A 108854-nucleotide genomic window follows, 5' to 3' on the forward strand; every position below is an offset into this window, starting at 1 on the left:
CTGAATGGGTGTAAACGTCTTCCCTCTGTTGTGTTTCACCATACATGGATTTTGATAATGCATCTTTAATGAGTCTCCAGCTTTAATTCCAACATGGAGCAGTGTGCAGCAGCAATTGTTTTCACAGTCCACAAACACTAATACGGCATGTAAATGTCTAGGTCCAGTTTCTCTTTGAACTTAAAATGAAGCACTTACTGGATTGTGAGTCGGAGCTTTCAATCTCAGTCTCATTCAGCAAATGGATAATAGAAGTGTATTATGTACTGGGCTCTGACAGCTTTCATTCAGCCAGCATTAAGGTTCTCGGCTATTTGTGAGACTGTCGCTCTTCACCGGATTGGACCACACATGACAGCTTTCATTACGAGAAGCCCAGTGGCCAGTTCAGGCCTGCTGAGTGTGTGATAATAGTGCTGCATAAAGATGCAGTGAAAGAATGTGTGACTGACTATAAAGCACTAGAGAAGCAATATATAAATACAAAGAACATGCGCCCTTCCTAATATTTTGAATGGAGCTATTCTTTGTATCCTTCACTTTTTAGTGTTTTTCAAATACAAAGGCTGTCACCTCATTTATAATTTAAGTCCATTCAGTTCAATTAAAGGAGAAGATGAGAATCTCAAATTATTTCACTATATAGATGTTTGTCATATGGACAAGACAGGTAAAGTATGTAGAACTGTAGTTGATACAAGATGCAGACAGTATATCATTTCTTTTGTGATCACCAGCAATCTAATATTAAAAATTGTTGTCCAGTACTAGAGTAAAATGAGAGCATAAATCTAAGGCAGTTACCTGCAAATCCATATTAACCTACAATAATCTGCCAATAGGTTTATTTTAAACTATAGATTATGTTCCAACATGTGCTCCTCTGGTCTGCACAGTCATGAACACCGGCCTCAAAGCAAAAAGGTTCCTGATACAAATCCCAGGTCAGCCAGGGTCTCTGCAGTTTGCCTGTTCTCGTGTCTGTTTGCTCCAGCTACCTTACAGTCCATATTCTTTCTGACGGGGTTAGTGTCAGCATGAACCGGACCAGGAAGTACCCCGACTCTTGCTTAATGTCAGCAGCTATTGGCTCCAGCTCTACCTGCAATCCTCAAAGGAAAACCAGGGTAGATAATGGATGCTGCTCTGTGCTGTGACACTGAAGAGACCTGATGTCTCCGATTCTGTGGGTCTGCCATAGACCTGTGGTTCTTATGGGAGATTTTTACATAACTGCAACACCCACCTATCATCAGGTCAAATGATGTGGCACCAAGAAGAAATCTCAAAGAAACCACCCTAGACGAGCTTCTGTACTGTAAACCCCATTTATTTAAATGTACAAAATCAGATGAATTGTCAATTTAATCTTCATCCTCCTCTTCCTCTTCATCCTGGTTGATCTGGAAGTAGCGCAGCTCATAGCTCTCCTTGGTGTTGGCCACAACGCGCAGCCAGTCACGGAGATTGTTCTTCTTCAGGTACTTCTTAGTCAAATATTTCAGGTATCTGGAAAACAGCGGACAATGTGTCAAAATTCATTCAAAGATGAATCACTGGTCTTTCACAGTTTGACATTAAATGCGACATAAGTTGAAACTGTTACAGGGTAGATGGTAAATGCCAACATTCCTAACAGTCGTATTATCACTGCTGAAATTTTTAATCAAACTTGTTTTACAGCAACTCTGTAAATGCTGTTCAGCATCGAACAGAGTGAGCAACAGCCGAAGCCGCAAGTTGACTGAAGATGCAGAAAAGGAAGTCAAAAGGAAATCAGAGTGATACAGTTTAAATATACGAGGCAGGTCCCTGATGTAGGGACTTCAGAATGCAGTAAATGTCAGGGTTGATTTGTTTAACTTGCCAACAGCTGGTCAAGGATACCTGAAGTTTTCAGATATGAAGTTTTCTCTGCACATGATAACACGTGGTTTAGTCATCCAGCCAATATATTGTCTACATACAAAGTTTGGCAGGAGAAACCACAGACAACTGGGTTTGTGCCAGTTCTCCGGCTCCATACAAATACTGTCTCTTTTCTTCATGTGTCCACTGATGTGTGATACAGGTAATGAGGGTTATATATAATGTTTAGTATAAAGCAGTTTTCAGAGATGAAATCAGAAAGAAGTCAGGAAAAGTGGATCCTGACTTTCTCCGGAGTTTGCCTTCCACACATGGAAAAGGCATAAGGGGATTGTCTGACATCTTTGTCCATGTCTTATACATATATGGCACTGCTTCGTCATCCCAAGATATTTGTTATATGTTTTTCTGTTTTTCAGTTAAGCGCTGTCATGTGTTAGAAACGTCAACACAACAACTCACTCGCAGTGAATCTGGCAGAGGATCTCCTTCTGTGTTGTCACATCAGCTTCTCCAAACTAGTTGGGTCTGGCTGGAGAAACTCTGCAGAAAGTCAGAAGGCTCCCTCTGACATCGGTGTTCACACATACAGCTCCTCGAGAGAATAGCAGCAGTATCTCCAGACTTCAGTGCATGTCTGCAAGCAGCTTAAGAGATGCCTTTTCCTAAATGCTTTGGTTACATCACAAGCTCTGAACCACTCTGCAGGCACAGTGAGTATATACAGTCTGATAGTTACTTATCCAGTTGCTATGTATCATGAAGTGAAAGTAAGTAATATTCATGTTATAGACTATACCATCAGACTGTATACATTCTGCAGTAACTGTGCATGCAGAATGGCGTTGATGGATCAGATGTCATCACTACGGTAATAGACACAGATACGATCACATATTGATAATTTACATCAGTAAACTACCATTGTCATTATCAGTTGATTCAGAGCTCGAATGTAACCAAACCATTTTGAAACGTACACCAGAGATACTGCTGACATTCTCTGGAGGGGTTCTGTGTGTGAACACAAATGTCTGAGTGAGAGCCTCTTGACTTTCTGCAGACTTTCTCCAACCAGGAGACGATGTGCGAACACAGCATCATAAAGTGAAACACTTTTGACATTACAGTTTGCTGGATGCATAAGATGACACTTCAAGTCAATCTGACTTCCCAGGAGTAATGATAACACTGGTATCATAACAGTTGAAATTGCGATGATGTGATTAAATAACAAATGCAAGTATATGGTGTAGGGGTGCCGCGATTAGTCGACGTCATCGATTACGCCGACGCTGCAAATACGTGGACATCAATATTTTAAGCACACGCATCTTTTATTTTATTTTATGAATTATCCTTTTCGAGTTTTAAAACTTTTCAATTCATTATAACAAATGTTCTTCTTCAATATCACTACTTAACGCCGGGTTAAAGATGCTCTGAAAGCAACTGAGAACAAGATTGCCCTCACAACTGATGCTTGGACCAGTGTAGCAACAGAGGCATATCTTGGCATCACATGTCACTTTATAAGTGATGACTGGGAGCTCACGAGCTTCTGCCTCACAACTATGCCACTTGAAGAGAGACACACTGGAGGGCTCTTCTCAGCAGCTGGGAACATCGCCTCCAAGAAGAGAGCCAGCCTCACTCCAGAGCATGTCAATATGCTCACGTTTCTACATTGCAATTTGAAACGTGTATAAATTGTGTGTTCCACTGAAGTCATTTTGAATTACTTTCAAACACTTACTTGTACTTACTTTTTTACTTTTGGACTTTGAATGTCAGTTATTTTTGAGTTATTTTGCACTTGCAGAGGCTTGATTGCTATTTCGAGTTACTTTAAAACTTAATTTGCACTTTCTCTCTTCTTTTAAAAGCATATTTGCACTTTAATTGATGTTGATAATTCAATTTGCACTAATAATGGGGGAACAGGCTATACATACTGAGTAAAAACCTGTATTGGGATAGTGCAGACCAACATGGCTTCCCTAGTGACTTCTGCAGGCAGCATTTCTCACAGCCTCTGGACTATGATGGCCTTGTCAGCCTACTCTAACACACTCAGTTAAAAGATGTGGTGACCCCTGACCCATGCATGTTCTCCAACCAGTGTACCATGAGAGGGAATCAAGAGCCAATGATTCCAATCTCACCTTTTGGAGAAGGGCACCTCAGAGGACACGGTAATCTTGCTCTTGCTCCTCTCGATGGAGACCACACCACCACCAAGGTTGCCGGCTTTTCCATTCACCTTAATACGCTCCTGAAGAAACTGCTCCTGGAAACCCCACACACACAAATCATTTGCACATTACTCAGAGTTGCAATGATCTGGCTAAACATATGCACTTTTTGTAACGTTGTTGTTCACACAGTTATGACATTCACTTGTATCTGTATTCAATGTGTTTTTAACCAAACCCTCTGATAAGAGGTGGACTTACAAAGTTGGCAGCGTCCATGATGCCATCTTCAACAGGATGGGTGCAGTCAAGGGTGAACTTCAGGAGCTGCTTCTTCTTCTTACCCCCTTTACCTGTGCTTTGCTTCTTCTGCCCACAAAACACAGAACAGCTGGGGTTATCACAGGACACATAGTTCATGATGCTCACAGGATTACAAAGGAGCCCTGCACCAGACCATTACAGAAACGCCAGGAGGGAAGACTCCATCCTGGCCCCAGGATGTCAGGGACAGACATCCGGTCTGACCAGCCTGTAGTGGGCCTGTCTTAGCAGAGGGGCTGAAACACCAGTTTACCAAAGGGACACAACTGATGATCCCTGATATCTGCTATCTGGTGATTGTCAATTTAACAAACTAGTATAGGAAACCCTCAAACACGCAGGGGTACTAACCATCCTGCCCTATGAATAAACCGTCATGTCTACATGTGATCTCACTGAACGACGCAGCATCACTGTGGAGGTGATTGTGGAATGAAAACACACTGAGGCTGCAGACAGTCGAGAGGAAACTCAGCGTTAGCTCCATTAGCCTGCTGCTAAGACGCGCAGACGTCAGACCCCTTAAAACATGTCCAGCTAGCACATGCTAAGCTAGCTAGCCGTACTGTGCTGTGCAACACCCCGCTGCCACACAGGCTGAGCGGACAACGTGGTGGAGAACTCCGGTGATGAGGCGGCCACAGGCCACAGCACGGCCCGGCGAACTAAACTCTCTTACGGCCACTCTCAGCCGAACCACAGCTCCCCTCTTCGCCTCCAGCCACAGCCACAAACCGACGCTTCGCCCCGCTGCCTCCCTCTGACTTCACCGCTGCTTAAAAAGCACATTTCTGCGTCTTTAATAACACGCGATGTTACTCACAATAGGCGCCATGGCGAAGAAGCAAGTAGAGAGGAAGCTCCAGCCGTGCGCATGCGCATCATTCACAAATCAAATGCCGAATCATCGATCGAATCCGCGCATCTCAGATCGATTCAAAAGACATTAGAGTAGAATTAGTCACAATCATATGTTAACTTTAAAATATTTCGCCCAAAATAACACAAATACAAATAAAACAAAGAAATAATGTGGATTGAGCTTTATGACAACAGTGTAGTTTTGCATGGATAACAAACAGTATGGTGACCCAGGATGGCCCTTTCTGACTTTGACATATCTGTATCTACCTATACGTCCATCCATAAAACACATTTGATTCGTATAGCCCATATTGACAAATCAGAATTTTTTAAATAGCGTTTAACAAGGTGTCACAGGGCGGCTGTGGCTGAGGGGTAGAGTGGTCGTCCTCCAACCTGAAGGTCTGCAGTTCGATCCCCAGTCTGACCCATCTGCACGCCAAAGGGCCCCTTGGGCTAAATGCTGAACCCCGAATGGCCCCCCTTGAATAACTAAGTGTTGCGAATAGAAGCACTGTGTGAATGTGTGTGTGAATGGGTGAATGTAGAACTGCACTGTAAAGCGCTTTGAGTGGTCATCAAGACTAGAAAAGCGCTATAAAAATACAAAGCCATTTACCATTTACATCCTCTGTCCCCCAAAAAGAGTAGGAGAAAACTGCCAAAAAAAACACGATCATGATCCTCCAACATGATCCACAATCCACCATTACAATCCACGATCAGCTGCCACAATCTCTTAGAGCAGGTTCGAGACTGACCTGAACCTGCTGCAATTATAATTGTTCATTCATTGCACGCAGGTAAGGACCAGAGCCTGATTCGTCCAAGGCCTGAGGCATGATACGGACATCTTTGTTGGCATCTCATATGTGCATCGCTCTGCTTTCTCATAATGTGATATTTATTTTCTGTTTTCATTTTTTACATTTGGTCGCATTTTGTATTTATATATAGCGCTTTTCTAGTCTTGATGACCACCCAAAGCGCTTTACAGTACAGTTTTACATTCACCCATTCACACACACATTCATACAGTGCATCTATTCGCAGCACTTTGTTATTCTATGGGGGCCATTCGGGTTTCAGCATCTTGCCCAAGGACACTTCGGCATGCAGACTGGGGATCGAACTGCGGACCTTCAGGTTGGCGGACGACCACTCTACCCCTCAGCCACAGTTAAGAAATGTCATTAACACACAACCTCACTCACTGTGAATCCTGCAGAGGATCTCCTGCTGTGGGCTTGCTAAAGAAACTCTGGATAAAACCCAGAGAATACAGCGCCTCCAGACAATGTCAGGAGGATCTATGGAGCTCAGTGCATTTCTGAAAGCAGCTTAATATTGGACTACACTTTATTAGGCCAAACTGCCTGTACAGTTTACAGTGCGCTTGTTGCTCCCTCACAATGCGCTAAACACTCACTAAAATCACGACTGTTTGCTGTCCTGGCTCCTAAATGGTGGAATGTGCTCCCCAATGAGGACATCAGATAGTTTACACATCTTCCACTGCAAACTAAAAACACACCTCTTCCAACTATACAACATTTTGAATCTAACAATTTAGAAGCACTTAAATGGCACTTACTCAAGCACTTTGTAGTTTTGCTTTTCTTTTGAAGAAATTGTACTTTCTTGATTCTTGTTGTTCTGGGTTTGTACCCTCAGGGTTGAATGCACTTATTGTAAGTTGCTTTGGATAAAAGTGTCTTCTAAATGAAATGAAATAATAATATAATGTAACATGATCACTGGACTGATTCATGTTTGTTGACGGCTTGTTTTGTTAAACTACACAAAAGGGGGTGGTGAAAATGTATATTTGTATTCCTCAAAGTAAGGTTAAATGGAATTACATCACTGTTATTGTATGCCTCTGGCATGCAGTCCAGAATTCACCAAGTGCAGTTTTATCATTTTTTTCCAGCTTCATAAAAGGCCCCTGTGACGTTTGATCATGAAATCTAATCACTTCATCTTTGAGTCCAAGTGCAAACTGTTTAAAAGCTGAAGAAATTCCCTTAAGAAAGTCTTGAGAAATCAAGAGGCCCAAAACATGTACCATGTGACTGTGCTTGCAGCGGGACTGCTTGGCATGTCATGTTGGGGTTGTCCTTCGGGATGTCTACCCTCATCAAATGCTGCTAGAGACTTTGATTATTGATGATGTTTTCCTGCACGTGGCATCTATTGCACTTCTGTCTGTCCTGGGAGAGGGATCCCTCACATGTGGCTCTCTCTGAGGTTTCTACATATTTTTACCCTGTTAAAAGGGTTTTTAGTAGTTTTTCCTTACTCTTGCTGAGGGTTAAGGACAGAGGATGCCACACCCTGTTAAAGCCCTATGAGATGAATTGTAATTTGTGAATATGGGCTATACAAATAAAATTTGATTGATTGATTGATTGATGTATCCATGACCGTGACCTTTGATCACTGAAATCTAATCAGTAAATCAGTGACTCGAAATGAACACGGGTGACAAATTTGATATTCCTTACAATTAATTCTTGAGATCAGGTTGAATATTTGTATCAAATTTGAAGAAAAAAAATCCCTTGAGGCATTCTTTAGAAATCGCATTAACGAGAATGGGACGGACAGCCGGACGGAGAAGCTGAAAACGTAATGCCTCCAGACACAGTCTGTTGCGTGGAGGCATCCCCAAAATGTGGTAATTGTTGGAATCTTAGACACATTATACCGATTACTCTTCCACTGATGTTTGGAACACTGATGCCGAACCTTTGACTGCAGATGTCACAAAGGGCTTTAGAAAGGTAAAGCCTCCGCACAGTTCAAGTAGGAATGAGGGAAAGATTGATTAGCAGGAAAAGCAGGAAAAGACAGACGGACTAACAATTTTACAGCATCAGAGGTTTGTCAATAGCATACAACTTTAAAGTGGATATAAAGTCTAAATGCCAGGTTGTTGTGAGGTTAAAAAATGGAAGTTAAATCATGTTAGAACTTTTTCACTTTAAAATGTAACCTATAACCTGTACGATTCAATTGAAAAACAAAAAGAAATCTTTCATGGGTGAAAAAACAAATAAAAAAAACTATAATAATGTGGTTGCATAAGTATGCACACACCCTTATAATTGGGGATGTGGCTGTGTTCAGTCATGTTAAATAGCAGTCAGAACAGACCTGCCATCATGTAAAGTGACTCTGATCAACCCCAGATAAAGTTCAGCTGTTCTAGATGGATTTTTCTGACATGCACTTGGTCCATGGCCATGATCCACACAGAGCTTACAAAGCTTCAAAGAGAAGCCATTGTTGAAAGGTATCAGTCAGGAGAAGGGCACAAAATAATTTCCAAGGCATTAGATATACCAGGAACACAGTGAAGACTATCATCATCAAGTGGAGAAAATATGGCACAACAGTAACATTACTAAGAACTGGAGAGTCCCTTAAAAATGTATGAAAAGACAAGAAGAAAGAGATTAGGGAAATGTGTAATGGTCTGAAGGTCTTTGCATCATGCTTTGGGGCTGTTTTTCTTCAGCTGGAACTGGGGCTTTAGTCAAAGTGGAGGGAATTATAAACAGTTCCAAATACCAGTCCATTTTTGCACAAAAATGGAAGGGCCTCCGCTATAAAGCTGAAGATGAATAGCAATTACACCTTTCAGCACGACAACGACCCAAAGCACACCCTCAAATCAACAAAACAATGGTGTCAACAGAAGAAGATGAACGTTTTGGAAAGGACCCGAAGAGGGCTGTGCAGAGGAGATGCCAGATCTGACAGATTTGTAGCTCTTTTGCAAGGAACGACGACTAAGTCAAGATGTGCCATGCTGATAGAATCCTACCCCAAAAGACAGAATGCTGTCATAAACTCAAAAGGTGTTTCAACAAAGTATAAATTTAAGGGTGTGCTCACTTTGCAACCACATTATTATAGTTTTTATGAAAGGATTCAAGGTCTGAGGAGGCCATGGTTACATACCCGGTAATTTCTTAAGATTAACAAGTAGTAATATTTACAGCCTTACTTTAACGCAGTTTTAGTAGATGGGCTACCTGTCTCCCGCCACTAATACTTTTAATAATCCTTTATCTCAGATGCATTGCTCGTAGATAACATTATATATGTACTGTAAATTCATGTTATGTTATCGGTTCACACCCATCACTCTAAGTCCACTGTGATATGTTCTGAACAATGAGAATAATAATGACAGAGCCTTAATAATAACTGCCTAGATTTTAATCCACACAATTGGTGTTGAGAAAATCAGCTTTGTGAATAAATGCACGGTAATCTGCCAACAGTTTTCAGTCAGAGTAACAAACTGCTTAATACTGGCCTACGATAAATGGACGATATACAGTGAGAGTGCAACACACCCGGAAACCAATCAGGCTCCATGCTGCAATCAGCTCATGATCTGAACACCTCATACAGTCATCTCATAGTCTAAACCTACACAGAGCACTTCACACAAATGCTACAAGTGTCACTTTAAAATCAGACTACACACACACATACAACCCACACGTACATGCAGCCTCTGACTGCACTAAACAAACCCAACATTCAGTAGATTGTGCCACTGGTTAATATTGGTTGAATGTTTCTCGGGTCTTCTTGTATCAAGCTAGTCCTGAGTGTTTAAAGTAACAATTAGCAGACTCTATAGCTTGCACAGACAGTGAAGTGATAGTAACGATCATGTTAAGTGGGCTGATTCAAAAGTTTGTGGACTTAAGTAGGAGAAGATGAGTTAAACAACTCTTGGTACATTCAAGTGCACTTCCAACTCTGTGAGTAACCTGTAGCCGAGGAGTGGCTACAGAGTTTACCCAGTGTTTGCCTTTCACACTTGGACAACACAGCGGGAGGTTCTTTGCACAGACACGTTCACATCAGCAACAGATCCTACATATTATTCAGATGATAGCTGGAGCAGCCGGGTGCAGCAGACAGAGACAGGAAAGGGATGTTTTAACTCTGCTGCAGAGATCATAGGATTTTCTTTACAACACAGAAACCAGTGTCTGCTCTTATCACCACAAACTCTCTTGAGAGCTTAGCTGGTGTCGTCAATGTGTGCATCACTGCTTTTTCAACAGTAGATTATGTTTTCTTAATTTTTTAATCTGTTGGATGTTAGTAGCATCAACCGCCCCCCCCCCCACTCACTTGCTGTGGGGGATCACACATCGAGTTCTACAATTATTTTACAGGAGACCAGGCAGAGAAAGTCTGCCGAAACCTTCGGAGCGTCTCACTCTAACATTTGTGTTCGCACAGGCACCTCCTCCAGAGAAAATAGGGCTAGTGATTAGCCACAGAGTTTTAAAGAACTCCTCACCAATGAGGTCCACAAGATGGCGACACTAAGGGAGGGTGTCCGCTTCTTACTGCCTGGTGAAGAAGTGCACTGATGAACTCAAAAGGTGGCTCCCAATATGCTTGGTTCTACAAATTAGGGATTCACAGCCACTGAACTTGGAGTGCAAATGTATGAGGTGATTTATGTTGCAATACAAATGAGTTAGGTTTTCTGATAGGTCTGCTCCTACCTTACACCATGAACTTATCAACCAGCCCTCATGCAACTGCTGCATACACAATTTTAAGTGGTAAGTTGGTAGTAGGTTCTGTGGATATTGTGATTTGGGTGACTGAAAGACGACAGCAACAATCTGTTTGGAGTCCAGATGAGAAGTGTTATCAGGCATCTCAGGTCTGCATCCCGATGCAAACTGCCCAAGTCCAATCGAAAAATCCCATGACTTGTAAATGTTTAAAGAAATAAAAGAAGAGCGACCCACAATTTCCCGAAGCGTACAAACACGTCTTCATCAGCCTAATTCAAATAAAACATACAGACCTGAGACCTGCAGCAACACTTTTGATTCTTTGCAGACCAGATAAGACTCAACAACCTTTGACCCGAGGTGCCCATGTCCAGAGATGAGTCTTGATAACAAGATAGTGAGAAGACCTACAAATAGCTCTAATACAGTATGTGGCTGTAAAGTTTTCCTTAAAGAATTTGTTTGTTTTGAAATGGAAATACAGTTGAAACCACTTATATTGATCACGGGTATGGCGATCAACTGGCCCTATGCCCGGGACAAATGTAAACACTATATGCTGTTTCCACTGTAGACAATTAGGGAGAGCGCATTTTGATTTAATTACTGATAGTGCTAGCAACTATGTGAACTCATTGACTTTAGAAAATATCTATTGAACCTAATTTCTTGTGAAACATTTCCCATTTAAACTTCAGAGAATGATCATTTCACACTTTGCTCAAGTACGATACCAAAGGGCCCAGTGCAGGTATCATTCTTCAGCTCATCAGTGAAAACACTAGGCATGTGTAAAGCATGCAAACAGAAACACAATTCAAACAGATAGAGTGAATGTTATTGGAATATATCTAGTACAGCGGAGGTTCTCTGGTCTTTAATTGGATTTTTGAGGTTGGTAGAAAAACAGCAGCCCAGCTGCCCACCGTCCGCCCAGCGCTCAGTCTTTGTCTGTGAGCTACAGGCTCTCAGCCAGCTGCAGGGTTGCCCTCTGCAGCTGGCACGGCAGACACCGCACACCCACCAGGTCTGACCTGGTTTAGTGTTGTAAGTCTGTTATGTCCAGGATCCAGCTGATGGGACTAGTTGACACGGATGCCTGAGATGAAGGGCAGCCCAGTGGGAACCTTCTTCTTGTACTTCACATAGTCCTCTGCGAAGAAGTGGATAAGAGAGAGCTCCTCCTCCTCAATCCGCTCCCGAAAGAACCGCCAGCTGGCTATCGTGTAAGCCAGTATACACAGTGGGTTACACAGCAAGACCTGCAACAGTTAGCAGTGTTGTCAGTCCACAAAGCAGAACACACAGGAAATGTCAACAAGTCAGTACTGTCTCATTTGTCTGTTCTTGTAAGTTGTTCTGTGCCCCAATCATATGGGTTGTATTGTTTTTCATGAAATATGAGGATGATACACACAGTCTGTCTGACGCTGATTTTAAATCCTGCACTCCAGTTATTTCAGCTTTGATGATACAGTGTCATGTTCAGAAAACACATGACCTATAGACTCTGAATCCTCCAAATTTCTGTTATTCCAACAAGACATGGTTCAAATGCCACCAGATCTGGTGTCCATCTCTAGCCAGTCCTTCACTATTGTTGGATAAAATCTAAAAACGTCCCATTTTAGATAATATGACTAAATTCCTTATTAGAGGAAGCATTGGAGGAACTGTGAAATGTGGAAGATGTTCAACGAATGATCAAAGCACAGACAACAGTAATAAATATTATTTCAAACCATCATTATTTGACGGACAAAATGAAAAAATAGTGGAATGTCACTAAAAAAAGATTGTATTTAACATTGTGCTGGGGTTTGGCCTCATTAGAAAAGAGAATGACGCTTGCTGTAGCAGCTCACCTGTGTTCCTATGCTCCAGTAGAACCATCCCACATAGGAGGGGTGTCTGAAGTAGGCGTACACCCCGTCAGTGACCAGCACATGACTCTGAGCCTTCTCATTCTGGACAATATGGTTGAAGTTCGAACCAGCTGTCAACATGGCCGACTTCCGCAGGCACTCGCCACACAGCACCATAAGAAGACCCACAATGCTCAGCCAGCTCAGCTGCTTCAGCTCTGTGAGAGTGGGGACAGGAGAGAACACGTCATCGCCGCGTGGAGGTCATGTAGGGTCTGTGATGGACATCTGCTTCTGTCTGGGTGCATGAAATCCTTCACTCTCATCTGCAGCACTTGGATTGAACTACAGAGGATCTGTGGGAGCTGATTAGGTTGACGTTTGTGCTTGTAATTAAGAAAAATGTTGCTCTTACACCAGTGTGTCCGATTAAAACCTAATATTTCTTGTTGATAATCTCAATTTCACCTTGTAGCTAGAGGTTTTAGGTTTATGACCTTTCTACATTCTCCAAAGAAACATATTTGATATCTAAACCTTTGAGTCATTTATCTAGAACTTAAAAAAAATTGAACCTTTTTGGTACAGTAAGGGTTCCATAAACAAAGCTAATGCTGAGTTCAGGCCACATAAGCAATCAACCACAACAAATTTCCCCCCATTTGCATGAGCGCGTCTGTGCATGTGTGTGCGATTAATAAATGTATCTTATCTTAACTACGAAAACGAAAATAACAAAAGAATAGGAAAGAGGTGAGGCTGCGTGTGTGTGTCTCCCATCGTGTGAATGTCCAGAGTTCAAACCGTATATTCTGTAAGTCTGCTACAGTCTGCCCAACAAAGTTCAGTTCAATCCAATTCACACAAGGAAAAACATATAAAACAAAAGAAAATCTGTTCCGGGTTTTACAGCAGATCTTCAAAAACCATCAACTCAGGAAATTGAACAAAAAGAGAGTCCGTGTCACCTCAATAACAACAGCATTCCTATATACAATATATTCAGGGCACTCACAGTACCCTTGATGGTCTAGTCTGTCAGTCAGTCGGGCATATTCCAGACGGCAGCTCCTAAGTGGCAACAACACGTAGACTTTAGAACGCACTTTTGTAAAGTCTGCATGTTGATGATCCTTTCTGACCGCTACACTTGCTCTGAAGATATTAGTCACTTCTGTTGGTTCAGATTATGCAGGGTTGTGATTGGAGTGTGATTGGAAACATCCGCACACACGCAAACCAGGTGCAACTGCTTCTGTGGCAGCGTGTGGGGTTATGCAGGGAAACGCGTCCCAGTTCCTTCTTCAGGTCTGACATGTGACCTTTTGCACATCACGCAGGTAAGCAGAGCACAAACTGTAAAGCAGTGGAATAATTGATTAAGTGAAGGAGCCCAAAAATCCTGCTCTGAAGGTTGAAGACTTTGAACGTTGTCCTCATTCCGTTAGATCTCAGTGGAGCATTCAACACTATTGACCATCAAATTTTATTACAGAGACTAGAACAGTTAATTTGAATTAAAGGAACCACCCTAAACTGGTTTAAATCCTATTTTTCAGATTGATTCTAATTCATGCAAATTAATGATGAGTCATCTCTGCGGACCAAAGTTAACCACAGTGTTGCACAGGGCTCTGTGCTCGGCCCAATTTTTATTTGCATAATATATGCTTCCACTAGGAAACATTATCAGGACACACACGGTAAATTTCCACTGCTAACTTGTCAATAAAACCTGAACAATGTAATAAATTAACTAAACTCCAAGCATGTCTCAAGGACATAAAAACCTGGATGACCCGCAATTTTCTCTTATTAAACTCAGATAAAACAGAGGTTCTAATACTTGGGCCTAAACACCTTGGAGCTACATTATCTAATGATATAGCTGCGCTAGACGACATTGCCTTTGCTTCCAATGAAACAGTCAGGAACTTGGGAGTGATCTTCGATCCTGATTTGTCCTTTAATTCTCACCAAATCTCTAGGACCGCCTTCTTCCACTTTCTTAACATCTCAAAAATCGGACATGCAGAAAAACCAGTCCACGCCTTTGTTACATACAGACTTGATCATTGTAATTCCTTATTATCAGGCTCCAGCAGTAAATCGTTGAAGACTCTGCAGCTTGTCCAAAATGCTGCAGCACGTGTCCTGACAAGAACCAAGAAAAGAGACCACATTTCTCCTGTATTAGCTTCGCTACACTGGCTTCTGCAGATCCAGGGTCGATGCTGTGACAACACTGTGAAGATGATGGTGGATCGGAGATCCTGATCGTAATGGCGGATCCTGTATCATGGTGGCATCCGATCGTGATGGTGGATCCTGATCGTGGTGGCTGCTGACCGTGGATTATGACTGCTTGATATACAATATTTCTCCTCAGATACTCTACCATTACTGACGATAATCAATCAATTCATTGACCTTCCATTATGCTAGAAAGTGTTTATTCTAATCAATGCATCAAATACCCTTATCTTGATGATGTTCTCCATCTATTGCACTTGTGTCTGTCCTGGGAGAGGGATCCCTCACATGTGTCTCTCTCTGAGGTGTCTACGTTCTTTTTACCCGGTTAAAGTTTTTTTTCGTAGTTTCTCCTTACTCTTGTTGCGGGTTAAGGACATAGGATTTCACACCTTGTTAAAGACCTATGAGACAAATTGTGATTTGTGGATTTGGCCTATACAAATAAAATTCGATTGATTGAGCGTTGGATTGCCTATATCTGCTGGGGCAAATTTGGGAGATTCAGAAATATTATACTGTTAATTTCTTCATGCTCTGTACATCCAGTCTACAGATTGTCCTGAGTTGAGATCACACTGATGTAATACAAAATACACCCAATAGTTCTGAGTGGACGGAGAGCAGTGACAATGAGACTGATGCCACACCAACCTGGAACTGTCAGCTTCTCCACAGTGAACTCCACCCATGAAGAGATGGCAGCCAGGGTATACTCCACGCTGTGGTTGAGGAGGAAGGAGTCCAGCGACAGGCTGCGAGGGTTGATGATGGCCGTCACCAGGTACTCAGAGTAATGGAAGAATGACAGGGAGCACAGGTACCTACACAGAGTGACCGTTAAAGCACATGTTTAGCTGCATCACTACTGAAACATCCTGCTGTCATGATAGGACAGATGGCCTGCTTCAACACTCATCTCTTCTGACCTGAGCAAAAAGGTTTGTTTGATTCGCTCAAGAGTTTACAAGACACACATTTAAACCAACATTTTTTGTGAGCTCATCTGCCACACACAACAATACAATACAAAACTAAAAGCACCTCTAAATCATAAACGTCCTGTTAACCCAGGAGGTATCTCCATTAAATTGTTTTGATAACAGAGCCAGAGACTCAATTTTATTTGATGATTTGGTTGTGAGTGGTTAATTTGATTTATGCTTGACCTGTTCAGGCTATTTAAATATTTCAATTTTGATTCAGACTGAATATTCTTTATAATGAAAGTTTATTACTCTTTGAAAGGATGTAGTTGCATGATTACGTTTTACTATTATCATGGTATCAGTGGTTTAATAAGGTTTCAAAATGATGACATTAATAGTTTATGGCTATAATTTCTGGGACAATATATCATCCAACAAAATTGACAGGACTGCTTTCATATTTTTAATAATGCAACAACCCAGGTTTTCCTTGCACAGTTTACAGCTTTAGTTCTTAGAGAATTTATTTCATATCCAAGCAGAATTGATATTATATTGTATATAATCCTGAACTGAACAGATATTGAATAAAATTGGAAATCGAATCCTTGTTAATCAGAATCCAATCAATTTGGGTAATCTGAGGTGATACCCAGCCCCAATTAAGAAATTACCAATGTATATGGGAAAAGTCCAGAGAAAGTATAATAGTTGTATTATTGTGGTGCCAAAAGGCAAATTTTCGGTGCGCTAGCAAATATATTTTCATTTAGGTCCTACATAAAAGGGTTAGGGGCACCAGTGCAACCGATGTACAAAGTTAGTCTGAAAATGTGGATTTAATAGAAATGAAAGAGTAGAAGTACATTGTACATACATCTGTACATTGCAGCATTGAGACTGTCATCCCAACGATACAAATTATATATACACCATACATACATATATATATACATACATACATACCAGCCAAAATGTGTCCAAGTGGTTTCAGAGCAGCTGATGATTAAGCCACAGCCAAATGTGACCCCCAGGAAACAGGCTCTAACCGCCACCTGCAGACAGTGAAACATGTTTCAGGTAAACAGCTGCCAGCCTCAGACACACCCACACTACTTCTTTTCATCCAGAACTATCACTCTCATTGTTTTCATTATAAGAACTAGTCTGTCAGAGCTGAAACATGATGGTACACAACTGTTCCTGGTACCCCCTCCCCACCTCCCCCCACCATCTACTCTCAGTCCAACCGGTCGAGTAGGATGTTTGTCCACGTTGATTCTGGTTCCACAGGGAGGTTTTTCTCTCCACAGTCACCAAAGTGCTGCTCATTGATGGAACTCTTCTATGTAAAGTGCCTTGAGATAATGTATATTATGATTTTGTGCTATACAAATCAAATCGAATTACATCCAGATTACTCGTCCAGATTAACAGCAGCTTTCAATCTACGTATTTTTCTCCTTACAGATGACTGGAAGAAGGCTTTGTGGCTTCTCCCACCACCTTCACATACCAAGCAGCACAGGAAGTGTCAAAGTACAGCCAACATGTACCGGTTGTCCTTCACCAGAGTCTGGGTGAATTAAGATCTCAGGTGGTTTCCTGAGGTAAAGTCTGTGTCACTTGTACATTCAGTAGATTAGAGTATGAGAGGAGATCAGCTTCGTCTGGATTATGGATCTATTCAGAGCACACTGTTAATCAGCTTTAGTCAGCGTGTGGCTGCAGTAAGCCAACTGTCAGTGTGAGTTAAGCAAGCTAACATTAGCAAAGCTACAATTCTTTAAATGGCGGAGTTACTTCGAGATGTTGGCTAGTAGGAAGTGCGAAAGCAGTGTGAAGAGAGAGTCTCCCTCAGTGACATGAGGAGTTTACCTTGTACAGAGGACCTCTGTGTATGACCAGCAGCAGGCCGTTCATCACTGCTACATGGAGGCAAATCGCTATTTTCCCCGGAGTCTCCGTCAGGTAATCAAAGACCCAGTCGAGATGTCCGAACCACGTCCTGATCAGGGGGATGATGACCACGCTGAGCCCTAAAAGAAAACATCTCACACTCACTCTGCCTTCCAGCGACAACTTACTGCCTGCCATGTTGAGTCCTGAACTGCATGAACTATCGCGATACTTGACTGGAAACTTGGTGACGTCATCACTACTTCCCGCTAGCTCTTCGGAAGTACTAGGACCCACTTCCTAGAAAGTGGCGGTAATAATAAAGATTTACAAGTGATATTCTCTCTCTTGTCCTCTAATCTTAAATAATTAGAATAATAACGATAATAAAGATAAAATAATGATAAGAATAATGATGATGACAATAACAATAATATTAAAGATGACGTTAATAAGTAGAATACAATAATGATAATATTGATGACGATGATGATAATAATGATGATGATATTAATAATAATAACGATATAATATAATAAAACAATAGTGATGATGATAACGGCAACAATAATAACGATAACAGTAATAATAATAATGACAATAATAATGATAATAAAAACTATGATGATGATAATAATAGTTTTATTTATAATGCAATTCTACATTAAGTTACAAATTGCTTCACAAATAAAGAAAACAAGTAAAAACACATTCAACATAACAATAAATTTCAAAATTACAAAACACCAAAATGTCAGCATGACCTACCATTACAGTAATAAAAACTAGAATGAGGTTGCAATGAGGGATGCAATATGATAAAAGAAAGTTAAGTTTTGATTTAAAGGAAAGTCACTCAGCCTGCTTTATTAACTCAGGCAGTGCTCCAGAGCCTCAACGAAGAAACACTCATAAGACACAGTAGATGGCAGTAATGCACTATGATGTTGGTTGCCACCCCCCAATAAACCGACCATAGAAGAAGAACAGAGCCTCAAAACTGTCATATTTCTAAACCTCTGTCCCCCTCAGTCTTCAGCTGACCACTGATTAAAGGCCCCTGACAAAGGATCTCAAAGAGCGAGCAGGGTTGAATGGGGATAAAAGATCTACAATTATCTGAAGACTGACCATTAATAACCCCTATTCTAAACCATGTTCCAAAATGTACTGGAAGCCAGTGTAAAGAGGCTAAAACCCGAGTGATGAGTTTCAACCGGTTTACTCTGGTTAAGAACCTTGCAGCTGGGTTCTGAACTGTCTGAAGGAGCTCAACAGATTCACCAGCAAGGGAAGTAAAAAGACTGGTGCAGTAATCCAGGCATGATGAGATAAAGACATGTAAAATATTGAATTCTCATAATATTCCCCATTTGTACAGGTTTATTGACGTGCTGCTCATCATCAGGTCCCCGGATAGTATTACCTATTTGGTCCCAAAATTAACCCTTGTGGTATCCCATACTTGAAGTCAGCAAGTGAAAAAATATGATTGTTAACTGCCCGCTAACTTTTGTGTCTGAAGGATAGGATTTGATCCAATTCATTGCAGTACCAGTTAATCCCACCCATTTCCTCAGTCTAACCAATAGAATGCAATGATAGGCTGTGTCAAAAGCAGCACCCAAATCATGGAGTACAAATCACTGAGGTATCACTCAATTAGCCCTTAGATGGAAAGACAAATTAAATTTGAGATGGAGAGGGAAACAAATGTTTTCCATTATTCCAACACCACATGAGCCCACCATCGATTTCTGGTTGATACCATTTCAACATTACAGTGGAGGGATTCATTGGATTTGTATGAACTAATTTAGAAAGTAACACTGATTTTAAAAACATATTGTAGTAATTGTATAAAATTAAACCCTATGTAACCCTAACCCTAAAATAATTGAATGATAAAAGCTTATGTAAATATGACACAAGACTGTCTGAAGTCTGACCCATCTACCAACCAGTAGGTAATGCAGGCTGAAGAAACCAGAGCCATGAACAAATTCATACATTCAATTCAATTGATTTAAAAGATTTTTAATTTTTAATATTGTCGTGGAAATGTTTTAGTTTGTGTATGATACAGCATGAGCAGATGTGTGTGGAAGGTTGACCAGATTGTTAATCTGAAAGGCCACTCCGGATTTACAGATTTATTGAAGCTAAGAGGCTTTAACCTTATGGCCTCATTGTATATGGCTGGGGTCTCACACCAGGGGTCTTCCAAAGAGAAGTCTCCCACCCTGATAAGAAACCAGGAGGGTAATAAATACCTTTACATACCCTATGGGAGAGGCCCTGTGGGTATAAAGAGACAGAAATCCCCTCTGTTCTTTGCTCAGTTGTTCATGCCATGCAGGTGACTGTACTGTGAATCCATGGTTTGAATTTGTGCTTGATTCACAGAAATTGCCACCACATATTACAAGTTCATTTTCAGTTACATTTTTGTAGGACCTAGTGTAAGTAGACAGTCTGCTTGACTTGCAATTAAATTATAAACCTTTACAGCCCATGTTTCAAAACATCTTTTAAATGAGTGATCTACTCCTCATCGTTGTCTTCCAGATGGAGAAGAACGCAGGATCATGGGACTGCTGTCGAGTGTCATCAGGAGTTACAGGCGCCACTTGTCGATGCTGATTCCAAAAGTTAATCTGGTTCATCTGCTCAGTCTGTGATGTACAGAGGACTTCCCAACCACAACGCATCCAGATGCACTGTTCAGATGAGTTACTTCCCCTAAACAGAGCCCAGTTTGCCAGAAGGAACATATCAGTAACAGCTTTGTGGCTGCCTGAGGACAAAATGTCTCCAGTTCTCAAAGGAGGTGACAAGCTGAGAGACAAAATGCAAAAGAATTATAAGGCTACATGAAACAGACAGTATTTTTCTATCAACAACAGCTAATAGCACGGTTATGTTGAGCGTGAGGGAGATGAAAGCTGTAAGAAAACAGAAATATCTGCATGTGTGTGTTTTTTTTCACAATGTTGAACCTAAAGAGGAGACCTAAACCAGCAGCGTCTCCTACTAATAAGAGCTTTGCATCTATCTATTATACACTAATATAGCTCGTTCCTCTGTAGTATAGAGCAACACAGAGACACACTGGCACTGGGTGACATCTTCCTTATGCACACAGACACACACGCATGGACAGACATGTATATGGACACATGCACATGGACACACAGACACACATACCCGCACACAGACACAGATGGACACACACCCATGCACCCAGGATATCTCTTAATTATCTGGCCTCATCTAACATTGATCATCGTAATAATCAGTTCTATTAAGCTGGTTATCAACCTCTCTGTGGTTTCTCAAAGTATACAATGATCAGTGGTTCTGTGATATACCTTTTCTTTGCAGGTCTTCAATTTCAAAGCAGGGACATCAGCAGTTCACACTGGCTGACCTTTCAAAGCATCCATCATCTCTTTGTACTGCTTCTTATGGTGGGTGCGAATAAACATGCCAAATCCTTAATGAAGAAACAATGAAAGAAAGAGGAAAATGAGCAGTGAGAACCGCTGGATCAAACATTTAAAATGATTTACAGTCAATGTATGCGGTCACTTGGTAGAACTTACGGACTAGAAGGTTGAAGTCCTCGTCTCTCTCTGTAAATAAGCTCACCACTGTGGTCACCAACTGCTCATAGTTGTCTGTCTTCTTGTAGCTGTTAATGGTCTTAAAGAGCTCAGCTGATTTCTCTGCTCCCAGGGCTTTTTTCACATCAGCCAGAAAAGCAGCGTGAACGTCTTTCTTTGGAGCACAAGCTGATGAACACAGGAAAGGGGGCTGGAGCTTATCTAATGCATAGTGACACATTCATTCGGCAGATTGTAGATCTAGATCTCTATTTGTTTATGCTGAATCTTTTTCATGTCAGATGGAGAGTGAAGAGATCAAATAATCATTGAAGTGTACACAGCATCAGAGGTTAAAGGACGTCCTACCAGTCGCAGGTTCTCTTAATCCTTGCTGGTTTAAGTGATGTCCCCCTTTGTTGAGCTGCTCTGTATTAAGCTGCCTGCAGGTAGACGTCCCACTGGAAGAGGTTAGACTCACAGCAGGCTCACGGCTTGTGGCTGGTGGAAAATAAGACAGATGAGCTCTCCACCATATGCAATGAAACAAAGCTGTTCTGACTAAGAATGATCAAGCAGAAAAGCTTATTAGTAGTTGTAACTTTGGAGAAGAGAAAATAAAGATACAGGAGCTGGAACTTCTACCACTAAAGTGAGATAAGGACATGTTCTAACATTAAATAAACTGAATAGCAACAACCAACATGCTGTCACTTGATCTGACACAAATTTCTGAAACTGACAGAATTAACACATGAACTGAAGGAATTGTTTAATGATCGTCTTGGAGCTTGTCAGTTATGTTCAATGCTATCAGACACACATGCAGAGGAGAGAGGTGGGTTGAGTGATCCGTACCACTCTGCAGTATCAGCACCTTCTTCTCATCCTTTGACAGTGAGTGGTCCGGTTTGTATCCGCAGCCCTGCCCTGTCAGCTCCACACACCTCTCATCGAACATCTTCTTGTGATGTGGCCGAACAAACTGGTAGAAGCCTGCGACCAGAGGTGTCAAAAGTATTCCCATTCATTACTCAAGTAGAAGTATAGATACTAGGGTTTAAAAATACTTCTGTAGAAGTTGAAGTATCAATTCAAGCTTTTTACTTAAGTAAAAGTATAAAAGTACTTGTTTCAAAACTACTTAAAGTATAAAAGTAAAAGTAATGTAAGGGGAATTTTTTTATGTAAATACATTAAAGTACCATATGTGTACTACTGAGCATTTACATGCGTTTCATGGAGCGGAAGACATAATAACTAGTTGCAAATAAGTAATGTAATAGTGCAAAAAGTCAAACTTCAGTGGAATGTTATCAATAACCTTTATTGAAAGAGACCTTGAGACCTTTGGGCTAAACCTGTATGTACAACAACACTACAGATAGGCTTTGTTCAGCCGCAAAAGCAGCAGGTTCTCAAAGTTATTTGAGCCTATGCATGCTCCACCTGGCCTGAAGATGAGCCCTGCAACACTAAACAGTCTTTCACAGGCTGCTGAGGCCCTGCCCTTTGTACACACCGCCCGTCGCTACTACCGATTGGATGGTTTAGTGAGGTCCTCGGATCGGCCCCGCCGGAGTCGGTAACGGCCCTGGCGGAGCGCCGAGAAGACGATCAAACTTGACTATCTAGAGGAAGTAAAAGTCATAAAAAGGTTTCCCTAGGTGAACCTGCGGAAGGATCATTACCGGTAGGGAGAGCGGGGTAATGTGGGACATCGGGTAATGTGAGACACCCCCTGTATCTAGGCAACGGAACACATTTGTGGTCATGTGATCATTATGTTTTCAAGCCCCTCCCATTCCCCCCCTTGCCATGAAGGAGAAGTTGGTGCTGGTGCTGTGGAAAGTATGTTTATCACAAAAATGTGTTTTTTGCATGTAAAAGTAAATTTTCTTGCTTTAAACTTAATCAACTGTTGCGTCAAAACAAATTGAATCAGGTAGAAAAACTTATATTTTACATGTTGGAGAACTTCCAACATATAAAGCAATGTGATTGATGCTAGCTGAAGATTAGCCTGAATTGCTAAGAGATGTTTTTTCTAAAACGGTGGCTGTGGGGTAAAGTGGGACAAATGTTGTGAGACAGTGTCTCTCTTTACCCCACCATGAAGCACAAGTTAAGTTTAGTTTTAAACATATTCTAGTGTTATATTACATTATATATGTTTTTATTTTTAATGTCATAAACATTGTAGAAAAGCCATCATGACAAGAAACTATACACCAGGAAGACAACCTGGGGCCAAACACCCCTCGCAGAGATGGAGAGTGCAGCCGCTGAGGTCATGCAAGGAAAGAAGTCCTTAAGAAAAGCTGGAAGGGATAGAAATATTGACAAGACAACCCTCAAAAGATCCATAAAGAAAAAGAGAAAGGGAAAGTAAAACCATTAGCCTAGGGTGCAGTAGCTGAGGTAAAGAGAATATTCACAGATGAGATGGAGGAGGAGCTTGCCAAACACTTGAAACAACTAGCTGACCAGTTCCATGGTCTTGCTCCAGTTAAGTGCTGTGAACTGGGATTTGAATACGCAGAGAAAAACAATATACCTGTCCCTGCCAATTGGACAGAGAAACAATGTGCCGGTAAGCTAGGGTGTGCAAGAGATCACATGAATCATAATAATCATAAATTTGCTTGATTGACCAATCCCCATGATTCTGTTACTAGTCCGATATTAGTTTTGGAATGTGTGGTTGTCAATCTAGCTGTTGGGATTTTAACTATTACAACATGTGTTGTTTTGGTAGTTTTAAAATGGAAAAAATAAGTGTCTCACTTTACCCCAGCTACGGGGTAAAGTGAGACACAAGACCACTTTTTTAAAACAATCATATTTTCACTGCCCTTTGTCCTAAAGACATTCTGATCATTTCCATTGCTAGAAAACATCCTGAATTAATGGGAAATGTAAAATTTTACTGATATGTCATTTTAGCTCGCCTAGAGGGGAGCAAATGTAAAAAATGTCCCACATTACCCTGCTCTCCCATCAGGGCCGGGTCTAGGCAGGGGCAAGAGGGGGCCTGGCCCCCTCAAATAAATGTTGTGCCCCCTCAAACTAAATAGGGTTAGGGTTAGGGTTAGGCACAATGCCCCCTCAAGATTTGTGGCTGCCCCCTCATACATGCCTGTCTAGACCCGGCCCTGTCTCCCATACAGCCGGATTCGACTGCATGGCACCCTAAACCCCCCCACAGGTGCTTAGGGTCTCGCGCTGCACCCCAGGGCCAGCGTGTCTCCCGAGGCCGGGGTTGTGTTGGTGTGGCATGCGAGTGCTCTCCCACCTACCCCCCCCCCACTAGTGATGGGAATTTCGGATCCTTTTACCGTGTCGGTTCTTTGAATCTCGTTCAGTAAAATGAACGAATCTCTTTTTGAGTCATTCGTTCGTTTCAAAGGGGGGGGGGGTGCAAACGATCCAAAGACTCGTACCCGGCAGATGAACGAATCGTTCAACTCCCGACCGTGTTTTTCTCCAGAGCCCCCCGGTCACCTACATGCACATCTGCTGGACGGAGGTGTTCAGCATGGGGGTGTTCCTGTTGAGGCCCGGCACCTCCATGCCGCTGCACGACCACTCTGACATGAACGGGAATCTACGGAGCTGCTGATCCGCACGCTGCCAGCACATCCAGCTGGCCCGCCGCATCCGCGGACACAGAGCTTAAACTGCTGCTGCTCCACTGACTATAACAACGCCGCATTCAAATAAAAATGTGGGAAAGAATATTGTACAGTATCTAATATTGTGTTGGTCATATTTAAATCATTCATTACGTTTTTTTGGGGGGGGAAAGAGAGGATAAAATAAAAGAATCGCATATTAAATCTTAATCGTTCAGCCCTATTCACAAGTCATAATGACTGGTTTTGTTATTTTCACTTTACATTTACACTTACAGTTTAGTGCAGTGTAATTATTTCCCGTGATAATTAAATGCCAGTGTGACAATAAATGACAATTTAAAACCATACAAACTGTCATGTTTTAGTGTATTTAATAGAGGAGGTTTTCTTAAAAAATATATGATCTGCCACACAAAGTCATGGCTACTTTTTAACAGCGGTCACGCGAAAGGGAATGAGGTAACTGTTTCCTCTTCTGAGCCTATGGAGGTCACGTAGAAAATGATCCAAAGACTCGTACCCGGCAGATGAACGAATCGTTCACCTCCCGACCGTGTCTTCAGATCAGTGACGCAACAGAGTCTTCGGATCAGTGATTCGTTCATCTGCCGGATACGAGTCTTCGGATCCTTTTTCACGTGACCTGCATCAGCCTATGAAACAGTCCCGATGCGCGGCCACGAGAAAATGAACGAATCTCTCTTTGAGAGGACTCGTTACTCCCGAGTCCTTGTAAGGATTCGTTCAAAACGAACGAATCGTTCACGACCGACACATCACTACCCCCCACACTCTTTCTATTTTTCTGTCTCCTCCACTTCGTCTGAGCACTGTCCACGACCGTGCGGTGCCTCCTTCTCCGCTTTTCCACCCACCTCCGTGCGCCTTTGCCGGCCTGCTCTGATGGCCGACGGACCTGTCAGCGGAGGCGGGAGGATGGTGGATGCTGAGAGGAAGGTGCCGCACGCCGCAGCTCTGGCTTTGCTCTCCTCCTTTTCGGAACCCTCCAGCGCGGTTGTGTGGCGGCCTCGGCCTGGCCGTCATCCAGCGCTTGCGGCCGGCACCCAACTCAAACTCTCCTCGTTCGAGGGGGGTTTTATGTCTCACCAAAAAAATTGGGCTTTTTTGTGTGTGTTTTTGAACAATGACAAACCGGAATGAAAACAAGCCAAAACGAAATGAGAGTAACGAGGCTATTTTTAAAATGTAAGGAGTAGAAAGTACAGATATTTGCGTGAAAATGTAAGGAGTAGAAGTAAAAAGTCGTCTGAAAAATAAATACTCCAGTAAAGTATAGATACCCAAAATTTCTACTTAAGTAAGGTAACGAAGTATTTGTACTTCGTTACTTGACACCTCTGCCTGCGACATAGAGGCTCTGTCAGAATCAACTGGTGACGAAAAAGGTTGAATTCGATGTATTGTGCATATCACCATTACTGTGCTTCATTTTATATCCTGATTATTTGTATATCAAGAGAAATAAAATGGGTTCATCAAACGTGTTACATGTCAAGCACTTTTAGTTAACTTCTAAGTGTAGTGAAAATCGGATTTATGGATTTTTAAAGTAAATAATTACCTGTTAGAAAAATTCAGCAGCCACTCATGAGGATTTGATTTAAATTCTGAACTTTGACTTTATATTTCTGCGCCTGTGTGGAAATCTGATGTGTTGATATTATATGATGAACAAAAAGCAAACTCTGTGCAGGTGAAGAATATATCTACCAAAAACTTTGAAACCCAAACTGAGAAAAAGCGTTATTGATTATGTCACAGGCTGTCAATTGTGTAATTTGAGTGGTTGTCAGCCTCGTGAGGGTGGTTCTTAGATGAGATGAACTGAAGGAAGATGGAGAGCGAGAATTGCGTGCAGTGGCATGTCAGGAGGACCTGTTCAGTTTATGGAAGTATTTTGTTTGGGAGAAGAGTGGAGCGACCATGGAAAGTGAAGGAAGCTCACCAGGCTTCATATGAGTCAGAGGAACCCACTTCCTGTTGTGGCCTGTTGTAAGGTACTACAGCTGAAAAGCTCAGTGGACATCAACTCTGTAGACGTAAAACTAATAATTTCACCAGTACAACTTGCAGCATGCCAGCAAGCATATCGCTAAGGTTGAATTTGTACAATGTGATCATAATGTACAAATAAAAGTAACAATGATTAAGTTCTTAAAAAAGGATTTTGACCCAGACTCAGGGAATGTAGGTAAAGCATCTTAGATCAATTAATCAATTATGTGAAATAACTGACAGTGTACACAGGAACTTAAGGACCCTGTGGAAGTCACCTGCTTTGTTGCTGAACCTGACTTTGCTCATGGGTTTCTGCAAGACAGCTTTTAGACGGGCACTGAACACCAGTCCTCCTCTCGCTCTATATGTGAACGCAAATGTCCAAGTGAGTGCCTCCGGACTCACTCCGTCTCGCCCCCTAGTATAAAGTCTGCACAAAGTCCAGAGGCTGTGTACACACAGCAGGAGATCCTCCTTGTGTGATTGTTAGGTATTTGTTCTTGCAATTTACCACGTGAAGTTCAGTTAAGAGACAAGGTGAGGGTTAGAGAGGGCGCTTGGCTGTTTATTACAGCAGTGGACTTACCAGGGAGCAGACTGTGAGTGTTGGTGTCCTCAGTTAAGACAGCTGTCTCAGTGAGCAGGACATCCAGGTTGTCTGTCTTCTTGTAGGTCTGCAGCGCCTGCACGATGCGATCGAAGTTGACCTGGCTCAGTGACCTCTTCATCTCTGCCAGAAACGTCTTGGCTCGGCTGGCTCTACTTTCCCCACACACATCCTCTGACACGCCGCTTTTCTTAATAGATGGACAAAATACACACAATGTGATGGTCAACTGGATTTTTCTTTCACAGAAACAAACAAATCTAAAGATACAGCACCCACAATTACAGAATATTGGCTAAAATAATCAAAAATTTATGCAAATTAAATAGTCACGTAAAACACTGAAACCAACTTAAAATAATATTAGTCTTTATTTCATTTGACAAATAAGCCTACAATTGAATATCCCACCAGTGAATTGATGTGAAATGTATAGTTCACAGTGTGTAGTGTTAACACAGAGATTCATCAGAATGAAGGAGCCACATTACTGCATGTGTCTGACTGCAACACCAATCAAGTGTAGACCATCACATCACACCAAACCATCAGGCTAGTTTTGTAAAACCTCCACATACGGACAGTCAACTCAATTGATACATTTAAAAGAAGAACTATAATGAACAATATTTTAATCACTACATCCTCAGGATTATTTTGTTAGACAGCGTCCGGTGTGACCCGCACAAAGGTTTAACATGGGAGTGGATGGTAGCCAGCTGTTATTTAAGGCTTGGCGCTGCGCTTCCGCGTCCGTTGTGAACCCGGCGTAAAAACCTCCAGGCTGCCTGCGCGCGTTTTAATTACGTAGTGTGCAGTGATGCCGCTAACGCGTTACTCTAATCGGACCACTAATCGGACCACTTTTTTCCAGTAACGAGTAATCTAACGCGTTACTTTTTCCAAACTAGTAATCAGATTAAAGTTACTTGTCCACGTCACTGTGCGTTACTATTGTGGTATTTGTGGTTAAACCGCTGGGCACGTGCCGCGGCTGGGGGAGCAGTCGCCCCGTCGCCCTCCTCGCCCTTTTTTTGGGGGGGGGGAGGACCTCTGGAGGCGTGTCTGGAAGCTTGTCGGTCCCTTCTCGCGGATCACCTCAGTTACGGCACCCGCTGGGGGAACCCTCCGTTCGCGCTGGGGGAACCCTCAGGCGGCTTCTAATAGAGTGAGTGTTGGCAAAACCGGTTGTCATTTTAATGTTGAGGCGGCGCGGGGGTTGTCGGCAGTTGCTGAATGTAACCAATAAAGTAACTTGTAATCTAACTTAGTTACTTTGAAATCAAGTAATCTGTAAAGTAACTACGTTACTTTTAAAATCAAGTAATCTGTAAAGTAACTAAATTACTTTTTCAAAATAACTGGCAACACTGGTCGCTCAATCACGTGATTGGCTGTAAAGGAGTGAGACATCTGATTGGCTACAGACGATCCCCTTTTGGGATCAGAGTCACATCAGGGGAGTCTCAAAAGTCTTACACACAAATGCAGCGAGGTTTACAAATTAAAAGCACTTTGTAAATGCAGGTCCAACAGTTTATATATGAATGTAACAAGCTCCAAATATGTATTTGATGAAGATTGCAAATACTTTTACATGCATATATTTGTGAATTTTTTTTTCTATTTGTGTGTGCATCGGAAATATGTTTATGAATCTTATGTTTTACATGTGAATTTGTTTTACTTATATATGGAATGAAACATATTTGTGTGTGCATTGAAAATATATTTGTGTTTGAGTCACATATACACTCATGATCAAAATCTTAAGACCAGTTAAAAAATTGCATGAATTAGCATTTTGGACTATTGGATCTGAAGCCTGAAACATGCTTCTGCGACTGCGTCTGCGTCTTTTCACGCCGCTGTGGCGCAAGACTCGTTTTCATTCATGCTTCCCCAACCGTTGCGCGTCTTACAAAGCAATTCCGCGCCAGAACACTAGGCGGAGTAATGCTTTTTGTCGAAGGCGACCTGAGAGACGCCTTCTTTGTGGGTGTGGCAATCGTTGTTGACTGTTTATTTACCTTCTACCAGTCGTGTTCTCCATTACAAACACACGGTGAACCATGGCAGAGAGTGTATTCACGATTCCAACCGAACAACAATTGATTGAGATGGAGCTGCTGGACATTGAAGAGCAACTTCTTATAATTAGACTGTTTATTTACATCGCCACTCCGGCTCCTCATAGCCTATTTCTGGCGGACAAATCGGCCAGTCAGTGACGGGTTATACAAGTGGTCATACTTTCGGATCTCTTCTGCCAAGTGCTCTTCTATTTGGTCCATATTCGTTCTTCTAAATCTTCCGTGATTTCCGCGTATTGTGGGGCATGAAACGGGAAACTAGACACCGGACGGGATGTAGAGAAGACCAATCACAGCCTTGCGGGCTGTGTGAGCTTGCGGAGCTTTGCCGTAAATTTTAGAAAAGGGGGTCGACACCCGTCAGCACGTAAGGAGGGATACATAAGCACGTAAGGGACCCGGAAGGGCTTTTGCGCTTACGGGCCCGTGAAAACGCAGAAGCATGTTTCAGGCTTTAGGAAGGTTCTAAGAAGAGCTTCAAAATGCAAAAAGAAGAAATGGGAACAAGAGACCAAAAGTTGTGTGAGCAGGCAATTTATTGAAAACAACAATTTAACTCAAATAGGCTGTTCATCAGCTGATCAAAAGTTTAAGACCACAGCCTTTAAAAGCCAAAATCTGTGCAAAAATGTGGATTCCATGTCATTTCCTGTCAAGTAATCACACTGTGAAGATCTCTTGATGGCAAAGGCAAAAAAGCTCACCGTCTTTGAACGTGGTAGGATTGTTGAACTGCATAAACAAGGCCTCTCACAACGTGTCATAGCTGCTGAGGTTGGACGCAGTAAGACAGTCATTTTGCATTTCTTAAAAGATACTCAGGGTTATGGAACAAAAAAATCAAGTGGTAGACCCAAAAAAATCTCACCGGCGCTGAGCCGGAGGATCCGAATGGCTGTCCGCCAAGACACGGGACGATCCTAGTCCCAAATTAAGGCCATTACTGGTGCTGACTGCAGCCCATAACCATCAGACGGCATCTGCGAAGGAAGGGCTTCAAAAACAAGAAACGTCTTCAAAGGCCACGTCTCCTTCAACGCCACAAAATTGCCCGTTTAGACTTTGCAAGGGAGCACCAAACATGGGACATTCAAAAGGTGGAAGAAATTTGTATTCTCTGACGAGAAAAAATTTAACCTTGATTGTCCTGATGGCTTCCAACGTTACTGGCATGACAAGGAGATGCCACCTGAGATGTTTTCTACGCAGCACAGTGGAGGGGGCGCCATCATGATCTGGAATGCTTTTTCCTTCAATGGAACAATGGAGCTCCAGGTTGTGCAGGGGCGTCAAACAGCATCTGGCTATGTGGAGATGTTGCAGCGGGCATCCCTCATGACTGAGGGCCCTCGTCTGTGTGGTAACGACTGGGTTTTTCAGCAGGACAACGCTCCAATTCACAATGCCCGTCTGACCAAGACTTTTTTCCAGGAGAATAACATCACTCTTTTGGACCATCCTGCGTGTTCCCCTGATCTTAATCCAATTGAGAACATTTGGGGATGGATGGCAAGGGAAGTTTACAAAAATGGACTTCAGTTCCAGACAGTGGATGCCCTTCGTGAAGCCATCTTCACCACTTGGCGCAACATTCGCACTAGCCTTTTGGAAACACTTGCATCAAGCATGCCAAAACGAATTTTTGAAGTGATCAACAATAATGGTGGAGCTACTCATTACTGAGTCAGTTTTTGACACTTTAATTTCTGTTTTAGGAGGTTTTTGTATTTTTTTGAGCTGTGGTCTTAAACTTTTGATCAGCTGATGAACAGCCTACTTCAGTTAAATTGTTGTTTTCAATAAATTGCCTGCTCACAACTTTTGGACTCTTGTTCCCATTTCTTCTTTTTGCATTTTGAAACTCTACTTAGAACCTTCCTAAGATTCAACAGTGCAAAATGCAAATTCATGCAATTTTTTAACTGGTCTTAAGATTTTGATCAGGAGTGTATATATAAATCCCCAAATACATTTGTGGATCTTTTTTGCGCATGTATTCATTTCTGTGTGCATTTATTCCTTTTGAGACTGTTCTGACTCCATACTGCTCTCTTCAAAAGATGTTTGTCACTCACACGCACGCACACACGCGCACGTGTAAACGTCCTTACACCCCTGTCTATGAAGGAGGCAATTCAGCTGTGATTTTCACTTGTCAGAAAATCTTACTTTATACTCAAAACATGTATATTGGGCTTGATGCTCTAACTGCACAGCAGCACAGTTAACAGATCTGTGGAAAAAAATGTATTGTTAAACTCAACATGTACCTGCTCTTGGACCAATTTGATTTTACGTTTTCCTCCCCGCATTTCATCTTCCATCCTCTTGTCATGTTTAATAGAGAGGGTGGACAGATGGTTTGCCTTCAAAAGAAAAAGTGTACAATTGAACACAAGTATGATTGTTGTTTCAGAGTGACATACATCAGTAATAACTGTTTCGAGCTGCAAACCTCACACAAAAATTGAATTGAACAAGAAATTTACCACAAGATATTGTGTACACAGGTCTCTCCTTTGCTTAGTAGCTTGTCCTTCGATGTGGCCAAGCACATCTTCAAGTTCCAGATAGAACTGCAGCTATCATTTATATTAATAACTGAGCATTCTATAGATTATTCCACTGATTCATTGAATAATCTGATTTTTAAATAAATCACTTTTGCCTTATTCAACAGCAAAAGTAAATGTACTAAAGAGAAAAAAGGTATGTCTTAAAATAAACACCTGACCTGTTCACTTTTTTAGACATATATTCAGCATTTCTGTAGGATTAATTGCAAACTAAACCTATTGAATATATTTGAGTGCTATATGGTTTTCAAAAAATTTCTGAAATGCAAAAACCAAATAAATCAAAAATAATACAAATATGTCATAATATAAACAATAACCTGTAGGCACTGTGGAGCTATCCATGGTCTCTGAGTCAGTAGCTAGGGACTGTTGTCATCACGATATTCAACAACGTTATCGTATGTCACATGCTTTTTTTTAAAGACAAAAAGCTGCTTGGTTAATTATCATGTATCAGCATTACTAACTGAAACAGAACAGAGTACTATCACATCACGCCAGATAAACGACAAGGCAGAAGATTTGATGTCAAAGGCTATAAAAGGTTCTAGATGATAAAAGTCAACACAGACAATGATATGTCAGAAAGGCGTTGCTGCACACCGATCTTCAATTTAACGACGGTATAAAACACAGAGTTAGTGATTTAATATGTGTAAAGCAATTTCTGATCATCATGAAATTGTGTGGGGATGAATTGGACTGAGACAGTTAAATAGATTCAATTAAACTTCAATGTAAAGAATTTGCATCCTTTATTCGTATTCTCAATTTATCTTGGGTATGTTAGAACTTGTACTTCCAGCTTTCCACTTGTGATTGGATCACCTGAAACAGGTCTGAACTGGGTCTAAAGTAGAGAACTGCTATCTACTTTTAGGACAGGTCACTGTGTCTCACAGTACACACACTACCTTCTCCTCTCCCACGGCAGCATCAGCGTCCTCTCCATCGTGGACGTCACCTCGTTCCAGAGCGTCCAACAAGTTGGCTGGTCTCCTCTGACTCTCCTGCACCTCACACTCATACTCGATACAGATTTTGGCCATCCCACTAGCTCCAATGTTTTCATCTGACACACAAAGACCAGACAACAGGTTACAACTTAGGACACATGAAGGTCTAGCTTCTCATGGGAACCCTGCCTTTATAGTCATACTCACTGAGCCTCCTCCTCTTCAGGCTGGGAAGGTGGCTGTCCAACTCCTTAGCCTTCTGTGTGTGGGAGCTTTGGGTGGATGCGCAGGAAGTGAAGCCAGAGGACTGAGTGTCTGATAGACACTCTGTGCTACATTTCCCTGCAGCAGTCTTCTTTTCTACTACAGGCCTCTGGCACAGTCAAACACAACCACGAGCAGTCAATTTAAACTTAAAATCAACTGAAATCAACTCTACAACAATTCATTGTCAACACACAGGCAGGTCAGATTTAATGAGGTTTTTTGTTCCTGCCCTTCAGTGCAGATGAGCTGCATTCTGCCACACAAACATACAGTATGTTAAAATGTATCAATCGGGTGCAGGAGTTCAGAGTCATAAGATTACTTTTAGTGAGTGTCTCTGTCATTGCATATGCATTTAAGGGAGGATTGCACAAATACAAGACATATTACTATATGCTGATTATATAATCCGTTATAGTCTGTCAGGGATGGCCAATTTTACTGGAATACTCCTTACCTCTGGAGAGTAGTAGCTAGCTACTTATGACAATTAAATACACATAGGCAATAAGGTGTGTTGTCAGGGAGAAACCTCAGTGAAACTTAACTAAAACTGTAGTATAAAAAATAAAATAGGTTTAAATAAATCTGCTCAATTAAAATTCAGTTTGAGCTGATCATATCAAAGGTTCTTTATGTGACAATAGAGTGTCACTCTTTAGCCGTTTTCAGACATGAACTCTGGAGGATGTCCGGACTTTCTCCACAGTTTGTCTTTCAAACATGCACAACGCAGCGGGAGAGTCTCCAGTCAGGCACGATCACAACACAGAAATCTTTGGAGCTTTCAGGTGAGGGCCAGCGCAGCAGACCGAGGCAGGACAAAACGTAATAATTCCGCTGCGGAGATCACGTGTTTTTGTTTCCAGCTCATTGAATATGTCTAGTCCAGTGGTAGGCAACCTTTACTATCAGAAGAGCCATTTTGCCCCCTCTTCCCCCAAATTAAGTTTGTCTGGAGCCGCAAAACATATTTGATAACACAGCTTATAAAGTTTTATATATATATATATATATATATATACATATATTAGTGCTGTCAGTTAAACGCGTTATTAACGGCGTTAGCGCAAACCCATTTTAACGCCGTTAATTTTTTTATCGCGAGATTAACGCAGAGCTGCCAACTCTCACACGTGTGTGTGTGTGTGTGTCCTCCCAGATAGCGCACCGGTCCAGCGGCTCCGCCCACCGCCACCACGCACTCGCTCAGAGAGACACAGTGAGATCAGAGCTCGTTCACGTGAAGTCGGTCACGCTCAGTGACTGACTGCCTCTTAACTATGGAAACAGTGAAAACACAGAGTTTCTCTGGTCTCAGCTGATCAGAGATCAGCACCTCAGCGTCTTGATCAGAGCAGAAGCTGCAGTTGGTTTCTACCGATCTTCAGTTTCTGTGTTCGCCTCCAGTCTGACCTGCTCTCGCTTTTTGTTTTAATATTTCGCCTACTAAAATATATATTTTTAAGCTATTAGGCTGCAGCTATATGTTTGTATTTATTTAAAAATAGGGTACTTCTTATTCAAATAGCCCTACAAAGTTCTGTGTTTAATTTATTTCAAAGTAGGCCTACACTTGCCTGTGTATTTTCTTCTCTTCATAAGTGTTCTGTGTTTTCCTTTGTTGTAACAGGTACAAATAGCAATAAAATGTCAAGAGTTTTCTTTATTGTCGTTCTATAATTTCTTAAATGCAACAAACTATAGTTTAGTATAGTATAACTTTATATTAAACTTTATTAGCTTTGTTATCAAATATGTTTTGCGGCTCCAGACAAATTTTATTTGGGGGAAGAGGGGGCAAAATTACTCTTTTGAAAGTAAAGGTTGCCGACCCCTGCTATGGACCTATGCTGGTAGGGATATCTAATGGACAACATAAGTACTGCAAGCTAGACTATTTTGCAGTTTTAGACACAACACAGGGTCCCTGGGCCTGAGAAGGGAAGAAAAGGAGTTTAATGTGGCTACTAAATGTGACTAAAACTAGACTAAAATGTAATTAGTTTTCGTCGACTAAAACTAGACTAAAACTAAGAAGGATAAAAATGACTAAATGTGACTAAAACTAATATGCATTTTCGTCAAAAGACTAAGACTAAGACTAAATCAAAAATAGCTGCCAAAATTAACACTGCTGGTCTAGTATATAAATGACATGCAATATATTTTTTAATAATTTGAATAATTGAAAAATTAATAAAGAAAATATTTAAAGATAATAAAATAAATGTGCACCATATCTGTATTTGTTTCTTGACCAAACACCAAATTTTATTTCTGAACATACTATATATCATATTTTGGTCAAAAATTATCTGGGTGCAGGAGTAATTAATGTCTGTTAAACTTGAAATTGAACTCAACAGTGTATTCTGTAATGTCCACCTGCCCCACCCTCATTACACTGATCATAGTACTTTTGTGCCAGAACTCACCATTTTCTGTGCAACCCTGAAGAATTGAGAGACGTCACGCACCACATTCCCGAAGCCATCATACAGACGCACATAAGGCCTAACCCATGATGGAAGCTGAGCCCGGGCTTCAGAGCTTTTAAACCTGTGGGAGAAGTCACATTATTTTAGTTCACCACCTCGATTTTTGTCTAAATGATGTTAGCAGAGTTAAAGGTTTTTTAGATTATTTAAAGGGGCACTTAACAGACACGTGAGCTTCAGCTCCCTATCAGCCTGTGAAAAGTGTTTGTATAGTGTCATGTGTGCTTCTGATAGAGCGTAACATAGTTTGTGTTGTCACGGTTACCCCAACTGACTTTTCTCTTTTTGAATAAAACTTTCAAAAATATTAGCTTTCTGTTGGAATTATAATGTTATTTCTTCTGCAGTGGGAGACAAATTAATAAAAGGTTTCTTCAGGATTTTTTTTTTTTCAAAGACAATCCAGTTAACTTTACTTAATTACATCTTGCACAAGGACCTCAGTATCTCAGGTAATAGTATGACTTGTTAATGAAGACTGACCTGTGATCGCAAAGGAATATGGCTCCATAGTCGTCCTTATGGCGAATAACTCTACCAACAGCCTGGTTCACAGCTCTGAAAGCCTGCTGTCTGTACCACTCCTGCCCAGACAGGTACTGTTCCAGCACACACACATTATATTTACACACGTATACAAATATAGCAACAACTATGGTCATGGAGGATTTTCAGTCAAACTCTGAGCAGTTTCTCTCACCTTTAGCCCAGGAGCTCTCTTCCGGCTCATCTCATCCAAGTACTGCATCTTCAAGATGACTCGAGGGTCCATCCTTGGAGGGAAGGGAAGGCCTGTGATGATGACACCTCGACCAAAGTTGTCTGTAAAATCCAGACCTTCGCTAGCCTAATACAGGAATACATTCACAGAACTGTGACTAGGTGAAGTTACATCATATAGACGCCTCTAGTTTTATACCAACTTGCAAAGTGTCTTCTCAAAAGGTTTCTGCGATTTTGGGAATTTCTTCCTCATGTACTGTGGTCGTTATTGACATACACCACGTACATAACACATACACATATTGACATATTCGCACACATTCCTTATACCTTTTACTCCACTGTTGGTGCATAGTCAACACTTTATAGCACACATCCCAACTCCCTGATTCAGTTAGCACAGAGATAGTGAGTAGACCTTGGCCCACAATCTCTCCCAGACAGCACACTAACGCAGCTGCACTGACACAGAAACATTATCACCTCTGGTAACCACGACAACGGAGAGCACGTACGACATCTTCATCACGCGACATTCCAAGAGGATGAGGCACTGTCCCGTCTAGATGCAGCAGCCTCCATCTAGTTTCGACCAATCCAAGAAGAACCCCTGTCACGCCCAATATATCAATATATAATCTATGTGCGCACTCTGTTTAAGCGTCTTTCTTCCTGCGCAGCCTTCTGCATAGAACTAGAGACCCATGCATGTTCAATTGCTGGACACCGCGTTTTCCTGACCTGTGACCTCTGAATAAACTTGCTTAATTTCAACTTGAGAACGACGACTCCTCTCCTTTGATTTCCACACGCAACATCGTCTTGCTTTTTGATACACCACGCCCCACGTTTACCGTGGTACTTCTCCATTTCATCTTTTTAGTCAGAATCCAGAAGCTTTTAGAAGACATGCAAAAATATGGACAAAACTAATGCAGACTATGGACAGAAGGCCTCCTCTGTTTCTGAATACTTGTCACTTCCTGATTGGTTCTTACTATACTACCAGTGGCAAATGTAAAGCGCTGGTAAAAATGATCAGTAACAGTTCTACCTCGTTGTTCTAAGAAAACAAATCCATGCTCTTCCTTTTCTTCATTAGCTCTGGTATATATCCATACAACATTTGATAGCAATACGCTCTTCTTATCTAAAAAGGTCAATCTTGTTAACAGACTTCATGGACACACAAAAACCTCACCTTCCCTCGACACACCGCAAAGAAGCTTCCCCCTTTGGATGCTGGATCACGGACTTTGTTGTAAAATCCATCGATAGCCTATGAACAGAGATTAGTACAAAATAATAGTAAACTTTTATATATAAAACTTTACTTAACAAAGTTACAAAGTGCTTTACAAGGAAGAAACAATAAAAATAAAACTATGAAACATGAGAAAATATAACAGTAAAATAGATTTGCCAGGGCAAATAAGAGCCAATGTCAATAATTTATAGTACTATACTACATACTTTTAAGAAGAGATTTAAAAGACGATAGAGTTTGATGGGGTATGAATTCCCCAAAAACCTAGACTTAAAACAGTAACACTATACATTTTTCATAAAAGATATTATTTGAGATGACTTTTTCCAGAACCACAGTTTGAAGATGAATCCGTAGTTACTTTAAGGCCCAATATTTTACACCTTTCTGGAATTGAATCTGAGGTGTTTGTTAGGGTACAGAGTTTCCATACAGAGTCACTTCTGCGTTACTCCGTACTGAGCACAGCGACACGGCATGTCAGAAGAAATAAAGCGTAACCGCTGGTCTCGAACAGTAACGCTCTTAGGAAGATTTTGAAAGGACACATTCTCTTCCTTGCATCCCTTCACGCTGCAGTGTTTCTTCAGTGTACGAAACGAGAGTAATATTTCTTAGAATAGACTGAATGAAAAAGTCAGCGTAGTGACTGTTTTCATACTTTGAGGGTACATCTTACCCCCTTCTAGTAATTACAGATAGTAAAAACCCCAGAAAATGTATTTGACACAATATGGGCCCTTTAAGGAAAGAGCTTCCAAATTAGGTTTCTGTTGCAAAAAGGTTTAATGATGGCGTGTTTAAAACTGTTAAAACATTATTAAGACATTTTAATTCAACAGGAAAAAACAGTAGGGAATAGTCTTTGAGCAGCTTGGTGGGGATGGAATCTAGCATGCAGGAAGAAGTGTTTATATGTAGGATGGTCATATCAAGCATTGAGACTGAAACTGTTTGAAGGAAACGATATATTCATGATGGATTTGGGACCTAAGATTATATTCCTTGTTTCCAAAGGGGACCAGAACTGTTTCTTGCAGTTCAGCATCAGGTTGTGGAGTGGAATTGGATGGATGGTTAAATTGTGAATTTTCAAGTGAACTCAAGGGATATTGTTATTTCACAAAATGAGTCAGAAAAATATATAAATCTTACCTTCATCGCACTGAGTTTTGATTGTGATAAGCCCTGTCTCTGTCTAACTGACCTTCCATTGTCTCTCTAGGGTTAGATCATTTATCCAGAGGAAGTGACTTGTTTTTAGTAATCTGGTTATAAATTGAGCAGTTTGGTTATGGATGGAAAGGCAGTGATAGTTGAACGTTTTTAACAAAGCGTCTAGATCAAGAGTGGATAAAGGCAAGTAACAGAGGATGGATTTAAAGGTTCACTGTGTAGTATTTAGTGACATCGAGTTGGAAAGTAGCATGTTGCAGCTGAATACCCCTCCCCTCACCCTTCCTTAAGTTTTACATATAAAGGGGTCATTCTACAGTAAAGAAAACAAGAATTCATACAATCTAGATGAAACACACTTGAGAAAACATCATAAGCATTATTTTATATTCAATCCCTTTCACCTAAACCTTACACACTGAACCTGTAAGCCATAATTTGTTATCCAATTATCACACTGCTATCAGGAAGTTAACCAGTTCACACAATGAAAGTTATGAAATACTGTGAGACATGCAAATAGATTTCTAATAAAAGATACACATACCTCAGTAAAGCTGCCCTTTCCTTTAGGTTCAACAAACATAGGCTTTATGCTCTCAATACGATCTGCATGTCCGTTAGCCTGATGAGAGAAAACAGTGTAGAAGCACCTTTAACATGATAACGTTCAATTCAGGTATCATACAGTCTTGTGTTTCCTTATTGCTATATTTCCACTCACTCTCCAGAATTCCAGTGTTTTGTCCATTAAAGAGAATGAGGGAAAGAACACTAGGAGACCATGAGGAACCACACGGCTCATGTTGGCTGAGGAGAGAACCCAACAAGAGACACATCAATGAGACGTTCATGACAGTAAGGATGAAGTCTAATAATCTGATGTATGATACCTTTTTTTAACAAAAAAAAATTATAATCCGCAGAAATGTGCAGGAATAAAAACATATATTGTTTGATCTTACCAACAGTTTTGCCTAAAGATGCCATGTTTTCAGGAACAAACCTGCCCACAGAGACAAACATTAGGAGCTTTATTTGCAGTATATTTGATAGTTAGGAAATATCTTTATCCTATAATAAAATATGAAGGTTTTTAATTTAACTCTGGAAGCTTCTTTATGTATGTTTGTATGTATGTATGCGTGTATGTATGTATGTATGTATGTATATATGTATGTATGTATGTATGTTTGTATGTATGTATGCATTTATAATTGAAAGTGTAGAAGCTTGTCTGTAGGAGGAAACTACCCTGGCCTTGAGAGCTCTACGAACAGCAACTTAAGAAAACACATGCAAGTTGACAAAACACAAGCAAAGTAAGAAAACATCTTCATAAATTCCACAACACTAGACATTACAGAAATTCGCAGCAAATAGACAAACGCGCTGCAAATAGAGAAACGCGCTAGAAATAGAGAAACGCGCTGCAAATAGACAAACGGCTGCAAATAGAGGAGAAACCACAACGGAAGTGTTTCCAGAGGACAGCTAAAAGTGATGGACACTGCTGACACAAAAACGTCCAATACATCATACAAATTTGGTACCACACAGGGGTCGGCCACACGCGGCTCTGGAGGCGATTGAGGTCTTCAGCCCCTCTGCAGTGGCTGTACAGTACAGTGTTGTGCATATTTTTCGCGAACATTGAACTTAACGAATCAGTTTTCATATTATTAACGTGAACGTAATGATGAACGTGAGTCAACGTCACGTTCATTTTTTAAATCATCATCGTATCAGGCCATCATGAAATACCAGTAGCGGGCGAGTGTGCGTGTGTAGCGAGCGCACCGGTCCCGGATCCCGGCGCTCCGACCCCGCCCACTCGCTCAGAGAGACCCACAGTGAGCTCTGAGCACGGAAGATGTTCTGAGCTAGAGACTTGCCGTCTTCTCCTGTTAAACTGAATAAACAGCGCTAACAAGCAAGCCCCTGTTTGTGAGGCAATTTATAGTCCATAGTGTCCAGGGGTACGAAACCTTTGCTATCAAAAGAGACCTTTTGCCCCCTCATCTGAGCGAGTGGGCGGGGTCGGAGCCCCGGGATCCGGGGCCGCTCCGCTCGCTATACACACACACACTCGCCCGCTCATGGTATTTCATGATGGCCTGATACGATGATGATTTAAAAAATGAACGTGACTCACGGTCATCGTTAGGTTCACGTTAATAATATGAAAACTGACTCGTTAAGTTCAGCGTTCGCGAAACATATGCACAAAACTGTACTGTACAGCCACTGCAGAGGGGCTGAAGAGCCGCGTTCGGCTCCAGAGCAGGTTGCCGACCCCTGTGTGAAACCAAATTTGTATGGTGTATTGGACGTTTTTGTGGCAGCAGTGTCCATCACTTTTAGCTGTCCTCTGGAAACACTTCCGTTGTGGTTTCTCCTCTATTTGCAGCCATTTGTCTATTTGCAGCCGTTTGTCTATTTGCAGCGCGTTTGTCTATTTGCAGCGCGTTTCTCTATTTGCTGCACGTTTCTCTATTTGCTACGCATTTCTGTAATGTGTTGTGTTATGAAATTGATGAAGATGTTTTCTTACTTTGCTTGTGTTTTGTCAACTTGCATGTGTTTTCTTAAGTTGCTGTTCGTTGAGCTCTCAGGACCACCGTAGGAAACACTAACCTTCTGTCAAACGCTGAACTCAACTGCACACCATCTGGGCCTCGTTCAATGACGCTAACAAAGATCTGGTCCCGCTCAATCACATGGCCGTTCTCCAGACACACTGGGAAATTTCTGCAGCAAACAAAAAAATTATTGGGATCACTATCAAGGTTTTCCTGCTGCCAATACAACTAAATGATTGATTACTAAGGTAAAGTGTTTAAATGTTTGACGTTTAACATTCAGGATAATAAATCCTGAAGATTTCTGCTTTGTCTTGTAGCAATCAGTACATGCTAACAACAGCTTAGTCTGCACTTTATCAGGCTCATGTCTACTTTATCCTGAGCTATGTCTGGCTGGAACAATGGTGGATAGACAGAGAGACAGACAGAAGGACATCACAATCCTCAGAGCGTACAGGGATGAAAACTACACTACATAAGCACTAAATCCACTTTGTTGAGTTTGTAAATTAGATTTGCAGTCCCTTTATTAAGGTAGCTATTGACTTTGGGCCCCAGTCTATACTGTTGGTTGCATAATTGTGCATAAATCCAGCTTTGGGAAGCAACGAGTAGGAGGTAACTTACATCCTCATCTCAGAGGTGAATGAGGACAGAGGAGAGAGGGTACCACTGGTCAGAATGATGCAGCGAACACCTTGGTTCACTAGATCCTGCATGCTGTAGCCAGGAGAGAAGCACCAGTAACTCAGAATATTGCCTACAAGGTGCCAAGAAACACAAAAGAACAATTTAACCAGGCTTGCACAGAGTAGAGGGAGGACAGTGAAACAACCTGAACTAAAAGGTCAGCAGGGTTCATGGTTCAGATATCCACACAGAAGGTTTAATATGGCCATGAGTGATTTCAAAGCAAGTTAAAGATGGTGTATTGTGGAGAACTACAGTGTTTGGTGTCTGAGTGTAGTTGAGGAATAAAGGTCATACCATTACCTTGTTTTTTTGATGAGGATGACGCCCAGACATCAGAGCTCTGGTTTTTCTTGTGAGAGCTGGTGTCTCTGTGAATATGAACCTGGAACAAACACATTGATATGACAGCTTAAGTCACTGCATACATAAGTGTGTGGAGATGCAAAATCACTTCCTGCCTGTCTTATGAATTCTGATGGACACGCACCTTAAAATGAGAGGTGTTTGACTGCATCTGCTGCTGTTTGTCCTTTTCTGATGGCTCACCACAGAACACCAGCTACAAGAAAAAGACAGGGAGAAAACGAACTGCTGTGTATGCAACAGATCAACAATGGGCTCTGCCATTTCATGTGTATCATGTGCTAATTCACATTTTCCAGAAAATGCCAGAGCATTCTTAACAGAAAATATTAATTCTATTCAACTTCATATTTACAGTGCCAAGGCCCAACATAAATTATCTTAATGCACTTTACATAACAATGTCAAGACCTTATAATTGTAGAGAAATCCTCAGTTCCCATAATGCGCAAAATCTTGGTGAGAGTGGAGAGAAACACTCCTTTTTGTCAGGAAGAAACCCCAACAGAACACTTAAGCACTTTCAGACTGGTTGTTATTATGTTATAAACTGTATACTATAGGTATAATGCTATAGTGTAGTTTACTAGATAAAGCACAGGGCTTTGTATGGGTAAAAAATGAATGTTAATCACTGACCTTTGGAGGTGATGGGAAGAGTAGTTTTAAACTTTGGACAGAATTTCACCCTACACCTCCCCCTCTTGACTCCACCTCACTTCCTAACACAAGAGTCTGATCTCCATCTGATATCTTTCTCAAAGTAAAAAGAGGATAAATGTGTTCCACAAACATACGATTCCTTTACCTTCATTATGTAGCATACCTGTATGATATCAGCCAGCTTCTGCAGTCCATTGGTGTTCATGAATATGCCTGTCTCTGAAGAGAAGCAAGATGAGATCTCATCTATTAATAATATCAACTACTGCACTTTTTTTTTTTTTTTTTAACATAATCTGTGTGATATAGCCATAAGCTGCTTTCAGGCTTGCACTGAACTCCTGAGAATCTCAGGACATACTCCAGAGGGGCTGTATGTGAAAACATAAATGTCCGAGTGAGAGGATCTGGGCTTTCTGCAGAGTTTCTCTGGCAAGCCTCCAAGTAAAAATCCCAGATTATGTCAGAATGATCTGATGAGAGTACACAGCAGGAGATCCTCGGCATGATTCACCATGAGCGAGTGGGTGTGTTGATAACATTTCTATCATGCGACAGAAGCAAAAATGAAACTAGTTAACACCTGAACCCTCCAAATATTTGTGCGTTGTGGTGAACAAGTCTGAGCAGAGGATCTCCTGATGTGTTGTTCACATGTTCAGATACTTGACCTTCAGTTATCCTTCAAAATGTTTACCCTCATCAATGCTGCTAAAACCTTTATCCTGATGATGTTTTCCTCTACACTTGACATCTATTGCACTTGTGTTGTGCCTGAAAACAGCTTACAACACGAGTATGGCACCAAAACATATTACAGATATTGGTTTACATCCAGTTCCTGATTATAGGCAGTTATGAGTGGAAAACAGACTCCATAGGTGAAAGATACATCTCTTGGTAGACAGTGAAAAATGTAACAGATCCTAAATCAAGGGACATGTCATCTTGTAAGCAATAAGTAGAAATTAATCCAAACTGACGCCCAGCTAAGTATCCACTGATCTGCTCCAGAGCTTCCTGGACTGCTGTCTTGCTGCTGTAGGTCAGGTGAGCTCTCTCTAACAGCTCATAGATGAAGCTGAGACAGAGAAGGAGAGGTGGCAAGTCAAAAGGCAGATATCCACTGGAGTGTTGTTGCAATGGATAATATTGTTTTGAACCACTTTAAAATGTCCTTCTTATACCTTTCTTTTTACACTATATAATATCTAACTTCTTTTGGTCAAGAAATGTAAAAAAAGAGCCTCTACTAATACATTGTATGTCCTTATTTAACATCATAATCCACAACTTTATGTTTATTATAAATACAAAGTAGAAGGCGGGCTACACTGCAGAGTTGTATTTAATAAAATACTGTTTCATTCATATTTACTGAGGTAAATAAGAGAATTAATCTTTTTCATATGACTTTCATGTGATTCATCAGACTGATATAAAACACTTTGTGGATAAATCTGACAACTGGGGAGTGGAAATGTGTCTGTGGAAATCCATATAAGATGTTATGGTAATCTAACTGGTAGATTACAGCAGGAGCCAGAAAGGACTGATCAATTAAAAATGTTGCAATCTGTTCAGTATCTACTACCACATTTTGACTCACATTCCAGGTTTAGTGATGCCTTTGTCACTTGGAACATCATAGGAATCAATGGCAGCTTCCAGATCCAATAAAATCTCTGTCGGAGCAGACAGAAACCCCACCGAGCAGAGGAGTAACGTGGAGTCAAACTTAGTTCATGAGATAATTGTGGTAAAGCGCCAAAACAAGGGTTGTGCATCTTCTTTATACCTTAAAGAATACTTACGCTTTATTTTAGCAACAGTGGCCAAATCTATTTTTAAACCTGAAAGAAAAATATATATAACCAGCAAATTAATAATGATTTAATAATAATTCAAATACGTTTAAAGCCTTTTGTCAATCAAATATCATTAATGCCAATTTTTAAGTGTGACTTCAATGGTTAAGATAAATAAGCATTCTAACCTGAGTTGAGGGATTCTACATTGAAGTTTTCAGTGACAGCATCTGTGTGGCTGGCTTCTTTAGCCTGCTCCAACAGCAGCCTGTCCACCGCATTAATGGCAGAGGCTACATCATAGGGACTCAGGTCAAATGACGTGGACTCTTCGCATGTTTTCTCCTGCGGGAAACACACACATCATGTGCAGGATCCTCTGCCCTCTATGAGAATCCTCGGTCATATCTGTCTCTATGCTTATAAATCATTTCTCCCACATGGGCTCAGATTAAACACTATGTTACTGGACTATTTCAGTTTGCATGTTCTTTCTGGTTGGTACACTGAACCATCAACAATGCTGTATGTGTAGCCTTTGACAAAGATGCAAATGTGCACACTCAGTCAACTGTTTGTTTAAAATGTTTGAATCACTGTTTTGGCCTATAATCAATCAATCAATCAATCACTGGTGCTCAAATACAATTGAGTTAAGTGCTAAATAATCACAGAATAAATAAGCTCTTACCACATTATGAGCTTCATCAAAAATGACCACAGCTCCATTCAGCTCAATATTGTGGGCTCTACGGCTCTGTGGAACAAAGGGAGAGGAGAGAATGACCATATTCATTATAAGGGATCAATTACCAAATTAAAGTCTACGTTAATGCACTTTACTGTCACCTTTGATAACCGTCTGTATAGTCTGACCAGCTCAAAAAATAATTTAGTCTTTGTGAACAGAAATGATGTACAAATTAATTTGTATATTAAAGGTGAGATCTGATCCCAGTGGTCACTGGAGATATATGAGGAGACTCATTCTACAGCCAGGAACTTGTAGCAAATACAAGCTGTGGTTTGAGCATCTCCATGACCCTGATGTTTGACCTCATGACTTGTATTGTTTTTTCAGAATAAACCCTTATTCCAATTTTGATTCTTGCAACATATTTTGTTTAAAGGGGACATATTATGCCCATTTCACCACAGTTGATATGGCTCCTTGGGGTCTTAATGAAATGTCTGTAACATTTTTTGGTCAAAAAAATCCCAAGGATCATTTAAAACAGCACCCTTTTTACCCTGTCTAAAACAGCCTTCCTCAGATTGACCTGTTTTGAGTGCCCCGCCCCGCCCCCGCTCTCACAACAACCCATCCCCCTTCTCACTGCCACGCACGCACGCACGCACATTAGCTTACATTTCACCGTCCGTTACCAAAACAAAACAACAGCTTTTCTAGTTGAAGACACTTCAGTTGAAGGGGGGGCTATGCCATGTAGACCGACTGTGACATCAATTCTGGTCGTATTCCCATTCGACGCACTCTATGGTATAGTTTCTTACATAGAGGAACCACAACAAATCAAGGGAGTTGTTTTTTTCCAGAGTTTTTGGGACGGTAGACATGCCAGATACCCACATTAACGTGTAGAAGCACTACAAAAGTGGATTTTTCATAATATGTCCCCTTTAAAGTTGGGACGGTAAAGTACTTACCACTTTGTAATGTTGCCATTCATTTTCACCACACTTTAAAGATGTTTAGGGAGTGATGAAACGTTTCAGCGGTCCCATTTGAGTTTCAAAATGCGCCAAATATTCTCTATTGTAGCCAAGTCTGGTCTGCATGCAGGCCAGACCAGCACCCCCACCCTCTTCTTCCGCAGCCATGCCTTTGTAATGTGTGCACAATGTGGTCTTCATTGTCTTGTTGAAATATGCATGACGTCCCTGGAAAAGATGTCGTCTTGAAAGGAGCAGATACTGCTCCAAAATCTCGATGTACCCTTCGGCATTGATTATGCCATCACAGAAATGTAAGTAACCTTTAACAAGGGCACTGACACAACCCCATACCATGACAGACCCTTGCTTTTGGACTTGTTGCTGGTGACAGACTGGAGCGTCCTTTTCATCTTTGGTCTGGAGCACACAGCCTCCATTTCTTCCGAAAAAGACCTGAAACACTGACTCGTCTGACCGTGCTTGACTAAGGTTTGCCAAAGTAATCCTGAGCACATGTGGATATATTGCTTATAGATAAATGACGGTTCTTGATGCAGTGTCGTCTGAGGGTCCTAGGCCCATCTTTGCTCCTAAAGGACTGGGCCTTTCCTGGATGCTGCTTTTGAACCATGTCATAATTACAATCACCGGTTGACATCACCTATTTCAAATGACAATCCTTTTTTTAATCATTCTAACTGATTACTAGCCCTAAATTGCCCCCGTCCCAGCCTTTTTTGGAACGTGTTGCAGGCCTGAATGGCAAACGTTGACCAGACAAAACATAAAATATCTTATTTTCATACTATCTGCAATGAAATTATTGATATACACCACGTACATAACACATACACATATTGACATATTCGCACACATTCCTTATACCTTTTACTCATAGTCAACACTTTATATCACACATCCCAGCTCCCTGATTCAGTTCGCACAGACAGTGAGTAGACCTTGGCCCACAATCTCTCCCAGACAGCACACTAACGCAGCTGCACTGATACAGCAACATTATCACCTCTGGTAACCACGACAACGGAGTGCACGTACGACATCTTCATCACGCGACATTCCAAGAGGATGAGGCACTGTCCCGTCTAGATGCAGCAGCCTCCATCTTGTTTCGACCAATCCAAGAAGAACCCTTGTCACGCCCAATATATCAATATATAATCTATGTGCGCACTCTGTTTAAGCGTCTTTTTTCCTGTGTAGCCTTCTGCATAGAACTAGAGACCCATGCATGTTCGACCTCTGAATAAACTTGCTTAATTTCAACTTGAGAACGACGACTCCTCTCCTTTGCATTTTCCATACTGTCCCAACCTTTTCTGAGTTGGGGTTGTACAAATATATATATATATATATATATATATATATATATATATATATATTATATATTAGTATACTATGTCGCTGCTTTAGTGAACACTCCACTGTAGCTCACTCTCTTTCTCTCACACACAAAAACAAACACATACTATTCTCCCTATTTTATGTTGACGTACCATCACAATGATTTTAAATATGTTGTTTTAAGGAAACAAAGATAAAATGAAATTGTGCAGGTCTGAATAGGGCCTGAGGTAATTTAAGAGGCGAGTAAGAATATGCGATTTCTCAAGGCAGCTCACCTTTGGATCCAGCAGGTAATTGTAAGGCATAAAAATGATATCTGCTTGCTGCTTTAAGGAACGTGAGAGATAGTAAGGACAGGCCCTGGGGGGAAAAAGAGCAAAAGAAAAAGGATCTATTATCCCTGAAGCAATACCACAAAGCTGCAGCACAAGGACATTACACCAACAAATCATTCATAAGGCAGTAACAGTAGTATTTACATGGATGGAAAACTAAAGCCGTTTTCAGAGAGGCACTCCAGCTGACGTCGACATCATTTGGTCGGGACTTTCTCCGGAGTTTGCTTTTCTCACATGAACAACGCAGCAGGAGATTCTGTGATCTGACGCATTAACAACAACACAGAAATCTCAAGAACATTCAAGTGAGGGGTGTTGCAGCAGGCAGAGCAAGGATGTAGAGATCCGAGGTTTTTGTTTCCCAACGTCGGCTCTTAATCACCAAAAGCTCTCTTGACATCTTTGTCAGTGTCTTCTACTTATGTGGCTCCGCTTTTTCATCCTGAGATTGTTTTGTCTGTCACATGCTAGTAATTCCATCAACACATCCACTCGGTCACAGTGAATCCTGCGGAGGATCTCCTGCTCTGTTCTCACATAAACTCCTTCGATCATTCTACAGAATTTTTACCAGGGGGGTGGTCGAAAAAATGTATAATCAAAGACCCCCCCCAAAAAAAAGTTTCACGAGCACGGAAATCTAAACACAAGAAGGGGCTTTTAGATCGCGAGCGCAGGGTTTGAAGTCAGAGCATTACAATATCTAAAGATGAAATCAATAAGACATGCTCTCAAACTGAACGATCACCCTCTTAAATTGTAAACCCCATATTAATCAGGATACAATCTGATCTGGAAACAATCAGGATATGAAACACATTTTAATATTTGGTGTAAATGAGCTGAGAAATTTGCTGGGGAAACCGACAAGTCAGTGAACGAGAGTAGATAAATCTCACCTCTGTTTGTTGCCAAATTTGACCAAGTCTTCTACATCAAGGATAGAGTTCAGCAAGTCTTTGTCAGTGCTCTTCTCTAAAGAAGAAAAACATACATATAATGTGCAAGGGGTCACAAGCAGCATTTAATAACAGGTGCTATATCATGACTAGATGCTCTTCACACATATTGCATATAGCCTGATAAACATTTAGACAGGTGAGATTTTCCATAATACATTTTGATACATAATAATACCTATGACAGTCAGTTTGTGCGATACAGTCAGTAAAGCTGCTTTTAGACATGACCTCCAGAGGATGTCCGCCGACTTTCTCACAGGTTTTCCTTTCACAAATGAACAATGCAGCAGGAGCTTCTCCGCTCAGACGCGTTCACACCAACACAGAAATGTTTCAATGTGTTCAGGTGAGTGGGGATGCAAAGTATAAATTCTGCTGCAGAGATCACATGTTTTTGTTTTCAGCACATCCACACCAGCGCTGATCATCAAAAGCTATCTTTACATTTTCGTCAGTGTCTTCTGTGTGTATGACAATGAGTTATTTCTCGTTTTTTCATTTTTGCGTCTGTCCCATGTTAGTCTGTCCGCTTGCAGTGAATCCTGCGGAGGATCTCCTGCTGTATTCTCACATCAGATCATTTGGACATTCTGCAGAGTTGTTATTAGGGGACTGGCATGATAAACTCAGCTGAAAGTCCAGGGACTCTAAATTACTCTCAATCCCAGTTCAGTACCTGTCCTAAAGCAGCTTTAGTGCTTCCATTTCAGACCTCACAGACATCTAGTGTTTAAAGCTCTTATAAGTGTGAAACCATTACCATCAACATTATTGTAGTAGACACATGATCTGGTGGAGACTTTTCCTCTGCACATATGGACCTGAAAAAATCATAGAAATTGTATTAAAACTTTGAAGACTGATTCAGTTTGCACCAATTTTTGTGTCTAAACCTCTGCGTCTTGTAAGTAGTAACACATGCTCACACAGTACAGACTGTGGAATCAGGACATTCAAACAGAGCAAACAGTCACTATTTAAAAAAACATTTCTAAATATAAAATAGAGACATTATATCTGAATCTTTAAGACAGTTCATCTGACATGGCAACAAGTACAAAGCAGAGGTGTAGATTACCTTAACATGGTTGCTCTCTTGACGCATCACTTCCTGGTTGATACATAGCTGCTCTCTTGACCCCAGCACACACACCTTTGGCCTAAAACAGACAAATGGGTACAGTGATATATATACTGAGAGCTCAGCTTGTCTGTGAGGCACCAGAATCAGAAAAATATACTAAACAGAGAATAGGCCACATTAAAGCCTTTAAATCAATGTCAAACATTTTAAAGGTTGACTAGTTATATACATGTAAAACATCCAAATCGTAGTGGGATCCTGATTTTCATTGTTTAAATGGAAATACTAAAATGACATGAAAAACACATGCTATGTAAATAAAATAACATTTCTTACATCTTGTTATGACTGGTAAAACAGATTACCTGTATGAAGTGTTCTTTAACTCATTCATGACCTGTGCCAGCTGAGAATGTGTCCTGGACGCGTAAATGATCTTTGGGACATCAGTGTAGTAGGCTGGGACATAATGACACATTAATTACACCTTGTTTCAGAGTTACATGAATTAATAGTTTAACTGCCAAATGTACACATCTACAGGAAACTGTTGAACTGTGTGTAGGTCACAGACATCAAATCAACTCATCTGAAATCAGCTGTTTGGTTGACATGGTGACATTAAGAGCTTCGTTTATAGATTGAGTGATGGATTCAGAATTCAGAATCCTTTCGAGAACGTATGTTTACCAGCCAAAAACTGTAACTCATATTCTTGCAGATAGGGCTGAGCTGTTTTTAAAATAATCTGCTAGTTTGTATGGACTTCAGCTGAGTTAAAGGATAATTAAGCATATGGGAACTCTATAACAATCCTTAGGGTGGGAAGCTTGGAAATGATTTCATTGCACTTGAAGGGCATTGGGTTTAAGGAGATTTCCCAAAGATGGGAAAAAAGACCACCATTTCATCAAGTACCCTCACCACTCTTGATCTAGAGGAAAATCAAAGGTCAACTAGAATATGCCAGGTGAAATTTGGATAGTACTGCAGAGTTTTATGGACTGATGAAGCTAAACTGGAACTGTTTGGACACACGGACCAGTGGTACATCTGGCGTGACAAAGGCCAGGCTTATGACCAGAAGAATATACCATCCTTGCTGTCAAGCATAAAGCTAGGTCACTGATGGTTTGGGGATGTTCTTCTGCTGCATGAACTCAAAATCTTGTCCGTGTAGCTGGCATCCTGGATTCCTGGAAATACCAGGGCATTTTAAGGATGAACATGATGCCTTCAATTGAGAAATAGAACCGTAGTCATCATTGGACTGTCCAGCAAGACAATCATCCTGAGCACACCTCCAAGTAAACCAAAGCTTGGTTGAGAAATAGATCCTGGAATGTCCTGGGGTCTTAACTACGAAGCGAGTTCAACACATCCATGATATCTTTCCAAAATCCGGGTGAACTTAACCTAACAATCACAGCAAGGTGAAGCGATCACATTAGGCTGGTTATCAACTCAGTAAGTCGCCCCAGGTTTCCCTCATCGAGATCTGAGTGCGTTCACATAAAAGAGGCGGGTTTACTACAGATGACCAATCACAGACATGGAAAAGTGAACTGGCAGCAGAGCCTCATATTTAACAACGAGGATCAAGCTGTTATATTAGAAAACTCTGACAAGAACAAACACATTATCCAGTCTAAAGGAAACTCAGTTACAGCTGCTAAATGCAGGAAGGACAGCTGGTAAAAGAAAGTTGTGAATGTGTAAGGTGACTTTTGGAAAAATAATATTACGTGACCAGGACATAACAATGCATGGGAACAAGATAAATAACTTGGGGCCATGAGATAATAATCTGTTCTTTACTATCAAGACCTGTATAACTGAAGAAGCCTCTTTGACGAGAGATGAAACGTTTCACTGACTCACATGAAGTTGCCTAAGAAGCTTTAGTTTAACACACACTGACTGCACTGACTCTGAGGACACACTGTGGTGGAAACATTTGCAATTACTGGTCAATACAAACCTATGGACCTATTTTCATGTGCGCATTTGTGACAGGATGTGCATCAGGAAACAGAGAGAGATTGAGATGTGGGTGTTTTGACGGCAGAGATCGACTTAACCACCCAGACACTGTTTGGAACTTCCCTTATCCTTCCCTTTAAAGAGAGAGCGCAGTGCACAACAGTGTAGTGTCACTGAGGGCTGACTGTTCGAGTCTCAGAGAGAGAGAGGGGAGGGAGGGATGGAGGCTGTCACAAGGTAAAACTGTAAACTATCTATGCCCCCTTTTCAAGCAAATATTTACAGTCTGTGGTACTGGGAGCACGTTGCTCCTACATGTCATGTTGGTTATGTTGGGCTCCAGCGGCTGACACAGGTTTATATTCCCTCTGATGAGAATCTGTATTTTATACAGGTTGATGTTTTATTTCAAACTTAACCACGTACGGAGCAGGTTAAGTTTGAAATACAACATCAACCTGTATGAAATATAGATTCTCGGAAACCCTGAAGTAAACCAGAAGTTACCATGATAACCAGAAATCCTACTTCATAGTACAGGCTTCTGGAGTGACCTTCTCATTTATTAAAAATCAAAAATATTGTGTAAAGATCCTGTAAGGGGTTGACTGCAGTGTGAACCTAATAGTAAACTGAGGAACCGAGCCACTGGTACACTTTAAAGCTGTCTAGTGAGTTGATAGGAACATACTTGGTGTGTCACCGTCTGTGGCAGCCGATCCCCAGGATGACAGCGGTGTGTTTGGGAACATCTCCCCGTCCATCTTCTGTGCTATCTTGCGGGCAGAGATGGTGTCCTTGAAGTGCTCCCTCCAGGCCAATGTGGCACACAGCAGACACAAGGTTTTACCAGTGCCTGTGGGACTCTCCAGAGCCCCGTTCTGCTTCTGCAACAAACAGGCACACGTGACCACTGGATGAATCTTGGAGAGAGAGCTCCGCCAAAGCACAGATTTCTTTCTGCAATATTCACAGATGTACATGATAGAACAAGGTCTGTGATTCTCCCCAAATTCATAATTCTGCTACTTTCAAAGAAGTGTTGATCCGCCGAGCTGCTGTTATTGATATAAAATACAGAAAATACAGAGCTTTAATGGACAAGCAGCCCCTTAGCTCTGATGTGTGTTGTGCAATAAGTTATTATTGTAGTATAATAACTACACACACATCATAAAACGTTACTCACATAAGAGGACTTAAAACATGATGAGCCACTAACTTCTGTCTGTTTGTCTATTTGACTGGCTGTCGGTCTGTCTGTCTATCTGTCTGTTAACCGTCTACCTGTCTGACTGTGTGTCTATCTCACTGTCTGTTGATCGTATATCTGACTGACTATCTGTTTGTCTGTCTATCCGGCTGACTGGCTGTCTGACTGTGTATCTCCAGCTGGTCACCATGACAGCAGCTGGTCAAGTGTAGAGCAGCCTCACAGTATTGTGTAGTAGTTGTCATTAGCAGCTGCTGCCTTCTTACCGTCTGAAGACATTCAATCACTTTGTCCATGTAGACCTTCTGACAGTCGTATGGAGGGAAGGGGAAATTCACTGTGACTCCATTCACAATCAGGGTCGGCATCTCGAGTCTCCAACTAACGCTTCACTAACAGGGAACAGTCCCCGCGGGTCACATTCAAATGAACACACTGATACAGCTTGTTTCGGACGAAACTAAACTCTTCACGTCACAAACTGGATCAGGACTAACCCCTCACGTCACAGACTGCATCAGGACTAAACCCTCACGTCACAAACACGATCAGGACTAAACCCTCACGTCACAAACACGACCAGGACCAATCTCTTCACGTCACAAACACATGCGATATAAAGACTCAACTTGGCGCCAGCTTTCCCGTCTAAATTCAGTGCGCATGCGCGTTGTACGATCGTCCCTGTGCTGCGTTCATGTGCAGGCGGTGAGCAGAGAGACGGTGCAGCAGACGGATGTGGTGCCATATTAATTTAAGGCAGCTGCATTTCATCACAGAGTAACAAATCTTTCCCCATGCCCTGTTTCTAGCAAATTTTGACTGGATATTAAAAACGGGTTATCACGCAAAGTCAACAACAATCTTTATCATTTCCCTTATTCTTATTTATTTGAATAATCCAAATTCATCAGTTTCTGATGTGGTTAGCATGATATAATCCCTATGGGTAAATATGTTCTTTCCAGCAAAAGGAGAATTTGTCTGTTGAATCTTTTAATTATTTACTTCACTGTTTAAAATAATGCACTGTGCAAGGAACTTCTATAAGGATGTATTTTTTTTATTTATGTCACCCTTCTGGAGTTTCAGTTTGTGAAGGTCTTTAATAATTACTGTGTTTAAAATTGTACGATGATAAAATATACATAATACAGACATTAAAATGTGAAGGAAAAAAAATATCTAAGCAATGTTGTTGAAATGTTTCTTAGCAAATTAGACAGTTTTGTTGCTCTTAATAGTTTATTCATTGAATCATATAGAATGTCAGAAGTTCAGTATAAATCAAGAAAGTGAAGAAATGAGGCTTTGTGCATATGACATGAGCCCAAAAGACATATCGTTTCTATCCTCACATCATTTCACTGTTTTCAGACACTAATTAATAAATAAGACCACAAGCCTCTGTGATAGAGATTGAGACCTTATGTGTCCCCAATAGTAACAAGGAGATCTAAATGTCTCTGGAATGTGTCCATGTTTAAATTAAGTGAGAAAGGGACTCAACCTAGAGGAAAACAAAGGGGAAACATCTTGACTAAAATTGTGAATTAATAAACAGCATGGACACAGTATCTGTCACAACTGTGATATGAATTTATTCAACTTTATTAGGGACAAAAGATGACAACTTATTGTAGAAAACAATCCATTCCATTGAAGTTAGGACTTTGAATGTGGTCTTTGAAAAATGTTTAGTTATTTGCACCTGGGTTAGGGTTAGGGTTAGGGTGGAAAGTCCTCAGTCCTCCAACTTTTCTCTGGGGTCTTGAAGAGGGACCCTTTGAGAAATTCAAATTTTACAACCTGAGTTGTTGTAGTAATATGGTTGTTTGTTTCATTTTATAAATTAGCTTTTTTTTCTGTGTGAGGTAACATACATAGAGGATACCTCTGTCAAGGTTATATTATTCCATCCTAGAAGAAATGCAACAATTATGTTCTTTATTAATTCAATAATGATTCCAAATCAATCTTATGTAAATTGATCAACTGACCTCACAAGTAATGAGTGTCACATTAGGCCTGGGAGACTGGTTGATGTTAAGGTGCCTCCGGTGCCTGTCAGTTGCCCAGAAGCCGTAGTGTGGAATGACACACACATCTAAAATATATTTTCATCAGACTAGATACTAGATACTTAACTTAGTTTTGAACACATCTTTGATTAATATTACTTGCTTTTGACTTTATACGGCAGTGTAAGAGCCACTATGCAGCAAGTGTGTGTGTATAGTTAAATATTTATGTTGTTTTGATATTTTCTTATATTGTCCAGGTTTCATAGTTTAAGTTTTGTACAGTTGAATTATATTTTGTATATTGTGTTTTCTATATTCAAGTATATTCTGTTTTGAGCGCAGTTTGCGCCTTTTTTGCAACAGTTTGAAGAGGCCGTAAGGCGGTTCTTCATATACAGTGCCTTGCATAAGTATTCACCCCCTTTGGACTTTTCTACATTTTGTCATGGTATAACCACAGATTAAAATTTATTTCATCGTGAGTTTATGTAATGGACCAACACAAAATAGTGCATCATTTGGAAGTGGGGGGAAATATTACATGGATTTCACAATTATTTACAAATAAAAATCTGAAAAGTGTTGAGTGCATATGTATTCACCCCCTTTACTGTGAAACCCCTAACAAAGATCTGGTGCGACCAATTGCATTCACAAGTCACATTTGCAAGTCACATAATTAGTAAATAGGGTCCACCTGTCTGCAATTTAATCTCAGTATAAATACACCTGTTCTGTGACGGACTCAGAGTTTGTTGGAGATCATTACTGAACAAACAGCATCATGAAGACCAAGGAGCTCACCAAACAGGTCAGGGATAAAGTTGTGGAGAAATATGAAGCAGGGTTAGGTTATAAAAAAATATCCAGAGCTTTGAACATCTCTCTGAGCACCATAAAATCCATCATAAGAAAATGGAAAGAATATGGCACAACCGCAAACCTACCAAGAGGAGGCCGTCCACCCAAACTGAAGAGTCGGACAAGGAGAAAATTAATCAGAGAAGCAACCAGGAGGCCCATGGTTACTCTGGAGGAGTTGCAGAGATCCACAGCTGAGGTGGGAGAATCTGTCCACAGGACAACTATTAGTCGTCTACTCCACAAATCTGGCCTTTATGGAAGAGTGGCAAGAAGAAAGCCATTGTTGAAAGGGATCCATAAAAAATCCCGTTTGGAGTTTGCCAGAAGCCATGTGGGAGACACAGCAAACATGTGGAAGAAGGTGCTCTGGTCAGATGAGACCAAAATTGAACTTTTTGGCCTCAATGCAAAACGCTATGTGTGGCGAAAACCCAACACTGCCGGATCACCCTGAGCACACCATCCCAACAGTGAAACATGGTGGTGGTAGCATCATGCTGTGGGGATGCTTCTCTTCAGCAGGTACAGGGAAACTGATCAGAATAGAGGGAAAGATGGATGGAGCCAAATACAGGAAAATCTGATGCAGTCTGCAAAAGACTTGAGACTGGGGCGGAGGTTCATCTTCCAGCAGGACAATGACCCTAAACATACAGCCAGAGCTACAAAGGAATGGTTTGGATTAAAGAATGTTAATGTCTTAAAATGGCCCAGTCAAAGCCCAGACCTCAATCCAATAGAGAATCTATGGCAAGACTTGAAGATTGCGGTTCACAGACGGTCTCCATCCAATCTGACTGAGCTTCATCTTTTTTGCCAAGAAGAATGGACAAACCTTTCCATCTCTAGATGTGCAAAGCTGGTAGAGACATACCCCAAAAGACTTGCAGCTGTAATTGCAGCGAAAGGGGGTTCTACCAAGTATTGACACAGGGGGGTGAATACTTATGCCACCAACAGATGTCAACTTTTTTGTTCTCATTATTGTTTGTGTCACAATAAAATTTATTTTGCACCTCCAAAGTACTATGCATGTTTTGTTGATCAAACGGGAAAAAGTTTATTTAAGTCTATTTGAATTCCAGTTAGTAACACTACATAATGGGAAAAAGTCCAAGGGGGGTGAATACTTATGCAAGGCACTGTAGGTGCATGGTGGAGCCAGTGCGAGGGGTTAGTGACGCGCAAGAAGAGTGGTGAGTGAGGAGTCTGTAGGAGTAGACTCAAACAAGTTTTGACCGTGAAATATACGTGACATTTATCTGGACTGTGCGTAAAATGTGAGTGACATTTACGTGAAGATGATGGGAAAGTGATTGTTGACGTCAGTAAAAAGAGATAAAGTGACATTGTGACCAGTTTGGAGTTAAGGCATGCCAATCTTCGATAATGAATCGTTTGAAAGGTGTTTCTGAACTGTGCTGGAAAGGAAAATAAAATCCATCACTGTAATCAGCTTCCTGGATTCGTTTAACATTGGGTTACAACAGGACAGGGTCTGATGTTTGGACACGAGTCAGCTGTGAGAAATTACTCCTCAGACACAATCAAGTGGCCATCGTATTGTAACTTAGTGGAACGGCCACTACAGGCAGCATACATACAAAGAGTATCACTGTAAAGCACTTTCTAAGGTGGATTTTGAAACATGCTCTACAAAGTTTATCATTACACAATTGTTATAAATTGAATACTTGTGTTCTTTGTTTCATAGGTGATTGATTTAAGTCAATTTATAAAGCTTTGCTCCGTTTAAACTGAATATCTGTTTGCTAACTATTGAACGTGTTTCTCCTCCCATCAACTGTGCTTCAATGTGGCAAAGATGGATTTATAAAGTGCTCAAAGACCAGAAGTGGAAACTCATCAACGTTAAACATGATCGTGGATCACTGTGAAATGTCATGGGGGCTCTAACAACTCCACAGCAGGAGCAGAATGTGGACCTAACATCTTTACTACTGTAACAAAACAGTTTTTCCTTTTCACAATTAACATTGTATCAAATGTTAACCACTAAATATTATTTAAGTAAATATTAGGGCCTAGTGTATATTCTACAAATATTTTGTACTAAACCAAACTGCAAGTGTGCCATGACTATTTTAGTCCACTTATATTCAAGTTAAAAGTGTTAATAGTCAAAGGAGAGCTTACTAAACTCGAGATAATGAATATTTGAAGGGCTGGGAATCTGGTCTTTTTAATATTGATCACAATGCACTGGAAACAGTTTATAAGTTGGTATCAAAAAATTAATTTAAAATGTATCTTTAATAAATGATTAGGGACAACAATCAAAATATGTGTTCAAAAACTCATTGTCCACACAACAATTACACAACTCAATACCTAATATCATTTATTATAGTGTAATACAATAATCATGAAACACCGAAGGTGGATGATGGACATCCTACTCCTCTCCAGCAGACGGTAGAATGATCTTGTTTGGGTCGTAATAGTTCTCATCTATGAGAGGAAGACCCTCCTGTTCTCTCTGCTGGATCACACGCTCAGCCTCCCTTCTGGCCCACTGCCGCATTCTGGAACAGTCACACAGGAGATACAGTCAGGGAGTGGAGGGAGAAGGACATAAAAGGAAACTTGTACATCTACACCTGTTAAAGATGATCTTTTATTGTCAGACAATGCATTTACTGGCAGGCCAATTACAACAGAATAATGCCACAACAAGTCAATCTGCTTTATCAGTGGTTTGAAAACAATGAGCTGAAAAAGGAAAAATTTGAGTGGCGATGACCAGTACAGAGGCCCTCAACATCCACAATATCCCAGATTCCAATTAAAAGGGAGGTGCTGCAAAGCATACTAATGAATACCCCCCATTTTTTGGTTGATTAGCTTTTTTTAGATACATTATTTTGCCTATATTGGAAAGTCAATGGTAAAGATGTTGTTGTTAGCCCTTGTTCAGGTCAACAATAAGAAGGTTGTTATATATTATATATAAAATGCTTATATAATTTGACCCTGAAACAAAAAAGACAATGTAGATTTTCTTTTAGCTCTTTTATCTATGAGTTGATTCAGCTGTAACCTTTGCCTTTACTGTTGTAATAACCATAACAATAATAATTGAAATGTATACAGTTCTTTTCAAGGGACTTAAGTCTGCCATTACATGTTTATTCTATATTATGTTAGTCTGCTCTGAAATCTTTACAGTCAGGTTATATGCAAAAACCCAACAAGAACAGCATGAGATCTTTCCTCTGTTCTGAGAGGAAACCATGACTCAGCAGAGCCGTCACTACCGACACCATCGCGTGTTGGTAAATAATAGCAAATATGTTAAGACTGATTGGGGGACTCACCCATGGTCTGGTAAATAGTGGATAAATGCTGATCCGATCACAAGAGTCAGTGAGATGCCAAAGAAGAAGGCCACCCTCATGTTCCACTCATCCACCACAGGATCACTGGAGAAGCCATGGTAATCTGGATTCTGACAAAAAACATAGCAACACCTATCAGCAGCTGTATAGTGTGACACTTGTGGAATAAAAGGTTTTTATTTTCAGATGGCAAGTGGATTTTTGGAAAACAACGTTGATATGTGTCATGACTACCACCAGCTAGGGAAACTTCTGTTACTGACTTACTGCAGCTTTCATATTCACTTAATGATGAAATAAGACACACAGGCTGACTGTTGCACTCTGCATCCTCCTGACCTGCCTCACAAACTGTGCTGGGAGAGAATAATAAATAATGACAATGATGCCTTATTATAGTTTCCCCTTGACTCAAATACAAATACACTTCTACTGAGAAGTACCACAAACACTATCTGTGTAGTTTTTGTTAGACATGTGATAACGATTAAATACAGCTAAATGAAGATGGTCCAACTGTTGGTCTATCGATTTCCTAGCATCACCTTATTATCAGGAAAAGGCAATCATTTACAACGGAGACAAGATCATTTCCAATGGTGGTAGCTGCAAGTCAGCCTATGCAGGTTGTGTGCCCATGATATGAGCAGCAGTGAGGCAGTCCATCTAGAGGCCTGATGACTTTCCTGCAGTTCCACACATTGAGACTCAAACAAGGCCACCCCTAAGAGGGCTGATGACCCGTTTATACAAAAGAAATGCGGTGGCTAATGCGTTGTATTGAATTGCTGTATTTTTCACTTTCCTCCTCCAAACATGTATGACTGTAGGAGGACATCATTGGCTCAAACAGTGCAGCAGGTCCACCCAAAGATAAGGTTCATTCTAAGTCTATCTTGGAAATCTATCACAGCAAGGTTATTAGTTTGTCGTCATACGCTTGGTTCCAGAAAAGGAGTATTATCAAACACACACTGAACTCCAGTTAACTTCCTGGAATCAGGGGAAGTGCGTGTGTAAATGAGAAGAGATCATCTCGCATATTATTTCAGCCATTTGACTAAACAGTCACAGCTACAGCGATATAACCAAAGCTGGGTAAGCATTGTGTACATGTCAGCCTGTGTCCCACACACTTCATGGAGAGAGCCGAGAAGGACTCACCTTGACGTACTGGCTGACCTCACCGTGTCCACCCTGGTCCACCGTGGGGTGCAGCTCCGTCATAGCGGGAGAACCGGCGGCACCGCTCGGTTTGGACTGAGAGACAAACCTTGCCGGCGGACAGGCAAATAACCGGGGTACAGCGGGGCCGAGCCGTGACAGTCGGGTCAACATTATGGCTGTTTGTGAAGACTGTGCTTGACCCGGAAGCGGAAAAACAACCTTTTACTCCGCTTCTTCTAAATCTCCTACAGGTTGAACGGAGCGTTACCGCCACCACAAGGTAAATGACGGAAATGCACCCAGTAGACCCAGCATGGTTAATACTAATGGTCATCCATGTGGATTATTTTGTAAAACAAAAAATAGAAACGTTAGATCCAAATTGATTTGCTGGAATTTTTAAATTATAAATATAGATATAGATCTTATAAATGACCACTTATATTATAAATTACCACCTATAAGAAAATTCTTCTTCAAATAATTTCATACAACTTGACAGTTTTTTAAAAACAGATGTACATTTTTAAGAACCAACCCGAGATTCAGTATATTTCTGAAGAATTATCACTTTATTTAAATTGTTTGAAACTGATAAAATCAAGAAATCTTTAACATATATTCATGTGTCAGTAGTCAATCAATCAATCAAATTTTATTTGTATAGCCCGTATTCACAAATTACAATTCATCTCATAGGGCTTTAACAGGGTGTGACATCCTCTGTCCATAACCCTCAGCAAGAGTAAGGAAAAACTACTAAAAACCCTTTTAACAGGGTAAAAATACGTAGAAACCTCAGAGAGAGCCACATGTGAGGGATCCCTCTCCCAGGACGGACAGAAGTGCAATAGATGCCACGTGCAGGAAAACATCATCAAGATTAAAGTCTTCAAGATTAAAGATTAAAGTCTCTAGCAGCATTTGATGAGGGTAGACATCCCGAAGGACAACCCCAACATGACATGCCAAGCAGTCCCGCTGCAATCACAGTCCATGCTCAGCAACCAGCAGGACCACGATCCACCATCCAGACCAGACGCCACTCCAGTCCTCAGTCACCGTCCACCGCCGCCCACCAGGACCCATCACGAGCCACCACCGCGGTCCTGGTCCACCGCCCGTGCCCAATGCCAACGCGACACAGGGTCCGCCACCAGCACCACGATCAGCCCACATAACTCAGAATCCGCCACACTGGATCCAACACTGCGACCCCCGGTCACAGAGGCCCTGGATCTGCGGGTGATAAAGCAAAGGGATTCCGGGGAAGGGGGATAGGGATGGAGAAGAGGAAGGAGAAGCTGGAAAGAGAAGCTCCGTGTGTCATGTGTCATAAAATAGAAAAAGTTAAGTTCTTCCGCACTAATTAGCTCTAACTATAAGCTTTATCAAAAAGGAAGGTTTTGAGCCTACTCTTAAGATGGTATCTGCCTCCCGAACTGAAAGTGGTAGATTATTCCACAGCCGAGGGGCTTGATGGCTGAAAGCTCTGCCTCCTACTCAACTTTTAGAGACTTTAGGGACGACAAGTAGGCTTGAATTCTGGGAGCGGAGTGCTCTAGTGGGTTTATAAGGTACTAACAGCTCTTTAAGGTAAAAAGGCGCTATATTATTAAGGGCCTTGAAGGTGAGGAGAAGAATTTTAAATTCTATTCTAGATTTAACTGGAAGCCAGTGTAGCGATGCTAATACTGGAGAAATGTGCTCTCTTCTCTTTGTTCTCGTCAGGACACGTGCTGCGGCATTTTGGACAAGCTGTAGAGTCTTTAACGACTTACTGCTGGAGCCTGATAATAATGAATTACACTAATCCAGTCTCGATGTAACAAAGGCGTGGACTAGTTTTTCTGCATCTTTTTGTGAAAGGACATGTCTAATTTTTGAAATATTACGCAAGTGGGAAAAAAGCAGTCCTAGAAATTTGTTTTAAGTGACTATTAAAGGATAAATCAGGATCGAAGATCACTCCTAAGTTCCTGACTGTTTCATTGGAAGCAAGGGCAATGTCGTCTAGCGCAGCTATATCATTAGATAATGTAGCTCCAAGGTGTTTGGGGCCAAGTATTATAACCTCTGTTTTATCTGAGTTTAATAAGAGAAAATTGCGGGTCATCCAGGTTTTTATGTCCTTGAGACATGTTCGAAGTTTAGTTAATTGATTACTTTGTTCAGGTTTTATTGACAAATATAACTGGGTGTCATCCGCATAGCAGTGGAAATTTACAGAGTGTGTCCTGATAATGTTTCCTAGTGGAAGCATATATAATGAGAATAAAATTGGGCCGAGCACAGAGCCCTGTGGCACACCATGGTTAACTTTGGTGCGCACAGATGACTCATCATTAATTTGCACGAATTGGGAGCGTTCAGAAAAGTACGATTTAAACCAGTTAAGGGCGGTTCCATTAATGTTAATTAACTGTTTGAGTCTTTGTAGTAAAATTTGATGGTCAATTGTGTCGAATGCTGCACTGAGATCTAACAGAACGAGGACAGACACAAGTCCCTGATCTGAGGCTATTAAAAGGTCATTAGTGACTTTTGCCAAGGCTGTCTCTGTACTATGATTGGCTCTAAACCCCGACTGAAAGTTTTCATATATATTATTTTCCTGGAGAAACTCACACAGCTGATTGGCTACAACTTTTTCTAAGATTTTAGACATGAAGGGGAGATTAGATATTGGCCTGTAATTGGCTAAAACCTCTGGGTCTAGAGTGGGTTTTTTGAGTAGGGGTTTGATGACAGCTATTTTAAAAGACTGTGGTACATAACCTGATGATAATGACAGATTGATAATGTTAAGTAACGAACTATCAATTAGGGACAGAATTTCTTTAAGTAATTTTGTAGGAATGGGATCTAAGATACAGGTTGTTGGTTTAGAACCTGAGATTATTTTGGTAAACTGATCACGGGTAATCAGAGAGAAGCTGTCTAAGTAATGGGTAGGATTCTCAGCCGTTTCTGAGATCTCTGTTGTTGGGAGGGTATTAGTGCCAATTGAGGGCAGGATATGGTTGATTTTATTTCTAATAGTTTGAATTTTATCATTAAAAAAGGTCATAAAGATATTGCTATTTAGGGATCGAGGAATACTGGGTTCGTTGGAGGTGTGACTCTCTGTCAGCCTGGCTACAGTGCTGAAGAGAAACCCGGGGTTGTTTCTATTCTCTTCTATTAGTTTTGAATAGTAGGCGGCTCTTGCTTTGTGGAGAGCCTTTTTATATTCTTTAACACTATTCTTCCAGTCTATTAGATTTTCAACATGGTTGCTGGAGCGCCACTTCCTTTCTAGTTTTCTTGATAATTGTTTTAACTCATTTGTCTGGGAATTATACCACGGAGCTAATTTACTATGTTTGACATTTTTCTTTTTTAGAGGCGCTATTGAGTCTAATGTTAATCGTAATGAGTCTGCAGAGCTATCAACGAGGTGGTCGATCTCAATGGAGCTCAGGTTTTTAAAGAATTTGTTGTTTATATCTACTGCTAATACGGGTTTAAATGTAATTGGAATTATTTCCTTAAATTTAGCTACAGCACTATCGGGTAGACATCTAGAAAATGAATTTTTTATTAGTGGCATATATTCAGTTATTGAAAAGTCGAAGGTTATTAAATTATGGTCTGATAGAACTGGATTGCGCGGAGGTACTGTTAAATTTTCAATTCCGACACCGTACGATAATACCAAGTCAAGTGTGTGGTTACAACAATGAGTAGGTTTGTGCACACACTGACTGAAACCAATAGAGTCTAGTATTGAAATAAATGCTACGCTAAGGCAATCTTTATTATTGTCAACATGAATATTAAAGTCACCAACAATAATAATTTTATCGGTCTTTAGGACTAAGTTTGATAAAAACTCAGGGAATTCCTTTAAAAATTCAGAATAAGCCACCGGAGCACGGTAAACTACAGCAAATATGATTGGCTGTTGGTGGTTCCTAGATTGGCGTGGAAGACTAAGAACCAGACATTCAAATGATTTGTAGCTGAGTTTAGGTTTAGGATTAATTGATAGACTGGAGGTAAAAATGGCAGCAACTCCACCTCCTCGCCCAATTTCTCTGGGAACCTGTGAATTTATATGACTGGGGGGAGTAGATTCATTTAGACTGACAAATTCATCAGGATGCAGCCACGTCTCAGTGAGGGATAATAAATCTATGTTGTAATCGGAGACTATTTCATTAACTAAAAGAGCCTTTTTTGACAGTGATCTAATGTTTAAAAGACCATATTTAAAAGTCTGGGTTTCCTGTGTTGTTTCAGAGGTTGTTTTAATTTGTATTAGATTTTTGTGTGGAGTTCTCGCTCTGTTTTTGTTTAATTTCAATAATTTAATTGGACGGTGAACAGACACAATCTCTATGGGGTTGTGTGACTGATCCAGAGGGAGCACAGAGGAGTGTTTAGCACTGCAGCTCTGCTTCCTGGTCCCAACTATGGGTTGTCATGTTATACACTGAGTAATATTCCTAGATAAGAGAGCTGCTCCATCCCAAGTGGGATGAACGCCGTCTCTCCTAACAAGACCAGGTTTTCTCAAAAAAGTTTGCCAATTATCTATAAATCTGACAGTAGTGTCAGTTAAACTCCAAACAGAAGATAAAGCAGTGGCGGTTTTGGGCACAGGCGAACCGGGCAGCCACCCGGGGCGGCACCTTCTCATGTCACGTGGGTGGCGGCACGAGCACATAAAAAAAAAAAAAAAAAAAAAAAGGTCATCTGGCCCGCGAAGCGGTTTTCTATTATCTATCATATCATTGTGTGTAGAATTGGCAAATTGGCGCCCCCTGCAACTGCAGCGCACCTGCTTGATGCTGTGTGAGAAAGGGGAAGGGGAGGGGGCACTGCAGTAAAGTGAGCCGTCATCTGGGAAGCCAGCCGCCACCGGGTTTTTTTTTGCGCGGCTTTACGGTAAAACAGCATGGTTGGCTGAAACGGCCTAAAAGTACTACAAATATATGTTTGTTTGTTTTTTAAATCTTCATGGCGTATCTGCTCATGTCAATTATGTATTTTTACTGCAAATTAATCGTGGTCTGGATGGTTGCTGACCATGGACTGTGATTGCAGCGGGACTGCTTGGCATGTCATGTTGGGGTTGTCCTTCGGGATGTCTACCCTCATCAAATGCTGCTAGAGACTTTGATTATTGATGATGTTTTCCTGCACGTGGCATCTATTGCACTTCTGTCCGTCCTGGGAGAGGGATCCCTCACATGTGGCTCTCTCTGAGGTTTCTACATATTTTTACCCTGTTAAAAAGGGTTTTTAGTAGTTTTTCCTTACTCTTGCTGAGGGTTAAGGACAGAGGATGCCACACCCTGTTAAAGCCATATGAGATGAATTGTAATTTGTGAATATGGGCTATACAAATAAAATTTGATTGATTGATTGTATGAGAGACTCCAGACAAAAATCCATTCTTTTGATAGCATATGGAGTCATCCAAACTGGACATATTAACCACCTTTTGAGTTTTTATGAAAACCGAAGGCTGCCACAGGTTATCTTTCATTTTTGGAGGGAGGTGAGGTGAGCAGATTTAGCAACAACAACTTCAGCACTACATGTCAATAAATTCTACACACTAAACCTTTAAATAATCTTTGTTTTAGCGACGCTACACCTATACAATTGTCACTGTCACTGCAGTGTGTTGTGTAGTTAAACTTGACTGTATAATACTGAAGTGTTACCTAGTGAAACATGTGCTTGCATATAACCACATTGAAATTCCCATTGTAAAATTCATGGTCCAAAGGATCTCTGATTTTGGCGTTGTGGTTTTAATGACCCTGTGGATTTTCTTCTACAATCCTCGGGTCAAACTATATGGATTTCTCCTTCAATCCATGTTAAGCTTGAATTGGTAAATGGACTGAATTCATGTAGGTTTGTTAATCATAACAACCACCCAACACAGTTCACACTACAGGTCATATTCATAGAGCGCCTGTATCACATCCTATTGATACACTTATGACGCGGCTAACAGAGGGAAATGCTTGATTGATTCAACATTTCTGTGGTAATTTTTTCTTTACAAAAGACAGTCTACTCTAAGAGTTTGCCGAAGCCAAGGGTAAATCTAATGTCAAGCCAACACAACAAACACGTATACAGCTGTGGCCAAAGGTTTTGAGAATGACACAAGTATTGGTTTTCACAAAGTGTGCTGCTTCAGTGTTTTTAGATCCTTTTGTCAGATGTTACTGTGGTATACTGAAGTGTAATTACAAGCATTTCACAAGTGTCAAAGGAATTTATTGACAATTACATTAAGTTAATGCAAAGAGTGAATATTTGCAGTGTTGACCCTTCTTTTTCAAGACCTTTGCAATTCACCCTGGCATGCTGTCAATTAACTTCTGGGCCACATCCTGACGGATGGTAGCCCATTCTTGCATAATCAAAGTTTGGAGTTTGTACGAACTTGTGGGTTTTTGTTTGTCCAGCCGCCTGGCTGAGAAACAACCCCATACATGAGGGGTCTCAGGATGCTTTACTGTTGGCAAGACAGAGGACTAATGGTAGCGCTCACCTTGTCTTCTCCAAACAAGCTTTTTTCCGGATGCCCTAAACAATCGGTAAGGGGATTCATCAGAGAAAAAAGGACTTTACCCCAGTCTTCAGCAGTCCAACTACTTTACCTTTTGCAGAATATTCGTCTGTCCCTGATGTTTGTCCTGGAGAGAAGTGGCTTCTTTGCTGCCCTTCTTGACACCAGGCCATCATCCAAAAGTTTTCACCTCACTGTGCGTGCAGATTTACTCACACCTGCCTACTGCCATTCCTGAGCAAGCTCTGCACTGGCGGTGCCAGATCCCGCAGCTGAATCAAATTTAGGAGACGTCCTGGCGCTTGCTGGACTTTCTTGGGCGCCCTGACGCCTTCTTCACAACAATTGAATCTCTCTCCTTGAAGTTCTTAATGAGCCGATAAATGGTAGATTTAGTTGCAATCTTACCAGCAGCAATATCCTGGCCTGTGAAGCGCTTCTTGTGCAAAGCAATGATGACTGCACATATTTCCTTGCTGGTAACCATGGTTAACAGAGGAAGAACAATGATTTCAAGCACCACCCTCCTTTTAAAGCCTCCAGTCTGCTATTCTGTCTCAATCAGGATGACAGAGTGATCTCCAGCCTTGTCCTCGTCAACAAGAGAATCACTGACATGATGTCAGCTGGTCCTTTTGTGGCAGGGCTGAAATGCAGTGGAAATGTTTTTGGGGATTAAGTTTATTTTCATGGCAAAGACGGACTTTGCAATTAATTGCGATTCATCGGATCACTCTTCATAACATTCTGAGGAATATGCAAATTGCCATCATAAAAACTAAGGCAGCAGACATTGTGAAAAGCAATATTTGTGTCATTCTCAAAACGTTTGGCCACTGCTGTACATGTTCAGCTCTCTATCTAGCAGATGCTGCAGATGTGCCATCGGACCTCTACTGCAGTCACCAAAGACGCTCAAGTTATTTTCAGCCTGTGTGAATGAAGAAAATTATGATCTATACTCTAAATGTATACATTTTATATGACCTATAAGGTTTCCATCAAATTTTTCACTCAACCAAAAAACACATCCTTCACGCAATCCTTTGCACTGATTATTACTTATTTGTGTCCAATATACCATCGGTAACACCGTTGTGTGTTGTATGATCAAAAAGTTTTACTTTGTGCACATATATAATTTAATGAGAATCAAATACATTTTTGCAAATGCACATATTGTTAGCTCATAGTCCACCTAGTCCAGTTGTTTCAGTTCTTTTTAAATATGCTATTAAATACTGATGTACAAAAGGAGGCTGAACCAGATAGTACGAGTAATAACCACAATAATCACACAGGTCTTTCTAAAGACATGAGATCACTTGCACATGTTAGAAGTTTGCCTTTCTGTCAGAAAACCTTTGCACGAGGTTCATGTAGTGAAAGGATCTGATTTAACACAAACCCTGTTCTGTTCCTATACATAAGTCATCTAATAACCTAAACTTCACCAAATCGTAGTCAAAAACTGATGTTGATACCAGAAAAGCTTTCTAGCGTATTCCCCTGAGGGCAAACATCTAGCGGAAGTATTTCACTTCAGCCCTCTGCATTACAGATTACTAAGCATACAAAACAGCGGAAAAACAGAAGAGTCAAGACAAGCCTTCAATCTTGAAAGTAAACAGTGCTGAGGAAAAAAAAGAATCTCCAAAAAAATCTTAACACTCCCTGCCCAGATTTTCCCATATGAGCGAGTTATGTTGAAATCCCAAACATCAACACAAGCTGGGAGAAAATCTGTTTGTGGCATGACAACAAAATCAGCAGGTGCACCTCTGGTCATATATAAACTAAAAACTCTGTGTTTGACTGATTCTTTAAGTTATGCAGCACATTATTTTAACCGAGGTCAATATGTGCATTGAACAAGGCTGAGCCATGTCAACATTTTATAATCACTTTCAAACAAACCCAAGCTAATATTATGATTACATGAGCATAGCACTCCTGACTGCTGACTTTGTTGTGTTGCAATCGGAATATCTCAATTTAACATTTAAATTAGCTCTCAGGGTCTTTCAATTATGCACATAAGAAGATGACATGAAAAGTTAAGTCACATTTGACCAAATTTTGAGACACAGGATCAACCCTTTCATGGATGATGTCAACTACAGAACAAAGTTAGAGGACATCTTTCCTCTCAACAAACTGTTAAGTCAGTTTCCATGTTTCCTTTGTCTGCAATAAATAATTGTAAATACATTATTGGTAATTTTTTTCCTTCCATGCAAAACAAGATGAAAAGACTGAAAAAGTCTAACTTTGTGTCATAGTTTCATATTCAGTGACATACTCTCAAACTTATTAATGATAATTTGGACTCATAGTTTAACTCAATTCAAAATGTGTACAAATGTTTTTAGACTAGTGACAGACATGACGTATTGAGATCAGAATCTTAGAAGTATGCAGAATCTATAAAATAGAGTTAGATGCTGTTTTGACCCTCTCTCCTAAATGAACAATGTAGTGAACACCATGCATAAGAGCTGCAACTGATACAATCCAGTCACATTGTTTCATAGTTTTTTTTGATCAGCATGTGTGATGACCTTACGTAGACAAATGTTAAGAGTACAAAAGAAAATTTAAAATCAAGGCTATTGATTCAAACAAGTGAGGCACTTCTCTTCTAAAGGTTGTAAATAGGCTAATATTTGTGTCATTGGCTACGTCAAGTGGTATCAAATCATCTTCTACTTTAGAATGTCTATGAAGATGAATCAATTGTTAACATAATGAATATACAGCCTGGATTCCAATTTCATTGATCACATAAAGCAAACAAACTTTCATGTGTGATATCAGCAAATGTGCATTCAATGAACACAGACAAAACACAAAAAGTAAAACAGTCTTTGGGAAACAGCAATAACCAAAGTGCTGAAACGATGACCCGCCTTTAACTAAAGTACAGTACTTTCTTCATGACTGTTGTAGTTTGAATGTATGAGTCCAGTACACATACAATCTATGTAGATCCACACCAAACTGCTCCCTGCAGCTCTGCACAAACACTACACAACTTCACCTCATTGACTAACATGACGATATAAAAGATCAGCCACATTGTCCTGTTATAACCACAGACACCCCAGCTACCGACCTGGATATGTCCTTGATTGGCTGAGTCACATTCAAAATTGAGAAAAAGAGAAACAAAGGCAAAAATAACGGTGTAAAGATCTTTAAGTGGAGGAATGAAGGACTCTTCTCTCTATCTTATCACATCCACATGCAACAGCACTTGGGAAGAGTAAAAGTAGAAATCCAGCAGAAACTGGTTCACAACAGCTTTTGAATTAATGCTCCAGATCACAAGTTTATATTTTCGGATACAAAAAGTTCAGGGACAAAGATGCAGTTCCATAGGATATTTGTTGGACTCATGCCTGCTTAAGTGATCCTAGCTGCAACCCAAAATTGTGATAAAGGCTCCAAGCCCAAGCTGAGATGACCCCTGATGACATCGCTCTGATTTCATCATCTTTGTTTTATCATCATAGACAAACGTACAGAAGCAAAGCAAATGTAGGCAGGGCTCGGTCAGAAAGGTGAGGTTAAGTATGTGTGCTGGCTATTTATGTCATCAGTTTATTTTGTGACTCACTGACAACTTAAGAGCTTGGTTGATAAGATGAGTCATTTCTGTAAATGTCCTTATGAATTAGAACTATTCAAACCATTACTTTCAGTATATCAGAGAGTGGAATTCCCTTTTGTTTTTAACTATTGAAACATGAGTATTTTAGTTAAGACACGTTTGTGGCTTATAGGACATAACATACGTTTGTGGCTTATAGGACATAACATACGTTTGTAAACAAAGTTTAAAAAAGAGGGCAACTCAGGTTAAATGCACCAACTCAGGTTAAATGCACCATGTGGCTAAACTGTTATTGGTTCTGGCAAAACTCAGACAGCCCAACTATCTGACACCTGAATCACAGGGTTTAAACATCATGCATCGGCAACAACAGAGGACATGAAAAGAAATGAAGCTCTTTCATCAAGGTCAGACCTCCATTCTATTAACTGGAAGGTTTTAGGAGCAAAACAAAAGATAACAATGACTACTGACAAAAGGAATATAAATACATGTTCAAGCATACACAGAATGAGAAGATTATTAACAGCCCTATTCAATTAGGATGGCTGGCTAAAAAGGTGGACACCTCCAACAGGCCACAATCAGTCTTTCGCTGAGGTGGGGAATCTAGTGTTGATGGAATCAGGAAGCGGGGGGAAATGAAACTTGAGCTGTTGGGGAGGGAATGGTGGTTGTGAGGTTATAGGTTGAGTTTTGAAATGATGACTGAGGCGATGCTAAAGGGCTGTAAATGGGCCTGGCAGAGATGGCTGAAGAAGGGGAGTTTTGCACAGCGGTAATTGTTGTTGGGGAGTCAGAGCTAACCTCATCCCCTTCCTCTGAGTCCCACACTTCACTCTGCAAGTAGTCTGCAAATAAGGCCTTGGCTCGCTGCAGCACCCTGCTAAGGTTGTGGCGCCGCACTAGCCGATCAAAGTGCATGGCTAGCTCATTGTAATCCAAACTGTTCTTGATAATGTGGTCTCTGTGCTCCAGCAGGATGGACAGGCACAGAAACAGCATGAAGGGATTGCCTTTGCCGAACTCTTGCGGAGGCGGCAGCGAACACGATTTGATGCTGGTGGTCTCAGCTTTCAGAGAACTCGGTGTGTTAGCTGCGGTGCTTGGAGATTTGTTGCCTGGCGAAGGAAGATTGTTGGTGGATGACTTGCTGCCAGACAACAAGGGGCCTCTGCCAAAGGACAAAATAGGTGAAGAGAGAAGGGATCGATTCTGAGGGTGGGAGGGAGATGCAGTAGATGTTTTTACAGTGGGGGTTGTGGGAGAGTTGATCCCTGTATCGCTAAGCACTTGGGCGGCGGAGGTCAATATTTTTGGAACAGTGCTTGGTAAGGCCTCTCTCCAACTGTTTGTGGATGGGGATGTGGACTTTAGAGGAGAGTCTGGAGACGCTCCTGGCCAGCTGGACTGTGAAGCTGAAGATGTCAGAGACACAGAAGAGCCACTTTTCCAAATAGGTAGGCCACTATGAAAGAGGTGAGGTGATGATATTGGAGAAAAACCAATTTCACAGTCTTTTATGAGAGGTGTTCTCTCTTCTGGATCCCCCTCACTATCATCTGTAGACTGGCGACTTGGGATGTTTAGTACCGACTTTGAAAAAGCCAAACCCTGTGGTTGGTCACCATCTTCCATATCAAAGCTATCTTCATTTCTGGCAGTGTAGTATTTAAATTCTCCAAAACTTGCTTGCTTTTCAAAAGGAGCCAGAAAATCTGACTTTACCAGACTCACTTGATTAATATCACAATCACTGCCCTCACTTCCTGTTCCAGCACCTACATTTTGCCCGTCTTTTTGTTTTATGACGGCATTCCTGCTCGCATCTGCTTCTTCTCTTGAAGGCCTCAGCATATGTCTCCTCCGCTGCTTCTCTTTTTGTTCCTTATCATCTCTGAGGAAGGTCTCAACTGTCTTGTCTTTGTAGGTCACAGTTTCATCAGCATCTAGTGGCGGTCCAAGAAGCTCCACTTCGGTCTCAGGCGGATCCGGAGGCAGGGAACTCCAGGTGACCTCAAGCATCCGTAAAGCATCATCAAACGCAAATTCTCTCTTGAGCTCCAGGAGCAGCCAGCGGTAGCAGAAGAAGAGGTCATCAGCTCCTCGGGACACCAGGTAAGAGTAGAATTCTGGGTCTGAGTACTGCAGAAGCAGCTTTAGATGCTGGAATTTAATAGACATGAGTGACCCATCTGGACAGAAGTTTCCCTCCAAACGCTTCATTATGCCACAAAAGCAAATGAAGGCATGAGCCTCATTGTCCATTACTGCAAGTATAGGGGAGGCGATATCACTCATGCCTTGACAGTATGATATCTGAAAAGCAAAACATTCACACATTATACATAGATTTATCCAAGCCTACAGTTAAAAAACTAAACAGATTTTTAAATCATGTAGATATACACATGCTTTTATGCATAAAATTAGCTTGCAAATTATGGGAAATATTATTCATTAAGAGAGAGTAGACCATGGGCCTCATTTATCATGCATGCACTCTGCATGCACTCTGATCACTGATGGCGTCACTTGATTCACTTGTAATATTTTTATGTATGGCAGGAAAGTGCTTGCTCCTTGTGGGAACAGTTGGGTTTCTATATAATATTGTAAGTTATTGATCTTACGATGTAAAGTCATTTATGTTGTGATTTGGGTATACAAATAAAATTGAAGTTAGTATGGAAATGGTGAAAAGGTTAAGGAACTAAAATGTGAACTACAGTAACAACTCTAGAACACATGTGAAATGACCCTCGTGTCCATATGTCTGTTGACCTGATCTAATCCCAGGATGCTACTTCTTTAAAAAGCTGCCGGATCTAAACTTCATTGTGTGTGATGTTTTCTGTCTTTATATTTCTCATTTACAATTTTTTTCCTACATTTTCTTGTAAATGCTGAAGGTTAGGGGAAGGGTCCAATCCTATGGTGCTGTCGGCCACCATCCCCCACCCCAACCCTACCACAGGTATAAGCCAAATGACAAGACCTCTCTACCAACCTGTGGGTGTGTGATGGCAAAAGTGGTGAGCAGGTCTGTAAGTGCAGTCAGATGTGGACTGTCTTCTGAGCCAGCGTAGTACGGATGAGCCCGGTCGGTTCTCAGGACGTCTTTGAGAACATTTCCGCGAATAAATTCAAGGTCCTCATGACTGACCCGGGCTGTCCACTCTCTCTTCAGCTGGTCATACTCCCTTGTCTTTCTCTTCATGTAGTCCATTCTTTCCTGTCCACTCAGTCCATCAGGGTACAAATTCAGGAGGTACCGCCATACAACCTTACACCACAGCAGACAATACAGAAGTTATTCCTTTATTCTGGTGTAAATGACCAGTTATTATTTAAGAATTGAATGCTAGATTTATCATGTCGTATATGAAATTAAGGCACAAGCAAAAAACATTCCGTTTTTTTAGGGAAGAAGCCAGTTTGTCATTCTCACAATCTTCTCACATCGTCATTTATGACAAATGATAACAAACAAGTCTGCTTACAATTGTTTTAGTTTCTTTCTTTGATGATGTACTATGCCAAGAACCACAACTACTGGGTTTGAATAACCCCTTTTCCACCTAGGCATTTCCAGGGCAAGGTCGGAGCCAAGTTTGGAACCAGTACTTTGTGTTTTGATAAAGAACTGGCCCTCGGGGAGGAAAAACTGGTTCCAGGGTGGCACCAACTTTTTGCTGGTCAACAAGAAAGAACCGCCAACGTCTGTGAGCCCATGTGTGATTGTATGTGTGTCAGCGCGAGTGAGAGAGGAAGACAGTGTTGTCTTGGAACTAACTTAGAACCAACACTTGCGTCCGGCTTACTTTTTGGGAAAAGGGGTAAAATAGAACCAGAATTGACAAACGGAATGGAAAACATAATCAATTAAAATCCCGTGACATCCAATCCTGATTGTCTGGAGAGCGTGCTGTAGATGAATCTCACCTTACGCAGAGAAGGCTCCACACCACCATGATAGATTCGCAGTCTGAGTTCCTCGGGTCGTGTCAATTGGCCCTGACCATTGAGGTAACTGTGAAACTCTGCATCACTGAGAGGAGGCTTGAATGGCTTGATCTCCTCCCCATAAGACCAGCTCAAAGCTTGCTGGACCTTGGACAAGGTCCGGCCCATCTGAACACGAGTGAAAAGAAGCACATTAGGAAAGACGGTACAGTTTTAAAAGACTATATGAGGAAGCTAAAACAAGGTGAAGAAACCTGGGACAGTAGAGACTGGGTGAAAGGAAGAGCAGCGGCGGCCAGAGACCTCGTCCTCTCTGCAAGAAGCTGCTCAGAGCCAATCACATCTTTGGGGCTTATGATGTCCCAGTCCTCCATAACAGGACCTGTGGTTTAACAAAAAACAGGTTTTAATCATCTGCTTTATGTCTGAACAGCTGATCTAAGATCTTAATGGATGTCTTCACTGTGTAAAAACTAGATGTCTAAACAATTTCTTCAAGTAAAGTCAAGTCAAAGCAATAAAACCTCACAGCACATGGCAAAAAAAATATTTCAAGAGAGTTGCAGGGAATCTTGGCATCTGATTTGACTGTTATTTAAGTTTTAGTCACACACCAGAGAGCATGGACAAACAAGTGCTTGTTAGTTTGTTAGCTCAATTTGGGCTTTCAAAGACAAAAGGACCATTCTACGTGTCTTTATGTCATCAGATCCGGACTACTGCAACAGCACTTTACGTCCTGAGGCAATTAAACTATTTAGCCCAGGAAATCAGCCCAGCTGTCTGAGTCCCTACCTAAGAGAAACTTTTATCAGACATAATTTCCTTTTTTACTGAAAACCTTTCGTTTCTTCGAACTCCCTTTTTGACTATTGTCCAAGGAATAATTCAATCAGATTAATTTATAACTTCAGTTTCATTCTTGTCTTCTGAATAACATTGCATTCCAAATTATATTCATTGCTCTTTAAATAAAGATTATCATCATTACCTATATTTTATGCTCTCTATAGATATTTCACAATTTTTCAAATTAATCTTAAAACTATAGTAAAATGTTTATATGAAGAGTGAAACAGTGAGTATCAGAATAAAGCACCATTGGCTGCTGGTGCAACCCTTCTAGTGATTTGTGTCTGAAACCCACCAACACCTGAACATAAATATAGGCTGTGCATGGGTGTTTTGTACATTGAAACTGGTTTTGTTCCATATCATCATTCAACTCTTTTTTTTTTAAGATCCCTTGCTAATGCACTTTTTCTGGAAGTGATGAGACAAAATCCAGTTTTGTGCAAATCTAAAAAATGCACCATTAACTTCTTCAGGAAATGCAAACTTCACTTTTGGATTTACCCTCATATTCCCCTTAATCTATTATTCTAAACAGTGACACAATTTAAATCCCCGAGGGGTTAGCTTTGCAAAATAAGTCTTTCTAACTGCTGCTGGAAACAATTGTCTTGATCTACAATCCACATTTCTCTTGGTACTATCTATAGTTCCCTTTTCTGTTCCTAATTTTCCTTCAATGCACTTCCGTCTCCTCTTCTGACACGCCCCTGTCAATGCACTAACAGCTCAGTGGCTCCTTCATCTCTTGAGACATTGGTTCACTCTTAAGGACGATTGTATGAAGACTTTTAGGTTGTGTTATTTGTTGTAAGGAAGGTGTTCTCACTGTCTTCTGAAGGTTTTATGTCCATCTTGAGCTGTAGGTAGGTTTTGGCTGCACTGACAAATGCAACATCCAAATCCCAGTCTGACACCAGAGACTGATACATTTCAGCACCACTCCTATCCCGAGACAGGTAACTGATCCCAAAGCTCCGCTTCCTAGTTTGAGAGAGGAACAAAAGGAAATGTTGACAAAAATATTGTTTTCTTGCCATGAAAAAGTCTGACAATATTTGTGTCTGTACAACAGTTTAGTCAGGGTTGACAATCACTCTTACCCATTCAAATCAAAGGCTCTGATGAGAATGTGCTGCAGAACCTCCAGTGACGTTATCTGAGGATCAACAGCAAAGGACCGAAACTCCATTGGGAGCATCCCATCACATTTCTGAAAAGCATAAAAAAACTCAAGCAGAGGAAGGAGCTGGCAAAAATATCAGTCTTGATTCCAAAATATCCAATATAATATCATATTACTCTACCGTAATACATATATAAAGTATACAGTAATGCACAGATATAATCCATAGAACATTGTCTATGAGCTGTTACTACAAAAAACTAATATTAAGATTAGATTAAACTTTATTGTCATTGCACATAGTACAAGTACAACGAAATGCAGTTTAGCAGACAAATATTAGAATCCGGTGCTAATGATGCAATATTTACAGGTAAGGGATATGTGATTTAAGGTGCTGATGAGACAGCATTTATAGGTGAGAGTTAGTGTCATATATTGTAGATGAAAATAAAAGAGCAGCATGGCAATTATTTACTGATACATTACATGTCATTTGGCAGACACTTTAATCCAAAGCGACTTACAATTAGTGCATTCAACATCTATGAGGGACCATTTAGAATTTTGGTATCTTGCCCAAGGATACTTAGGGAAGCAGATTGGAAAGACTGCGGATCGAACCGCCGAACCTTGTGGTTGGAGGACGACCCCTCTACCCCTCAGCCACAGCCGGCCATATGTCAGATATGGCATATATAAGTATATACAGATGCAATGAGAACAGTATAATATTTATAAGTATATTAAATTATATTAAATATATAATATTAAAGTGTGCAAAAGTAGGTAGGGAGGGCAATGAGTAAATATCATGTACAAGACAGATGTGATGGGGCCCGTGACCCGAAGTAGGTATTAAGTGTGACAGAATAAATATGTGCGGAGAAGCAGTGTAAGCCCACGTATATGAGGGGAGTGGGGGGAGTGAGCTATAGACTCATAAGGTCTCATTCATTAGGAAGTGCATAGATGTCCAAATAAACTGTGTGAATCGCTAAAAAAATGGAAAGACCTGCCTGTTGCCCAGAGAGCAGGATAAGCTGTCAACTCAAATCATCTGGTAACATTTCTGAATTTAACAAAGTCTGTTACTGAGCGTTTGACGATTATTCGTGAATATTCTGTTTTTGACATGAACTCAAATTTTCAGGTAGCGCATCAGCGAGTCAACAAGAAATGATGAAAGTGTGAAATCTCAGCTAACTACGATGTTGTGACCAGAGCGATTTTACCTACAGGATGATTGTCAACAATAAACCTGACTGTGTGTTGTTTGTCTTGTGCCATGTGAAATGTATTTTAAAGCAAACTACAACATATGGTGAAGCAGCTAAACGTCTACCCTGAGCCTGACCTCATCAAGCCTCTGCTGGCAGGTTATGCGTGACGTCACCACGTGTTGTCCCGTGCACGCGTCTGCTGAGCAGGCAGGTGACGTCAGCTCCAGTGTGTGTGTGCGTGTGCGTGTGTGTGTGTGTGTGTGTGTGTGTGTGTGTGTGTGTGTGTGTGTGTGTGCGTGCGTGTGTGTGTGCGTGTGTGTGTGTGTGTGTGTGTGTGTATTCACTGCTGTGGGTTCAGTATCGATGGGATATTGATAATGATCGATCAGACAGTGTCAGGTACATGTGATGTTACCATCGGCCCAAACACCGGGATAGAGAGATTTCAGATTGTAGCGATAACTACGATAATGGCGGTAAACACAACGGTAACTTCATGTCGTCTTGTTCTCGTTAACAACAGTATTCTGTCGCCAGAGTGTGAATCACTACAGTTTGTTAAGAGCAGACAAACAACAAGCAGGTGAATAAACAGCAGAGCGGGCTGTCTACGTGACCAGCTGACGGACCTGGACTGGTTGACCGTCCTACCTTGACTCTGACACGGACCACCCCTCTCTCCTCCTCGCCTGCCATTTTCAAGAATCCGTGCTGGGGTAGGATGTTTGTTCTGGGCTTTGTTTTGCTTCTAAGAAGAAGACATGATGATCGGTCATATGATCAGAGCTAGCGCTGCTCCACTTCCTCTGCTTCGTGATCTTCTTCTGCACTTGGTTATTCAGAGGCCCCACAGCGACATTACCGCCATCTACTGGACACACCTTGATCATGTCAGCAAAAGTCCAATCCAGTCTAACGTACTTTTCTGTGAACTTTTAAAATTGATCAAATGGCCCATTCTCCTTAAGGTGGAGGAAATGTATTTAGAGGTGGAACCTCGTGATGAGATATACGAAACATTAGAACACATGTTTTTTCATGTTCTGTTTCAAACAAATTATGGCTATTATCACTCAAAGTAAACGACATTCTGACACTTTATTTGGATTCGGATTATCTAAATTCATTTATTTCTGACATGGTTAAGCTTTATAATCCTAATGGGTAAATATCATATTCATTCTAGTAAATGCAGAAATTAGCCATCATTTTGGACATATGTAAATTTTTATTTATTTGATGTCCTCCTTTTGGAGCTCCATTGTGTCAATGCTAGTATCACCAGTGTGTCAGTAAATATTTGCTCCTTGACCCCTTATGTGTGTGTGTGTTTGGTTTCATATATTTGTCTAAATATCGCTCTTTCATAAGTTTGACAACACTTGCATTGCTTTTATCTATACGCATAAGTTCTTTGTCAGTATTTTATGTTGTTTCAATAAACTTTTTTTTTCTGTGACCAGATTAAAAACTGAAAATAGGCAAGCCTGCAGTAACAGGGGCATTCCCCTTTAACAAAATACTATGATTTGTATCTTAGGTATAATTACTCAGCCAGAGAGTTAGCGTGACAACACACCAGAAAAGCGGAATTACTCTATTCTATTTTTTTCTTTCACAAGAAGCAAAATCTACTATACGGTGAACACTACCTGCAATACATTGACTGAACAATACACTGTTAAAACGGACTAAGAAAAGATGCAAAAAACGTACTTCTCGTTAAGTCTCAAACAATACTTATTCCCAAGTATGTCACTGTATTTTTGATGGTAATGTTTGATATTGAGTGAATATCTGTCAATAATTTTCATTTGTCCTAAATCAGGTGTTATCCAGAGTATAAAAATTTTTTCAAGCTGCCTGTTATGTTTGGCATCAGCATCAGGTGGGTCGGATACAGGCTCCACTGCACACAGACTCATGACCACACCAAAACACTACATCAAATTATTTCTGAACTCATTGTGTTGGCAATTCTCTGAAGAATCACAGTGTTGGGACCTACAGCCACAGAGAACCATAAAATGAGGACTGGTGGAAGATTCCACTCCAGCCTAAAGTACGGGAGGGGAGCAGGCTACAGTTGAAACTGTCAATGACCCCTGCTGTGTCTCTAGCCGCGCCTCAGTTTTTGAACTCTGACCCTCCTATTGGCCTAAGACCCTTAACCCTGCTAGAAGGCGGGAGTTACCTCTAAGGTGCTATTTAAGGGCAAACACACCGAAAATATTTCTTTCCAGTTCCACTCACATTAGAGCTAGCATCTCCAGTTTAGTTCTCAGTGATTCACAGGACACAAAGGAAACAAACTTAACAGCTGTTTGATTTTTTTTTTTTTAAGTTTATTTTAAACTTATCTTTTCGTAGTTTCACTTTTAGTTTAAAGCTACTTTTTCTAATCCAGTTTAAGCTTAACTTATCCTTTTTTAGTACATCGTAAGCTTATTTTATCCTATTTTTACTTAAAGCTTTTAATCTGAATAGCGCGCGGCAGAAGCTCTCCCTCACTCGCTGGCCGAGAACAGAGACACTTTCCCCGCCATCCACGGACAATCCGGCGACGGTTGTTCCTTCCTGCAGACGGGCAAAGACCTTGCCAAGGAGAACGAGAAGCATTCTCTCCGAGACGGGCAAAGACCTTGCCAAGGAGAACGAGAAGAATCCTCTCCGATTCGGCCCAGCGCAATCTCGCCGTCGCCCCCAGCGGCTCCGCGATCAGCGGCCCGAGGCCAGGACATCATCCACTTCCTCCTTCCGGGATTCGCGCTACTCCGGTCGTGCACGAAACCCCGCGAAGCAACACGAAGTAAGAGACATATGTCTGGGCAGAGTCTAGTTTAATAATTAGCGTGTTTTTGTATATGATTGTACTTTTATAGAAAGACCGCCGTGTCGATCTTATTGTGAAAAGCGCGCGGTGACGATCCGGCGCTTCCTGTTTGATTCGTGTTTCCGTCAGGCCGATCTCACAGAAGACGTGCATCTGTTAAAAGACACCTCTTACGTAGCTGGATTGCCGGCCTCACTGTGTGATCGCCTCTGACGGCGTTTTTAAGATCATCTCCGATCTGTGTTACTATATGTTTCTCTCTTTCTCTCTATTGTATTCTCTCACATCCGCCGACATACACATCCTCGCCCACGCACACACACATAGTCGCATTACATATAGTCATTCTGATATCAAGGAGGGCCTGAACGCACCTCGACGCCATTCGGCGCTAAAGCTAAGCTAAGCTAAGACAAAGAACCCCTTTGTCCTCCCTCGACCTTTGTCCCACGTGTGTTTAAGTCGGCCATCTTTGACCATCTTGACTCTAAGTTACGTGGTCCTTCGACCATTGATTGCAATACACATCGAGGCCCGCCCTCCATTCGGACTCTAAATTCCTTAGGCGACTCCGCCATTTTGAGTTGTAGTCCTGGTGTATATTACATCACCAATTTTGTAGTCAAACCCCCAGGGTTAAGCCGGCCCTCTTAAACTTCGTGAGTCATCGACCCCCCTTTCCCTCTCTCTCTCTCACACACACACACACGAACACACACACAGCCCTATCAGAAGGATTGCAGTGTGATCAATTGTGCTAAATGTGCTGCGACTGTATTGGAGATAGCGGATTGTGTTAAATGAAGAATCATTTGGAACAACTTTGACTTTTATATCTTTTTAATAAACCCCTTTTATACTTAAAGTATTTGAATCTTGTGATTATTGGTACATGTTTATGTGAACACAGTTGGATAACGATAGCCAGTGCTTGAACTCAAACCCTTCATCGTTTATTATATAATCCCTAATATTAACTATTGAGATTATTAATTTAACTTTATCAGATGAGACTGATACTTATAGACTGACTCGTTGGCCCCTGTAACCAGGGTGGTGCCCCTTCTCGAGTATTAATATAGATAGTAGCATTCTTAAATTGACGATTTTATTGTTGTGACTAATTATTTCATTATTCTTGGTTGATAACCTTATCATTATTAATTGATAGCTTGTACTTTCTAAATTGATAATTACTTGTTTTTCATTAGTAGTTGTTATTCATTGATTGATTATTCTTAAAGTTTACATTAATTATTTAATTATTCTTAATCAATAAACTTTATCATTCTCAAATTAGTGATTTAATAATTCTTAATTGTTGAACTTCCTTATTTACTCATTAATGGTTTTATTGTTATTTGATTACTGATCATCTTCAATTAATAATCTAATTATTTTGTTTAATAAATAATCTTTATTGTTTCAATAATCATATTCCATGATTATTGATAATTAGCCAACGTCAAGTCCCCCTACTATTGCACAACATAAATGGTGCCCCGTGTGAGGCTATCTTATTCCAACTGTGTCATAATATCTATGTACAATAGTCCAACTTAGTTTTCAATAAATTGATTTTTCAATAAGTTGATTTTCAATAGATTCATTTGTTTCAATAAGTGGATGTTTCAATAAATTAACTTTTCAATAAATTTAATTTTTCGATAAATTGATTTTTCAATAAATTAGTTTTTCAATAAGTTTAATTTTTCGATAGGTTGATTTTTCAATAAATTATTTTTCAATAAATTTAATTTTTCGATAAATTGATTTTTCAATAAGTTGATTTTTTTTTCAATAAATTAATTTTTCAATAAATTAATTTTTCAATAGTTAAATTTTTCAATAAATTTAATTTTCGATAGATTTATTTTTCGATAAACTTAATTTTTTTTTATTATTAAAATTAAAATTTTATTAATTTTTCTTCTTCCAGTATTAATAATTTTTATTTTTTCTTCTTTTTCCGAAATTTCAAAATTGATCATAATTGATTGTTAAGAAAAAATATTCGAGAGATTTATTTTTCTTTTCAAAATTTTATTTTTGATTCCCTTAAACCTTTGCCAAGCAGGTATATTAGGGCTTTGCGTAACCGTGGTTGGTTGCTGACCGCATTTTCAGTTGTTAGTAACTTTGATTGGAGATTTTCTGCATGTTAGTTTTGATTTTGAGATTAATTGTTGCTTACTAGGTCTAGAGGATTGAGCCGCCGAGCTATCCTGCCTAAAGTTACGTGATAGACACAGGGTAGAGCTCACCCGTGTTTCTGATCGTATAGTGCAATTTAAGATTGTTACCCGCTGGTATCCCAGCGAGCTTAAGTAATCCACTGATTGTCTTATAATACTTAGACAATGAGTAACTCTGACCAAAGTGGGGCGCAGGCCTTTTCAAGGCCAGACGACATGCCACATTTGGTCGCAGATCTGGTGAAGCTGTCGGTTGATGAGGTGAGTGAGTTCAGTGGTTACGATGTCAGTGCCTGTGATGACAAGATAAAGGAAATAGTCACGTACATTGAAGGGCCGTTTGGCCCCCAACGCTCAGTAACCAAACTTCTGGGCCAACTGGCCATCCTGTACGACCGCCGATCCCAGATGAAAGCCAAACAACACTCTGACGAGATCAGTGCCATGGAAGCAGTACATCAGGCAGAGCTTAATGAAAAGTCCCATTTGCAAGGGAGGAATTCCTCTTTACAACAGGAAGTTGATAGGTCCCGTGAAGAATGGGACCAGACACTGCAGGAGTGCGAAAACCTGCGCGAGCAGGTCAAACGTCAGAGTGAAAGAGAGGCAAGATATATAGGAAACGGTCTGTGGCCCTCTGGAATGGAAACAAGGTCAAGAATTGACACCTTATCCGGAGAAGCCAGTGAAGTAGAGACACCAGAAGAGCAACTGCAAGCACGGCCACGCCAACGTCAGGTGGCCGAAACTGATTCACCCTGGCTTATCAATAACGTTGATCAGAGATCCACCCCGGCCAACGCGAGGACGGAGCCAGCAGAAACCCCTAGGAGCACAGTGACTCTTGACCATCAGGCAACACCGAACGCCCGTCCAGCTGACGTTGGAAATCAACTCACCTTAGAAAGGGCTCCCCCTGTACGAAACTTACCTGCTCCATATCAGGACGACGGAAGAACGCCGCCCTGGATGGCTGAAGGATATTCACAACCAGGGAGGAACCAACCAACAACCATCTTCCACCTACCACGCAGGCGGCTGAACGATCTGGTTCTGGGTCACATCCAAACTGGTCCACCAATCCGAAGGCACGCCAAGAAGATGGTTTCTATGACCAGCACCAGGAAGAACCGGATTCGGATGACTCTGAGCACCATGAAGCACCAGTGGTACAGGGAATTCGCACCCGACAGATCGAGTCCCTGTCTAAAGACATCGATCGGTTCGATCCCGACGTCCGAGGGTCCAACGTGGACGATTATCTTCGTGAGGTAGAACGCTGCCTCTTGGACATAACCAACCCCTCATCCAGAGAAAAGCTGAAGCTAGTCTGGAAGACGACAGCCAGAAACGTCCACGCCTTCATGGAAACTCTGTCACATAAGGTCAGAGACAATTATTTCGACCTATGTCAGGCCCTGCGCGAAGAGTACTCACTCTTCACCGACCAGGCCTCCGCAACCCTCGGTGCCTTTGCTGTCCTGCAGAGGAAGAATGAATCTCCGAGGGAATATTACAGACGTCTGAGAACGGCGTACTTCCAAGGGCGTAACGCCCCCGGGCTGGAAAACGACACAGCTTTCAAATCCTTGTTCCTGCACAATCTCCACGATAGTGTGCGATATGATGTTACCATGCACTGCAGAGCTGGTGACCACTCGATGCAAGAGATGAGAAGGTACTCTCAACTAGCCTGGGAGACGCGAACACGCCAAAACAAAGGACAAGAACAGGACGTCAGGGTTCTGGGGATCCAAGCTCAACCCCACATGGATCTGGCGCTGGAGGGTAACGAGATACCTCTGGCCAAAACACACCCCAGGAGAGAGGATCGTGAACGTCGACCCGTCCAACAGGATCCTAGAAGGAACCAAGGAAGGGAGGGGTCAACCCAGCCCCGCAACCAGAGGTCACAGCACCTAACAACCTCTCAACAGAGAGGCAGGGATTGGGCTGAGCGAGGACGCCACGAGAAGTATGACAACACATATCCCAAACAAGGGAGGTCACAAGAACATGGGAAGAAACAGGACCCATGGAATCCGCAGGATAATTGGAAGAAACAAGAACATGGGAGGAGACAGGGACCCATGAATCAACAGGGACCCATGAATCAACAGGAACGCTGGAATCAACAGGAGCTCCCTCCACAAAGGCATCAACAGATGCATCCACAAATGGAAGATCTGATACGCCGATGGGTGTCAGAGGCAGTAGGGAAACAAGATGCCTCTAAGATCCCCACTGCACCGCCTGGCCCCCCAAAGAATCCAGACGGTGGTCCCCCATCAATGTGACTAGAACAGGTGTCCGCCAGCCCCACCTCCAGAGTGTACTTTGTCGGTTGGGGAAACTCAAGCACCACTAGACCACACCCTGAAATTTTCACTACAGACACTGCTCCCTTCTTAACTTTCTTGGGCGACCTTGTCCGGAAAGGCAACGCACAGCGCATATATACCTCAGTGGTAATAGGAGGCTGCTTCAGCTCCCTGGCCCTACTTGATTCAGGCTCGGAAATCAGCCTGATGTGTGCTAACACTTTCTCCCAAGTCGAAACAACCATGTTATCCCTTGGAAAACCCCTGCAAATTGAAACCTGCAACATTAATATCACCAGCTACACTCAGGACCAGTCACCCATCACAAAACGTGCCTGGATCGATATCACCTTCCAAGAGATGAGTCTGGCACATCCCATCTACATCTGTTCCATCGACACAGAACCACTGCTCATCGGTCAGGACCTGCTGGATCGATTGGCCCCGCTCATCGACTGTCATCAGGGACGCATTTGGGCTCAAGTCGATAACCCAAAACCTCTCGAGCCTAACGCCAGTCCTCCCATTCAAGTCACTGCCATCCAGACACCCAGCAGAATCTCCCCGATGTACCTGCCCCTTCCAGAAACGGACTCCAGCCCGAATCCCATCAGGACCACGGCAAGTGGGCCCGGGCCACCACATGATTCAGGAAACACTTTCAGAACCCATGATTCATTCCTATGTTCCTTAAACAATGAGAACCCGTCATTATACGTTCCCCGCATCAAAGAAGACGTTTTCCTAAACGGCATCCTGACCTCCAAAACCCTAGTAGCACTCTGGTCCGAGAAATCCGCAATCAGTATGGAAACGTACACTGATCTGTGCAGACTGGAACCCCCACCTCTTTTTGTGCGACGCTGCCACCGACTTCTCTCAGCAGAGATACCACAGACCCCTATCAAAGCGACTGGAGTGTGCGCTATCTCCGTGCGAATCGGAAAACGACAGATCTGGCATTTCGTGAGCGTAGTAGCCCAACTTCCCTTCTCATTCTTGGTAGGAGCAGATCTCCTCATCAGACTTGGAACACAAGTGGACACCATAAACCAAGTTTTGTGGTCACAAGTCAACGCCGAGAGATACTGCCTGTCCAACGACCCAGTCCAGATGCTCTCTGGACAAACGATTCCCCAAGCCTGCCAGGTCGCCAGTGAGGTTGACATGGTCATTCCTCCACGAACCGCCGGGGCCCCGATCCGACTTGAAATCCTCAAGGGACAAAGGTTACCGGGTCCGCAGGCCTTCTTCCAACCGCTGCCCTCCTTCCAGGAACTCAACCTGGCAGTCTGTGGCACGCCACTGCTGGAAGTGAACCACCGAACGACGTATGTGCTTGTGAAAAACCTCACGCACTGCCCCGTTCAATTGAAAGCACACCAAGTGATAGGAATGTTGATTGACAGCTCATTCCACGATTTCGAGCTGACGATACCGGTCATTGGGGAACTTCCCCCTTCTCTAGCCAAAGACGACGCCGTGGATCAAGTCCTTCACACATTCCCAACCAACATGATCACGGTTATGCGTCATGAGTCACTGCAAGATGAAGCCATTTGTGGAGCCTCCCTGACGACAGAAGGGGACATGATGGTGTATGCTCTAGCAACTCAACCAGGGCAGGACAGCCCAGGGGATGCACAGGCTGCAGAACTATATCCCGGGTTCGAGGCTGAGATCAGACAACAACTAGAGAAAGCAGATGCCCTGACAACAGACGCACAGAGAAAAGTGCTCCGGGATCTGTTCCTTGACTTCCAGTCAATTTTCTCCAAAGACTCTACCGATTGTGGAGTCACTGACCTCCACATGGTGCGTATCCCCACGGATCCAAACGCACCTCCGACCTTCGTAAGTCAGTACAAAATCCCATTGGCAGCCTACGAGTCCATTCAAGACATCCTCGACACCCTGTTAGAGAAACGTATAATCAGGGAATGTAATTCAACTTACAATTCACCCATTTGGCCAGTGCTAAAACCAACCGGAAAATGGCGTCTCACCATCGATTACCGTCCTCTGAACAAACAAGTCCCCCTGTCCCGCTGGCCCATGATTCACCTTGATCAAGAGCTAGCCAAAGTAAAAGGAGCCACGTTCTTCTCCACCGTAGACGTGGCAAATGGATTCTGGACTATGAAGGTAGACCAAGCCGACCAATATAAACTAGCTTTCTCTTTCGGAGGTAGCCAGTACACCTGGAACCGGTGTCCTTTCGGATATTCAAACTCTCCATCCGAGTTCAACATCTTTCTCCACAAAGCCATGAGTGACGCCGCAACACGTGGAAATCTCATTTATGTGGATGACATCCTCATGAGGAGCCAAACCTTTGAGGAACACATAACTGAGATCCGACATGTCCTCAAGCAACTGTCCAATGCAGGAGCCAAGCTGGCTCTCACCAAAGGCCAGTGGGGGTCTCCAAGAAATTCCTCCCCAGCTGGATAGGTCCCTTTGAGGTCGTGGGGAAACTCTCACCGGTAGCATACCGAATCAGGATCCCGAAACAGAGAAGACCCCCCACGTACAAATGGGTCCATTCAAACCAGATTAAGCCATACCATCCTTCCCCAATCTCAGGAGCAGAGGCCTACCCCACGTCAGAAAGGGGGGAGGCAGCCCAACTCCTAGATGAAAACCACTGAACCACTCACAGCATCAATAGTCGCATGCGTAAAATTCAACCCACCAGCATGCATTAATATAAATCTTCATTCCATTTTCAGTATTAACTAGGGTTTATTTGTTTCAGGATGATGCTCCTTTGGATCCTTGGCATATTCCTCAGTCCCCAAATGGTTCAACCGGTTCAGGTGGTTGAGCAAGGCCCGCCAACCGGGATTGTTCTCCAAAACACACCTGGACTCCTCATCACGCGTTGCGGACTTTATACTCAAAGAGTCTACGTACGACTGGACCCCTGGGATGTGTATAGACTTCACATCCGTTACCCCCCACAGGCGACTGAGGGGAGGTTAAGTTCAATCCAAACGCATGATACAGTGGGACATGCCAAGCAGACCACTAGGCATATGCTCGAGCAACTGCAAAAGTTGTTGGTCACTGAGAAAGACTTCAGTAACCAAAAGAGACCAAAAAGGTTCCTAGGGGCCCTAGTTCTCGCCGCATCCGCGATCGGATCACTTTTCTCTATTGGCCTATCAGCAGCCAACTCGATCAGCGTCGGTGCACTCCAAAGGCATATGAGTGAACTAGACGACGAAATGCCAGAAATCCAACAGAGACTTAACCTCCAACAAGACCAGTTACAGGACCTGGGAAAAACGCTCCAGGGTACTGTACTGGCTGTCAACCTCCACTCTGCTCTCCTAAATAATACCCGACATGCCTTAGACACTCTGTCAGTTATCGTGAGGGACGATATAACATATGTTCAGGTAGTGAAAGACTTAATGCAGGACCTCTTAAGAGAAGTTGGCTCCACTATCAACAGCTTAAGTGCCGGTAGGATCCCCACCTATCTAGTGTCTTTAGATCTTGTTGAAGAAATCTTGCAGTCAGCTACCACTGCGATCGTGCAGCCCTCTCAGGTACACCTGGCATTTAGTCTTGGCAGTGCAATCCCTATATCAGTAGATCCACAGAACCTCGAAATAGGATTCATAGTCAACCTACCCATCATTGAACAACAGAACGTGTACCACCTAAAGTCCGTTCTCAATGTAGGATTCTGGCAGGGAAATACACATGTTAACCTTAAAACACCACCATTACTCGCCTACCATGACGAAAACCCCTCGCTCTATCTCATCCCAAATTTAAGTTTGTGCACAAAAACGAAGGACATACATTGGATTTGTCCCAGCACACCCTTTATCAGGGATGTTACTAATTACCTCTGTGGTCTGCGAGCCAATGCCCCAGAACAAAAGTGCCAAGGCAGCATGTCCACCAGGAATGAGGAAACTCCGACAAGAGTAGAGCGAGCTGGTGACAAATGGTTGGTTAACACACCCGCCACTGAAGCCATAATGGCCTATGACCGTCATGATTCATCCACTAAACTAAAGCTGTTAAACCAGACGATGTTCTTGGTGGTTCCTCAAGGGGCCACTGTACATATTGGTGACATTGTCCTCCATCATCTCAACTCCGACAGACACGACACAGAGATTGAGATCATGGACGCCTTTCAGGGTCACAACCTCACAATTGACACCGCTATCCAACAACAGCTTTTAGCTGAAGGAACCAGGGAGGTAAAGTTCCACGTTAGATCAACTGGACTTACCACCGAATTTGGTAGACACTTTCATCGGACAGCAGGAATTACAGAGCATCCCATTAGCATGGTCGCGCTGGTACTGCTCCTTAGTGGATGGGTTATTACGATAGGTGTGGCTTTCTTTCTGCACAGATACATTCAGAAACTCCAAGCGAAATTGGACTCACTCCTTTTCATTCCCAAAAGAAAGGCTAAGATAGCTCCCCGGGCTACCCAAGACATCCCACTAATTTAAGACATTTCTGTCTGTCTCTCTTGCGCCTTTTCCTTTCCTTTCTTTTCATTTCACCTTTCGTATCAATTCATAGGTATGTTACAATTACTGCAGAGAAGAGGGTGTGAAACTGAAATCGTGTGCTGTGTTTTAGGAATAGTAGATAGTCTCTCTGCCTAGATTTTGCCTTTGTCTGCCCAGACATAAATGTCTCACTCTGTCAAGATTATGCCTCCGTCTGCCCAGACATATATGCTCTCTCTCTGCCGAGGACACACACCTCATGTAAAATGAACTGACTTTCACTTTTCCCACTTCACTCAAGGATTATCCCATGGATTATAATTGGACTGTTGACCCTTGTTTGCTCTGAAAACCGCGACTAACGTCCCACTCTCCAGACCAAAGGGGGGATGTTGGGACCTACAGCCACAGAGAACCATAAAATGAGGACTGGTGGAAGATTCCACTCCAGCCTAAAGTACGGGGGGGGAGCAGGCTACAGTTGAAACTGTCAATGACCCCTGCTGTGTCTCTAGCCGCGCCTCAGTTTTTGAACTCTGACCCTCCTATTGGCCTAAGACCCTTAACCCTGCTAGAAGGCGGGAGTTACCTCTAAGGTGCTATTTAAGGGCAAACACACCGAAAATATTTCTTTCCAGTTCCACTCACATTAGAGCTAGCATCTCCAGTTTAGTTCTCAGTGATTCACAGGACACAAAGGAAACAAACTTAACAGCTGTTTGATTTTTTTTTTTTTAAGTTTATTTTAAACTTATCTTTTCGTAGTTTCACTTTTAGTTTAAAGCTACTTTTTCTAATCCAGTTTAAGCTTAACTTATCCTTTTTTAGTACATCGTAAGCTTATTTTATCCTATTTTTACTTAAAGCTTTTAATCTGAATAGCGCGCGGCAGAAGCTCTCCCTCACTCGCTGGCCGAGAACAGAGACACTTTCCCCGCCATCCACGGACAATCCGGCGACGGTTGTTCCTTCCTGCAGACGGGCAAAGACCTTGCCAAGGAGAACGAGAAGCATTCTCTCCGAGACGGGCAAAGACCTTGCCAAGGAGAACGAGAAGAATCCTCTCCGATTCGGCCCAGCGCAATCTCGCCGTCGCCCCCAGCGGCTCCGCGATCAGCGGCCCGAGGCCAGGACATCATCCACTTCCTCCTTCCGGGATTCGCGCTACTCCGGTCGTGCACGAAACCCCGCGAAGCAACACGAAGTAAGAGACATATGTCTGGGCAGAGTCTAGTTTAATAATTAGCGTGTTTTTGTATATGATTGTACTTTTATAGAAAGACCGCCGTGTCGATCTTATTGTGAAAAGCGCGCGGTGACGATCCGGCGCTTCCTGTTTGATTCGTGTTTCCGTCAGGCCGATCTCACAGAAGACGTGCATCTGTTAAAAGACACCTCTTACGTAGCTGGATTGCCGGCCTCACTGTGTGATCGCCTCTGACGGCGTTTTTAAGATCATCTCCGATCTGTGTTACTATATGTTTCTCTCTTTCTCTCTATTGTATTCTCTCACATCCGCCGACATACACATCCTCGCCCACGCACACACACATAGTCGCATTACATATAGTCATTCTGATATCAAGGAGGGCCTGAACGCACCTCGACGCCATTCGGCGCTAAAGCTAAGCTAAGCTAAGACAAAGAACCCCTTTGTCCTCCCTCGACCTTTGTCCCACGTGTGTTTAAGTCGGCCATCTTTGACCATCTTGACTCTAAGTTACGTGGTCCTTCGACCATTGATTGCAATACACATCGAGGCCCGCCCTCCATTCGGACTCTAAATTCCTTAGGCGACTCCGCCATTTTGAGTTGTAGTCCTGGTGTATATTACATCACCAATTTTGTAGTCAAACCCCCAGGGTTAAGCCGGCCCTCTTAAACTTCGTGAGTCATCGACCCCCCTTTCCCTCTCTCTCTCTCACACACACACACACTTCCCCCCACTCACACACACACACACACACGAACACACACACAGCCCTATCAGAAGGATTGCAGTGTGATCAATTGTGCTAAATGTGCTGCGACTGTATTGGAGATAGCGGATTGTGTTAAATGAAGAATCATTTGGAACAACTTTGACTTTTATATCTTTTTAATAAACCCCTTTTATACTTAAAGTATTTGAATCTTGTGATTATTGGTACATGTTTATGTGAACACAGTTGGATAACGATAGCCAGTGCTTGAACTCAAACCCTTCATCGTTTATTATATAATCCCTAATATTAACTATTGAGATTATTAATTTAACTTTATCAGATGAGACTGATACTTATAGACTGACTCGTTGGCCCCTGTAACCAGGGTGGTGCCCCTTCTCGAGTATTAATATAGATAGTAGCATTCTTAAATTGACGATTTTATTGTTGTGACTAATTATTTCATTATTCTTGGTTGATAACCTTATCATTATTAATTGATAGCTTGTACTTTCTAAATTGATAATTACTTGTTTTTCATTAGTAGTTGTTATTCATTGATTGATTATTCTTAAAGTTTACATTAATTATTTAATTATTCTTAATCAATAAACTTTATCATTCTCAAATTAGTGATTTAATAATTCTTAATTGTTGAACTTCCTTATTTACTCATTAATGGTTTTATTGTTATTTGATTACTGATCATCTTCAATTAATAATCTAATTATTTTGTTTAATAAATAATCTTTATTGTTTCAATAATCATATTCCATGATTATTGATAATTAGCCAACGTTGAGTCCCCCTACTATTGCACAACAACAGATAGGATGTGATGTATCAGATGTCTTTACTTAATATTGCATGGGGACAGGGATGGGCAAAAATACATCAAAATGTATTTTGATACAAAATACAAATTACCCCTCAAATAAATTTATTAAAATAAAATACAAAATACTGGGGCCAGAAATTGTAACAAAATACAATACATGTATTTTGAATTTTGAAATATAGGAAATACTTTTTCTGGATTTTCCGTTTTCTCACAATTTGGTATAGCAGAGCATTCAGGTTTGGACTATATAATGTACACAAAGCTCTGGTGAACCCCACAAAAAGGAAGAACAGTCACAGAATGTCAGTGTAACTATGTAAGGCTATTCAAAGACAACAACTTGATTGATTATGTATATACATTTTTTTTTTAATGGGATTTAACAGCCCATAAACTTTGGCTTTGTATCAACAAGAAAATATTTATCACATAACAATAGCATCACACATTAGGCCTATGTATACTATAAAAGCAAAATATAGAATTAAAACCAGTTTTACACAGGTAAAGAGCCTAAATAAATTACTGTACATCAAGTTCTGCACTGAAAAATAAATAATAATAAAAGGTAAATAGTAAATCATATCAAAAGTGAACAGGTAACTTAACAAGTCAGTAGCCTACTTACTTCTCTTTTACTGAACCTTGGCCAGTGGCATGGTAGCCTACTTATTTCTCTCTTACATTGGCCACTGGCATGGCAGGCCACATAGTTCTATATTAAATGGTAAATGGCTTTGTATTTATATAGCGCTTTTCTAGTCTTGATTACCACTCAAAGCGCTTTACAGTACAGTTTTACATTCACCCATTCACACACACACACACATTCATACGGTGCATCTATTCACAGCACTTAGTTATTCTATGGGGGGCCATTGGGGTTCAGCATCTTGCCCAAGGACACTTCGGCATGCAGATGGGTCAGACTGGGGATCGAACTGCCGACCTTGAGGTTGGAGGACGACCACTCTACCCCTCAGCCACAGCCGCCCATGTATTACAGTGTTAAGTGTCTCATACAGGTTCACACTGACATCTTTATGACATAATAATCCTTCCAATTTGATTCTTGAGACCCAACCACTGAGTAGCCAATTTAGTTGCCTTTAAGAACAACTAACTTTTCAAATATTTCTGGTGTTAACCACCTCCTGTGCGGATGGAATATTATTCCTGCAAACGAGACCAGCCTCTCAACCGGAGCTGAAGTGGCGAGGGTTATGTAAATCGAACAAAAAGGAGCTTGATGAGTGGTTACTGCTGAAAAGAAAGCAGGTCTTTTCTGGTGTCCTCCAGAAAACGAAGGGTCTCTATCTTCGCTTTGCTGTGGCGTGTGATCTCCTGTCTTTCCTGGACTTAAGTTTCTTCAGCTGAGAAAGCAAAGAAGTCATCTTCCTCATCATCTTGGAGGTTGGAGGAAGCCGTTTCACTCTCTGCCACCAGGCCAAGATCTTCAGCTGAGTGGAGCACAAGGTGGTTGATTCATCTCTAACCCTAACCCTAACTGTTTTATGATTTGTGAAGAAAGTATTTTGAGTATTTTAAATACAAAATTACTACACTCTAAAGTATTTTGTTACAAATTACATTCGATTTTTGATCGGCCCTATAAAACACAAATGACAAAATATTCTCAAAAGTAATGAAATACGTATGTCAAATACAAGTAATAAAAATACTGCCCATCTCTGGTCGTACACAATATGAATGATGTGTACACAGTTGTAGCGATGGTGGATACTTGTGTATTCAAAACACATGAGTTGTTAAAAGACCTACCTCGTACATAACTACCCCTCAAGTAGATACACTACAGGTCTATTAGAAGAATTTAGATAAACCATTAATATTATAAGAAGAGAATTTCCCTCTCAAACAGAGAAACGGTCTCTGTTTACACGTCAATCCTAATATAGCTTAAAAACCCAAAGCAAAGAATTAAATAATTTCAACATGCATCAGTAGACATTCAATTATCTGAAATAGTTTTAATAAAACATGCACTTGTCAAAGTGTAGGTGTGCTATGTCTTGAAAAATAGCTTCGGATTCCTATCACTTGTCTGTGCATATGTACTAACTTTCTGCAGGCCAAGTATGAATTGCGAAATGTGACAATGGATTTAAAAAAAGAACTGAACGGAATGCATGACAGTTTGCGTGTGTATGTTGGGGGGGCGCCAATTTGAAATCTCGCCTAGGACGCCAACATTGCCAGGGTGGGCCCTGTGTGTGTGTGTGTGTGTGTTGTTTGGGGAGCTGTGTTAGCTCAGGAGGTCAGGCTGCAGGCCGACTCTCAGCACTGGATTCAACGGCTTTATCTACTCGTCTCCGAGGAGGTAGAGACCCTTGACTCCGAACAAAGTGTGGAAGGGATCCATCTGCAGAGAGGAGGACGCTTGATGAGAAAAAAGGGACGATGTCTTTGGGCGTTATTACAGAATGTAAGAAAAGATTGTGACAAAGATTTGAAAGATGCAAAAAAGCATGTTGTGCAAAATGGAGGCAGAAAGAAGAGATTTAATTTAAGCGATGACAACAAAATAAAATTTGATATGAAATCTTGTACTTAAGAGCTTCCTGGTTTCACATTCATGAATGTGAATGTGAGCTGTTCTATGATAGTAAACTGAATACAGGTCGACACAAAGTGGTATGTAAAATAAAATTCCTCCTATATTTATATACGCGACAAATCTAGCGACTTTTTCTGGTGATATTGGAGACTTTCTGGTGTTTTGGAGACTGACGTGAAAGCACGTATCGTTCTGCAGTGACTGACAATGGGGAGAGGCGGTGGACTAGTGGCAGAAACTTGGACTATGGGCAGAAAAGGTCTCTGGTTTGTCTCTTGTACAACAGAAAGACGAACCTGGATTGAAATCCAAGAGGATTCTCCCTACCCTGTCTAGTGCCCCTGAGCAAGGCACCTTACTCCCCCAACATCTGCTCCCCGTGCGCTGTACATGGCTGCTCACTGCTCTGTGTGTCCTGCACCAGATGGGTTAAAAACAGAGGTTACATTTCCCTACATTGCATGAGTGTGCCTGTGCTTGTCTCTGCATGTGTTTGGGACAAATAAATGTATCTTAATCTTAATCTTAATCCTCAACGAGCAGCAGGTGCTGCTGTGAGCCTCTTCGCCGTCCCAGCGCACTCACAGGCGGTCAGTCTCCCAGGAGCCTTGCGAAGCAGTCCCAGCTGCAGTCAGAGCAGAGAGGAGACCCACGCTCCGCGTCCTCCAGACTGCAAATGAATCGCGCGTGCGCAAAGCCGCCGCTGATCTGGCTTACAGAGCGGGATGTAGGGGAGAGCGGGGTAATGTGGGACATTTTTTACATTTGCTCCCCTCTAGGCGAGCTAAACTGATATATCAGTAAAATTTACACATTTCCCATTAATTCAGGATGTTTTCTAGCAATGGAAATGATCAGGATGTCTTCAGGACAAAGGGCAGTGAAATTATGATTGTTTTAAAAAAGTGGTCTTGTGTCCCACTTACTTTTTCCACTTTAAAACTACCATAACAACACATGTTTTAATAGTTAAAATCCCGACAGCTAGATGGACAACCACTAATATCGGACTAGTAACAGAATCATGGGGATTGGTCAATTAAGCACATTTAAGATTATTATGATTCATGTTATCTCTTGCACACCCTAGCTTACCTGCACATTGTTTCTCTGTCCAATTGGTAGGGTCAGGGATATTGTTTTTCTCTGCGTATTCAAATGCCAGTTCACGGCACTTAACTGGAGCAAGGCCATAGAACTGGTCAGCTAGTTGTTTCAATTGTTTGGGAAGCTCCTCCTCCATCTCATCTGTGAATATTCTCTTTACCTCAGCTACTGCACCCCAGGCTACTGATTTTACTTTCCCTTTCTCTTTTTTCTTTATGAATCTTTTGAGGGTTGTCTTATCAATATTTCCATACCTTCCAGCTTTTCTTAAGGACTTCTTTCCTTGCATGACCTCAGCGGCTGCACTCTCCATCTCTTCGAGGGGTGTTTGGCCCCAGGTTGTCTTCCTGGTGTAGTTTCTTGGCATGATGGCTTTTCTACAATGTTTATGACATTAAAAATAAAACATATATAATGTAATATAACACTAAAATATGTTTAAGACTAAACTTAACTTGTGCTTCATGGTGGGGTAAAGTGAGACACTGTCCCACTTTACCCCACAGCATTTGTCCCACTTTACCCCGAAGCCACAATTTTAGAAAAAAACATCTTTTATCAATTCAGGCTAATCTTCAGCTAGCATCAATCACATGGTTTTATATGTTGGAAGTTCACCAACATGTATGATATAATTTTTTGTACCTCATTCAAAACAAATTTTTGTGAAAAAACATACTTTCCACAGCGCCAGCACCAACTTATCCTTCATTGCAAGGGGGGAATGGGAGGGGCTTTTAAACATAATAGTCACATGACCACAAATGTGTTCCGTTGCCTAGATACAGGGGGTGTTTCACATCACCCAATGTCCCACATTACCCCGCCCTGAAACATGCGTCTGCGTTTTCACGGGCCCGTAAGCGCAAGAGCCCTTCCGGGTCCCTTACGTGCTTATGTATCCCTCCTTACGTGCTGACGGGCGTCGCCCCACTTTTCTAAAATTTACGGCAAAGCTCCGCAAGCTCACTCAGCCCGCAAGGCTGTGATTGGTCTGCTCCACATCCCTTCTGGAGCTGCATTTTCGGTTTCATGCCCCATAATACAGGCAGAAACAACGGGAGATTTAGAAGAATGAATACGGACCAAATAGAAGAGCGTTTGGCAGAAGAGATCCGAAAGTATGTCCACTTGTATAACCCGTCACTGACTGGCGTATTTGTCCGCCTGAAAAAGGCTACAAGGAGCCGCAGTAGCTATGTAAATAAACAATCGATGAAGAAGAAAGAAGGCGTCTCTCAGGTCGTCTTCGACAAAAAGCATTACTCCGCCTAGTGTTCTGGCGCGGAATTGCTTTGTAAGACGCGCAACGGTTGGGGAAGCATGAATTAAATACATGCTTCCCCAACAGTACATATAATACATATAGTTAGTAATATAGTTTCTAAATGTATTTACACTCACTCAGTGTGAAACCTGGGCCTGTTTAGATGAACACAAAACTGATATCCTCGCAGGAACGGAAGAAAGACACACACAAAGCTCTTCCTCAACAGCTCTCAGTGTCTCTCTGTTTTTTTTCTTTTTATCGCAGTCAAGCTTGAAAAGCTCAGCTCACACATATGTTGTGGAAAACAGGAGCCATGTCCAAATAGCGTTGTTGGCCAGATTGGGGAACTCCTTGGCAGCAGATTACCAAAAACTGTCCAAAGGAAGATCAGCAAAGTTTAGCTTTAAACCACGATCTTGTTTCAGTTCAATGAGTTCCTCTTGCTCCTGTAAAGTCATGTCCTTTCCAGCAACTGATGCTGAGCTGTATGGGTCCCTAACCCAGTCAGGGCATTCTGTGAAGGCTGAAGAGAAATAAAATGACAACTTCTCCTCAAGAGTTTTCAAATGTGTGCCTATCACCTCGCACATTGCAGCAGTGTTGACATAATGCTTTTTCTCAGTCAGCGGGAACATCTTAAGGTTGCCACGCTGCACATGTTGTTGCCAGAGCTGCACCTTTAAACGGAATCCATTTATTTGATCAGTGCCTGTAAGCAGGTTTTCATTTCGGCCTTGCATCCGTGTGTTCAGTTAATTCAAAAGATGAAATATATCAGCCAGGTATGCCAGCTTTGCACACCACTCATTAGTTGCGAGCAGCTTTGAGTAAGCGGACCTCTCAATTGTAAAAAATACTTTCCACCCACTGGAATAGAAGAGTATTACATTATCTGCCACACTTAACCAAATTATGTTGGTATCACCCCCCCCCCCCAGCAACGCAACGCTGTCAGTGTTTCCCCTGGGTTTACAGCTTCTTTTTCTTTTCTTTTTTTTGGGGGGGGGGGGTGCTCTCTGTCCGCTGGTGGGAGTGCTCACCTGTGTGTGTGCGCATCGGGATGGAACTCCGCCGTGCACGATACAGAAAGCAGAGGAGAAATCTAAACACGCGACAATGTGGCGGCGGCAAAAAAAGAAAAAAAGGGGGTATGTGAGCCAGAGTCCTCCTAACTGCCTCTTGTCCAGTCGTGCGATCGACCCACACTGGTCGTGAAGTCGTCTGATCTGTACCGCTCACAATCCGTCAACTCCCTCAAGGCTATGTGCGCACATCTCCTGCAGCGCAGATGTGCGCACATCCTCTCCTGCTGCACACATCCTGCGGCCCACATCTCCTGCAGCGCAGATGTGCGCACATAATCTCCTGCAGCACAGATGTGCGCACATCCTGTGGCGCACATCTCCAGCAGCACACATCTCCTGCAGCGAACCGTTGTCTGCTTATAGAGAAACTCAAACGGTTCGGCTCGCATGCCATCTGCCATGCTAAGTTAGCCAGGTCCCTTTTCGTTACTTTTTTTTTTACTATATATCAAGACTGCAACACGCACACACGCATGGCCCCACGAAGAGCACGAATCATCCAGCATAGCTCACATTTACATATAAACGTATATGTAAACGTATTCACACACATAAAAAGGCTGATTCGCAGCTCGGACTGGGCAATTTTCCCAATTTTTTTGTACGTAAGAGAATGATTTAATGTATATATAAATTACATATTTTTCATTTATTTGGTTAAATTCATTATTATATTTGATTAATACTGGAGAAGTTTCCATACCACTCACTACTAGGTTATTCCGGTTGATATCTTTAAAGCTATCTAGTACGAATACTCACTCCTAAATATGAAAAGACTTGTGGTATATCTCCGTATTTAAGTTGTTGACTTGTGTTCATGTGGGAATAAAACATGTAATTGTTGCATAAACACATTTATTATAAAGATGTTATCCAAAATCTGATGTGTTTTGTGTTCATATTTTAATATAATTTCTCCATATATTTTCCAGAATATTCGAAGGACATTGAAGGACATTTGGTTTTACCTGCTAAAGGGAGGTAAGATTAAATTAGATCTGTTACAGGTTTACTTGTCATTTTTATGCACAGCAAACATTGTTTAGTTTTAAGATGTTTACAAGTTGAATTTGTTTTCTAGGTGTCACAACCTGGGATGGAAATGCAAAATATGTAGCTTTGAATCCGAGAAAAGGATAGGATTGTTAAAACATTACAGGCTAAAACATGGAAACGGGGGCTGCAGCCACCCAATACCCTGCCTTCACAATAGTTGCCCTTGTTCAGTCAAAACTTTCAATGCCCTTCAGACCCATTTGTCCCGTCAGCATGTGGAGTTGGTGACACAAAGTGAAGTTCTTTAATTTTCTTGTCTACTTTGCTGTTCTAGTCTTTTTACTTCAGAGAGAGACTATTTTGAGCATCTTGGCAGCCACCTAAGAAGATTTGAAGTAGTTGCATGTGTCTTCAAAAACTGTAACTTCAGTACAAGCATTTATTCCACCTTTGCTACTCATAGAAACAGGAAACACCCTTCGCATTCCACTGAGGACTTTAAAATTGAAGTCTTGAAAAAACACTTAGATCCCACAGCAACTCAAGAAGAGATATTTGTCCAGGATGACCCTGAGTCTTTTGAAGAGGAACCACAGGAGTTGTCTCAAGACATAAAGGAGCAGTTAGGAAAACTTTTTTTAAAGCTGGAAAGGACTTTTAATGTTACAAACAAGTGTATTGACGAAATAGTTGATGAGCTTCAGTTAATATCCTGCAATGCATCTGGTCCAGTTATAAGAGGTTTGGTTGAGTCCACCTTGAAAAGCCATAACTGTGATCTGGATTCATCTGTTATCTCAGATTTGGTAAAAAAATATTTGTGAGTCACACCCTATAAGTACAGCTTTGGGAACAGAGGGGCCTTTTATTACTTCGTACAAAAAACGAGAGTATATGAAGAAACAATTTTCCGTTGTTGAAAGTGAAGAACACATACTCGATAATAGAGAGGGTAAAACCTTCCAATATGTCCCAATATTGCAGTCCTTGTTGCAGGTCTTAAACAATAAGGATTTTCCACAAAAGGCACTTGGGTGTGAAAAAAATACAGAAAATGTTTCACAATATCAGACATTTCATGACGGATCTCACTATCGGAACAATCATTTTTTCTCTGCAGAGGATGACAGAATTAGTCTCATTTTGTACATTGATGACTTTGAGGTGTGCAATCCTCTCGGGACTTCCCGAAAAAAGCACAAAATCTCAGCAGTGTACTGGGTTTTAGGAGACATTCCAGCACAGTTTCGATCAGCACTTACCTCTATTTATCTTGCTGTTCTGTGTAAGGCACAAGACTCTAAGCCAGGGGTCTTCAACGTTTTTCAGGCCAAGGCCCCCAAACAGGTGGAGAGATGGAGCAGGGACCCCCTACTATATATATTGTATAAAATTGTGTTTTATATTAAACTGGGCCTAGTGCCATATATAAACATAGCTCCCCTGTTATTGTGCATTCAAAACTAAGCTATTCAAATATCACACGGGTTCATAAATTCATGTTTTTAATTTAAACATGTGCAAGGTACAGGGTGGCCATGCCACTGCCATTTATAAACATGCTTCTTGCATACAACACTGGGCTATTAAATTAATTCACAGATTCATGTTTTTATTTTAAACATGCGTGTAGAAGAGACAGTGGATCCTCAAGCCATCAGTGGATTCCACACATACTCCCACATTAGTGAGATGTCAGACCCTGATGGGCAGCACACAACTTATCTAACCTTGGACGGATTGAGGTTGTCAGGCAGAGGTTTAAATCAGCCTCTCAATTTGTTGGATGCATGTTTATGTGTATTTAAAGACATTTAATTTGTATAAGAAAAAATTTTTTAATCAAAAATTATAAAAAATATAAAAAATTGTCTAATCAACCAAACATTACACGACCCCCCTCAGGACCTCTGCGGACCCCCTAGGGGTCGCGGACCCCCTGTTGAAGACCTCTGCTCTAAGCAGTTTGGATTCAAACGAGTTTTAGAGCCACTATTAGCAGATCTTCAAACCTTGGAGAAAGATGGTATTTTTGTTGGAAGTTTTGGAAAAGTCATCGAAGGCACTGTGGTCAGTCAGGTGGCTGATAATTTGGGAGCCCATTCGGTGGCAGGATTTGTTGAAAACTTCTCAGGATCATACGTCTGCCGGTTTTGTCTCGGGGAACGATCTGAGTTTCAGTCTAAAGAAGTGAGCAGTGGGTTCTTTCCACGAAGAACTGAAGAATAGCACACACTGCATGTGCAGAGAGCTGTGTCTTCTCCAAAACTCATTCATTGTTGTGATCTGGTTACCCCCCAGATATTTTACATGACCTTCTTGAGGGCATTGTCCCAATGGAATTGGCTTTGTCATTAGATGTCTTGATCAAGAGGAAATATTTTTCTCTCATGGAACTCAATAATGCTATTCGTCAGTTTCCCTATAAGTGGAGTGATAAAACAAACTGCCCAAATATCATCCCTGCTAACTTTGCCACACGGAGATCAGTGGGGGGCAATGCACATGAAAACTGGTGCTTACTGCGTCTACTGTTTCTGATTGTTGGTTTAAAAGTACCTGAACATGAGCCCGTATGGCAGATGCTGATGACATTGAAAGACATTGTGTACCTTGTCATGTCTTCAGTCCATACAGAGGAAAGCATTTGTTATCTTGACAGCATGATTTCAGAGCACCGAAACAGATTCCTTGAAGCTTTCCCCCAACATAAGCTCTTACCCAAGCACCACTTCCTAGAACACTACCCTCAGCTCATTCAGGAATTTGATCCTGTAGCTGGCCTATGGACAATAAGATTTGAGGCAAAACACCGCTTCTTCAAGAGAATTGTCAGACAGACGGGCTGTTTGAGGAACATCTTGCTGTCCCTTGCCAATAAACACCAGCTAATGGTAGCATACCATGAATCTCATGCTGTCAAACCATCACTCTCAGTTACAAAAACATCAGTGGTCTCTTTAGATTTACTAAAGGATGACCTCAAAGACTTGGTTGAAATGCCGATTCCCATCTGTCAACACAGTGCATCTTGCTCATGTCTGCTTTTTAGGCACCAACTATGCAGTTGGAATGTTGGTGTGTTGTGGTTCCACTGCAGGATTGCCTGACTTTGCAGAGGTGTTGCAGATAATGATAATCTGTGACAAACTTTACTTTTTCGTCAGACTCCAAAACACATGATACAATGAACACCTCCGGGGCTATGAGTTGGAAAACCCAGGCAGAGTGCACTTTCTTGGGCAAAAAGAGCTTCCAGATTTTTATCCTTTGGCTGCTTATAGTGTAGGAGGAAGACGATTAACAACCTTGAAACATTACATTTCCATCTCCTTTTAGATATCACCTGCAAACAACAAAAGTTGTAGAACTCATTTATGATTTAGATTTATTTCAAAAATAATTTCTCATGTTTATATTTCAGAGGCAGCCTCCTGAGATGGAACTTGCAAAGCTTAGGATTGTTTTTGGAGACGATGACGTTCGCAAACTTGTACTACCTTCAGGCATCCCTAGTACACTGCAGGACCTTTTTAAATGCTGTCCAAGAGACATTCCATATTCCAGGAACCTTTAGTCTGATGTATGAAGACATGGATTTTGGTGGCCAGTTTTTTACTTTGCGCTCCATTGAACAAGTGCAAGACAAAGACACACTAAAGCTTATAATGACTCAACCACCTGTCCTATCACTCATTTCTATGGAAATCTCAGATGTTGACTCCCCAGTACAAGAAGAATCTACTGATGCAAGCTCTTTGAATTCATCTGCATCACAGGACACAGTCCTGTTGTCCTCGGAGGAGGAAACTGGAGCTCCTCTCAGGGCCAGCTAAATTTCAGTTACCTTCCTTTTCATACGACGTTGACCTTTTGCTGGAAGCAGGAAAACAAGCCTACAAAAAGGATGGCACTCTGTTGAACAATCCAAGATTGAACAGTAGCATACTAGAACGGCTAGCAGAAGCAATATTTTGCTACACAGCATACCCAAATGGTATCCAAGTTTTAGCTGTAGTAGAAACCTTGATAGAACATATCCATGCCTCAAAGAGCCAGGGTCTTTTAATGGCTTATACGGATGGCAACAGAGGATAAAATTTAAGATGGGAAATTACTGGGCGAAATTAAGAAGTCAGCATCTAGCCATTCCAGAGCTGGAGGTTAACTCACTGAAAAGAAGATCGGGAAATGAAGAGCATTCACCCAAAGTCATAAAAAGGCCCAAGAAAGCTGAAGTGAACTACATGCCACCTTTGCCATTTGGTGAGACTGAGAACACTTTGGAGAAGGAGAGAGAGGATTTGCTGAGGTAAGTAAATAAGAAAAATAATGAGCGGGTCATTAATCAGAAAATGGAGAAGTCGTTCTCCTATCGAAGAATGGAGGTTGTCAAGAAATGCCCTGCAGTCCAAGACCTCATCGATCGATGGCCTGCGCTGTTCTGTGAAACTCAAGTAAGTCCAGTTCTTCTGAGAACTTGTATTTTTTTTGCATGGTGGGTTCTCTCTATAATGTTGTATTTTATCATCTTTTGTTTTAGATCAAAGACGAGTTTAGAAGAATAACAACGATACCTCTAGAGCGAACCTTCTTGTGTTCATTGGACAGCTGCACAACCAAACTCCTGGAGATATTTCGTGCAAAGGGCGGGGTTGCTGGCAGGAAATTAGGACCACTGCTGGATTCATTCAGCCAGGTAATCTTTCAAACTCATTTGTGGGTGCATGCAGATTTGAAAATGTGTAAAGAAAATATTTTTAAATGTATTCAGATATGAACCAAATGTATAATTTTAAATTTGTCGACAAATCGGTTAATGCATACATGTAGATATGTTTTTTACACATTTTCAAATCTGTTGACACACCCACACTTACTCTAAACAGATTTGCTGAATTATGTACATGTTCGCAAATCTCATTACACATTTGTAGTCTTTTGCACATCCACAAACAGATTGAGACTATCACTTGTTAATCATTTTGTTTCAATAATGGCACCATACTAATGCTCTTTTCTAGTTGTATGTGCAGTTAAAAGATGTTTTCTCTATCTAACAGCAACATGTTGAAGGCAGACGAGACGTTATCGTCCGGTGTTTGGTGGAGTACCTTGGGGAGTCTGGAGAGGAGCTAATCGAGGGCTACCAGGTAAATTTTGAAAATTTGAGATTATTATTATTATTACCTTAATAATATGTACTTTTTTTTCAGCCTAAAAGCCTAATTATTATCTCCATACTAATTATTTATTAAGGCATTGACTAAAATTGGCATTAAAACCACAGTACCAATCAGAAATTTGGGGAAACTTTTGATCGGTATAGTCAATGTTTTTAAATGGTCATTTGTAAATAGACCTAAGTACTGATTTCCAATTCTTATGTTTTTGACAGGATTTGAGCAAAGAGGACATTGCGTATTACGTCATGAAAATGTGTGTTGTGTAAGGAATTGCAGCACAGGACCATGTTTCCATCCCCAAAGAGGGAAAGGAAGTTCTTGGGGACTGTACGAGTGTGGCTCGGGCTTGCTTTTTGCTCATGGGTCTTATTTATGCTATGAACTTGAGTTACCCACCAAAGCTGAAATACACATTCGAAGTGTTTTAGAAGCTCTTTCTTAAGGTTGATGTCCTGAAGATGTCTCCAAAAGTCCAAGGTTTGCACAACAAACTTTTGGCATGATTATTTAAATTTCAGTTCAGGGTTGAGCCAAAGAGTGCTTTGTTCAGCTGTACGTTTGTTCTCTTAGCACCCGGTTTGGTATTTGATCAAACACATTGTGAATTTTTATGTACATCTCTTTAATGAGTTCCCTTTTTGACATCCTTAAAACTAAAGTAATAGTTAGGGATTTTACTTTGTAAATGGTTCTTGCAAAAATGCACTTTACATATTTAAATGTTGTTAAAATTGTGTAAAATTGTCTGACTAAGTGTTCTAAATGTCCACAATACTGTTTGCAGCACTGATGTAGTTGATTTGGAATATATTCAGCAATATTAATATTTACATTTCAGATCAGGGTTGGGCCAAAGAGTGCTTCGCTCTCTATGTTTGTTCTCTTAGCAGCCGTTTAGGTATTTGAAGGAACACATTGTGAATTTTTATGTACAACTCTTTAATGAGTTCCCTTTTTGACATCTTTAAAAACTAAAGTAATATTTAGGGATTTAACTTTCTAAATGGTTCTTGCAAAAATGCCCTTTACATGTCTAAATGTTGTTAAAATCTCAGACTAAGTGTTCTATATGTCTGCAGCACTGATGTAGTTGATTTGGAATATATTCAGCAATATCACTATTTACATTTCAGGTCAGGGTCGGGCAAAAGAGTACTTTGATCTCTGTAAGTTTGTCTGAACAAAGTGAATTGTTATGTACAACTCTTGAATTAGTTTCCTGTAAGGATTTTATTTTCTAAATGGTTCTTGCAAAAATGCGCTTTACATGTGTAAGTGTTTTGAAAATGTCCAAAGGTCAGACTAAGTGTTCTTAGTCTGCAATACTGTTTGCAGCACTGATGTTTTAATGTTGAGATGCTGCTTGCATAAGTATTCAAATAAAGAGGCTTTTCTTTAAAACTGTTATTTCATGTTTTGTGTAAATGACAATTGTATTGACAAAGAAAAACGCAACAAATCCAGAGTAGAATAGTGATGAAATACAATGGAAATATTACTTAAAAACATATTGATATATAGTAAATAAAAGCTAGTTAAATAAGGTTAATATAAAAAGATATAGATACAAAGGTTGTCTGAGTAAAATTTAATAGCTAAGTTTGAGGACATTATATAATTTTTTTATTGAGTAAGGAACAAAATAGCTAGTAAAATCTACTTGAGTATTCTTTATCTAGCAATTCACACAAAATAAGTAAACCTTACTTGAGAAGCGGAGTGAGAATTGTTACCTCACTTCTACTAAGTAAATGTCACTCCAAATTGTTTTCACTGATGAGTGCCAGTCTAGTAAATGAATCTGGAATCTTCTCTCAAAAAACCTTTCCCCCCCAAGGGGTTTGAAGTGTGAAGCTAATGAGGTGTTTTATAAAGATTTGATCGAAAACGTCAGACCAAGTGAATCCACTTTATTTTAGCATGAACAGAAAAAAAAGAAGAGTTTCATTTCACCGTTAGCAGCAGGACAACCTACTGGATTTTTCCTCTCATACGATGAAGGTAACTCTATCTCTTCAGATACATAAAGCTCTGTTCAGTTAGACACAGAAAGGGATATAAGAACTGGGGTTAATGAAAATGCAAGAGAATTCAAAACCAACACAAATTAGTCCTTTAGTTTTACTCAACCTGCGTCACTGAAATTCAAGTACGTGTCCCTTCTGTATTTCCAAAAACACTTTTAGCATTTTGACACGAAACACTGGCAATGAAAATGAATAAACATGGACACTACAGGGATTTATCAGACAGTCCATGCCCAACATACTATATTGCCATCTTTCTGCAGCACGAACATGACAAACGAGAATACATAACACATCAGTATCATTACTTGTTACTTACTCATGGCTGTGACCAAACAGCTGCACTCCAGCTGTTGTCCTGAATGAGCTTTGCTAATGAAAGAATACTGCATAGTCACATGCAGTATGCGTTGAGAGCACAGCATCCTGGTTTAAATGTTACTATCAATACATCTCCTTTGGTACTCTGTCTGCAACAAGCATACTGTGTCAGGGTGAAAATTAAAATTAATTTCACTGCATACAGTACAAGCGACACAAAAGTTTTGTACTAACGGGAGAAAACTTCCTTCAAAGTCGTACCAATATGCTATCTATCTATCTATCTATATATGGTGGTGTAGTTGAGGGCGGCGGTGGTGGGAGGCGGGTGCTAACCAGCTTTGGGGGGGCCCAGCTTGCAAAAGTTTGAGAACCCCTGGTTTAGACTAAAACTATTTTATTATCCATTACTAATAGAGAAATTGCACCAAAGACAAACTAAATAAAGAGGTTAGGAACAAAGCATAAACACAAACAACAGTCCACGCCCACATTCACACCTCTGGACAATATGAAAAGCTGAATGAATCTATTCAAAATATCTTAGATACTTACTGTCCCAGTACGTACAGTGATGCTGTGGAGGGCATGGTTGCTTTCTGAGGGGATGATCAGAGTGTCTTTCCTTATGTACCTTCAGGTAAACCAAAGAACAAAAGCTGTTGACCTCATGATGCTTGATTCAGACATTCAAGTGTTATTCATGCCTTTCTCAGCACAACACGTGAATCTGACAGATGGTTTTCTCAGAAAGTTCTTAAGGAGAAATTTCTTACAGGTATTGTATTATAATGGAAATTATATTATTTGTATTACGAGGTTATACGAGGTATAATGAGGTATAATGACGTCCAATGACTATATAATTTGATAGCAGTAGACACTTAAAAAACAAATTATGTCATCCATAATTTGACTTATTATATCTCTGTCACCAGCAGTTGTAGGGCGAACCTTTTAAAGTGCTAC

At 41.3% G+C, this 108854-nt stretch overlaps 5 protein-coding genes and 1 long non-coding RNA gene across 8 annotated transcripts; 1 reads left to right on the forward strand and 5 right to left on the reverse strand.

The window, feature by feature from the left end:
- Positions 1–1309: 1309 nt before the first annotated feature.
- LOC128443055 (60S ribosomal protein L22) lies at positions 1310–5263 on the reverse strand. The gene is made up of 4 exons (XM_053425749.1): positions 5212–5263; positions 4326–4433; positions 4035–4159; positions 1310–1509 (listed from the first exon to the last, which is right to left on the reverse strand). Exons 1-4 carry the CDS (start codon positions 5221–5223, stop codon positions 1365–1367), a joined length of 390 nt encoding a protein of 129 aa, XP_053281724.1. The 5' UTR covers positions 5224–5263; the 3' UTR covers positions 1310–1364.
- Positions 5264–9464: 4201 nt separating this feature from the next.
- Positions 9465–18005, reverse strand: icmt (isoprenylcysteine carboxyl methyltransferase). The gene is made up of 5 exons (XM_053423855.1): positions 17745–18005; positions 16833–16921; positions 15592–15761; positions 12685–12902; positions 9465–12081 (listed from the first exon to the last, which is right to left on the reverse strand). The coding sequence occupies exons 1-5, from the start codon at positions 17961–17963 to the stop codon at positions 11902–11904; spliced, it is 876 nt and encodes a 291-aa protein (XP_053279830.1). The 5' UTR covers positions 17964–18005; the 3' UTR covers positions 9465–11901.
- Positions 18006–19786: 1781 nt separating this feature from the next.
- On the reverse strand, positions 19787–54603 carry rtel1 (regulator of telomere elongation helicase 1). Of its 3 annotated transcripts, none has more exons than XM_053423854.1 (33): positions 54197–54603; positions 53409–53604; positions 51100–51193; positions 50729–50810; positions 50411–50471; positions 49588–49663; positions 48626–48710; positions 46000–46065; positions 45497–45653; positions 45315–45353; positions 45110–45185; positions 44484–44581; positions 43664–43719; positions 42962–43033; positions 42775–42856; positions 42409–42541; positions 41834–41947; positions 40162–40202; positions 39921–40006; positions 39744–39821; positions 37955–38032; positions 36731–36877; positions 36514–36629; positions 35968–36091; positions 33470–33635; positions 33221–33378; positions 31998–32093; positions 27614–27824; positions 22229–22366; positions 21740–21871; positions 21371–21559; positions 21137–21261; positions 19787–20507 (listed from the first exon to the last, which is right to left on the reverse strand). In XM_053423854.1, exons 1-32 carry the CDS (start codon positions 54296–54298, stop codon positions 21182–21184), a joined length of 3429 nt encoding a protein of 1142 aa, XP_053279829.1. In that variant the 5' UTR covers positions 54299–54603; the 3' UTR covers positions 19787–20507; positions 21137–21181. The 3 variants fall into 3 exon arrangements, 2 of the variants coding, with proteins under 2 accessions (XP_053279829.1, XP_053279828.1); XM_053423853.1 differs by having other exon boundaries at positions 19787–20603; XR_008338764.1 differs by lacking the exons at positions 19787–20507; positions 21137–21261 and having other exon boundaries at positions 21419–21559; positions 22248–22366.
- Positions 54604–59154: 4551 nt separating this feature from the next.
- On the reverse strand, positions 59155–61573 carry ndufb11 (NADH:ubiquinone oxidoreductase subunit B11). The gene is made up of 3 exons (XM_053423856.1): positions 61342–61573; positions 60157–60287; positions 59155–59364 (listed from the first exon to the last, which is right to left on the reverse strand). The coding sequence occupies exons 1-3, from the start codon at positions 61513–61515 to the stop codon at positions 59235–59237; spliced, it is 435 nt and encodes a 144-aa protein (XP_053279831.1). The 5' UTR covers positions 61516–61573; the 3' UTR covers positions 59155–59234.
- Positions 61574–70678: 9105 nt separating this feature from the next.
- Positions 70679–79546, reverse strand: tbc1d25 (TBC1 domain family, member 25). The gene is made up of 7 exons (XM_053424578.1): positions 79359–79546; positions 77462–77571; positions 77188–77342; positions 75761–75888; positions 75486–75674; positions 74551–74826; positions 70679–73859 (listed from the first exon to the last, which is right to left on the reverse strand). Exons 1-7 carry the CDS (start codon positions 79401–79403, stop codon positions 72165–72167), a joined length of 2598 nt encoding a protein of 865 aa, XP_053280553.1. The 5' UTR covers positions 79404–79546; the 3' UTR covers positions 70679–72164.
- On the forward strand, positions 79008–80018 carry LOC128442236 (uncharacterized). Its single transcript, XR_008338815.1, has 2 exons — positions 79008–79106; positions 79231–80018. It is a non-coding gene; the product is annotated as an uncharacterized LOC128442236 (long non-coding RNA).
- Positions 80019–108854: the final 28836 nt, after the last annotated feature.

The sequence above is a fragment of the Pleuronectes platessa genome, chromosome 6 (genome assembly GCF_947347685.1).
Source record: "Pleuronectes platessa chromosome 6, fPlePla1.1, whole genome shotgun sequence".
In the NCBI taxonomy this organism is placed as follows: domain Eukaryota; kingdom Metazoa; phylum Chordata; class Actinopteri; order Pleuronectiformes; family Pleuronectidae; genus Pleuronectes; species Pleuronectes platessa.

Excerpts from the sequence above, each read along its gene's own strand:
- LOC128443055 (XM_053425749.1), bottom strand. Across the intron at positions 4,160-4,325 it reads TCATGGACGCTGCCAACTTT|GAGCAGTTTCTTCAGGAGCG; the intron begins GTAAGTCCACCT and ends TGGGGTTTCCAG. Across the intron at positions 1,510-4,034 it reads GAGGTGCCCTTCTCCAAAAG|ATACCTGAAATATTTGACTA; the intron begins GTGAGATTGGAA and ends GCTGTTTTCCAG.
- icmt (XM_053423855.1), bottom strand. The coding sequence starts at position 17,963 with ATGGCAGGCAGTAAGTTGTCGCTGGAAGGCAGAGTGAGTGTGAGATGT. Across the intron at positions 15,762-16,832 it reads ACTTGGACACATTTTGGCTG|GTACCTGTGCTCCCTGTCAT; the intron begins GTATGTATGTAT and ends CACTCTGTGTAG. Across the intron at positions 12,082-12,684 it reads ACTGGAGCATAGGAACACAG|GTCTTGCTGTGTAACCCACT; the intron begins GTGAGCTGCTAC and ends TAACTGTTGCAG.
- rtel1 (XM_053423854.1), bottom strand. The coding sequence starts at position 54,298 with ATGCCGACCCTGATTGTGAATGGAGTCACAGTGAATTTCCCCTTCCCT. Across the intron at positions 40,007-40,161 it reads ATCTTTAGGCAAAACTGTTG|CCAACATGAGCCGTGTGGTT; the intron begins GTAAGATCAAAC and ends TTCTCTCCTCAG. Across the intron at positions 33,636-35,967 it reads TCAGGGTTGCACAGAAAATG|AGGCCTGTAGTAGAAAAGAA; the intron begins GTGAGTTCTGGC and ends TGACTGTGCCAG.
- ndufb11 (XM_053423856.1), bottom strand. The coding sequence starts at position 61,515 with ATGTTGACCCGACTGTCACGGCTCGGCCCCGCTGTACCCCGGTTATTT. Across the intron at positions 60,288-61,341 it reads AGGTCAGCCAGTACGTCAAG|AATCCAGATTACCATGGCTT; the intron begins GTGAGTCCTTCT and ends GTTTTTTGTCAG. Across the intron at positions 59,365-60,156 it reads CACTATTTACCAGACCATGG|AATGCGGCAGTGGGCCAGAA; the intron begins GTGAGTCCCCCA and ends TGACTGTTCCAG.
- tbc1d25 (XM_053424578.1), bottom strand. The coding sequence starts at position 79,403 with ATGGCAGGCGAGGAGGAGAGAGGGGTGGTCCGTGTCAGAGTCAAG. Across the intron at positions 77,343-77,461 it reads AGAGCCTTTGATTTGAATGG|GAAGCGGAGCTTTGGGATCA; the intron begins GTAAGAGTGATT and ends CTCTCAAACTAG. Across the intron at positions 74,827-75,485 it reads TGGAGCCTTCTCTGCGTAAG|GTTGTATGGCGGTACCTCCT; the intron begins GTGAGATTCATC and ends CTGTGGTGTAAG.